Genomic DNA, 144,179 nt, shown 5'->3' on the forward strand with positions numbered 1-144,179 from the left:
ACAGAGGGTGTCATTACTGGTGACAAGATGTGGTGTCACCACTACAGGCTGGAGTCAAAATTGCAGTCCATGAAGTGGCGACATGACTTCACCATCTAAGAAAAATTTCAAGACACACCCCTCGGCAGCTAAAGTGATGTGCACTGTCTTCTGGGATAGGAAAGGGGTGATTCTTCTGGATTTCCTGGGACCTGGACAAAACATCAGCTTGATCCGGAGTTAGACCAGAGAAGAAGTCAGTCCTTCTCTCGCAACACAATAACACCAAACCCAATACCAGTTTGAAGACTGTGGAGTACACTGCAAGTTCTGGGCTGCACTGTCCTACCACACCCACTCTATAGTCTGCATTTGGCGCTTCCTGACTTTCGCCTCTTGGAGCCAATGGAAGATGGACTGCATGGGCAACATTTTCCTATATATGATGCTGTCATTGCAGCTTTGAAACAGTGGTCACCTCTGATAGTGCAGATTTTTATAAGCACAGCATGCAGGCTCTTGTTCACCACTGGCAAAATGCATAGCTTCTGGTGGTGACTATGTTGAAAAATAGTGTTTTGTAGATTAGAATTTGCTCTGTCAAATAGTGTTTTTGTGCTCTTTGCATCTCTTGTATTTTCCACAGAAATAAAAGGAGGTATACTACTTTCAGAGCGACTCACATATGAAGCCTCCTGAGATCTTCTGGTCTAGCTAACAGTGCAGCTCTAGCCACCCGATAGCTAATTTTTTCTTTTTTCTTATTATTCATGGTCTCCTACCATTGGTGGAGCTGCAGCAGCATGAGGAATATGCCTAGGTCAGGGTGCTGAGCCTAGCTGCTCTTACACTTTCAATAAATAAAACTCCAAGTCAATACAGGCAGCCATGCAACACCAACTCGGAGGAAGACCAGAATCAGGTCTCCACTGAAAGATTAAATTTCTCTTCACAGTGAAATTCACAAAAAAAGTGCTTGCAGAAAAACTTGTAGACCAGACTTAAACCAGACACATGAGCATAGCCCAGAGATTCTTTGGGCAATCAGGTGCCCGTCCCTGTGGGCTCAAAATTCCCCTTCATCACAACCAGTGATGTCTCCTGGAGGGAGAAATGAGCAGCCAGTGGAGCTGAAATCTGAGCTTCCACAAGAATTTCTCTGGTCGTTGCTGTTCTCAGGATTGAAATGGCTGCGAGACATGGAGTGGGGCGGCTGGGAGGACTCCCAACACTGCGGTTATTGCTTGGGTCATCCCAAATGGTATGGCTGCACTAGAAATTGCAGTCGTTACTCCTCAACCCATCTTTCCAGAAGCAAGAAGATTTTCCTACTCTGAATAAGCACTGAAATAGCATTTTTCAGTATAATTCTTCATCTGAAGACCGCAGCTGTCATACTGCAAGCATTTCCTCTAGCAGCAGTGGGTATCTGTGCTGGCAGTGGTGCAGATTGGCTCTATTTTACTTGCCTGTGGCAATCTTTTTTTTTTTTTGATTGCTCATTTTTTTACAGCTTTTACAAACCCAGTAGAAGCAAGATGAGAAGAACTACTAGCATAAACCTTAAAGCATAATTGACAAGAAATGTAATACGCAAAAATACATTTCATGGGGTTGAAATTGCCTTATCCTTCTGCCCATGAGCTATAAGAATGGACACAACAACAGACACCACACCATACATCAAATGCCCTCCACAGAAGGCAGTTTTATAACACATCCATTACAAATCAGTACTTTCTCCTCCGTTTCAGGTTTTTTTTTTTTTTTTTTTTTTTTTTTGCAGAGAAAGGAGGATGACGTGGTTTTCAAAGTCTGACTGGAAAAAAGGAGAGGAAGAGAGCTGGAGTACCTCCCCTATTGGGACAGGCTGAGAGACCTGGGGCTCTTTGGAAGAGAAGAGAAGGCTGTGAGAAGATCTTATAGAGGCCTTTCAGTACCTGAAAGGGGCCAACAGGAAAGCTGGGGAGGGACTTTTTATAAGGGCATGTAGCTACAGGATGAGGGGAAATGGCTTTAAACTGGAAGAGGGTACATTTAGAGTAGGCAGGCTGGATGGGGCTGTGAACAACCTGGTCGTAGAGGGAATTGTCCCAGCAGCGGGTTGGAACTAGATGATCTTAAAGGTCCCTTCCAACCCAAACCATTCTATGGTTCTATGATAAGACTCTATTCAAGGCTTTTGACCCACCATTTAAAATTTAATATTTAAAATTATATTCCTCAGGCACACCGCAGAAAACTGAATGAAACATATGCAGATCAGCTAAATTCCTATATTAAAATATTAAAAATCCTATATCATATTTCCTATATTAAAACTGAGTCTAAACTCACCTCTTTACAGCTTTTAATCACAAGAAAACACAAAGTTCTCCTTTCCTCCCTCTCGCTTTCCTACTTCTACAGCTTTCTTCCTCCTTCCTGAGTTGAGCTCCCGACAGTGATAGCAGGGCTTTGCTCTGAGCCACCAGGATCTGTGAGTCAGCATCCTTTCCCACAAAGCTCAATACTTGGGATTTTTCAGGGAAACACTGCTGGCTTGTTATGTCTCAATAATTTGGGGTTTCTTTTGGAAAACACCTTACATTTAGAAGATTAAAAAAACCCGCTGCCTAGCACTGTGTAGGTGAGCCAAGGACCCATTGTCTCCCCAAGGAACACCTTGCCAAGACAGTTCTAAAGTGCTCAGGATGTGGGGAAATGACTCCATCTCCCTCCATGCATTTCTGAATACTACCTGCTGAACAGAGACATCTCGGGAGCGAGGTTAAATATCTCCAGCACTGAATTTAAATCTAGTGTTCTCTTGCAAAAGAGGAACACAGCTGACTATGGAGGAATGGTAGGAATTGTCTTAATATAATCCTTCTAATTTGCTGCTTAATTAGCCAACTCTGGAAGTGCACATTGATTTCTACCATTAAACATTCTATGGGAATGGAATCCCTGAGGCATGATAGAAAACTCAGGAAGCTGCTGATTAAGTATTTGCTCATAGGTGTTTTAAGCTTAAGCAGGGCCAACCAGCTAACAGGATGGATGCTTTGTGTGTGTGTTGGATTTATTGTTGCTCCAATTTCACTGGAGCATATTATAGACCTTATAATACCTGCACTGTGGGAGTGATGATGATTCTTCTCAGGACTGTATTTTCCCACTTGAAGGGTTTTCCTAGTCATTACCCTTTATATAACCCAGGCGTCTTTGTTGCCAGATTCTTTCTATTCAGCATTCTGTGAGTGTCTGAGTTTGTTCTACACCCTTCAGGATTGTAAGCACCCTCCCACTGCAGTGTCAGGGGGAGGAGGAAGATGTTTGTGGAAAGAAGTGCAGTTTCCAAAGCACCTTGTAAATACAGAGCATAGCAGGGCACCGCCCTCCATCACAAGCTGCTGTGCAGCCTTGCATGGTTAAAACGTGTTCAGTAGGTCCAGTTGCTCGATTAGTTTAACTGAACAGAACCCCAAACAAATGGCAGCTGATTTTGAATTTGTGTTTGCAGTGCTGAACAAGGGGCTGATAGAGTCTCAGGCAGAACTGCAGGTGAAGCCTAGCCCTACTGCAGGCCCACACCGTGCTGCAGGCTCCGGACAGAGTGTGCAAGCATTCAGTATTATCACCGCAGGGAGGGCTTTGAAGGAAATTCTGGAATTAATATGAGGTTATCGCAGTTAAAATAAGAAGAAATATTCTATTTTTTTGTCTTTGAAAGAAAAGGGCAAACCTGTGGACTTTATAATCCCTACGGATTCTTGCAGCTGGATAAAATATAGTGTTTAGTCTCATGCTCCAGGCTCTGAAATTAGTGATATAAGAGCTCCTCTGTGTGCTGATTAAAACTTCCCAGGTTCCCATGGTCAGGATATGCTGCACATCAGGGTATCATTAATAAAAATGGAATATGTGAGCTAGTTTCAGGCTTACTGTCATACGTGGGTTACAAAATTTAGCTACAGAAGTCACTGTTTACTCTGGCTGATAAATGAATCCAGAGCTCCTTGGGTCACAGACGTCTTTCCAGTCCCTAAACAACTGCTGGCTGCCCAGGCTCACTTTCTGCTTTACATAATTATCTTTTCTCATTGCTCTCATGCTCATAGAATTCTGTGGAGTCATTCCAGACCTATGTGGACTCAAACTGGGAATGAGGGAACAAGATCCACTACCTTTGGGAGCACATGGGGGACCAGTGATGCTGCTCTGGAGTCACACAGCGTTTTAGAGACTACATTCCACCTTATTTCTTGTGCATCCAAAGAAAGGTATTGAAGCTTTGAAGGGTCTGGAGCACAAGCCTTATGGGGAGCAGCTGAGGGAACTGGGATTGTTCAGTCTGGAAAAGAGGAGGCTCAGGGGAGACCTTCTTCTCTCTACAACTCCCTGAGTTTTGGAGGCTGAGCCACCACGCTGATGGCAGAATGGTGGGTTAGGTCAGGAGTGAAAGCTTGGGCCCTGTTCCAGGTGGAGGCAGGATATGGGGGCATCCTCTGCCCCAGGCTGAGTTAGGCCTCTTCCCAGCAATCTCTCAAGACAGGGAAGGAGGGAATTAAGCCTGGCAGCCTCCTCCTGCGTGGATCTGCTCATGAGCAAGAGGGAATCAGTAGCACCAGGTGTGGCAAGGAAGTGGAGCAACCACCTGCACCCAAAAAGCTAGGTGTTTTGTCTGCATTGTATCAGGAGGTAGAACACGGGTACGAGTCCATGTTTCACAAAGACAGTTTCATCCTGCAGGTCTGAATCCTCTTCTGTGGGGTTGGGCATCCTTGTGTCGAGTTTAAATTATCAGAGCCCTTGCAGGGTACAGAGAATCTGGGAGCATCACTAGGTCCCCACTTTTACAGCTTGCCATTGATCTACCTTCTTGTTGCTACCATTTGCCCATAAGCAGGCTCTGTCAGCAGAAAATCACCCTAATACTGCTACAAGGTCTTGGTTCTTAGTTGTCAAAGCAATTTTTTGTGATTATTTCAAGAGAGGCACACATTTGGAGGCACAGAGGAATTTTCCTGCATCGTTTCTCTAACTTCTTGTGTTTTCATAGAATCACAGAATGATCTAGGTTGAAAAGGACCACAATGATCATCTAGTTTCAACCCCCCTGCTGTGTGCAGAGTCACCAACCACCAGACCAGGCTGCCCAGAGCCACATCCAGCCTGGCCTTGAATGCCTCCAGGGATGGGGCATCCACAACCTCCTGGCAATCTGTTCCAGTGCTTCACCACCCGCTGTGAAAAACTTCCTCCTAATATCTAACCTAAACCTCTCCTCTCTCAATTTAAGACCATTCCCCCTTGTCCTATCACTACCCATCCCTGTAAACAGCCGTTCCCCTTCCTGTTTATACGCTCCCTTCAAGTACTGGAAGGCCACAATGAGGTCTCCCTGGAGCCTTCTCTTCTCCAAGCTAAACAAGCCCAGTTCCCTCAGCCTTTCCTCATAGGAGAGGTGCTCCAGCCCTCAGATCATCTTAGTGGCCCTCCTCTGGACCCACTCCAAGAGCTCCATGTCCTTCCTGTACTGGGGGCCGCAGGCCTGGATGCAGTACTGCAGATCGGGCCTCACAAGAGCTGAGTAGAGGGGGACAATCACCTCCCTCTCCCCGATGGCCACCCCCTTTTTAATGCAGCCCAGAACACAGTTGGCCTTCTGGGCTGCGAGTGCACACCACTGGCTCATGTTCAGCTTCTTGTCCACCAGGACCCCCAAGTCCTTCTCCACAGGGCTGCTCTCCAGCAGATCTTCCCCCCAGTTTGTATAAGTTTTCAGCAAGTCAGTCTTGTTAGACTTTCAAAACACCTCTGACCAGCAGTAACTACCCATTCCTTGAATCCTTATGATGTCTCCCAGCCCACGCGGTGTGAAACCAAGCTGCTCTTCTCTACCTCCCAGAGACCGGAATAGCCTGGTTTCCCGCTGGCTTCACCTGCTGCCAGCCACTCTCAGCTTATTTTGTTGCCATCCAAAAAACACACCCTTCTTGAAGCATTGACGCATCTCCTGAGTGTGGACGCCCTTCCCGAAAATGTGGATCTATGTTCGTCTTCCCTTGCTCTGGCCAAGCTCCTGCAAGCCCGTGGTATTCAGGCACCTTGATCCTTGATCTCTTTGACTCTCCTCAAGGCAAGGATCTGATCCATCTCTTACTGACAATGAGTTTCCATTGCAGTGGGACTATTCATCCTCTGGGATTCACCATTTCACTCATCCTAGGTGTCATAGACAAAGCTGAAACATGGTACAAATACCAATCCATCAATACTATCAATAGAAAGAAATCTTGCTTTGTGTGCTGAGAAAGTTCTGCACTATCAGAATGACGTTATGTCTTAGTTGCCAGAACGTTTATGTAGTTATTTAGAGGTGGAAGAAGGTTTTCCCTCTTAGATTAAGGGGGGAAAAAAGAGAAAAGTATTCTCCAGAACTTTCTGTGTTCATGGTTATTGAACCCCACCCAGCTCTCTTCATATATGAAATATTGCCAAAGCCACAATCTTTCATCATGTGGTTCCTTTTAAACAACTTCCTAGGTACTAAAGGTCAGGGTGATTTTAAAAAAATAATGTGGTAGTATGAAAGAACTTTTTTTAAACGTGAAAAGACAAACAGAGGAATCCTACGCAAACTTGCCATAAATACAAGGGATTGTATTTGATGATGATGGGTGGAATAAACTATGTTCAAGTTGCATTCCCCTGCTTTACTTTTTCTCAATTCTAATATAAAACTAGAATTACTCAGTTCACTGCGGTTCTGAGCCCACTCCAGTAGCCCTTGCCCCTAGATAGTGTAGACCTTCAACTGCTCAGGGAACAGTCACTTCCACAGGAGCTACATCCTTTGCTTTATAGACATTTCTATCCCTAAGTATAGCCAATATTGATTCTAACACGTAGGTAGAAAAATGTAAAGCTCTCTCTCTTTTTATTTTTTCTTTTCTTTTTTTTTTTCCTTTTCTTTTTCTCCTTCCGTTCTCTCATCACATTATATGAGTGAAGAAATATTTTGAAGGGTGGGTATTTCCCATATTTGACATATGCCCAAAATTGAATAGTTTCTGGTAGTCTGCAAAAAAAAAAAACTTTTTTCTATAAAAATTTACTTACTTCTGAGACACCATTTGGAATTAATTCAAGGCTCAAAATTCAGGGACTTTGAAGACGATTTACATGCAAATCAGACACTTCAACTTTGGAGATTGCAACATTGACATTGTACCAGGATGTGCAGATGGGTGTCTGAGAGTGATGAAGGGTGCTGGTTGGGCTGATTCATCACTGCAGCCTGTTAGAATCCTGGTACAAGTTGTATTCATAGTGTGTGAGAGTGCAAGTTCATGTGAGCATGCGTGCGAGTGTGTGTATATGCAGAGTTTGGTTAGAGATGCCTGACCAATCTTTGGAGCCTTCGTTATCCATTTCAACTTTTTAAGAGTTAGCAAATATCAAGTACTATTTAAAATGTTCAGGCTATAGCAGACAATGTTATTGATTGGCAATTTTTCAATGAGAGCGTTCACAAGTCACAGTCGGGGACCAGGAATTTATTGTGTTCAGTGATGTGCACAGCTTAAAATATCAGATGATTAAAGAGCTCAATATCTAGTTTCTTCTTTAATTTCTCATCTACCTCAAAACATCTTGTATTTTCTGAGACACAGGAGTCTGCCTCACTGGAGGATAGTCTCAAAAAAAAAAAGAAATAGATTTTTAAAAATGGGTTATAGAAGACTTTGGAATTGCAAGGTTCTGTTTTAAGCCTGTAGTATTGCTTTTTAACATCCCCACTTGCTGAAGCCTGACCAAACATCTCCCTTCACCTGAGCCTGGCTCAAAGCAAGGCTGAAAAGGGAACAGGCACAGCTACCCTGGTCAGAGCACCTGGAGCACAGCATCCCTCCACCTCAAGGCTGAGTTCTGACTGCTGCCACATGCCCCCATCCCTCAAGTCTCCCTCTTTTCCCACCTCACACCTCCTCTTTCCTCCTGCAACCTTCCTTGAAAACAAACCACCCCCCAAACCCACATTTTTTTCCAAGCAACCCTCCCACTTCTGTTTGCCTCATCTCTCCCTCATTATCTTGGGTCTTGCTTTTGTTTGTCTTGGCTATTTTGGGCTGGAGGCTCTTTGGGGAAGGGAATACAGTTAAAGTATCGGCTGCTCACTATGTGAAGTGTTTGATTCCTTCCAGCTGAGCACAGCTGAATTGATAAATGAGGCATAGCTGGCTAAGAAGTGCCTACCTTGGTGTGGACACCTGCTTAGCTGAATCAGCTCTAAAAAGCATAATTCATCAGGAATGTACCTTTATGTCTAGGCAAAAAAAAAAAAAAATATCTTATTTTAAAAAGCACAAGTAATAGTTTAACAGTGAAGTTTCAAAGGAAAACTAATACAGGCTATGCTATACTGAAGTATGGCACAAGGCCACTACAGCATGACTTATACTCAGTGGCTCTGAGCATCTTCTGCAGTACTGTTATTCACAAAGGTCCACAAACATTTACTATGTTATTTATAATGAGTTATACATAATTAGTTGCAATATGGTAGTTTAAATGCATTCATTAAAAAAGTAAAAATCAAGTGTTGAGCAAGAAGCAATTGTGTTGTCCACTGGCCTTTTAGACTAATAAATTAATTCCAAAGATATTTTTACCACATTGCTTCTTGAGATTGTAAGTATACACTACCAATTGGTGAATTCTTGTATTAGATCTAACATAGAAAGGATCAAGATGGAAATGTTTGTAAGAGGTGTGTAGCATCCCTCTCCATTGTGCTGCAGCACCCTAATGGTGCTGGCAGCAGGACGAGGGTTCTATTTTTAATACCTACATCCCAAACTTCCACACCTGGCAGAATCCTGGAAAAATCTAAGCTCTGATTTCTAATTTGAGACTCCATTGTTATCATCTTTCAACCTATTTAGTTATATGCTTATATAATTGTCTAACAGTTCCCGTTGTAAGAGCGTGTAACTGGTTTTGAATGAACCAAGGCAAATGTAGGATTTTTTCTTTGTGTTTAACATCATTTTTCAGCTACACTGATAAATGAGAAATATAAGGAGGAGTTTATTACTGAATACTTGCACTTGGATCCCAAAAGTAATGTGAAAATTCAGAGAAAAATGAAACCCAAGTATTTTAAGGCAAGACATCTCATTTGCACTCTCAGTAAGAGAGCCCTTTTGATGAGAACCTATCACTTCTAACAGGATTCTCTTCCTCATTCTTTGCTTAAAATCCTATCATCTGCTGTACTGGAATATCTGTCACGCAAGGTTAATGGCTTTTCCTTCCTTTCCACAAGGGAAAGGAATATGTTGAATATCTAAGCTCCGTTTGTGTAGATTGAAGAAAGAAACAGAGCAGTCTCTCCCTGCAACCACCTTGCACTGTGAATGAAATCCTTAAAACTATTTGAGCTTTTAATAACAGCATTCATATTCTCTCTGCTCCCATTTTTAGTTGCCCATCTCTCTGCAGGTGTCTCATTCTGCAGCTGAGGGCAAAAGTGAATTTTTTTTTTTTGTATGTGACCTCTCTTTGCTCCCTTCCTTTAAACACAGTGGCAATATGTGAGGCTTTCCAAGCTCCGCAGGGTCAGTGCATCATCTTTCCTCCATGAAATTACAAGCTGTGGTCAGGGCAAAGGTTGTGAGCTCTCCAAGAATGACACCAGGCCAAGAGTGATGCTGGCCACGTATGTCTACAACATTATAGATATGGAGTTGTAACCGGTTGCATCGCATCCACCCAGGCTCTCTGAACTTGGATACTCTAACACTTTGTACATTCTTTTACATTTGTACAGAAGCCATGAAAATCCAGTGCTGGTCAATATTTACTTGGCTCACATATTAACTACTAGACCAGGCAGAGAGCAGTGGAGAGCCAAGCCCAAGATAAGCATCGAAATCCACAGGGAATGTCCTTGTTAGTAGTTCCTACTTCAGAGTCAGGAGTAAAACATCAGTCAAAAAGCAATCTGAAAAATTTAATTGTTTTATAAAATAAGATTATGAAACTCTATGTAAAAATCCAGCTTCTTAAATACGATACATTCACTTCCTCACAGAATATTTAAATATTCAGGTCACTTATATTTTCACCACATTTGAGATAAAATCATTGGATAAATTAAAACATCCCTACCCAAAGATAACACAAGTTATACAAATAAAACTAAGTAATAATATTTCTTTAAATACCAAATGTAAAGAAATAAAGATTTTCTTAGAGCATGCTACAAAATTTTGCCAGAAAAATATATGGGATCATTTCTGTATAACAGGAAAATATACAGTGTGCTTTTCATTTCTCTCCCCCAAATTCAGTTTCATACAATTTCCATTTAACTTAATAAATATGTACAACAAAAATGTTTATATCTCAAAGAATATAAATAGCAAATACTGCGTTAGAGCCTGGTCCAGCATTCTTTTCTCCTCTAGTGACTATAGTGGGGCTTTTCAACTCTGAATGTGCAAAAATGCAGAATCAGGCTCTTAGTGTTATCAACAGGGCTAATAGCTTTTACAAAAGTGATTAAGAAATAAAACAAAACAAACAAACAAACAAAAAAAAAAAACAAAAAAACCAACTGAGCGAACAAACAAACAACACAATAAAAAACCTCCAAGAACACTGCAAAAGACTTAGAGCTATTCCAGTCTGGCATTTTTATAAATAGAAAGAGATAATGTAGGGAAACAACGTTCCAGTTTAATTACTGCTGGCAGTAATTAGGCAAAATTGTCAGTGGAGAATAAAAAATAACTTGAATTAGACACATCTTACTTTCACTGATTTAAGTTGATTCCCTACCATTTCTAAAAAGAGTTTCTGGTATAATCTATACATTGGAAATCTGTGAAGAAACTTAATGACTTTCTTCAGACTTTGGATGATTCTTTTTGGAAAGTGGTATGTTTTCAAGTGCTTCAGTCCATACATTAAACCTTTAATGGTGTCCTGGTCTCCATTCTTTATTCTCCACAGATTGAGAAGCTTCAGAACTTGCTCTGCATGTTGACACAGTTTCATTGTGCGCTCGATATCTTCTTTTCCCACTTTCTTGCCTGGCAAACTTGCCATCAGTGTGTTGAGATGTTCAAAGGTGAGATTCGGTTGGCCAAGATGTTTTAAGACACTATTTTCACAAAGATCAATATCTATAGAAAGCAAAAAGAAAAGAGACATAAATACAACTTGGATGGGGCCCTGAGCAGCCTGGTCTAGTATTAAATGTGGAGGTTGGCAGCCCTGCCTGCTGCAGGGGGGTTGGAGATTCATGATCCTTGAGGTCCCTTCCAACCCAAGCCATTCTATGATTCTATGATTCTACAGTGCATGATAACTTTAAAATGACCTGCAAAAAAGCTTCCAAAATATCAAGGTAAATATTTCTTCTCAATTTGGTTTTTTATTTCAAGTAGTTCTCACAGCAATACTGGCTTTTTTAAGCTCCAATTTTGAAAAGAACTAAAGAATGTAATTAACTTTGCAGATACAAACAGCCCCAAATTACATACAAAGTTACTAGCAAGTCTTTATTTCCATAAGCCCGTTTCATTTATCTTGTATAATGTTCTGTGTACATGGTAGGACTTCTAATACTTGGTTCCAATGAATGAAAAATTTATTCTTCCTCAGAAATATTTAGGCAAGCTTTGTTAAAGTAGTCATTTTAAGTTTTGAAGTGTTCTAGACACCTCACAATCTGACATAGCCATAAATATTTAAAAGGAGAAGCAAAAAAAAAAAAACCATTTCTGTAACATTTTTCAAATCTATTCTCAGTAGACAAAAGGTCATTCAAATGTGGTGGTTGTTGATGGTGGCTTACACAAAAAGAGTTAGCCTGGCTTTCATACAGCCCCCATGTTAACATTGCGGCACTGCTTCAACTTTGACACCTGTCTTGGCAGATTCAGCATAAACAAAGCAATCAGTTGGTATGACAAATAAGTCCCGGAAGGGAAAAGGAAGAGAAAGCATGTCTGTATATTCTGTATTCTCATGTGTTCCCACTCTCTGTATAGATGTCCTGGTTCAAGCTGTCAATCTCCATTTCATAATAAAAACAAATTGCACTCTCAGCTGCACACATCCTACTCCCTCTAACCACTGCTCGGATGTAACAGTGGGAAATGCTTTCCCCCTATCTAATCAAAATTCTTCGTATGCTGTACAGCCTCAAAAGAGAATATGGGCTGTGACACCACATGTACTCCCAAGGGCCTATGTGTCTGTGAAGAAGTCAGTTCTCTGAGCTGATCAGGAAAGTTTCCTTCCCTCAGCTTCACTGTGCTTACTGCATCAATAAATTTCTGCCAAGCCCTGAGGGACTTCCTCAGAGCATAACACATCACCAGAAGGAATTCGATCCCAAGCAATTTTTAAAATGCCAATTAGGTTTCTCTCAATGTAAGTGCTAACAATATCAGGTACCTTGAATAATCTTTTTGACTGTATCCTGCTCCTTGTTTTGCTGCTTCCATAATTTCAAAACCTGGAAGGTCTGCTCTTGTGAACTGTGCCTTTGTTTAATCCGTTCAATATTTTCTGTGCTGATCTTTGTCCCAGGCAAATTGTCCGCAAGGGTGTTCAGCCAGTTGGGTGTGAGATGAGTAGGAACAGCAAACCTAAACATAGCCTCTTCACACAGGGTTACATCTGAAACAAAAAGAAAGAGAAAAATAGAATCATAGAATCGCTTGAGTTGGAAGGGACCCCTGAAGGTCATCTAGTCCAATTCTACTGCAGTGAACAGGGACAACTACAGCTAGAGCAGGCTGCTCATAGCAAAATAATATGTCCATCAGTGTCATCTCTGTTGCCCTGCTTGTCTTTGGACTACACAGCATGCAGCAAGGGTAATAAGGAAAAACAGTTAAAATCACTAAAACTAGGAAGTGGTTTTTAGTGTTGTTGCTCTCTGTGCTTGAGTTCCATTTAGTCTGGCCTGAAAGAATTAAGACTCTACTCCAGCCACTGCCATATCAGGCAAATGGCTAGTTATTTTCATCATAAATGCTGATGCTTTCGTTTCAGTGGCAGTCAAAGTCAGACTTTGTTTAATATGATACACACCTATTCCACATTTCTGAGGTGATGTATCTGTATTTTCCTGACAGATGTTGTCACGAACTGCATTTCCTTTTAATGCTGTTTTGAAACCCAAAGCACTACAGTTTGTGTGCTTTTGACAGACTGCTTTGGATGATGTTTCATTGGAGAAAAATCCCTCTGGACATCTTTTACAAACAGTGTCACTCTCAGGAGTACCTGTGGAAACAAGAAAACAATGCACTCAATTACATGCAAACTCAAGTGGTAAAAAAAAAAATGAAAATATACATTCTTTCTAAAATTGTGATCACTTCATTTTCGTATTTCTAATCTATAAAGGACTCATTATGAGGGGAAAAAAAACAAACATTAAGTTTTAAAAACTAATAATTTTTTCAGAGAATGATGCTCCTGCTAGACTAATTGAATAAACAGAACTCTTAGATGCACTTATTATCAACTCCTGTAAGGATCTTTAAGATACTAATTACTTGAATCTATTCAGATGTTATCTGATGTCTGACCTTCATCTTTCTTCCACACTAACACTGTGCAAAATAATTAAATGGCACAAGACTCTGCTAAACTGTACTCTGTAATATCTGCAGAGAACCTTACGCAAATGGATAACTTCAGCTCTAGCCAAAAATAACTCAACTACGTATCAACTAAAGACCCTCTGATAAGTATTTCCACTTCTGAAGTATAAAATTATACAGGGAAACATAATTCCACCAACATTTTGAATTTTTTCCTGGCTTGAATAAAATATTCAAAGTACCATTCAATATATGAAAAACATTTAATACACATACAGATATATTTACATGCTGCTTTAGAAGACATAGTTATGTCCTCAGCAAATTTGCTGATGACACCACACTGAGTGGTGCAGTTGATATGACTGAAGGAAAAGATGCCATCTAGAGGGGCTTGAACAAGCTCAAAAAGCAGACCTCATGAGGTTCAACAAGGCCAAGTGCAAGATGCTGCACTTCTGAGTCAGGGATATGAGTACAGACTGGGTGCAAAGCCCTGGTGCATGAAAAACTGAACATGAGCCAGCAGTGCATGTCAGCTTGCAGCCTGAAAGGCTGACAGTATCCTGGGCTACATCTGAAGAGTGATGGCAGCAGGGAGAGAGGTGATTGTCCCTCTCTGCTCTGCCCTCATGAGGCCCCACCTGGAGTACTTTATCTAGACCTGGGACCCTAGCATGGGAAGGATGTGGAGCTGTTGGAGTGGGTCCAGAGGAGAGCCAAGAAGATGATCACTGGGCTGGAGCACCTCTCCTGCAAAGAAAGGCTGAGAGAGTTGGACTTGTTTAGCTTGGAGAAGGCTTTGGGGAGATCTCACTGTGGTCTTCCAATACTAAAGGAGCCTATAAACAGGAGGTAAATGAAGTTTTCATTTGGGTAGATAACGATAGGACAGGGGGAACAGTTTTAAAGTAAAAGAGGGGAGATTCAGATTAGATGACAGAAAAAAAATTCTTTATTCAGAGTGCAGTGAGGCAGTGGCACAGGCTGCTTAGAGAAGTTCTGGGTGACCCATACCTGGAGGTGTTCAAGGTGAGGTCAAATGGGGCTCTGGGCAGCCTGAGCTGATGAGTGGCAGACCTGCTCAAGGAGGGGGCTGAAACTGGATTGGCTTTGAAATTTCTTTAATTGCTTTATATTCACTCTTAATTCACAGTTATGCAGACATCATTTAAGCAAGTGCCTAAGCTCTACTATATAATATTGCATTACTGAACATAGACTTAAGCACATGCTTAATATTATTTGCAAATAATAATTAGTAATCTTATTTGAATATGAAAGTGCCTCCATCTAGTGTATCTTGGTAGTATTTACATGTGGATGCTTATTACAGCTCTAGTTTTGAAGTAAATTTTATTTATTTGGGAAAAAAAGAGTCAGGAGTTTTCAACTAGCCATGAAATACATAATCTGATCTGATACAGATCTGTTGGAGCACATTCAGAGGAAGGCCACAAAAATGGTGCAAGGGATGGAACGCCTCTCCTACAAGGACAGACTGAGAGAGCTGGAGCTGTTTGGCCTGAAGAAGAGAAGGTTCTGAGGTGACCTGAGAGTGGCCTTCCAGTATCTAAAGGAGATCTACAGAAGAGAAACAGACTCTTTAACATGGTCTGCTGCGATAGAACAAAGGGAAATAGCTTCAAACTTAAAGAGGGTAGATTTAGATTAGATATAAGGAAAGAGTCTTTTACAGTGAGAGTGGTGAGGCACAGGAGCAGGTTGCCCAGAGATGTGATTCATGCCCTGTCCCTGAAGAATTTTAAGGTGAGGCTGGACCAGACCCCAGGCTATCTGATCTAGCTGTGCATGTCCCTGTTTATTGCAGGGGAGCTGGACTAGATGGCCTTTAAAGGTCCCTTCCAACTCTAAGGACTGTTTGATTCTATGATCTAGCTCTTCCATTAGACCCGAGGTGAAAAAAAGGGGAAAATTTTAGCTGCTGTGCATCTGGAAATCAGAGGCCCTGGACACTGTCAATCCCCCCAAACCCTCAAATTTATGCAGCCAGCAACAGAGGGGCTGGATAAGGCTGTATGCATAGCAGCCCTGGCGTTCACTTCCCAACAGACACTGCTGGAGGCTCCAGATGATACAAAACTCAAACCAACACCCGCACCTAAGCAAGCAGCAATTACTTTTTCTGAGAAGTCTGAACACATAGCAGTTTTCCCTTCTACAGACACTCTGTGTTTCACCAGCAAGGAAGAGGAAGAGAGGAGAGTCCCTGCAAACGGTAAGCTGGTCCTTTCAGAAGTTCCCCTGTAACCTTTGCAGCACAAGAAGGAAATAAACGGGCAATCCATTTCTGAGCATAGAGTAATCCCCCCACTTTTCCAGTTTCTTCACTGCTTATCTGGCTTCTCTTGTTCAGGGCTGCATCATGGCTGCCCTTCTGCCGCTCCCTCCAGGGTGACTGGAATCCCCCACTCCTGCAGGAAGCAGCAGCACAGCTGGGAGATAACAGCCTGGCAGAAGTCCTGATTCCCAGTGGATTGCTTTGGAAAGCTCTGCCACACACAGGGCTGACTGCAGCAGCAAGGAACAAAGCCTTAATGCACATGCAGAAGTGGGGACTACCAAAGTAAAGTATCTTCCCAATGTAGCTGCCATCAGCAGGGCAACAGTCGGATTTCACTTCTAATTCTTTATGCTTTGAACTAGGCTCTGAACCACACTATCACCGTGTGTGGTAGTGGGAGTGTATTCTTCTATATTCACGTTTTCTTTCATCTGAATTTACATCAGTACTAAGTTCAACAGTATCACGTAGCAGAAAGTGGAAAGAAAATGTGATCCATGCTTACTAAATTCCTAGCCAATGCCTCATCTCAAAACCCGCCTATTGGCACAGGAAGACATAATTAATTTTTATAGTGTTTTCATTCCTTGTTTGAGGTCTGCTTAGGTTTAGCTTGTTCATTCTGATGGGCTTTTGGAAACCAACTTTCCAATAAATACATGATTCAACAATTTATCTTCTAAAGTTTGTTTCATTATAAAATTAGGGATTCTTATCTGTCCACTATGGTTTCACTGTGTTTGTAGGGTTGTATCTTTTCTCCTGGGTGGGCTTTCTGAGAATTTTGTGTCCCCTCTTGATTTGTTGTCAAGGTGTGATGCAAATTCATTAACCCAAGCCACAAGGTGTGAGGATCTAGGTTAATGACAGTTTATAACATGGTTACTGCCAGTGGAACTGTATAGGAATGCTTAATGGTGGCAAGAGCAGATGTGGGATGAGGGTAGAGAGCCCAGCCAATTACTCAGGCAATGGTAATCAGTGACACCGCTCCTTATATCAGACTAGTTCTCCAATGTAATGTTCATAACCAGAGAGAGGACTCCTGAGCTATTATTCAGCATGTCTCTAAATTTACAGCCAGTCCTTGTGTTTCTCACTTTGTATACGTATCAACTAGGGCAGTCATTGACTGGCTTCCTACAGGTTTTTATTGGAGATGCTTTGATTTTCCATATTCCCTTCCTCTGGGCAGTTACCAGTCTTCAATACAATGACAGTATACAACTCTTTCAGGCTGTATTAAATACTGGAGCTAAACTGGGCAGTGACACTTGCCAAATGATAAATAATGAATTTTGTTTAGAGAGAAGAGCTTATTACTGGTTTAACAATTCATGCTGTCTCAAATGAAGAATACACTCCACTGGAATGCACTGCTTCACCCTCTATCCCCACCAGACAAACCGTGCAGTGCCACTCTGCTTGACAAAAAAAGGTTGTTTGTATGATAATTGTAACAGTTTCCCTAAGAGTTCCACTTAGGATGCTGGTAATTAATTATTACCACATATTGCTGTGCTGCTAGAGCTATATTAATATTGTTATAATTATACAGTTGGTGTCAAACACTTAGTGGTCCCGGTGTTTGTTAAGATACACAGTGCTTGAAACGGCAGATTTCACAGTGAAAAAGATTATTATTTATCACACACACAAATACTACATTACAGATAATGTTCCTTTAAAAGAGGCAATCCATCATGTTTCTCATTAGAGTGCAATTTGCTACATTTGCTGCCGCCATTAAGTTACTGCCATTAAGTTAGAGGAGCGGGGTATTCCACTGAGAAACATTCCTTTGGCTACAGTTCAAATGCGGCAGCCTAGGAGAGGGTTCAACTGCCTTTATAATTTACTGTCCCGTAACTTCACCTGGTCAAGCCTGTTTCCTAATCCTGTAAGCGCCATGAGCTCCAACATACCGCAGAGTACTGATTAACTCTGTGCTTCCTGACAAATGGCACATACCTGGCTGTGCAACGCCAAACCCAGGAGGGCACTCTGTGTGCTTCAAGCAAAACTCCAGCTCCAAGTACCAGCCTTCAATGCACTCGCAGACACGGTCCTGCGTGCTCGTGCACTCCTGCTTGATGTACTGCAGCTCTTTGCAAACAGCACTGCAGTACTGGCACTCGTCGTTGCTGTTCCAGTCTTCGGCGTAGTACTGATCTGGGCATGGGGCACACACCGTTGGGCTGGAAGCCGTACAGTGTTGCTTTACGTAGCTCCCAGGAGGGCACTGGTTGCACATCACCTGACGAGATGCCCCCGGGTCGTAATGGAGATACTTGGGGGGAGAGATGTCCTGGATGCTCCACTTGACCGAGATGTCCAAGAGCTAGCCACAGGAAAAGAAAACATTGCTTGCTTCAGTTCAGTGAGCACTACAGTCACATACAAACCTACATTTTGGTGAGCCTAACCACGTCACTATCTCCAAAAACACGTTTGTGTTAGACTGGCTTCTGGTCTCTCCCACATCTGTTTTAGAATGAGAAAAATTTAGGATCTTACTGAGCCGTTTTTTCTCACTTACACCCTTTTAATATCACTGGGCAATGACCTTTTGACTCTTGGCACCTGTAGACCTGGCCTGTCTGCTCCATTGGCACCACATTCCATGCATAGCAAGTCAGGGATTATGTGTTCTGGTGTTCTTGAGTATCAATCACTTCAAAAACAAAAGAAATAGCAAGTATCTGAGCAAACAAATCTGACACATACCAGTAGCACAGATACCTTCAAAAGATGGTACCCAACTAGAACAATATAAGTGACTTTTATTGCCTTCCATTTAATCTTGAACTGAAATGTGGCAGCTCTGGGGGCACAACACGGCACTCCCTGTCAGTAGGATGAGGTAGCTTCAGACAGAGGTAGAGAATGCTGTGATTAAAGGTGTGGTAAGGATTTATCCACACAAACTGGAACAGGTCTTCTAATGCTCCCACTTCCTATCTAAAAGCACAGGCAGGAAATGCTCAGCACCACTCAAGGACCCAGTCCAGCTCTGGCCAAAAGCCCTTCTGCTTCCTCCAACTCTGTTTTGCTGGCACAATTCAGGACCTAATGATCTGAGGTGGCCCTGCCCTTCTGTACAGACAGCCTTGATATCGTATCATTTTGGTCTTGTCACTAAAATTTTGGTTACATGATCCCACCAGCCTAAAGTTCTCTCTTGTTTACTTCCTTCAGCACAGCCCCAAAGGGTTTGCCAGGAGCTTGCCCTTCACACTGAGAACCCTGACATACTTCTTGCTTCCCTTTGAAAATGCGTACATTTTAGAATCATGCAGCAAACTGACTCTGAATGAAGAAACTTTTCTATGTATCTGTTCAAATTAAAGATCCAGCCCTGATGGTCTTTACTGCTATTTTTGGCCTAGTGAGTTAACATAGAGTTGCACATTCCATTTCAAGAACGTATTTTCCTCTTTTCCAATGTAGAATCCTCAAAGTGTATGTGGAATTAACTCTTCCTATTCATTCAGATTCTAGATTTTCTAAAGGGTTTCAACTAGGGGCCTCACTTATGCCACAGAGCAGCAGCATTCTTATTAAGGCTGGAAAGGACAACGACCTGCGCTAACAAGAGTCATTGAATTTGCACTAAGCAACATTGCCCGAATTAAGAATTCAAGATATTCTTAACTGCATTCTCATACTGTCTTTGAATCCACTTGTTACACAGCCGAGCTAAAGAATGAAATGTACACAGTATGGATTTTCCCCACCGCTTCTGGCCACTCTTGACTAAATCCAGTAACTTATCTCTTCTGTTAGTTGCTTTTTTTTTGTTACACTTGTAGAATCCACTTTTCTTTTGGCACTTTCAATGTACGGCCTCTTTCATTGTAAGAAATTCCTTATTGCTCATTGAAGTTTACTGATGATCTATAGCTCATTTTTCTCAAATGACTAGATCTGTTTCATGCAGTCTGTTTAACAAGAGGGTGCAGCACATTTTTTGAATGTGAATGGCTTTCCATCTATGAAAAATGCATCCACCCTTGGTAAATCTATGTCTATTATGCTAGTAATAAGGAAGTCTTGATAAACACATCAATTGTTGATGCGAATAGTCAGTTTTTCTTCAATGGCTTTTATTCTGTAATAGATACTACAGCATCCCACAGAGTCCAACGCACTCCATTTGCAGAACACAACTGTCTGCAATACAAAGGACAAACGCCACAAAGACAAGAATAAACCCATGTTTTGTGCAGATATGCATGGAAACCCAAGGCAGTACCAAACATAGATGAAGATCTGACACTGTGAAAATGATCAGGGACAGCAACCAGACAAGCAGGTCATGCCTCTTCTCTTTTTGCTTACACATTTTCAGGCACTGAATGGTTAGACGAACCATTTCAAGGCTGATCAATTGCCTCTGTAACAGGCGGAAGTAGGAATGACAACAAAGTGTCTATTTTTCTTCCTTGGCAATTTACATTGGAAATCACAGACAAGAAGCAAGTGAAAGGATTAGCTCCCTTTCACTTGCCTCTTTTGAAGGCAAGTTTCCTGGGTTAAAAGAATTCAATTTCATTAATCAAGACGTAAGAGCATGGTGTTCTGTGGGGGAAAATGGAGGTACTCCCTTCCTGAAGAGCCCACTGCCATGTGAAACAAGTCAATTCAACACAGCTGCAGAAAGAAATTGATTTGAATTTTCATTATAGCATCATTTGGTAAAAAAATTATTTCACTTCAAAAGGTCCAGACTGAGAGGAACAAAAACATACCTGAACAATATGTGTGAGACTGTGCTAAGCTTTAACTCTGGAAGTACAAATAGCTGCCAAGCAAAATACTATTAATCTAAATGAGTGTAACAAATAAACATGCTAATAGGATTAATATATCAGTGTCACCAAGACTATCAGTCTTTGCATTTCATTTTTTTCTTTGCATTTTTAATAGAAAAGCACATCACACTTGTCTTTCCAGAAACACAAATTATATAGCTGCAATAATCTGTCAATCACAGGCTGAACCTCATGTATGCAGAAACTCTTTTATTTCATAAATAATTATGGCTAAAGATCTTCCAGTCAAACCAAAGCTATAAATGCAATTAGTATCTCAGTATTTTACCAAAACATCTCATACGTCATTTTCAACACAGAGCTGTATTAGACACCACTACTATTGTTTGACATTTGCAATCCTATCAGTATAGCAACCTGCCGTAATTCATTGCCACAAGACACCATGTGCAGCTGGGTGCCAAATTCAGCAGGACAGAGTAAAGGAGGAACATTCAAATAAAGGGCAATTAAACACAAACATCACCTCTTAATCAAGAAATCACAAACCACAAATTGCATGAGTCTGAAAGTGTTTTGGAAAAATATCACTGTATTTCCATCTTTCTCTTACACCTCCTCTATGTATCAATCCATGCTATAGACAGCATATGGGGCATTTTAGGGATTTTTCTTGGATCATTTTTTTCTCAGACCCAGCACAGCCATTAGTATGTTGCTAAGTGCATTTCGGGACTCCAATCCCCAATATCATCCTTCCTCACAGAACTGCTATAGATCCCTTGAAAATGCTTAGATAACAGAAGATTGTCTTCTATTCAGACAGAGAGCAGCTAACACATGTGACTATCACGGGTTTCAATACGTAAACTGAAAATCAGAAGTTATCCTTGAACCTAAGCCAAGCATCAAAATAAAGGCAAGCTATTTTTCGGAAGTTTTGCAAAAAAGCAGGGAAGGTGGTGGAAAGTAATCAAGTATTTTTTACAGTTTTACTGCAGTGACATAGCACAAACAGAACAAAAAGCTTCCTGTCCCTCAGCTCATGGAATAAGTCAGAGGGGAACTTCGCTAAATTGTCCAGTCTCCTAGCAGAAGACATGCTAAAGAACATCCCCCCAGTTGTGCTTGGATGACAAGCTAAGTCACCTGTTACAGCAAATTTGTGGTGCAGAACAGATGGTGCTGAATACCTGATACCCACATGAAGCAGTGGGGGTTGTTTGGGACTCACTTTAGGCTGCTGCCATGCAGTTACGGCGCATCTGGTGTGTCTCCAGAGTCCATCTCTCTGGATTTACTTTCATCAATCCAGGTTATTTTTGTAAATCCACCTTGTGCACTCCAAGTCTGCTTTGCTGTGCAGACTAAAATACAGCAAATAAAGATGATCAGGAGAGGCCATTCAAAGACATGTTCCTGGACCAAATTAAAATGCTAATAAAATGTATTTATGTCATTCCTGCCATTTTTCCTCCTAAGCCACACTAAGACCAAGTTGGTAGCAAATCCCCTGTCATGTAAAGCCTCTGATTGAACTAGATGTCCATACATAAAGACACTAAGTATTAAACTCCTGAATCTCTGCTGTAAAAAAACCAGCACTGCTGGAGCACTTGTAAATGTGTCGATCAGAACTTACTAATCCTGAACTGTCAATCTTCCTGACAGTTGCAATGAAAGCAAGATTTCTCCTAAAATCATGCTGTCACTGACCTGTTTGAACTAGTTGGAGAAAAAGGCATGTTCCAGCCTGAAAGAAGTGAGAAACTGGAAGTCTGGCCTCAGTTTACCTTTTAAACTCTTAAGAAACTGCAGCTGGAGTCTATCAAAATTGCCCTTGGCTAGAATTATGGATTTGTCATTCAATACATTGTATAAAATTCTGTTCATTCTTGTTTAGGAGAGGTTAATGCAGAGAAGAAGAAATGTCAGGAGAGATGAGAAGGAAATGGAGAGTGTTGCCATTAAGAAGATGTTAACTGTTCAATAACTTGGCAAGTTAAAACAGTACCTATGGATTCAGTACAGACAGTGAACACAGGGCAAGAGAAGAATTTTCTCAGTTAAAGGATAATGTTGGCAAATGAAAGGGGGATTCTCTTGTCAGAGGAAGTCCAGGAATAGCCTTTTACCAAGAAGCAGGTGCAAAAAACCCAACTAATTTAAGCATAGCTCTTGATGCATTTCTGAAAGCTGCTCGGTTTCCTGGAAAAGCTGAGGGATGGACGCAATAGACATAGGCAGTCTTTTTCAATTTTAAAACATAAGCATATCCTTTCTATCCCAACACTCAGTACCTTGTTCATCTCAACAAATTAACTGTTGGACTGATTCAGAAAGTCCTGAATTGCAAAGGATTTTCCTATGCTAGCAAAACGCAAGGTTCAATTTAAGAAAACAATCCCCAGTTTGTTCATTAATTTTGTTCTGCAAATAGGAAGTGCAATCAGTAACAAAATTATTGCTGAAACAACAGAAAAAAAAATCTAGTATCGTTGACTACATCTATCAACCTACTGGGTGAAGTTCATCTCAGCTGGGCATCACGAGCCCAGTTCTGAAAGGCCTGAAAAACCCAGTCTTCCATCATCTCCATAAGGCAAATCCTGAGCACCTCTTAGGATGGCCATTTCCATGCGAGTAGTTAGGATAAACTGTAAATATCAAAACACAATCCTGGTGTAAATCAATGTCATGCAAGTATATGCTGAGACAAATGAAGGCAGGACTTGCTGATAACCATATTGGAGTCTAGCTTAGAGAATTATATCAAAATTCGACTCATGTTTTAAAATATTCTAATAGCTCTGGGTTTATGTATTGGTACTTACAATATTTTAGCCAAAATGAGTTACTCAAGGCTAAACAACATTTCTTTGATTCTGTCACTCCATACATTAGGCCTAAAGCAATATTTTTCCATACTATCTTCAATCAGCATACACAAAACACTCAATCCTCACATAAAAGGATTTTGCAGTCCATTTATTTGAGCCCTTCGAAGATGCTTTTGAAAGAGAAATAATGTGATTGTAAAAGGGCATGAAAACAGTACACACCCTTTTCTTTCATCTTTAAATGTAAGGCAAAGAGCTGCTTGTCTTTTCTTGTTGAATTAAAATGAACTGGAAGACAAAGCCCATAAAGCAATAATCTTTCAAGCATCATCCCCTTAAATCACTGCTTTGTGAAGGAAAAGAAAGTGTTTTTTCAACATATGAAAATATTATTATATAGCTTGGTGTTGTGGTTTGGGGTTGTAGACAAAGGAGAATGTTTAATTTTCTGAGAAAGATAATCTGTTTCTGTTTTGCATTTCACAACTATTTTGAAACATATTTTCCTACTTGATAAATAATTGTTCAAGGCATTTGTCAGATTGCTCCTAGTGTTTGCGTTGGGTTGAAAGTAAAACCTCACAGCTCTCCTACTTTGCTCTTTACACAAGGTATTGGCACAAAGATAGGGCAGGAGGCCCTCTGTCCTTAGGCAGAATGCCCCATGCCCAGAACCCAGGGAAATCCTACTGTCAGAATATGGAACTGAATGGCATTACAGAGGTTCATCTAACCAATAGCTTATAGAATCATAGGATCATTAAGGTTGGAAACAACCTCTGCAGATCCAGTACAAGACTCTTCGTACTGGGTCTTATCCATGGCCATCTATTGGAAATAGCTGTTAATTTTTTTTTTTTCATCTAGGGAAAAAAGAGCCATGTCCATCTGGCCAGCTAGGAGATATTTCATCCTCATCACCCCTCTGTTTCAGGTGGGAGACCGTGCAATCACTAAGTGTAAATTATTTGGGGTGACAGATATGCAGAACTGTTTAGCTCATAATTAGCAGGCTCTCTTAGCATAGCCCAGTGGAAATATTTTTTCAGCAGAGCACAATTTAGCACCAGGTACACAACAATAGCTAAAACAGAGTTATTTTTGCTGGTTTCAGATCTGCTTATAAAGCTGTTCCATTCTGCCAGCTGTTTCAATGCAATCCATTCACTCTGCATGTTAGAGGACCTACTTTTGAATAGAGGATACTTTGCAGATTGGTGGCCACTGTTTTATTTAAGAAATGTAACTAGTGACACTTTTGAGCTGTGTGTGGATATCGACCACTATCTTCATTTCTTTCTCTCCTAGGAATATGATATGTTAGCAATTCAAATCTTGTAGAGATTTTGTAACACACAGTTGTCACTCAGAGCAATTCTGGGGTCTAAACAATTGTTTCATTTCCAATGGTAGGAAAATGACATTCAACTGAAAAGCGGCTGTGTGCCTTCATTTATGACAGCTGCACTTCACTTGAAGATTGTGTTGGGAGAAAGTAGGAAAGACTAACTAGCTACTCACCAAAAGATGTATCTTAACCATAAATCTTATTTTTGAGCATCATTCATCAGTGTGACATCAAGACTTGGAGCTAACAGAAACTTGAGATGATACCAACGTGACTACAGGCTGCATTGAACAGAACTAATGATATCAGTTAGCAGAAAAACAGTATGGCTGATACTATGTGCGAACAGGTGTTTTTCCCCCAGAAAGATCATCAGTGTAGTAAATCTACTAGTATGAAAGTTAACTACCAAAGGAGCAAAATTAAAGTTTCTATGAGATCAGATAAGCGTGTCTAATTTAAATTCCGACAACTTTTAAAATTCTTTTGGTAACTTTGGTGCTTTATTTTTAACCAACACACATGCAGGCAGACAGACAGAAAGAAAGAAAGAAGGAAAGTCAGACAGAAAGATAACTCCTACCCTCTCAGGCTGCAAAGCCACGGCTGCCTACACACAGCAAACCCAACAGGCAGGCCAGAAAAAGCATGTCACATGCACCCAGAGATCCAAAATAGAGAAAGGTCAAGTTTAAGGGTCAAGACAGTTACGTGACAAGTAACAAGATCCAGCTCTGGGGAATTTCTTTCAATTCAGCCTATTTCATAAGGCTTGTATGTTTGTAAGCTGTTTTAGTGTTCCAACAAACAACACATACATGTATGCATTACCACAGCAGGTCTCCTTGCTGAAACTTTCAGCAAAGAGGCCAAGGCTGAAAGTACATCATGTCCAAACCATCCTTTTCAGTGATGGTGAATCCAAAACCAAGGCATTTAAGCCAAACACACACAACTTTGAACTGCTCCTGTGCCTCCTGCTGTGTGTTCTTACAGAACAAGTATTCAAACTATCCTCAGAGCTACAGAACATCCAACAGCACTTACACTTCACAATAACATAAAATAAATGCCTTTAAATAGGAAGAAAAAAAAAGAGTTGAATGATGAAGCTCTCTGATATGCACTCCTGTCACTGTGATATATTTCAGCTCAGAGACTCCACTGCCAAGGATTATGATGAACTTCACCCAAAACTATGACTTTAAGAAAGAACGTGAATAGGAACACTACATTTAGGTAGAAGCAAAATGCTAATGTGAGTACTTTATGGCAACCACAGATAAGAAGCCAAAGTGTCCAAATTAGATTTCTGTGCTTCCTCATAGACAAAGAAGGTGCAATGTCACGCCTTAGATGAAAAAGTTGTCTTGCATTTCAGCTTGCCAACCACGAGCCTGACAGTTTTTGCTTCTCTTGCACCATTAATTACTTTGGTTTGTTTCTCAAAAAGCTCTTTCAGAAAGTCCTACAGAAAGTAATAAACATGCATTACTCATCAGATCCTGGAAATCTTGGTACATTTATAAAGAGCTTTCAGAATAACTGGAACTCAGTTCTAATGTTCTACCACAAAATTAATGTCCCTGTACTCACCAAAACAAACGAGAAACAAGTTATTGTGCAGACACACATAACATCCTACTATGAACAGTACTTTTCTAATATTTTTTTGTAAATGTTTTCTTATCCAAAAGGTGAATAGTCTCCAAGCAGATGCTACACAGTATCTGGCTGCATGCAGGTTTTAATTAAACTGGCGTCATATAAAATTCCACACAGCTAAATAGATTAAATGGTCTTTTGAAAAATTTATTGCACTGCTAACATCTCTAAATTTGCATCTGGAAGTATCTTTGTAAATCATCAAGTAAACAAAAACTTATTTAATAAGGGCTTTACCTGATTTAATAACATTTTTTTTTTTTTTTTCTGTAAAAGTACAGACACAGCTCCCAATTCATCATTTTCTTACACAAGAAGCTGAATTTTCTTAGCCAAAATAAGCACACATACTTTTTTTTCTGGAGTCACAGTGGTTTTCCAGGGAAAGAAAGCCAACTCAGTATGTGAGACACTGCCTTGTGCCACTGTAGGAACGACTACACAGACACGCAGGGATGGACCTTCTGTAAATCAAATACAAACATCCCAGCCTGCTGTTTCTTAAACTCATTCCTACATACAGTATTTTGTATTAGTACAGCGCAACGAAGCCTTGCAAAGGGTGAGAGGAAGATAAGAAAGAAGGCAAAACAAAAGTAAATCATGCCACTACCTTAAGAAAGGGATCAAAATCTCTGCTTCCTTCCTGACGTGAGACGTGTCCAAACCTCACCAGGAAAGCCCAGTGTGATGAAACAAAAAGTGTTCACCAGGAAAATGGAGAAAAGGCAAAAGAAAAAGAAAACAAACAAAAACAAAGGAAAACAACAGCAACAAAAATACAATAGAAAAGCCCTGTGTCTTTTCAGCCTCATCTCTGAAGCTGCAATCCATCTCAAGCCCTATCTACCTCTCTGAAGGGACTTACCACAAGCGTGCAGCACAGGAACTTGTTCATTGTGGTTGGTGGAAGAAACCTCAGCGCGCTGGGAAATCAGGCAGAGCTAGCCAGTGCTCCAGCCTCCTAGCAGCCTGCTGACATCCCCCAACATTAAAGACACGGTATATATATAGTCCCGGTGTAACAGGAAGCTTTGGCTCAGCTTTGATCACTCATTCCCTACTATGACCAAACTTTTCTCTCTCTCTCTCTCTTTTTTTTTTTTTTTTTTTTTTTAGGAACCTGTAAAATCTGATGATTTAATGGAACTCTTTGAGTGCTGTAACCACAGACTGGAAAATGCAGGAGGGAGTGTCAGGGGCCGGCCAGGGGAGGGTTTAATTGGGCTCTGTCTGTCTGTCTGTCTTTCCCCCCCCTCTCCCCTACGCAGCTGGCTTGGTGGGGAGACACACTTCCAGGACAACATGTCTCAGCAGTCAGGCTTATAGGGGACATGTTTAGAAATCACTGCCAACGGGTGAGCTGCAGGCCCCACGGCCCCACAGCCAGCCCCCACAGGGAGCCTGGAGTTCACCCAGGGCTGCCATTCCCCACCGAGCCCGCAGGCTCCTTTCTGCCTGGTTGCCCAGGGATTTCCAGGAGCGGGGCTGGCTGGGAAACAAAGGTCGGGAAAGGGGAGGTGGAGGGGAAGGAGAAACCCTGCTGGTTTCCCTTCCCTGCAGATGTGGGAACGCCAGCAGCAGCTCTGCTGCACTGGCCAAGTGCCCATGCCACCCTCTGGGCAAAGGGCCCCGTGCTTCTTCCTTCTTCCCTGTGCCATGTGGTGTTTTTAATCAGAAAAGAACTTTTTTTTTTTTTTCCTGAAGTAATGCAGATCAAACACGGATGATTTTGCATCCCTTTTCCTTGGTAGGCCCTCAGGTACAAGCTTATAGGTCTGTGGGGGCTCTGACCCATTTTCCTTCTCTAGACTGGTACCCCAGGAAAGTCAGCCAGGGTGTGACTTTCCCCTCAGAGGTCTGAACAAAGTATTCCTTTCCCTAACCTGCAGATACCCAGAAAGTGATTATCGTCCGTATTTCAGACTCTGTGGGATCCTGGGGTAGAAGCCAAACCTAGTCGTGCATCCAGTTTTCACAGATGGTTTTCTGCCCTTTTTCGTAGGCCAGACCAAAACCTCAGTTCTGGATATTCCAGCTCTCAAGCATTTGAAATCTGGGGCCCACACTGCCTCTGAATTGTGCAGTTTTGCCCCTCTGAGTCACGAGGCTGTGTGGGATTGGCAAGAGGGAGGTGGAAAAAGCCTGCACATTGTTTTACAAAATCCAGCTATGCTAAGTCAGGAAGCCATAGACTTCAAGGACAGCCCAGCACATTCCTCCTTATACATCTGTAATGGTTTGAACATCCATCAAGCATAACCTGAGACTGAAACGGATGCTGATTGTACTCGTCAACATGATAAAAATTCAAGACACTTGAATTAGTGATGAGTTCTTTCTAAGAGGCAATGTGAAAATTGGCACGGAAATCCAGCTACCCAGAGGCGTATTGCTGACATCTGTCAGGTAGTTGTTATCACTTCGTTACTTAAATGGATGCTCTAGATGTTCCTGTAACCTTTTCAGAGACTACTAGTACTTAGATATCTACTCTTAGGTATGTTAGTGGACATGCTGCCTAGATAAAGACACAGCAGTGCTGACAGTCTGGATCTACCCTGACATTTTCTTTGTGGTGTGAAGAGAAGGACCAGTTTCTAAATGTCCATCGTTGACCACGTACAAGTAGCTGTACTGAATACATTATTTTCCATACACGGGCCAACTTAAAGTATTACAAAGAATGCTACAACAGCTCCATCAGCAGAAGTTATTTAAGCAAAATTAATGTTGTCATCAAGAGCTGGGACACAATAATGCAGTCTTCTGACTGGCAATACTCAGCGCCAGAGTCAACTTCTGACCCTGGAGGGTAGGTGATGCCAATTGCTCCCCACTCAGATACCAGAGAAGCAAAAGCAGCAAATCCATAGCATGCTCTCACAGTTAATAAAATAGAATAAGCTAGTTTCAGTGGGCTTTGAGTTAGGCTTGTCATCTCATTGCTGGTGCCCGCCATAAATATACAACAGCTGGATCTCTAGAGAAATAAAAATGCGGCTCATAAGCCTATGCTCCTGCCAGTTAATGTTTATAGGGAATACTGTTCATATAAGACATTTCTAGAGATCCAATTTTTCTTTTTATGCTGTGAAACAACTGAAAAAATTAAAAAGGCAATCAAGTAGCTTAGCTCAAAGTGTGACTATCATTAAGAAGTGGCGTCTTCTTCAACAAGTCTGCTTTTTTTTTGTATATTTGCATTCAGATTACGAGAATAAGGCAAATCTTCCCTGAGCTCATTCACCTTAATGGAAGGGAGCTGAAGTGAACCTGTTTCAGTGAGGACAGCAGGTCTGGACAGATGCTAAGGAGACCATCGTCTTAAAATACATGAATATGAATGTTTCAGCTTTCTAATCCCACTGGGATCTGTGGAGCTGGCTGTGAATGGTACAAGGGAACTATATAGCTGTACTTAGCATGTTTGATCTGAAGATCACAAATAGACAATAAATTCAGAATCCCACAATGCCATTTTTAGTGTCACTTTCCAGAGAAGAACTATGCTTTAACAAGGTTTAAACTGCAGTTTGAATGTTTTCACAAGAGCTTTACAGTGTTGCCACTTTGCCTTGGGGAATTAGCTAAGATGTGTTTTGCACAGAACAGAATCATAGGACGAGGCAGCAAACCCTGTAATAAACACTTGTCCACGCTACGACCAAGTTGTTCTCGGCAGTGTTTAAAAGAACCACGTTTGTGACAATATGCCATATGGCAGGGAAGAGACGCAGCCTGGAATTATTTTATAAAAGTTAACTTCCTTTAATTATTCATTATCCATAAGATAGTTTACAAGATGTAATAAGAGAAGGAACTTAAATACCAGCATTTCTTCTTTTTACTGACATACCTAATATAGCGACTATAAGCATTAAGTACTCTGTTCCACATTACAGGAATATGTGTAGTTTATTTTAAATATAATTAGTTAACAGTGATTCAGAAACAGCTCTCTGGTCAACATATGTGGTTCACTGCAACTTGTAACATACACAAAGCTGCAGAGAAATGACTGCTATTATTGGGGAGACTGAAAGTTGCTGATACCACTCAGCCTTCAGTCTGTACTGATGTGCTTTTGGTAAGACATCAGCTTATTGATTCAGTAGTAGTCATATTTCCAGACACGTATTTATCTTTCCCTGTTTTTTATCCTCTCTATTTGTAATGCTGTCCTGGATGTTATGATTGTTATAAATCTATTTTTATTCCCATGCATCATTATAATCACCAGGTCTATAAATGGCTTTGCTCTTTAAGCCAGTCTGCTATCTGGAAAAACTCACAAGTCCAAACCAATGAGTTGGTGCTGGCAGGTGAACGCTGCATAGCTTAGTCATCTCAATATATCAGTGTGATGTTTATTGAACCCAAGCAACAAACAGTGGGAAGATTGTGGCTTCAGGCTTGGGACTCAAGAGTTCACCACATATTGCATTTAGAGAACACTCAGAGCTTCGTCATTAACAGATTTCTGTCAAACTAAGGGGAAGAGAGATCTCAAGAAGATCGATTGCCTCTGAAAACAAACATATTAGTAGCTGCAAGAAGGAAAAAATTTGGCATTCTACCATGTTGTTACAGCAGTCCCTTAGAAATTAATCTCCTTCTTTAAATTTAAGACCTGGTGATCTGAGGTATCGTGGGAAAACCTGGAAAATGGAGGCTTAGAGAAACCTGATAATCTGCAAACAAAAAAAATGGGGTAGGTAACAGGAAAACACGTTTCAGATTTTGCTAAAGTAGGTGAAGCACCCCTGCAGATATTTCCCCATCTGTGTTCTCTCATATAACTCAGGAGCCAAGGAAAAGACTGTGCCAACATAGACTGAAGGAAGAGAAAAGATATTTAGCTCATAATGCTGTCAAAAGAAAACTTATACCTAGGTGGTTATCTTTGTTTTAACTGTGGCTTATTTTATTTTGCAAATGATTCGGCCTTTTTTTTTTTTTTTCTTCCCCATTGAGATCTTAGCTCCTTTTATAAATCTGAGCCAGATATGAGGTGTTAATATGCCCAGAGGAGAACTTCATTTGTCAAAGTATGTATCCAGAGAAGGAAGGTAGATCTCATCCTGTCAAAGCACATTTTTATTTGCATTATAGGATTTGAATGTTGCAATGGAGGAACTGAAAAATTAGTCACAGAATGTACATACAGTTATATAAAGATTTAAGTACAAAAAATCTCATCCAACTTCAGACTAAAGAAGGGTACCTATTTTTTGCCATTCTAGGCTTGCCTATCTAGTGAATTAAGCCAGCTTGTGAATCTCAAGAGTGCTGGTTACCTCTTTGGTCACCCTCAGCTTGCATATAACGTTACATGCTCAGTTTCCCATTCAAAGTGGATTCACACCATGTCACCAATCTAGATTTGTAAATTTTTCAGGTTGCATAAGCAACCTACCTGAAACGGGTAGGATCACACCTCTTACTTTCAGATGGCTGTAGATGAGGGTATGCCCTGTAACTGTGAATGGAGACCACCAAACTGCTGCACTGGAAATATGCATCCCAGCCTCCTTCACAATCACTCCCACCTACAGGCAAACAATGGTGAGCAAAGGGGGTGCTGGAAAGCTGTGAACTGAGAAATGGCAATTTTATTTATTAATTCCTGCAGTGGCTTTTTTGACCTTTAATTTCTTCCTAACTCGATCTCTGTGGCACTAGGAAGCTTCATGCAATGATTCAGATCCTTCAAGCAGAAGAAACTTTAATGCCTTCTGAAAAACTTGGTCATAACACCCAACCATTTGATAAGAAGGAATTCACTGTTCCCAGAATCAACATTTCCAGTTAACACCAGTACTCCAAAGGAGACAGCACATACTTTACCGAAAGCTAAGGAAATTGGAACCGAAACAAGACAAGCTTTAGCCAGTAAGATTTTCTGGCTAACAGGTTTTTCTTTTTTGTCTCTACTAATTTGCTTTCTACTCTGTAATTGAAGGTCACTGGTTAAGGAAAATGGTCCTGTTAGCTCATGAGGAGCGACTGTAATTTCATTGCTTTCAGTCTGACTTCACTGTGTATATTTGGGTGCACTAATTTTCCATCCTGCTGGTTTTCCACATACGCAAGGATGTCAGGCCAGCAATGATGCCATGCTCGGCCGTCAGTGAATTTTGCATGGACGTTTGATTATTTTTGCTCCAGGCTCTGAGTCTCTTAGATGCTGGGTTCACTCAGCTGTGAACCAACTATCCAGTTGTACAGCTTGATGGATCGCCTGCATCATTTACGTCCAAATGCCTCCACCACCTATGGATTGCTGTGCTCTTTCCTTCCAACCAGGAAGGTGGATAAAGGCAGTTGTCATCTATGCGAGATTGGCTGCTTCCTGGCGCAGGAGCTTGGTTGCTTATTATTGCAGTAAACCTATGCAGGGTAGCAGGAACTTCAAATGCTGAGGCATCTGAAGTACAGACAAGACAGGAGACTGGAATATCAGGTGAAGACTTTTACTGAGGTTTGACAGAAAAAGCACTGTGAGGGAGTGCAGCCATTCAATGAAATGGAATAAGAATATTAGGTGTAAAAGTCATATTTTCCAGCTGCAAATACCAGGAAATCTGTGTGTCAGTCTTGTGAGGTATGTAGATAACATTACAAATCCAGTAATTCAGACACACAGTCTGTTCTGTACTCCCTTAATTATGAAAGGCCCTATCAGTACCATACTCCTTTCAGTTTCTTCATCAGACTCTCCTTTTCCCACTGAATTGAGTTTCCTGTCCACACCTTTCAGGTTTCTTTCCCTTCTTCCTACGTGGCTTCTGTTTTCTCCACCATTCCACTGAGGCTCCCTCAGTTTGTCAGATTTCCCACAGCCATCTCTGTCTTCATCAGTTCTGTCCTACGCTCACATATCATCCCTTTGAATGAAATTCAAAGACTCCTTCTTGTCCATCCACTCTTGCCAGGAGCAAACCACTGCCTACAAGAGATGAATAGCTAGTATATGTAGGCCAGGCTAGTATAAATGAAGTTATTTTTTTTAAGTGTATGTAATATGTATGTATACATAGATTATAAAAATTGAATGCACTTCTCTGCCTTCTACATGCTACATTTTTAAGAAGTTTCAAAATTTCTTAAGAAAGTATGTTGCCTTCCATGGAATTTGTGCAGTATTACCAACAGAAAACCCCACTTATGACTACACACAGAAAGAATCATAATAAAGAAAGAAAATCAGTAATGAAGACTCGATGTTTGCTCCTCAAAAGAGCTATCAGAATTTATTTGTAGTTCCTGGTTCGATGTAAGCTCTGCAGCTTCTGGTTTCATAAGAATTGCCATGGTGTAAGCCAAGTAAAAAGGAGAGACCTCTGAGAAGTAACACAAAAGGAATATGCAATTTATGGAAGATGGCAAGTCAATCGGAAAGCTTGCCACGTCCCTTCAGAAATAGCACAGCTCATGTAGTAAATGGTCTAAAGGCACCTTTTAGGTACTTTTGCTTGTGGCCAGACTTCAAGTATAATGAAGCTTTTGTCCTTTTCTTGGCAGAGAAGCTTCAAAACCAGAAAATGCAGGGGAGAGAAGATGGAAGGAATTTCAGCTTCCTCAGAAGATTCCTTACAGCCAGCGTAGACGGTGCTACATCCTCCCTGGATGCTCCAGCACATTCCTTTGTTCCCTCTGACCACAGAGTTTCTTTTGTTTAGACCATCAGTGACCTGCAAAGTATTTTTTACCTACAAGTCAATGTGGACTGCATTGAACAGTCCTTGTCTCCCAGCACCAAAGTTTCCCTGGATTTAATATTTGTATCATGTGCTGCTTCTCTACTCACTGTGTTAACAAAACTATTAATTATTGTTATTAATTTCTGTTGTTCAATACTGACAAGTGAGCAAAATTAAGCTTTGATGGAAGTGAAGCTAACTGTCAACTTCATGCATATTTAATCCCCTGCCATCAGCAGGGTGGTATACCCTGAGAGCAACAGCACCAGTGCATTCCAGTGCATCAGCCAGCAAGGACCAGGGCTTCAGACAAGAGTTTTTAAGGAGGCTGTCCAGAGACAAGTGACTGTTGGCCACAGGGGAATGCTGTTGATTTAAAGATTTTGTATTTACCACACCGCCACAGTTAGTTCTACCAATGTGCTGTATTTCATGTGATGTGAATTTTAATCATTGGACATCTCTCTGTGTAAGATGTACCTCTTCCTTGAACTCACCTTTGTTCACTCCTCAAACAAATTCTCAGCTTCCCTCTCAGTGCTTTCTTCTAAGCTTATCTGCTCCCAGTGCTTGGGGGCTTTCACCTTTGAGTCTCCTCCCCAGCTTTCTAGCCTCCACTCTTCTTTTGGTATGGGGATCTTCATACATTCTTCTGGTCTGCTATCTGAGTAGGCAATCCAGCTGTGTATTGAGAAACAACTTTGCATCTTAACACATTCGTTTTGAATCAGGATGCAAGAATATCACTAGTAAAACAAATATCAAGGAAGCAGCCCATAGTTCACGGTGGTGGGCCACGAGCCACACTTGTCTCAGTGAATGATAGATCAAAGACTGCTTCCTCATGCCTGCAAGTAAGAGGCACATTTATTTATTTTCTTAATTGAGAGTACTTGTTTGATAAAGCCATGTATTGCAGACTATCCTATCTATTTGATCTTTCATGGAATTGTTTTGCACACGTTTCTGCAGCTGTGATTTTAAATGTAGGAGACAGGAGCATGGCTCGTTGGCTAGGTCTGATCTTGGGCTGGCTCTGAGTCAAGAGTCTTGAGAACTGAAAAATGAAAAGAGGGGAGGGAGGTCAGTGTTCATCCTATCAAAAAAGATCAACATAGCAGAGACAGAGTTCTTCCTGAGTTTCAGCAGATTTTGCAAACAAGAAAGGGTAATAATCATTTCAAAGTGCCCTCTCAGTTAAAGAATTGAGTGCTGCTGCTTTAAATGGTTGATGTGGGCTGCGCAAGGAAAGCTAACAGTATTCTGATTTGTTGTGAGAACTTCTGCCTAAAATGTAAAAGCATTTCTTATCAGAGAAAGCCTTTCCCTTCTGCTTCTGCATTCCTTTTTTCATATTGCTATAAAAAGGCTAACATTGAATGTCGATGAAAATGAAAGCAATGTAGAAATACATAGAAATGGCTGCTCTATTTTTTTCCCCTTGTGAATTCTTTTAAATAATTTTGATCTGCATCCAGAGCAGTTTATGGAGGCACAAAACAGTGCATGTGGAACAGCAGGCAAGAATGTGGAGTGAATACTAATGCACTTGAGCACCCACCCCCAAGCTCTCTAAGCTTTCTGCAGCATAACTACCAGTTCCTGTTGGGCTTGCTTATATCTTCATGGAGAAAAGTCCTTTAGCATTTAATAGAAAATTATTATTTTTTCATACACATTTTGAGCTGTTAGAATTTAATGTAAAATTCTCTCCTTGCCATACAGTAGTTTAAGAAAAAGGAAAAAAAAAACAAAACAAACCATTATAGAGAATAAATTCTAAAGGTTGTTTAGGGCAGATTTTGCAGAAGAAAAATACATCCTCGTAGGACATGACTGAATACCTCTTGTTAAATATAATGGAATTATTTTTTCACACTGTTAGCATCTAAAGCTAAGTGGATTATAGAAGGTAAGTTTACCAGGGCAAATTTTGGCTTTTTCTTGCAGGAGAACAGAAAGGGCCCCGCTCTGAAAAACAGAAGAAAATTGATAAAATAAAAAACCTGACTTTTTATTTTTCCCAAAGATCATATCAGTTCTGGAAGCCCAAATGCATCCTACACAAAGTGCCACAAAGGGCCTTTCTTTATTTTTCTAATTTCAAAGACCTAATTGTGGTCTGACCTGTAGCACAAAGATGCTACTGAGGTACACAGAACACAGTTTTGGGCCGAACTGGTTTCAGAACATTTCGTTTCAGTAAAAGAAAGGGATCATATGATGTGTGGCTTGTGATAGCAGAAGACTGCAATCAGTGACATCCCCCTTTCTTCTCCCTCTCATTTCTTATGAAACATCGATACATTTTTCCACCCATTTCACTCCTGAAATGATTTTACACATTCAGCCAGAGAGAAGATACACTTAAGCAGCAACATAAAAGGAAAGATGTAAAATTGCAGTACAAGTGCATGTTGGATGCCTCTCTTCTGCGTAGACTTCATCAACTCTGAAGACAAAGCAGTCGCTGTTCCTGCTCACAAGCAGAACTTGAAGTTGCACAGAGATGAAAAGCATCACAGTTCCATAACTAAATGCTGCATATTTACAATTTATAAACCTTGCATGTGGGTGGCTTGGGCTGTTAGCAAATGTTTTGCTGCACTGAATGGCCAGCCTCGTGCCTTTGGGGCCTGGAGTTGTTTGGGGACTGGAAACATGGACATAAAAGGAGAAGGAAGAAACTGCATATTACTTCCCCAAGGCTGCTTCTCCACAAAAGGATGGGTGGCCCAGTGTACTGCTCTTGAAAGAACTGACTTCAGATCTCTGCTGTGGCACCACCTTTCTGCACACTCCCAGCAAGACATTTCAAGTGATGTCCAAGTTATTTTGGTTCAGTGAGCAGAGATGGGATCTGAGCTTCTTGCAAGATCAAGTCTGACGTCTATTTTTGTGTTTTTGACTTTTTTTTTTTTAATTTTTATTATTAAGTGTGGGTAAAATGCCATAAGCTGGGATTGTTAACAGATTAATGCTTTGAATTGGATGCAGTGAGAAGAGCTGTATAATTACCTTGGGGAGGTAACGAAGAAATGGTGCTGACAGGCCTTGGCATTTACTGTGCTGACTGTGACAATGGAAAGATTTATTCAAAACTACTGTGTCAATTAAGACTGTATTCTGTTTCACTGCAGTATGCTCCTTGGTTGTTTTGCTTTGTAGCTTATTTAGCAAAATAAGTTCCCTGTTGAATATATCAGCTGACTGCAAAATGAGTCAAAATCTATGGACTGCACAGAAGGCAGAAAAGCAAATCTAAGCCAAGCATTCTGACCAGAAAGATGAAGAAGATTCATCAGCCACCCTGTCAGCAGCAAAGCCAGTGATGGTTATCTCCCCATCTCTTCTCTCCCTGCCACTGGGTAGGGACCGAATTCATCCAGAGAGGAGAAGGAATCCGGTTGTTCGAAGCAGAACCCAGTGCAAGGGCCTCTGCACGCTTTTCAGTGGATTTCCACTGCCCTGCAGTGGTTTTGTCCTCTCCATCAGTCCCCACGTTTTTCAAGCAGCCCTGACGCGTATCCCCTCATTCCTCCCAACATTACCTCGTCTTCCTTCCAAAAAGGAAGAAGCATGAAGCTATGCTGTTGCTTAATGCCATTTCCTCTTCCATTTTGCTTGCATGTTATATAACTTCTTTTGGGACCTCTTGACTATTTCTACATTATGCTTTGGTTTTATATTACTCACAACAGGGCTGCGGCTTACTGAATATCACCCAAATAAATAGCATGGTCAAGCACTCAGCAGCAGCATCCCACATGTCAATTAAGAGTGGCGGGCACTATCTTAAGCATCAAAACTTAAACTGAAACTCAAATAACGTGGTGGTCCCACAGACACCAGTAAGTTTCACTGTATCTAAAGCTCTGTTTCCCAGCTCAGCTCCAAGTGTATGAGTAGGCCCTCTGACTTGGATAAACTTACTCATGGTATGAAGTACCTTTCTGAACAGAGGCTTCAGCATTAAATTGAAAAACAGAAAAAGCTCTTAAGATCCAGTGAAAAAGTACTAATTCAAACCCTATGTAAAATGTGGGCTAGCTTGAATCAGCAACATTATTCCTCAAAAAAATATACAGCCATCTTGGCAAAGCTTGTTTATTATTGAATTTATTTTTGTACTGCAAGTTACGGGAAATTAAATAATACCTCACATTTTTCTTTGTTATGGTAACAATGCGAAAATATTTTAAGCTTTAAAAATGCTTACATTCTTTAGTAGTCTTTAAAACATAGCTAGAAAATTAACATTTTTTATGATAGTCCTAACTAAAAATCACAGATAAACACAAACTCTTTCCCCCAAAAGAATGGGAAGCCATTTTAAGTAGTTCCATATCCATGAAATAAAATGAAAATTAAATGTAACAGTAGATGTGTTTCTCATTAAATAACTTTTTTTTTTCTTTTGCAGTCATCTTTTCCAGAGAGCCTTTGCTTTCTCACATGGTGGAAAGCTGCATTGGGAATGTCACTCTTACAGAACACTGTACATTTGCCTACCATTGCATTTGTCCTAATTACCTTTCTGTAGAACCACAGTTTGTTCCCCTAAGGGTATTCATAGTGTAAACTTTGTGCATCATTTTAGGGTGTTAAAATAACTGAAGTGCGGGGAATAAAGACGCAGAGGAATTTCCCTCACCAGTAGGAGATGAAGTAAACAAACAAAATAAAATTTCATCACAAATCTTCTGAGGTCAGAGTTGGGTCACCATGTCAAGCATCATAGAAAGAATAGCTTGGTTTTCATGCTCATTAAGTACTCCTGTCTGCTGACATTGCAAGCAAGAATGCTAATTAGCACTTGCCACTGTACATTGGACTGAAACCTGTGAGAAGTCTAAACACTCATTGTCTAAAAAGCTGCAGTGTCTTGTGACCTAAGTGATTTTTGAAGCAATGATTTAAAAGTAAACAATTGTTTTCTCTCCTCAAAATGTCTCTTCTTCCATTTTAAGCTGTTCTAATCTTGCAAAAAAAAAAAAAAGAAAAAAGTTTTTTTAAAAACCCAATCAATTATTACTACAATAATAACTACTGCATGTCACTCAAAGCATCAGTTGACAGCTGTAAGATTTTGCACTGAAGCTATCATATTGGATTCAAACAGCTAGAAGGAACTACCACATTGGTTTCCAGAGCCAGTGGGATCGTCTTGCTTAGCAAATCTGATGGCTTGTGCAAAACAAATCGTACATAGAGAAGATCGTGGGGAAACAAATCTCATTTTATTGTTGTTCCATTGCTTAATTAGTAACTGTAAAAAATGTCCGATTCATCTTGCTTGCATACATACAGTATCAATTTCCATTTTAAGGAGTTCACAGAATACCATCCTGCCACCTCAGTATTGAACTCAGCAGCTTTTGTCCACTTTTTCCAAAGAGACATCTAGTCTGTACTCAAAGACATCGAGAAATGGAGAATACACCAGAATTCTTGGTATTTTGTTCCAATGGTTAACCACCACCAAAATTATTTCCTGACTGCTTATTTTCAATATCTTCTGATTTAAGTCACGCAGACAGATCTTCCTGGTGTCATTTTGAACAACTACAGCCTCCATCCAATTTAAATCAAGGGAAACATTCCTATTAATTACAAAGAATAATGAACCAGGCTCTGAATTGTATGTAACACATCTCTGTGGTTTATGAGATGAATGCTAAAGAAAGTCTCTCTTAATATTCCAGCAGAGAGACAATATGAATGATAGAGAGAATGCTGCCCTCTTACGGTTTTGTGGTTGAATGTGTCCTCATAATATATTAAAAATACAAAAATAATATTTTTTGGCTGCTACGTGCTATTTTGCTCTGTTTTATGTATTGCACTGAATAGCAAGTATGCAACAAGCAGAACTCCTTTCATAATAAATAATCTAAAAGCACTGAAAATGCAGCCCATACTGGCAATACTGAAGGTAATAATGTACAAAGACAGTGGGTGATTTAAGACACAAGTATGGGACCACTGTTTTCCAGACAACTTTGTAAGCTGAAGTGGCTGGGACACAGCTGGGTACTCGTTTTGTTTTCCATGCTTGAAATCAAGAAACCTGTTCCCATGATGAAGACTCCTTTGTTCTCCAGAGGAACTGATTCATGCACTGTGCCTTCCCTGCTGGGGAATGTGGCATCCATGGACACCACTGAGTAGGACGTACAGGAGGACCTCTTCTAGTTTAAGATTATGTCAGTTCAGGACTGTGCACTCAAATTACTAGAGCCTTTTTTCCCCTTTGAATAAGTAATCTCCTTTACATGCATAAAAGAACAGGCATAGATATAAAATGACTGCAAGCAAATCCAACGTATTCGTCGTAGCTGTTGAGCAGTATGAAACATATCCAGCATACTCCACACACATAACCTACGTAGGGGCCAGGGCAGCTGGCCTCCTCTGCCTTCCACGTGCACCCACCACCTAGCTGACAATTTGACCATTATTGTTTCCATGACAAGTTGAAATTTCACAATGAATCACGTGACATTGAAAGAGAAGACCCTGTGCAGTGACCTCCCTGGAAAAGGATTTCTGCAGCCTATTCACAGAAGCCTTCTGTTTTTTGGTAAGAACTGGGTATAATACAGTATAACCTCAGACCATGAGCTCAGTCATGTCCCACATGCAGCAAAGTCCTTCATGTGCAAAACCATGAAAGTAACCACATCAAGATGTGTAGAGCATTGAAAACTTTAAGAAAACATCACTCAGATTTATCTATCACTTCTTTACTAGAAATAACCAAATTCTGTCATGACTAACTACCTTAGACATGTAGAAATGGGAAAAATGCATAAAATAACTAGTTACATTTAAACAATTCACATGCCAGAATAGACTATTAGGTCATGTAGCTTCATCTCCTGCATAACACAAGCCACTGAATTTCACCTAGTTACTGCCAACAAGCTGTGTTTAACAGCAAAGCACTGGTGTGAAAATTTCAAGAAAGATCATTTTGATCTTCCAATGGCAGTCTGTGAAGGCTAAATCTCTCTCATTCTTAAGTGTTTGTTTCTCCTTCACTTCTCATTGCAGGACATCTGTCTATCTCTCTGTCACTGTTTCATGACCTTATTGACCAAAGAAATCTCTTAATTTTACAGATGGATAACCCAAAGAGGTGTTACTCAAAGGACGTTCTTTTTTTTTTTAATGCAGGCTTTCAAAAAAATTATACCTTTATCTCCACAATGGTGTTTCTTAATAGTTATGGCTGTAGTCATGACAACATTCTGTAAAATAAGCTTCTGTTCTGATGTGGGGTGGTAAACTCATGATGTTATTGCACTGAAAGAGGAACTTCACCCTCAATGCATTGTTAATGATATGATATTCCTTTTCTCAAAATAGAACTGAAAAGTTTGAGTTTGGTCAGACATGAAAGGAAGCTAAAAAATGTCTTAGATACCAAATATAAGTATTCAACATATTTCAGTGCACTTTATTTTGGGACAGTTTATAACTCTGTACAGGATTGAATGGCAGCAGAGTAATTCTGGTTTCTAGTTGATCTCAGCATGGAAAATCTTCTGTCACTTTCCTCATTTAAGAAGATACTTCCCTCTGAGCATAGGCAGGGTTTTGCTGTTCTTTGGTGTCCTACAGAAAGTCAGAGGTCAGACCTGCCCAGGTATTTGTCCCTGTCTCTTCCTTGTGCCAGTATTGTACATTTTAAAATGTCAAAATAAAGGTAGAATAAAGATATATTGCAAATTAGTTTTGTGGGCTTCAGGAGTCAACCTATACAAAGTCATACTCAAAAGTTAATTTTAATTCACATCACTGTGTCCTTTCCCATTGTAATGACATCAGGAAGAAAAAAAAAAAAGCAGCAAAAAAGCAACAACAATAATAACCAAAAAAGAACAGCACAAAGGAAGGGACTCTTAATGTTGCTGTACAGACCAAAACAGTCTAAGTTCCTGTATTGTTTATGTCTACCCAAGAAAAAAATCCACGCTGACTAAGCAAGCTTACCATGGCCTCAAGTTGCATCAGGGGAGGTTCAGGTTGGATATTGGGAAAAATTTCTTCTCCAAAAGAGCTGTCAAGTGCTGGAATGGGCTGCCCAGGAAGGTGGTGGAGTCACTGTCCCTGGCAGTGTTCAAGAAACATTTAGATGTACTGAGGGACATGGTTTAGTGGGGAAATATTGGTGGTAGGTGGAAGGTGGACTGGATGATCTTAGAGGTCTTTTCCAGCCCTTGGTGATTCTATGACTCTATGATTCTTTAATCCCTCTCAAAAGATTCAAGTGGAATAGGTGTCTGGCAAAGCTATCAGATAAGGACCACAGACCTCAAATCACAGACCTGAAATTTCTATTCCACAAGGATATCTGATGGTGGCAAGCAGCAAGGGATACATAGAAAATCCACAGATTTAAAGGGAAATTTTCACAGATCGATATCTTCTTTTGTCTTTATAATGGTGTATAAGGTTTGTGACTTACTCATACACGCAGCTTACTAGCAAGGCTATCTTGTTACCCATGTACTCTGGGTTGAAATTATAAACATTTCCTTAATAGAGGGTTACACTGAAATATGACCGGTTTGCATTTCTTGTACTACACTGAAAATGCATATAAGCAATGATGCAGGTTAAATAATGTTTACCAAAAACTACCCTGGTATTTTGATTTACCCATCCTGCTGGTAAGTGTTCTTTCTTTATCTCCACAGATGTGGTAAGTGCAGCGTGGCATATTTTATACATTTGGGTTTGAAATGCATTTAATTGTTTATATCATGCATTTTCAGTATCTTAACTAGAAATATTCCTTGCCAAGTATCTGTATTTATGTCACTGACAAAAACTAATGCTACAGGGAAGAACTTCAGAAGACTGTGCTATCTTCACAAATTATACACAAATTCTGTATCCTGAAGCTTTAGTGATGTGGCTCACAGGCAATGTTATGGACTCTCCAGCTTCACACTCTGCATGTGGCCAAGAAAGACTACTGCTACTAAAACTTAAGCTGATAGGAAAAATAGATGAAGTTATTCTAGAAGATACTTTTTGGTTAATGTTGTTCCTCCTTGAAGGAGCTGATGGGAGGATGCCATAGAATTATCCACCACTGTACAAGAATACAAGCTCTGAGATAAAAGGAACAAATCATAGGAAATGCCAACTGCTTGTAGGTATCTTTGGTTGCACTGAGCCTCACTTTTCCCTGACCCTTGACCACAGTGCAGTGCTGGAGAGCACATGGTAGAGACTATGCCAGCTGTACCAGACTCAGGTGTTCTCATTTACCTTGGAGTTGCTGCCCTCTTCTCTGTGGAAATCTGTTTACTGGACTTTCAGAGATGAAAGTAGCTAAAACACCTCGCATGCTGTGAGGTGCTACAAAACAGACTTACCATCTGCTTTTTGTATGTTTTGTATTATCTGTGCCTTGGGCTTATTTCTTTATCCATACCTCATCCTTCCTTATTAGTATGGATAAAAGAGATAATGAAAAAAGGAAAACCAGGCAACATTTCCAAAAGGCTTAGGGAAAGGCTGCACAAGCACACCTGAAGACTTTAAGCCTATTATACACACTGCCACTATCCTGAGAGAGAGGGTTAGCAGACGTGGAAGGATGAAGTCATGTGGTTAAAGGACATTTGCTAGTCGATGTTTACACCAGCAGACAGGAAACCAAATTAACAAACTCTTGGCAGAGTTACCAGGAGAGGGCTTTTTATTTATCACTCATGTGGATGTATTGCTGCTTCCACCCAGTAAGTCTGTGTTCCTTCTCCTCTGAACGCAGTTTCACCTATCTGCTGTAAGTTCTAATGCTTGGAGGCAAGGATGTGTGTTGTTTTAGGGGCATATCAGGTGAGCACAAAATCTGCAAGAGAACTTCAGCTGGGGATTTTGGTTTCAAAAGGAGATCCACCCAGGAGCTATTTAAACCTGTCCCTTGTTTTTGCCAGCAAACCAGGAAGAAATCTTAACACACAGAAAATCTCTTTCTCCTAATACTAGCCAGAAGCCTTGTTTGGGAAACAGAAAACAAAAATCTCTCCCAATAGAGCTTCTTTTCCTGTCTCCCAGTCAGTGCTTGCCTAGCAGATCTGGCAGGAGGTAAGGAGGTGCAGAACAGGTTTGAAAGGTTTGATTAGATATGGATAGAGTAATGAAGCTCAGATTTTGAAGGAACTCCAAGTGCAGCGCTGAGTTCGGAGTCTCTGCAAAAAAGTGGGAAGGTGATCATGCCAACTGAGGAAACATAGGGGAATACACACACAGAGTAATCCCTATAAAATCAATTCACATTGACTTTAAGCTCTGAGTTGCTTTGAAAAGGCAAGGAAGCATCTTCTAAGGACCCTTTGTTCAGAATGCATGTGAGCTGAGAGAAACACTGATGCACATCTGGAATGGTAATCTTTCCCCTGATCACACCAATCCCTGCTGGGGAATCAGGAAGCAAGTTCAAGGGTAGCTGGGGCTCGTGAACACACCACAGTGCTTTTCTCTCTGAATGGCAAATCCTCTTCCTGTCCCATGGGCAGTACCAGGTACTGTATTTCCCAGATGTCATGTAGTCTGCCATTCTCAACCAGACTCACCCAGTCCATTTTTCTACTGGGCCTTTTCATCCTTTCCAAGCAATTTAAAGTAAGACACAGCCTTTTGCTGCAGTCCTTTCCAACCATTTCTAGAATTTATCTCAAGTGCGCCACAGCCATGCTGTAGGCTGTGCTCCAAATTATGTTTAAAGGACCATTTGTTTTAGTCATTTCTGTACCTCCCAGCACAGCCTAGTCCAGACACTTGCTATCTCAACACAAAGGAAACTCACTGTGCCAAGACACAGTCTTCTCCACCCCTTCTCTCCTGAGTGAACTCACTGTCTCCAAATCATTTAATCTTCCCACTTGGCTGTAGGATAGCAACTGTCTCTTCCAATCAAACTAAAGCCACTGGCAAGCAAACCTTCATTCCTGGGAGTCACACCAAGAACAGTCCATCCGCCTGTTTTGTGATATTTTAGAGCTATTTCTACCAAATAGTTGGAGAGGGGCTATAGAAGGAAATGCGTTCTTCAGTCACAGGAAATTTAGAGGCCAGGCTTGAGAAGAGGGGAAGTAACTCAGGAAGGAAAATTATAAAAGAAAATAAAATAATAACAATAAACAAAATAAAATCTGATGTTTAGTGCCAGAATCCATGTGGCATTTAAAATGCACAAGAAAATCTTAGTGTGTATGTGGTCTCAATGTTTTGTGAGTGTAATAAAACTAATGTGGATTCAGGCCGATCTCTAAAATCTTGCCACAGCAGGTTATTACTAATTCTTGAAGATTAAAGGAGTCTTTGGCTCACCCTCAGAGGCCCAGTATGTATTGCAGGCTGCCAGAAAATAAACAAGCAGTTTTAATTGCCCTTTATGGTGGTGTTTTTTTACAAGAATGGCTGGCAATCTCGCTGTAGTCATTGCAAGTTGTCGCCACAATTAAGAAGTGGACAAGTGATCATGTAAGCCTTTTCTGGTTTCCTACATTTGCCAGAGATTTATCATACTACAGTGAGTTTGATATTAAAGATACTAAGAGTGGACCATATCAAATATTTCTCTTTGAGCATTCATCATCTTTGTTTGGAGTAATCCCAGGTACATACACAGACTGGGAGAACTCCTTGAGAGTAGCCTTCTGGAGAAGGACCTGGGGGTCCTGGTGGATAAAAAACTGAACCAGCAGTGTGCTCTTGCAGCTCGGAAGGCAAATGGTACCCTGGGCTCCATCAGAAGAGGGATGGCCAGCAAGGACAGGTAGGTGATTGTCCCTATCTACCCTGCCCTCATGAGGCCCTATCTGGAGCACTGACTCCAGGCCTGGGGCCCCCAGTAAAGGAAAGACGTGGAACTGTTGGGGAGGCTCCAAATGAGAGCCACAGAGATGATCAAAGGGCTGGAGCACCTCCCCTACGAAGACAGGCTGAGGGAGCTGGGTTTGTTTAGCCTGGAGGAGAGAAGGCTGCGAAGAGATCTCATTGCAGCCTTCCAGTATTTAAAAGGGGATTATTAACAGGAGGGGAATCAACATTTTACAAAGCTAGACAGTGATAGAAGGGGGAATGATTTTAAGCTCAAGAAGGGAAGGTTTAGATTGGATGTCAGGGGGAAGTTCTTTACTATGAGAATGGTGAGGTGCTGGAACAGGCTGCCCAGAGAGATTGTGAATGCTCCATCCCTCAAGGTGTTCATGACCAGGTTGGATGGGGCCCTGGGGAACCTGGTCTAGTACCAGATCTGGAGGTTGGTGGCCCTGCATGTGGCAGGGGGGTTGGAACTTGATGATCCTTGGGATCCATTCCAACCCAAGCCATTCTGTGATTCTATGATCTACAAGAAAAGCATTGCTTAAGGTACCCCAAGGTTAAACTTGTCAGTAACTGAGGATTCAGTTTCATTAAACAGTGGAATTTGCACTGGAATCACAACAGCCTTCTCTTTTTCTGAGGAAAGATTTGATTGATTACAGGATTTTCCAGTAAAGAAACTCAGTGGAGCTTTAATCTTTTAGTTGAAGACTCTTAATCGTGAAATATCTGAGAACTACATTCCAGGGAACTAGAGAGAAAATGAAATAAAAATGGTGCATTTCATTTCATTGTGAGAATTTGGGTGTTTTTTTTCCAATTTGTTTGTAATATATATATATTTTTTTATCAGATCAGTATCGGTTCAGATAGAAGTTCTCAGCTTTTACAATTTTCTAATATATTTCTTATGGGAAAATTGTAAATGTGGTCTTGGATTCAGACTTATTTATGATTCTGTTCCTTCCAGTACCCAAGGGAAACAATCCATTTCCAAAGTTCCTACAATATTTATACTTTGGAGGTAGTAAGTTGCTTGTGAGATCACTGAGCACACCTAGCCTTTTCACTTTGAGGCCATTCACATAAATTATAATAAGGAAAACATGTTTTGCAAATTGCACTGTTTCCAGACCCAACAGCTGTTATAATGGTTCACGCTTTGGTTTGTATTTTATGGGGGTTTTCTCTGATTTTTAGGTTAAGTGGCAAGAGGAGGCAGCAGGTGGTGTGGAATATTGACATAATTTTCTGATGACGGTAGAAGGGAAGCTTGCAAATGAGATCTGACAGTTCTGAAAAGTTATGTGGGTAGAAGTGAGAATAAAATACAGATCAGTGTATTGAATTTCCATTGCATTTTATTTAAAATATAAGGAAGTAAAAAGAAACTGATGAGATGCATAAGCTGTTATTCATTGTGGACTACAGCTCATGCAAAAATATAAAAAAAAAATCACTTGGGAATAGACTAAAAGAAAGGTAGCATTTCCCCAGTGTAACCAATAATCTTGAGTAAATAACTTGTGTTGTATAACATACATAAATAATAATAGCCACCTCATGGAGACAGCAGGATACAACATACACTGCAGATCTGATTTGTTTGTTTCTTGGTCTTTAACCTCTGGTTTTGGTCTCTCTGCTATGCTAGCTTCATCATTAGTTCTGGAGCTTGGATTTGAGAGAAAGGAATTTTTGGAATTCAGCACTCATGAGTTCCATACACAATCTCTTTGCTTTTCAGTATCTTTTTCCCACTTGATGGCTTGGGAGTAGTTGTAGAGAGAGGAAGAGAGAAGGGTGTCATTCCAGCTTCAGTTTAGCTACAGCCTCATACAAAACAGCAAGTTAGCAGCTCCCAGCTTGTTGTACATTCTTGATGCGGCTGGACACATTTTGCCTTTGGGGACGATGATGAGGCCCAGCCTGGCAGCCATCTTCACTGCAGGACCCCAGAGGCTCAGCCATACCCTGCCTCTATGTGGTCACACTCCCATGGACATGAAGCACTTCTTGGGAAGATTATTCATCCCAATAGTTGCATGGGGATTTTCACAGCAGCAACTCCTCGATGCATTTGTTGTTTGTAATGAGTGCACTGCAGGAGGGCACCCACCGACTTCCTTGTGGCTGGAGTTTTCTCCTGTAGGAGAAATGCATCTCTTAAATCAGAGGAAATGGTTTCTGGTTACTGGTAGTTTGATTCACAAATTTACATGAGCTTTTTCAGAGAATTACCTAAAATGTTCTGCTGTGAATAATTGGGTTCTCATACCCAAGCACATCCCTTCCCTTTCCTCTCTCATTTCTGTGGTTAAAACGTTGCTTACAGGAGCAGGCAAGCAGGAGGTATATCACAAGTCCTCTCTTGTCTATGTTGTTCGTCATAATAGAGACAACAGATACTGACAGATCCTGAGACACTCTCAGGCTCTCCTTTCATCAAAAAAACTGTTAGCAGCATTTTCTCCTTTCCCTTCTAGTGATACAAAGGCTGTATTATAGGACAAGGACTCAAAGGTTTGGATCAACAACATCTCAGTATAACTTTGTGCAGGTTAAGAAGGTGTTGAGTCATCAAAAAACTCTTTCCTTGCTAATGGCAAAACCCAACCAAACTAACAAACAAATTCAAATGTTACCCTAACCAATTTAATGAATTAGGCAAAGGAGAACTCTATTCAGGTTCTTATGTGATCAAGAAAGACTTCTGGGTAACTTCATTAGAATGAAGTTAAATAAATAAAATAGAACACAGTTGTAGTAAATTTTAAAGGATTGAAAGTGTAATATATTTATTTTAAAATCATAAACATATACATAGGTTCACATACACTGTGTCTAGCAAGAAATTGTCATGGTTTAAAAAGTAAAGCCTTTGATAAAAACCCAAAACTCTTGCAGCAAATGTGAAAAGAATGTTTGTGTTCAGCAAAGGAAATACTTTGTGTGTTTTTCCCTAGTGGAAGCAGCAGAGAGAACAATTCATACTGACCTGAAGTTTTGTGGTGTCTCAACTTTGTTTAAAACACTTTGCAGAGTCCAACTTTACACTGACTGCTAAAGAATCAAATTTTTTTTTAATAATTTAGCTGACACACAGTGTGGTCTCATTTGAAGGATGCAGGGCAGTCAGGGCAATGATAGAGCAACTGCCTCTAAGACATGAACAGACACAATAACCTTTTAAAAAAGCCTCAGCTCTTTTTTATTTTATTGAAATACAGTGTTTCTTACTCACTTAGTTGAACTCTGGGTCTCAGAAGTCTTGTAAAATAGCTCTGTTTTTTTTTTAATGTCTAAGAACACATTCAGTAACAAACATCTTTGCAATGAAGAAGAAGAGTACCTAAAATGGAACAAAATGCAAAATGTTAACTGCTAGTGATCTAGAAAAGCTGTATTTAATCCATACATGCACTTGGAATTGGCTGGGCAACTCCAGTTACTGCTTTTACTCACAAAGACCACTACTAAAGCTGAGATCCGTGTTCAGAAGCCCTTCTCCTGCCTAAGGCTGTTTGGGATCTATAGAAAAGACAACTGCAGCCATACATGTCTGGATTTACTAGATGTGCTCACAACACAAGTGGAGTGCACTGAGATCTGCACTCACAGCTACCTTCAGTTAAAGACAGCAGGAAGGAGTTGTGAAGCAACTGGAAGATTTCCTTGCCCAAGTAGGAGAGTTGACTAGTAGTCCTTCTATGGGATGACAGAGCCTGAATCTATGGCTCTTGCTTCTCAGGAGAGAGCGTAGCCATGGAGCCATGGGACATATTGAGTAAGCAGTACCTTTTCCCTTCTTGTTGACACAGGAATGCTCTGCAACCTGAATTTGAGATCCATGAGACCAGAGAGACAGCTGTGAGGAGAACTACAGTTGGAAATACAGCAGTTAGGGAACTCTTCTGAAGTAGAAGAGCTTACCTTTCGGGTGTTTAGTATCAAAACACTAAAACTTTTTTGGTCTTTGAACTTATTGCCTCATGAAAGCGAGTGAGTCTTTGATAATGCTGCTTATTTGTGATACGGACCAAAATGGAGCTAGATTGAAATGAAGACCCATTTAAAAGCTTTAAATGAAACATGGGCTAACAAAATTATCCCTTGCCCCCTGAAAGTTTTCTTTCCACCTTCCTTCATAAAAAAACTTACATTTCCCTTTACTTTTGTTGGGGAGCTCTTTGAAAGGCTTAACAGAAGGCTGCAGACCACCTATGTGATTTTCCTGCGAGTAGCTTAAAACCTAGCCACAGATCTAAATCATTATTAATTGCCTAAGAATACAAACATATAAAATTCATGGATGCATTGTTAATTTACTCTACAACATAGCCAAGCATTCTTCCCTGTTATTGCTATTTTATTATTGGGAAAATGCCCAATGCTACTCATTCTTACAACTCAGCAGGTTCTTTTAAGCCAAAAGAATGTTTCAGTGAGAGATGAGCTGGCAAATTCACTTTTAAGTTTTTGTTAACTAATTTCATGTGACCTTGGCAATAAGATACTTATTAAATAATTTCATGTGACTATGATGATCAATGCAGAAATAAGATTTACAGACAGAGGGCTGGTAGAAATTGTTGGCCCCTAAGGCTGAAACAAAGAAACTCATTCTTCTGGGGAAAAAAAAAAAAAAAGAAAAAAAGAAAAAAAGATACTACTCTGCCATTCCTCTGGTTTTGCAATAAACTTTTCCATTTGTGCTGTGCTGTTTGTGTCTGGTGATGAATTAAATTCAACAGACAACAACAACAACATCCCGAGTATTTCAAAAAATATTTTAATTTATTTTAAGCCTATTGAAGTAGATAGTACTAATGGATGAAAAACAAGCATAAAGTGCTGAAGAATGAACTCCTTTGAAAAGAAGTCAAGAAGCAGAAACTTTCAGTACAAGTACTCAAGTACTGTAGTTGCAGGCTGCAAGGAGCATTACAGAGACAGAGAACAAATACAGAGCTCGTTACAAACTGGCTACAGCAAGCCAGATAGACAAGCTGGGTATTTCCATCTCTATCTTCTAAATTTTAGTCATTCAGGATGCAGAAGAGTGACTTCTCTGAAGCAGTGCCCAATTTGCTAAAGGATCAACTAGCTGAGCCAAATCTCAGTAGGAAGACCATTGATATCAATCTGCTATACAGCTTTGAATATAAAAATTACGATTAGCTAATTTGAGTCTGCATTGGTATTTTCTTATTGTGTCCATGTTTGTGGCCACCTACTCATCGCTACTTTCAACAAGGCAGTAGCAACAGAGAAATTCTTTCTTGGGGCTGTTTCGAAGACTGGAGTAGTGAGGAACTGCTCTGCACTGTCTATGAAGGATTTGGCTCAGGGTCTTGGTAATAAGAAATATCAAAAACCCACAGTATACTTTTGGGTGATCTATAAGTAAAAACAAATGCATTTTGGCATCTAGCTTATTTACTTAGTGGTCATTCAGGAAACTGGCTAGATTAGAATAACGAACTCATTCCTCAGTTAGTTCCTCCTTACATACACTGTTTCTCAGCTTACATATGAAGTAAGCTTCCAGGCTAGAAATGCTATGTCTTGTTTCAGTTTCACTCTGTTGTGTTTCACAAAGCCAGCCTACAGATGGTAGGAAGTCTAGCAACAGCTCTCCTCCAGCAGCGAGAATAAGAGAAGCTTTGGCACTAAAACATCCATCAAAACAGAAGTCAGTGATGACAAACAGAAAGGGATCCATTATCTGCTTCCCTGCATATATTACAGACCTTGGACCTCCCTGGTTTTCAGGATCAGAGAGACTGAAATGTGTGGCAGGATATGAGGCTGAAAGTACTACTCAAATTCTCCATGTAGGACTCGGTAGGACGAGGGCAGTAATGAATTTTGTGCCAGCTCCACAGGCAGGTGTGCTTTTCTCTCTGGCTAAAGGACACAACATTTGCTCAACTCCTGACAACTGTGGAATGCATTGCTAACCTCACCACAGCCTGCCGCAAGTGCAATGGCAAACTACTACAGCACGACAAACCTTCCTCTGTGACTCGCATAGGGCCTTCTCCTTCCAGCCACACGCAGCCTGGCAATCATTCAGTCCCTTACTGTCCCTCACCTGCTTTTTGTGAAAACAATATAATTTCCATTACTGGCATCCAAAACCCAAGGTTATAAATATAAAAATCAGATGGCTATTCCCTCTTTCTTTATGGGATTTTCCAAGATCGTCTTGGATATATTTAGTATTCATGTGTAATGAGTCAGAGTGTCCACCTGTGGTCTCCATAAACCAATTTTGTAAATAGCATTGACTGATGTGACTCAAAAAAAAAAAAAAAAAAAAAAGAAAAGAAAAAAAAGAAAAAAGAAAAAAAAAGAAGAAGAAGAAGAAGAAGAAAAAAAAAAGGCCTGTTTCTTTTTTCCAGTTTTAGTCTGAATTCAAACACTGTTTGCAGTTCCAAGAACTCTGTGGGTTTCATACTCTAGGTCAGTGGGTGGAGAATACTGGAAAAGGCACACTCCATCCTGTCCCCTTGTTCCGGTGGGCTGTAGGTCTCAAAATGATGACTTTAGTTTATAGCACACTGAGCCACCTTTTCATTTAGAAACTGTTTAATATGCAACCTGCAGATGAGGTCCTGGCATACACCATTCCCTGTGTTTGTTCCTCACTTGCAGGTTGCTGTTGAAAAATTTGAATTTTGCTTCAGCACAGAAAGAGCTGTGGTCTGGTTTTTATGGGTGCTGAAGAGCACAAAAGGATTAAGTCTCACTGACATTTCAGTAACACTTTGAAGAACGTGGAAGAATAACTTGACTTTGTTATTACGTTATCTAAGCTCAGGTTATCCTCATGATAACAGTAGTGGTCACCCTTTGAAGTGACACCTGAATTGCTTTCTTCAGATTGAAGTCATCTGTGCATGGTGTGAAGCCCTGTGGGGGCTACAGCACATGCTCTCAGTCTTTGGATATACAACCTGTAGGTCTGAAATGCTCCTGTGCAAATTGAGAGAAAACTTCCATGTCTTTTTGTGCAAGAGAGAGCTTTTGGGAAGACAGCAAAGGAATAGCAGCAAGGAAAAGGAGGCAACTTGAGTCCTGTTAATAACTAATGAGCTGTGTTAATCGAAGCCTAGATTAGCCCCTCTGGCAATATGGATCAGTATCTCAAGTTAAAAGCACCATCATGCATAATGTCAGGATATAATGTATATTTAGGTTTATAGTAGACTATAAAAAGATAACTGAAATCAGCTCTGCAATGCAGACAGTCCTCAGCTCCAGAAAAATGGGAACTCATGGCCATTTTAAAATGTGGCATTTCTTAAGATATTCTTAAGGCTTAAGTTCTTGCCTTGAGATATAGTTTAATCTGCATCACTTACAGTCTTTGTACAAAAGGAGTACCTAGACAGCTGCCTCATAGTTGTGAAAAGATAAGTTGCCAGTTTGGATGAAGTGGTTAAAAGGACCCGCATAAATGCACAGGTACCAGCATTGAGAATCTGTAAATGATCAAAAAATAACAGGAATTGAAGTAAGATGGTATGCTTACTGAGTGCTTCATGTTCCGTTGACTTCAGTGGGAGTTTTGGCAAAAGCGAGATGCAGGCTGGCCCCTTACTAACAGAACTGAGTGAAACAATTTTTGACTGTGACCATATTGATATTGCTTGTTTTAGGGTTTAAATGAAGTGTGCTGTGTTTGGGATCTTGAAAGTCATTCCTAACTCACAGCATATGTATCAAAAGGACCATTAATATTGACATAGCTTCTGAATCTGCTCTGAATTGCAAACATAATAATACTGCATAGTTTTCTTTCACCAAAATTTTAGGAAATTTACCATTTGTTTGCTTTCATTGTGAAAGTCAAGACATGTGATACCTTGAGAAATTTTTACATTAATGCTTCAGAAACACTTGAATTTGAAGCTCAAAGCAAGCTTCAAGGCTTGCAAAGCCATTTAGCCTGGAATGTATAATACAATAAAAGGCAACAGTTTGCATAAATTTTTGCCAACTGAAACCACCAAGCACTACATAGATCGATGAAGGGCATGGCTCTGCCAGTGCCAACGTGTCTTGTGAGTCATTGAGTGCTCTCAGCTCTTTCAAACCAACAGAACCAAGCAAAAAGACACTCAGTACTTACCCAGATCAAGTTTCTAACAAGTGAAAGAATGTTTTCTGTTACATGTTTTGATTAGAAGAATAATTTCAAAAAAAACATTCTCAGGCAGTAAAATTAATAAAATTACCAAAGAACCAACATTTTTCCACATCACAGTGAAAGCAAAGCAAGCAGCTGAGCAAGCAGATAACATGAGTCGTGTTAATTTGGAATTACAGCAGCATTTGATAGCAAGTCAGTGGCTGAAGTTCTATCAGATTTTCCACTATGTCACCATAAAAATCAACTGAAAACAGATATTTGTTGTATATTTTCTGAGCCTCAGAGCCATTTTAAAATTTACACTTGATTAAGTAGTTTCCACTGAAAATAAATCAGTTATTATTACAGCCTTCTAGATAAAAAATCAACTAAGTTCAGCAGAACTATGTTTATTTGGGCTTTTATTACCTAGCAAACTTTGGTCCTTAACATTAATTGCAATTCTTATTTTTCCATATTTACAAAAAGCTTTATTTAGAAAATAAACTGCAAAGGAGTGAAGTGCTCATTCTTTGTGACCGTGTGCTGAGTGTTCCTGAGGTAGATACACACGGCTAACAATTAGCCGGTAGTGCTTCAAGTATATGCTAGAAATAAAATATAATAACTGACTCCAGCCAACTATATGGGAATGGAACCTTCTGCCTATTGTACTTTGTGCTCTTTGATGCCTGTGGTGCTATGTATTATTTACTGGCACAGCACATGTCTCCAGTGCACCTCAGGCAAGTGATATCCCTATTTTGACAAGAACCCCACCGCTTTCAATATATGAAAGGCGGATCATTTTTTTGTTTCAGTAGTGCCACAAGCTAAAAAGGAACAACACAGAAGAAACATCTCAGCACTCACTGAAATCTAGCCAGATCCCATTGGGCATCAAGCAGAATTCATCACCCCTAGAAATGCAGCAGCTCTTGCAACTGTGCCAGCAGCATGACACAGAGCAAGAGGAAGGAAGCACAGAAGAAACAACCATGGGTAATTAGAGCAGGCAAGACGTTGAGGTGATTATCCAGTTTGTAATATAACCAAAAACCAAGACAGATGCTGCTATTCTTGTGACAAATGTCATCCAACATTTCATGGCACGCAGAAGTCAGCACTCAGAGCCTCAGTGCTGGGACTCACCTGCAGGAGAGCAGCCCAGCAGGGAAGCTGGCTGTTGTTGCACGACTGACTCAGGGTGAAGAATGTCATCTGCTGAATCACAAGTGCCACATCCTATGGTAATGTTTTTCTTTCCATGATTCCCCTGGCTGCCTGATACTAGTTAGACTGTACAATCTTTGGAAAGCTGAATATAACTAAACTTTTGGACCAACTTTGTGATCGGTGCAATACAGCCAGCATGGCTGGCTTTGCCTCTGGGTTGAAGCTGAACCATTAATTTCCTCTTATCCATATAAAGGTAGAATTGGTAGATCTAATTTTAAAATATGCCCCTGTTTTTCATAAGCATTGCTTAGCATTCTTATTTCATAGTCATTTAAGGAGCAGTCAGTGTTTCCATGACAAACCTTTCTCTCAGGGATTTATCATTTGCAATAACAACATATTCTAACAGCAGAAATATACTCTGCACGAATTGTCTGGTGAAGGAAGATGAGTTTAACTGTCAAAAATTGCTAGACTCTCCCTAATGGAGGTCTTCTACTCTCTAATGGAGACTGGTTTGATAACACAGTAAGTCTTGTGCATCTTCCTTCTACTTGCTTACACAGATGTAATTGGAAAAAGTAATATATATTACAGCTATTGGAAGCAGACTAGTCTGTGACAGAAACTGAATGACCTTTCAGTAGATAACCAAGTCTTCTACTGAGGCTAAAACTGTAATCCAGCCTTTCAGCAGTAGAAATTGCTCCTTCTCTCATTAATATGCTCACAAAATGGTATCTATTTTGTCAAAAATATTTCTCTAAACAAAGCTAAGAGAATTGTATCTGTATGATCCAGTGACACAGGTAGGGGCTGATTTAAAGTAAAGGCTGAAATTATTAACTTCTGAGACACAGAGCAACTTACTGAAACAAATTCTAGAGTGCTATAGTATTTTAAAGGAAGAGCACAAACTTTTCATTATTAAGGGAATAGTTGCAATACTAACCCTATATTTAATGTAACAAAACATTGATTCTTTCTACAGTATTTACAAAAATTGTGTAAGATATGGGGTACAAAACAGATAGTGACAAAATAATTCCCAACATTTTAACATTTTAATTATAATCCTTGGAAGAAATAGAATTTGATAAAAAAGTGAAAAGAATAAAAGAGAGAGATCAGTAGGCATATTGAACCCATTTGTAGAGGTTATGCCTCTTAATTAGATTTTCTACTGCAGTTACCACAAACCCACATCAAATATTCCAAGAAACTGCCATGCCCAACAGACTTAGCTGTAGGCCAACTGCATATGCCTGTGGGAATCAAAGAGGGAGGTTTTGGACAAGCAAGACTACCAACTTTTTTCTCCTCTCCTATTAAATTGAGCTGTGGGTATTCATAAACAAAAGCAGTCATATACAAAATAAAAATCCCACTTTCAACAGCATCCATTCAAACTACACCTTGACAGCAATTTCTTTTTTTTTTTCCCTGTGTGGTCCATTTTATCTATAGAAATAGCAGAATAATAACACTTCTAGCCAATTAAAATGCTACACCACAATTTATTAACCGCTCAGGTGGTTTTAATATTTACACCCTGAGTGAAGTGTAGTGAAGTGACTGCTTAAACCTTGCTCCTCTCGGCTCTCCTCTTCACGTTGCATCTGATAGTCCTGGTGCTTCAATCTGATTCCATAAATCATTCCTAAGGGACCCATTTTTAGTGTAAAATAGTTGTATGTCATGGAAAAACTGCTACATAACATGGCATTCTGAAATTTACCTTTATTTTCTTCCTAAAAAGAGATGTTACAGTTCTTTGTATATTGGAATGGCAACCTTCTTTGAGAGTTTTCTCCAGCTCAGTCACCAACCAAACAGCTCTACATGTTCAATTTCAGCAGGCTTTGATCAACTTATGGAGACCTTACTGGAACAATCTTTTTCATATGTTTGGCCTGCAAGGCTAGAATTACCACAAGTTAGCTGTAGTGACTGGAAAATCACTTTGAATACATTTACAAAAGAACCCATAATATTTTCACACATGGAGACGAAAAAAAGTAACAAACACACAATAACATAAAAGCACAAACTAACCAACCAACAAAGATACAGAAGGCTGCAAATCAAAGAGGTAGCTGTGTAGGTAAAACTGTTGGACACATGGTTTGAAGAATCAGGACAAGCACTAGATGCTCTCAGAGCCAGGTGCTCTGTTGGGACTGAATCAAAGTTGACTCTTTTTTTTTTTTAACATTGAAGCTTGAGAGCCTGGAAGAATATCAAGATGAAAAGAAAAACTACAGCCTTTACTGAAAATAATTTTAAAAAATACCACGGAGGTCTTAATTTTCAAGAAAGACTTCTTGAGAAATTTACCTTGGAGCCAAATTCCCCTTTCTGCATCACACACCTCTCTCTGTGGATTGCAAGTGGAAGAATATGCATGCCTGGGGAAAAGATATGAGGAATGTTTTTAATTTTGTTAACTTAGACCTTCTTGTCACGGAATTTATCTAAACCTACTTGTTTCCTATTGGACTCTCATTCCACTGGGCAGTGTGTTGACAGGTGTTCAAGGAAGTGGAGTCACTGAGGAATTTTTATAGGAGTTCTCCGTAACAATAAAAGACACCTTAATATCTAATCAATTTTTTCAGCTCATTTCCTTCTAGCCAAGTGAAACCTGAAAGTAACAGGAAAAAGTCATAAAACTGACAAGGAAGGGCTGTGTGTTCAAGGTTGAGCACATCAACCCATCCTTGACAGTCTGTGAAATCAGCCAGCTGTGAAGCTGGACTATTAAAAGGTTTTATTTCCCCATATTACATATAAGGAGATGTTGCAGGCTTCCCACCTGCCCTTCCCAAGGGACTTTCTCTTCAGAGCAAACTTCACGTTAAATGCAGGCTTAGTAATAAGTCTTAAAAAGGCTTTATGCATGTGGTACCTATTACAGAAACTGGAAGCAGTGCTATATCTCCTACAAGAGCTGCTTTGAAGCATAAGGCAAGAATCTGGGTCAAGCCTCATCCCTTTTACACTACAAAAGTACAATAGCCTGCATGCTTTGTGTGTTCTGTGTCCAGTCTCAGGACTGGATATATCCCCAGGATAACAAAGTGCTGCATTCATTTTGCTGAAACAAACCCAAAGTAACAAACAAATCAGCTGATGATACAAACCACTCCTAACAATTTTCCCCATGTGGGTGCCAGGCTGTTTCTTTGATATTTAAAATGGTGCTTAGTCACATTTAGTCCAAAAATGATATCAAGTGTCATTCTGTTTCAGATAAACAAATATCTCACAGTAATACCTTCTCAAAACTCAACTCACTTTTAACCACTTTTAGTTTATAGATACAAACAACAGGAGTTCACATGCCTTTGGGCACTTACAGCAAAAAGCTTTTACTTTTTGTAAAGGGTCAACACACACAGATGCAGCAAAGTACTGTTGATGCAGAAAACTTTGTCATATTTAGTCAGTGTGTTACAACGGAGAAAAGCCATTTGGGAAAGGCTATGTCTTAACAATTCAACTGCATTTCTTCACCTCCACTGGCACTGCAGTACAAAAAAGTCAGCAAAGGATTCTTTGCAGAAAAAGAAAATAAATTAGAGCTGAGAACTTCTAGGATATTGTTATTACTAGATTCACTTTAGACATTCACATGAAGGAAAGGGAGAGCCTACAATAAAGGCCAACCCGGTAAATAAACAAAACACTGAATGTCCATATCTGCAGCTGGTCACTAACCAGAGCAAAAGCAAGGTGCCAAGCCTCAGCTCAGCAGCCTGCTGCGAGACTCAAAATAATAATAATTTAGAAGTGTCTATAATATTTAGATTTTGTTCTGTCTGAAGTTGTTTTCTAAAACTTCTTAATAATTTGTTTTGGGTTCTGGAGGGGTTCTCTTCCCATTGATTTTAAAATACCTGCCAGTTTTCTTATAACTCTACTCCTCTATAAAGTACAGAGGCTGAATTTCCACAGATAACCCAAACATTATTGGTTTTTCTCATTCAAACGTCTTGAAGTTTGTAACAGCCTTGGTTTCAGTTACTTGAAAAGTGATGACGAGTGCATATGAATGAATGAACTGATACAATAGTGCAGTAATATTGTATTGGTAACCCACAACCCATTCACGCTGCTGATCCTTTAAGATTATTAAGATATAAGGGAATTTTTCTATATTGTTCATTACTTACGAAAAAGGAAAAAGAGTATTAATAGACTGCAAAATCAAACTTTCAGAAATAAGGAAATCATACATTTGCATTTGATCCAATTGCCTTAATTTTGACGTTGTTTATTGAAGCTAGGAATAAAATTGAGAAGTTGCAGAATGAAGGATACTTGGGAAAGCCCACGTTTCATACTTCCTAGTTTCAAAGTGTTGATTTTGTTACCAGACTGAACTTAATCAGGGCCCCTGGGAAGACAGAGTCCACAGTGAAGGCAATTGAAGATCATACCAGAACACGCAAACAAGACACTAAATTTAAGCTGGCTAGACAGACAAATACCTGGCATTTCCCAAATTCAAAGCACTTGATTTTCCACTCATAGAAAGAGAAAAATAAAGGAAGTGTGAGTTTCAAGTGTGTATTGCTAGTTTGTATTTTAAAGAAAGCCTAAATTCACCCACCTCTTCTATATCAATGGGATTTCAATTCTGACTGCTTGTGATTGCTCCACAGAAGCCAGCTGACAGAGAAAGCCACACAGCTAGCCACACACACTGTGTGGAGAGAGCTGGTGGAAGAGAGGTCCTGGAGAAGGGCAGAGGAGGGAGCAGGACCATCCCACTGCTGTTCCAGCATCCCATCAGACATTGGCTCACCCTGTGCCGCTGCACTGGCAGCAGTGGAGCTACAGGCACACTGGCTGCGGTGCTGCCAAGCTGTCACAGCTTTCCTCAGCTCCACTTGACCTCTGGGATGCTTAAGATCTCTGCAAAAGCAGTTCTGTGGAACTCCTGCTTCCTCCTTTTTCTTCTACCACATTTGTATGTGCACATCCTTCACATAACTATTTCAAAGACCTGCTGGAAGCAAAAGAGATGTTAGAACTTCTCAGGATGGAGTAACAAGAACTTTTTGTACCAAAATGGGTCAGGGCTTCCAGATGAGCAGGTAGCACAGCTGCCACCTCAATGATTAAAGCAGTGTTAGGTATAGCCTACTTCAGTGCACTGGGTTCAATGAAAATTTCCTCCTGTGTTTTTTAGCCTTTCCTCCAGTGTACACCCACATATGGGGTAACCACTGCTGGTCCAGATTATCCGAATAAAAATGCTACCTCTGACTACAGGATGACAGGAATCCTAGGCAACTCTGTTATCCAGATTTCCTGAATGAATCAGAATTTTAAATGCGCAAATGAGTGCTGAACATCTGCCACATCTTTTACAGGAAGGAAAAAAGAATAATGCCATCATAATAGCACATTTCTCTCTCAATAAGCTTTGATGTCAGGAAACGAAGTATCCAAGTACAACTATTTTTCTAACTTGTTCACCTTTGGGGGTTGCCAGAAGGAGGTCTTTTTTGTCTCAGAGACCACTACAAAGTTTAGAAATGGAGAACAAGCGATCATCCGCATGACTATTCCGTGAAAGTTCTGGATTTTCCAAATGCCAGTTTACAGTCATATGTTTATTCATTTTTCCAGTCAGTGAGTATTAGAAAAATAAAAAGACAGAAAAACAGAGGTTATGCTAATAGTTCCCAAGTGACTATCAACAGCATCATGCAGTTCTGATCTCTGATGCAGATGGTGGTAGATTCTCTCAGGAAGCTGAAGAGGACACAGTTCTTAGACAGAGTTGTGGAATGACATAGAAGACAACAATCTGCAAAATTATTATAGAATCACAGAATCATAGAACGGCCTGGGTTGAAAAGGACCATAAAGATTATCTAGTTTCAACCCCCCTGCTGTGGGCAGGGTCGTCAGCCACTAGACCAGCGTGCCCAGAGCCTGGTCTATAAAGCCATATCAGCTATTGATTTTTAAGGAGTTCTTTGAATTATTGGTAGCTTTCAGCATATTCTAGCACAGACACCAACTCTAAGAGGCAGTAGGGAACTGTCAACAGAGCTGAAAAGCCCTTAGGTGAGCAAGTACATCTATCGCTTTTAAAATGAAGAAACTACCAAATTTTTGATCTTCTGTCAGAATTATTCTGTAGTTGAGGATTGACATTTAGACTGTTTTTCTTTTTAATTAGATTTTCTGTCTTAAGAAAAATCAAATCAAATTAGAAAAACTCTGTGGAATTGACTAATACTGAGAACAATGGCCTATTTTATAGCTCTGCAGCATGAGTCACTGAACTGAACAATGCAACGGGTAGTCTTCAAGTGGTGGAATAAATTCCATTGCTTCCTTGTTGGGATGTTGACATTAGATAAACTATTCATAAACATTAAATGCAACAGGCCTTCTCTGTGATTTCTCCTTCTGCAAACTTCAGAAATTTCAGCACCAAACATAATACAGATTGATGAGCCATGACAAACATTAAAGGACACAAAATTGAACTGCTGGGTTGTCCTCTGCTTAAATCTCACAATCTTTACATATAATTTCTTTTTTGAATGCAGCCTGTATTTTTTTTTTTCCTGCTTTCCAAAGTAGATGAAAGGCAATCACTTGAAATGGAAGGACCTTTGGTATGTCCACTCTTAAGTTCTTCTGTATATACCTTTTCACACTGTGAGTTTATGCCTTTCTGTAGAAGCGAACCAGATGAAGAGGGGGACTGGGCTCTGTATTTACACACTCTGTTTTTCATGTTATATAATTCACAAGGATTTAGTACAAAGCTGAGAAACACTGATGTGAGTTTTTTTGTTTTTCCATCACAGATCTTTAACTCTTCACTGTCTTTCTGAAAGTGCACCTTCAAAACTCCTTCTCGGGAGTTTTACTTTTTCATTCAAAGACCCACTGGGGAAGCTTACTCTAGTTCTGTAGATGCTCCATATTTTTCTCTCTATCTGATCTCCACAGAAAGGCAGCTTGGGATACTCTCTGTTGCTCTCATCTCTTTTCCAATTTCACCATGCACCTTTCTCAGACCTCATGTCACATGCTTCTGCAGTGTAAAAAGAGGGAGTGAAAGCACTACCTGGCTTTACTATTGTCATTCATCATGGAATTTATGTTTCCCCCAGATAGAGGTACAAAGTCAAATGCTCTACAGAAATCTATTATAATTAATGCTCCACCCTCCAGAGATATGAGATACCACAAAGAAAGGAAAAATACAGACAAAACTCATTCTGGACCTGAACTTTTCTTGGGAGTAATTGCATAAGCAATACTGTGGCACTGAGCTTGAACTCTTCAGCTTTTCTGGATCCAAACTGACTCACATCGAATTATCTTAGCTCTCTCTTTAACCAGTGTACTGGTTGTTTTGCAAACCAAATCATCTTCTCATGCATGATGGGGAAATGACTCTTTCCTTTATCAAACTGGATGTCTCATCAAAAAGGATATTCAGGCAAAATGTTGAGATTTTGTTCCAAATAATTGAGTTCATTTTTTTCTTGACAAAGACTTTACAGAACATCAAAATAGACCAACCAAGGTCACTAAGAACATCCAGCCAACATCTCAGTCACCTCCTTCCATGAAAAACAGTGGTGATACTAAAGCCACCAACTTAAATAGCTGAGGACTTTGTCAAGAACGCTGCATGCTAAAACAAGATAAAATCATTTTATCTCAGGATTGTTATCTAGTGTAAAGGAGTAAACCAAGAAACCTGCATCGTTATGTGCCAAAAAAGTTCACTGGAGAGAACTGCAGTACTTCAGGATGAAGGTTGCTCTCTGTGATGCACGGTGCCATCAGTCAGCTTTTGGGATACAAGATGTAGAACGTTTGGCATTTGTGCCTACAAACAGGATTGTTTGTGGATACTTTAAGGCGCTGTTTTATTTATACAGCCATATGTATTAAGTATGCTGAAAGAAATACATAGTGGAATGCATAATGAAAGAACTAGCAGGTTATACAGTTAGCATACGTGGCCTCCAGAACAAGTTAGTTGGTGCATTTTCACTCACTGGACGTAGTTAAATAAAAAATATACATTTCTGTACATGAAACTTCCCAGCACCACCTGCAGCTGTGAGCAGGAATCACTCAGTGACACTGCAAGGCTTCTGTTACGTAGGAGGCCAGCAGGGATCGTCATAATGATCCCTTCTTGTTTTAAAAGCTCAGAATGCTATATGTAATCCCTGTAATTAATCTAACTCCATAGGCTTCTATTTACAAGTCCGTTATTTTGGCTGTCTGTATCAGGAGAAATAACTAGTTGCAGCCAGTCAGAGTTTATTGAAAATAGGGAATTACTATTTGGAGCGAAGTCTGTTTCTAAAAAGCCTGCTGTGTAAGTCTCTGCTCTCTGGAAACACCAAAGTTGATCTCTATGACACATCCTATTTGCCGAAAGTTTACGGTAGATTGACTCATGCAGTTTTATGTTGTGCTCTGTTTAAAATACTACTTTTTTTTTTTGGTTGAGTTGTAGCTGTTTCAGTGGTTACCTTTTGGTTTGATGGTTTGTTTTTATAGGGCAGAGAAAGTTTACCCAAATTACGAGCAGTTGCCAGTACTGCCTGAAGAAAAATGTCATCCTGACATTGATTTCTTTGGGGAATGAATCATGCAGCTATACAACTTTTAGTAATGCTGTCTGTCTAGATTTGTGATCTTTTTTCTTTCTTCTAGTGCAACGTTTGTCACTTGTAACAATGCGTGATGTCTGTCTTAAACATATTTATAGTTTACCCTATGTTTACTAACAGTTCTGCTCTGTGTCATTCCTGTCTGGCATATGCATCATCAGTAGATTCATTTCAGGATGGAAACCTGTAATTTCACTTTATATTTTGTCCATATGCATCATTTTTGTGGCTATCTTTTACCCATTATGGGGCATTAAAAGGAGGACTCCTTAATGATAGAAACCATAACATGTCCCAAATATAGCACAACAGGGATAATCATAGACAGAAGTTTAGAGGTATCTTTGGTTTTGACAATTAATGACTGCCTGCATTAAAGTTTTAATCCATTGCATCACATAAAAAACCACTAACAAAAAGCAATGGCACATTCCTTCAGAGTTCCCTTGAGCTCAGCTAATCCAAAGGAAATCAAAATGGCCAAACCTTTAAATCAGCACAAAAAAAAAACCTAAATAATGAATACAGTTTTATGGATTACTTCAGGTCAGATCCTGCTCTCTTGAAGTGCTCCACTTAGGAGAAAAGGTTGAGCAATAAAATCAAAGTAGCAGATGTTTCTAGTCTGGTTTTAACCCCATGCAATTAGAATAACAGACAAATAATAACGTCTCGTTTTCCCATCCCTGTTTTCCTTTCAAGATTGCTTGATTTCATTTTTTTCTTGCTCCATTATTGTGTGCTGTTGTTATTTATGAATTGCTGGTTCATACAAATATTTGGAGATATGAATCCATCATACTTTTACCATGACGTTTAGGGCCTTTCAGTCAATAAATGTCAACTCTGGTCTCCTTGGAAAACAGTGGCTCAGAATTTAGGATGTGCCTCCATCACTCTCCTCACCACAGCATGAAGAGACACTCGCTGAACGCATACACGTGGCATGGGATGACAGCAGGGATGGTCATTGCATCTGATGGAGTCAGCAGAGAGTGGCACCAAGGCCCTGGCATCCACACACAGGGAAGACTCACAGTGCATGACTCATTCCTCACCGCAGATCCTCCTTAAAGGAAAGCACGTGCTGTCTGTGAATAACTTCCTAGTGCTAACAGGCAGTAATTCCTTTCCAGATCAATTCAGTCTAGAATTTAAAAATAAAAATTTTTAAAAAAATTATTGCAGAAAAGAGGCCAGTTTCAGCTGGAGAACTGGCATAGAAGCAACCAGCGGGATGCCAATCTAAATCCACTCGCAGTGCTCATCTGTACCCTCATTAAGTTGGCTTCCCACTCCTGTGAGCAGGCATCATGCCATCCTATGGCATAGGCATCAGAGCAGGGAGCCAAGCAACTGTGCACACACACTGAGCAAGAAAGGCAGGAGGCCAAGCCCAGCGACAGGAATGCTGCAGCATGGCTGGAGTCTCTGCACAGATTCAACAGTTAATGGACCGTGTCAGCAGCATGAAGCTGGAAGTACCTCCGAGCTCAGCCAAGCAGTCTCCTCCATTGCCTGAAGTCATTTTTGTCAACAAGAGATCAGGGCATAAACTGCGCAAGAAGAGGGAAGAGAGGAAAAAGAGGGATGGGAGATATCTTAATGGTGGACTGTGCGATCAAGCTCTGCTTTCCCTTTGCATGGTCCTTGTCCTTGTGATCAGGCTGTTGGTTTTCGGGAAGAAAATGTATCTGATACATGATGCGGCACTGTGGATGCTTGCATAGCAAAACTCTTCTGCAATATAAAGACAGGGACCAGTTAACATTAAAGGCAGCTTTTTACCATTAACCCAGCTCTTCACAAGTTCAGCTTTATTCTGAATTGCTTCTGCCTAGTGATGGCCTAAGGGTAAGACCTCTTCACTACAGCATAGGACAAAACCCTGCCAGGATCAACTGTTTCACCTCACCACATGCTGCTCTGACCAAACTGCAAACACCTAGCAGGGTATGACTTTTTCCTATCCCTTTGACTGAAAGTGACTATGAACATTATAACAAAGTTGGAAACTCCAGAACACTTGGAGAAATGACAATGCTACACAATGCTTTACTGATAGTGTTGGACAAAGTCCAACATTGTCCTTGGAACCGATTTAATATTATTTCTAAACTCATAAATTCCTTTGAAGACTGTCATAAAAGCCCACATATTAAACAAAGCCACGCACCAGATTTTGGTGATGAGAAATAGTGGGCTGATTTATGAGCCTTTCTTCTGTATCTGTGTTGCCAGAGAGGCCAGAGAGGAGACAGATTAAAAAGCAAAGCACCCAAGCATATGTCACTTTCTATGTGGGGATGAGATAAATGCAAACTTGAAGTTAGGAGAAAAATGCCTTGGAGAAAAATGCTGGAAACTCAGTGGTTCACAACATGTTCCCATCAATGGCAGAACAATTGCTACTCAGAAATTTTTCTATAAGCCCTGTAGCTCAAATTTATCCTTGCCAGGGATGGCTGAACAGCAGTTCCAAGCAACATGTTTTACTCCAAATGGTAGAAGTCATAGCAGTCCTTTTAGCCAGTCCAGGCTAGTAATGTACTTTATATGCTAACCTACTTTTAAACTAAAACCCAGTGCTAATGGCTCCACACTGTATGGGCAAACAAGTATCTGCAGTTCAGAGACTTGCATATAAAGTGGGGACTGGAATGCAGCCTTCCATTTCTCGAAGCTCAATGGTCAGATGCTCCAGAGATGCTAGCAATAATCACAGAATCACAGAATGGCCAGGGTTTGGAAGGGACCTCAAGGATCATGAATCTTCTACCCCCCTGCTACATGCAGGGCCACCAACCTCCACATTTAATACTAGACCAGGCTGCCCAGGGCCCCATCCAATCTGGCCTTGAATATCTCCAGGGATTGGGCATCCACAACCTCTCTGGGCAGCCTGTTCCAGCACCTCACCACTCTCTCTGTAAAGAATTTCCCCCTGACATCCAACCTAAATCTTCCCTCTCTCAACTTAAAACTATTTCCCCTTGTCCTGCAGTTATCTACCCTTTCAGAGTTGATTCCCCTCCTCTTTGTAGGCTCCTTTTAGGTATTGAAAGGCTGCAATGAGGTCACCCCACAGCCTTCTTTTCTCCAGGCTGAACAAGCCCAGCTATTTTTCTTTTTTAATCTCTCTTCCTTACACAAAACCTGGAGATGTAAAATGTCTAATTCGTTACCAAGTTTAACAGTACTGCTTTCTGAGTATGGACCGGGTGAAGGTTTTTTTCCTTTGGGTTTGTTAGGATGTCAAGCAGAAAGCATGTCACCTCCCCTTCACTGCCAAACAGTCTGGCAGCCAATACAATAAGTAGGAAGGTGGGAGAATGAGGTTCAAAATTTTCTTTTTCTTGCCAGAAACACACCCACACAGACATGAAACCAACATTACGATACATGTTACACAATACTGTGCATCCCCAGATACCAGGGAAGCAGTACAGAAGGTAGGTGAGAGTTTACTGAGCAGGACAGCAAATGTCTGCACACATTTGGTAGCAGGCTTCAGGAAGTGAGCAGAGCAGGGGCTCTTAGAGCAGCAAGGCGGTCCCTCAGAAACAATAGGCAGTCTCTGTCATCATTGGAGGTGTTCAGCAGGACAGCAGAAAAAAGGTCAGGAATGCCTGTTGCAAACTGTGAACATATTACAAGCCCATGGGCTAAAAGAAGGAGGTCTTCAAGATTCCTCTGGCCTCCTGTGGATCCTTTTTATTATGTCCTCCTCCTGCTAGCTTCCCTGTATCCTTGCCTTCGCCTTTTACCAGAGGAGTTCATGAATCCTGCAGGGCAGGTAGCTGCTCCCTAGTTTCCTGGTTTCATTTGTCTCTTTTCTTGCAAAGTGCTGAAGAAAGTGGAAGAAGCTGCTTGGCTCTAGCTGTGTTTGGAATGTATGTGGCAGAGTTTGAAGTGAAGAAGAAGGGGGGGGAGGGGGGGAGAGGGGAGTGGAGAAGAAACACTCTGTAAATCTATATGATCTATAAATATGTGTGTTCAATTAGAAGGTCAAATGAGTAATGCAAACCACCACAGCTGAATGACAGGAGCAGAAGACTAAGAACTGAGACCCCCTATAGGACTGATAAGCTTATGCTTTTAAGTTCTGTCAGTGTTCAAGACAAACAGGTTTCATATGAAATGCACAGGTCAGCACAGGATCTGGGTACCATTTACTCACGTGATTGTACCCTGGGCACAAGCTTGATGTTTGCCTTCTCCTGTGAATGTCTCCTACCATCACACAGCTTTCTCTGCAGCACCCTAAAGAGTTCACCACTTCACGAAAGGGTTGAAAGTGAGCTGGTAAGCAAGGCTCAGTTTTACACAAACACAAGACTTCACACAGGGCTTCAGCAGTATGTACTTCAAAATCAGTCACTCTTCTGTTCTCTTAAAATGTTGAAGAGAACAACATCAACCTTTTTTATTTTGCCATGATGGAGAATATTTCTATCTTTTTGCAGCAACTCATGCTCAATTTTACTGCTAAGCTAGAAGCTTAGAAAGCAAATGCAAAAGACTGCATGCCAGTTCTATTTCAGTTCATATAAATGTATTTAGGTCTGCTTCTAAATATAAATACTTCCATTAGTCATGCAATTCCCTGTATAATTGCTTGCATTAATTTTTTTAGAGAGCAGCCTCTAAGCAGCACGGGAAGGCCACAGCTGGGTAGGACAGAAATGTGATTCCAGGCTGAACATCACGTTTGGCTCTCCTTTCTTCAGCCCAAAATACCAATTCTACAGTAAGCACTGAGGATATTTGAAATTCAGAGACTAAGCACTACGACACAAGGCATTATGTGATCTCTAGAAGGAGTGTAGGAGAGTTTTAAAAGACAGAAATGCCTGAGATAAGAGTGTAAAAATCCAAGGCCGGGTAAATGACCACAACCTCTCATGTGTAAACAAACAGTTAAATTTGTGTCAGGGAGCAGCGTGCTCAGTTTTCTGAAGAAGACATGTTTCCCAGAAGGAATTACATAAATATTTATGAAAATGAAGCAGGAAATATTTTCCCAGGGTAGGGCACTGTTCAGCACTACATCAGGTCAGCAGAAGCCGGGGTTTATTTTGTCAGTCTTCCCCTGGAACTGAATCATTACCCTCCTGTTTGCAAAAATCTGTTCTGACACAGGAAAAGGCTGCACTTAGATAAACACAATTACAAACCACACTGAGTATTTCACTTTCTATCGCATCTCTAAATACATTTCTGAATGCCTTACTTTTTTGGACAGCTTCTCTGAGTGATTGTATAAAAAATAACAATAGGTATCTGTCTCAGGCTTCTCAGGAAGTCTGATGCCCTATGAGTAAAGTCAAAGGCATCTTCAGTAAAATTAAAGCCAGCAGACTAACTGTCAGAGAAGTATTCTCATGTGTTTAAAACACATGAGCCAGTAAATTTTTGCAAAGAGCAAAAAAATTGGAAGCATCAAGATATAAAGCAGTACTACCTGAGTAAGCAGAAGTTGCATGCAATCAAGGGACGTTTAAAAAACAAGGTACAGTGTCTGTTTAGCACTTCACAAGAAACCCAGAAGCTCTCTCAATCTATGGTCTGACCAAGATCCTTCTGAGATTTTGGTACTGAGCAGCCGTCTCGCTCCCTGGGCATGAGCTGTCTCCAAATCCCTCCTGGCTTGCAGCAGACAGGCTCTTCCAGCTGGAATCTGGTCAGCTTTGCTGTTTAAAAGGTAAAAAGATGAAAGCAGAAGGAGACAGGAGGAGTAAAGGAGAGGTAGGAGCACCCCAAAAAGACACTGTCAGCCCCAAGTTTCTCCAGAAGAGCCATCCCTGAGGCACACCTGGGAACATTCAAGACCAACCTCAAGATACCAAACTCAGCAGAGTCAAACTCACTTGCAGGAAACCAGTGGCACTTCTATGTCTATATTGCTGGTGCTAACAAAGCACCTCAAATATTCAAGAAAAATTGCTCCAACTCATTACTGTCCTTTCAGCTCTGTTTACTGAACATAGAAGCAAGGAGATTTTGGAGAATGATTGTCTTTGTTCGGTTCTTTTTGGTAGCCATTTGACAGCACATTAAGGTCCAGTCATTGCTTATGTCTTATTCAGAGGAATAACAGTGGTGAAGTGTGTATTTACGGGATTAAGGAGACAGTGCATGGTATCAAAACTAAAACTGATAGTTTATAAAATAGCCTTAGGTTTACTTTTCTCCCTACATTTGGCAAACTACATGGTACTGCTTTTCCTCTTTCATTCTCTCTAAGCTTTGCCATCATGATTGATGCATCTACTATGACTTCCTGATACAGTCCGAATCATCATGATCTGTTAATCATACAAGGAGAACAAAAAGCCACGTAGGAACCCAAAGCAGAGAAATGTTATCCTTTTTTTCTTTTACTTCAGACACCCCCAGGATTATTCAATATAGTGAGGAACAGAAAAGTTCTCCTTACTACTATATTGGGGGTAGAAAGGATGCCAGCGTGACTTCCAGCACTTCTGATTGGATCAACCCATGGTAATAGGCAGCATGTATTAACATGGAGTTCAGTGACATAGAGTCTGGGACTGTAGGAATTATTAAAATTTGCTGTAGATCTGGACGTCTTTTGATGAACACCATTTCAGGATGTTGTCTGTACTCCTTCTATCTACTGTAGTTTAACAACTAGTATCTGAATATCCAAGTGGAGGCAAAACAACCTACCACAGAAGTACTTGAGATCCAAGGAGGAATAAAGGTTACCCATTTGCTGCACGACTCAAAGCAACAGAATCATTCAGGATTTTCCTTTCTGCCTTCTGAAGGTTCTTGTAAAACATTTACGCCTTAGGAAATGTTTGTTTTATGTCTTTTATGTCTGGACAACACTGCCTAGTTTGTTTTTCTCTCCTGCCTACAGACACTTCCTAAAGCCTGATTCAATAAGAATTAACATGCACAATAGGCAGTGTGCCTCATTAAATCTCCATCAGCGCTGAGGCTGCTTGAGGATTTTTCGATGAAACTGGTTTGATAAATATTGATTTGCCAAAATCCAAGCTTTTGTGCTAGCATTATGTTGTGATGGATTTCCTGTTAAGGCCGATTTCCTAGCCTCAGGATAGGATTTCTGGTCCAACATACAGGAAGACATAACTGATTATCAAACAGCCCAGTAATAAGGCTATATATCCTTAAGGCTGTAAAAAACTAGTTTGAATTATGGAGAGAAAAAAAATTGGATCTCCTACATTTTAAGTAGTTCTTGTATATATTAAATTTTATTACTAGCTATGTATTTAGAGTTTCTGTGAATTTCATGGAGGAAAAAAATTGTAGGGATTTGATTTTATTTCTAATGTGAAATGAGAACATTCGAAAATGATTGTTAACAGTGTAGTATCAAAAAAAAAGCTATCTGTTTTGTTCCAGTCAGTAATTTAACTGGTTAAATGACTAGTTTCCTCCCTTACTTAAATATACCCCCCTTTATCACTGATATATAACAAAAAATTCTCTGCAAGTCTCACAGTTTTGTGGAACAGATAGCATCATTCACGTCATTTTGGCAACATTTCCCAAAATGCCTCCTCCAAAGCTAAGTACACTAGCTTCCCACTCCTACACTCTCTATTCTTGCTCTTACATTGACCTTCTGGTCACAAAATGGAAAGTGAAGAGAAGAAGATAAATAAAGCAGATTTACAGTGTACAAGTCAGAGGCACAGTGCCCAGTGCAAATCACAGAGGAACAAGTTTATTCTTGGTACAGCTCTATCCATCTCTAATCCCAGCATTCACTTCTCTAGCTATGGTGTCTGTTATGAAGGCCACATTTGAAGGTGTTAGTTAGATTACATTCTTTATGGATGAGACCACTATTTATTTATGAAAAGTACTGTACATAGTTTAACAAAAGAGTTTTGAAAAGTGAAACAGTCTCTGACCAGAAAGAAAGAGGGAGAGGAGCTTCTTCACCCTTCCTTGGGCTCTGGCCAAATTTCATCCCACATAAGAGCTTGAAATCAAAGCCTTTCTGCAATACCTTAAAGAAAAGTTAGCCACTTTCACACCAGTATTGCTACTTTTTCTGTCCACTGAAAGACTAATGTGTGAAACTAAGGAACTAATATTGTCTAAAATAATGAGGAAGGCATCTCAAAAGCTATTATTACAGGAAATACATTTTTTATCTGAGATGGAAAGCAAATACACACGCTAATAGTACTAAAGTACTAAAGAGGTGCTCTGCTTCATTGTGTAAGAAATCAGAAGTTAATGAAACTCCTGGACAGATTATAAACAGTCATCTCCTCTTTTATGCTTCCTTGTTACTGTGTTCTTACTAAAAGAAAGCTGAAGGCTGCTCTAGGAGGATGGATGGATAGCTGTGAAAGTTCCTTCCAAAATTATACCTATTGGTGTTGCATGCTACCCATTCCTCTATGCTTGAGGGCTCCTACACCTATTTTCAAAATCCCAGCATCCTGCTGAAAAATTGACAGCTAACTTATGCAGATTTGAAACAGTGACATCTTCCATGGCAACCCAGGAAAAAAAGCAAAGACAGTATGGCCTTGAGGCATGTGCTATACCATTATCCTGATATATGGTCTCTTCTAGTTTGTGAGTAGAGGGGAAAGATGGTATGGGAGGACATTCTGCACTCATTCAATCTCACCCTACTCTGGATTTAACGCTGTAGTTTGTCCTTCAGTACTGCGTCTAATAACAGAATTTGGACTTGGAGAAAACATTGTGGAAAAATTGGTAAACATAAAACCATCGTTTGTGGGTTTCTGGCTCAAAAATCTGTTGTTAACATCAAACTTTCATCCCTCATATGCTGGCTTCTGGTAGATGACATCCAAAAGCAAACTGCACCAGAGACATCCACCCACAGCAGCCTCGGAGCTAGTCCATCATCCCTAAAGATCTCCTTGGCAGAAAGCTCTCATGGGAGTCTCTTCACTCGTTATAAGGAATCTGAATTATTTTTACAGCAAAAAAACAGCTACAAGTGTCCTATTACTAGTTAGTATCCACTTGGATAAAATACCACAGTCTTTTGTCTCTTGAGTGAAAAGCTGGGTATAAAGAATCAGTGCCAAAAAGAAAAACGAATGATAAAAGAGATTATCCCCACATATTGAAGAAATTTTCCAAGGCAAAAACAGCTAAACTTCTCACAGATAAGAGATAAATTGGAATAAACAGCTGTCAGTGTAAAATAAATATCCTGGATAATGTGCAGGACAGAAATAACTACAGCATCATCAAACTCCTTTCTTCACTTTATTTAGCTGTTCTTGCATGTAGCTCTCAATCTTTGCACTGCTTTAGTTAGCAGAGCATTTATTTTTGATTCAGCTGCATTTGTTAAGACTGTAACAATGAAAGGCATTTCCTGAGAAGCTGCAAGGATGAGCAGAAAGAAAGAACAACAGCTAAGGAAATATGGGACCCTAGTAGTGCTTTTCATCTTCCAAGTTCAGATTTTTGGTTTTGATGTTGATAATCGACCTACAACAGATGTCTGCTCGTCACACACTATTTTACCTGGACCAAAAGGTGAGGAAAATCAGGTTACTAATGCTGAGACCAATAGTGATAGAGGCTGTTTTTTTGAAAAGAGAAATGTGGAGGGCTTGCAGTATGGGATGTGGATGAAAGATCTCGGACTGCTGTCTGTAAAAACATCTAGAAAAGTGAAACTCTAACGGGGGAAAATGGCAGAGCAAGGAGATTTGAATTTGTTTTCTTCTTCAGTTACATATTCTCACGTATTTTCATATAAATTAAATGCGTCTTTTTTCAATTTTCTCCAGCCACATAAATCTTCTCTTACTTCTTGTATTCCTCACACAACCAGTACTGTTAGTAGCCATAAATTGAGGAACTTTGTCTGAAAGAAAGCACCTATTCTGAACTGTTAATAGCTCACTCTGCATATAGTTGGAGAGAGAAGTGCAAAATTTAAAATGACTGTAATGACATTATTTCCAAGTGCTTACCTGTAAGCAGAGTTCTGCTGCATTCATTCAGACCTGATCCAGCAGCTCCTGTTGAATTAAACAGGACCTTCACTACAGACCTCAAGAAAAACTCGATCAGCTCTGGTGTGTGCATTTCTTTTATCTTCAAAATTCTTTGCAAATATATAAAAGCAAATTTTCTGCATTAACTTGCATTTTGTATAATGTATCTAATGTCAGTGCAGTTGCCTGAAGGCACCACAGCTGAAAATTAGGACTATGACATACAAATCTATCTTGCAGCGACAGATCTAAAATCTATACTCAACACTACAGCTATTGCAGTTTGAACTATTGCCTTCTTTTAGCAATTCATTGTATTTTTCTATAGGCATCAGAATAAGAGAAAAAAATGCAACTGATTTAAATTTTAAGCAGAAAAAAAGATTATCAAGTCAAAAGTATTGCTCCAGACTAATTTGTTTTTATGATGGATTATTCAAATGCATGTTGCTTAAAGGACTATTTTTAATCAGCAAGTTAATTTCTTTATGATTACAATTCAAGCTTTAGCTTTTGCTGCCACAGCATAAATGCAGAGAGATGTAATGATCCCGAAGGGAGCAAGTAGAAGTTTGTTTAATTAATATATGAGTAATGTGAGGCTGAAGAACAAAGTTTGACAGAATTGTGTTTAACAAGTCACACGGCTAATGACTTGGTCTTTGGACAGTGTGAGAGTAGTGGGATTCCAGTTGGTTTCTCTGGTCTAGCTGTGACAGAGAGCATTTAAAGGTTAGATATGATTCTCTGCAAGTGTGATACTGAGAAAATCAGGATTTAGCCATTATCAGTTCTACTGCTTCCTGGCTGATAATAAGATACAAGAGGAGCCAAACATCTATTGGCAGGGTCCTCACTATCACTCTAAAATTACATTACCATAGCCAAGATCTATGACTGTTAAAAGTGTTGAGCAAATCAACTCTAAATTACTGGCTCAAATCCACTGCAGATCATCAGAAGTTAATGTGATATGATCCTATAGCCTCATTTCAGTCCCTACCAGATCTGAGCTCATCCAAGGCAGCTATAAGCATCTCTCAATGAGCAGACTGATTGACTGCCAGTCATCTGGGCAACTACAGATTGAGCAGGCTAGGTGTGTGACTACCCTGCTATTCCTCAGGCATTCCCTCTAGTTGATGATGATACACGTTGACCTAATATGACAGAAGAAAGTCTGTTCTGATCCAGTTTTCCTCTAACTGTCTTGTGCCTAAGGACTCAGAACACAGGATCCAAGCCTAGGACCACACAACAGCCACAGGCAACACTTTGCTGCTCAGACGATAGTTAAACCCTGACAATGGACAAACCTCTGACTTCCATTGCTGTAAGGTTTATTTTCTGTGCTCTATTTATTATGCTCCTTTGTTAACCATTTGCCTCTAATTTGCTCAGGGTCTTCAGCTATGGTGGAACACAGTGGTGTTCTCACAAGATAGAGATGCTGAGCTTCCATAGTACATTGGTCAGCTTCTCCTACCACTACAAGCCAGGTTGCTGTTGCAGCAACTTCCTTCTACATGGCATTAGTATCTAATGGAACTAAGCACCTAGAACTGTAAAGAACTAAAGAGTTTTGAATAGCTTTGCAAGGCTGTGGTAGCTTCATTAAGCTAGATTAGGCTATGAGTGAGATTGGCCTTGGTACTACACAGCAGCAGTGCTGCTTTACCTATCACACAGCAAGGAAGGTGAGAAGGCTGAGGGAGAAGTGAGAATATTTGTAGAGATTCTGAACTTGTCACCCTTTGTTTCTTGTACCGTTAAAGGTTTCATTACTCACTTCATCATCTAGGCATTCACAGTTGCTACAAGACCAAGCACTTGACATTTCTGCATTCTCACCCTACAGATCACCTGTTCGGTGTCCTGAAAAACAGCTGCTGCTTGTACAAGCTGCTTGTAACTTGTCCAGGTTAATTTGTGTAAGACAAATTCTTCCCCTTCAGAAATATACCCTTTTTTATGCTTAGACTTGGGGTGTCACATGGGAAGTATGATATGAGCGATGAGATGAAAAGAAAGGGTAATTCCGGATTGATTATCAGGAAAGTCTTCATACCTATTGTGCTGCACTCTCGCGCTCCTGAAGAGAACCAGCAGAACCAGAAAACACACAGCTAGAAAATACTCTGGAAGGATACAATCTCCCAGGAACAGAAGGAAGGCAGTAGACGTCCTTTAAGTCTTTTGCACTTTGAGTTACTACGATGAAAGTCTATCTGAACAAAACAGGTCAGAATCAGAAATGAATAGGAGTTTCAGCCTGACCTCTGCTGGTGAAGTGTGATACAAAACCAGCCCTCTCAGTCCCCTACATCTGCTGCTTTGCCGTCAAGTTGAAAGCAAAGGAAAATGAAAACTGTTTTGACAGAATTATGGAAAGAAAATTTATATATTTTCAACCCAGAAAGAAAAAAAAAAAAAAAAAGAAGAGAAAAAAAACTTAAAAAAAAGGAAAAGCTGTTACTTCTCTTCCAGTCTCCTTTTCTATGCAATGCTCAAAGGTCTCAAAAAGAGAATTATTTCAATGAATGTAGCCCCAGTGCAATGGCTGTCTTGTCCTGCCTTCACGAAAAAGCTGTTGAGGTATGTCACAAACTGGCTGGTACAGGAGCTAAAAACAGAAATCTGAGAAGCAATTTCTTAAACCCTTATTAAAATACAAAAAAAGAGAAGCAAAATGTACAAATACATTTTCAGTACTTGTAACTGATTTTGGTGTTTGACCTGAGATGTTTATGAATGACTTGGATTTAGCTGGAATGGTTTGGTGTAAGATCTCTGAAAATATAAGGTAGGTAATGCTTATTCACAGTAGATTAAGTAGGACAATAATGACCAAATTCTGCACTCATTAACTTCTTGGATTCACACAAAACCAGATATAGCATAAATAAAGCAATGAATGTTTCAGGGAAGCCAATTGCTTAGACTAGCAAGGTAGTCATGGCCCTGTAGCCTCCCAAGCCTCAAAATAGGCTGGTGGCTGCTGCTTTGAGAGGAACTGTGGGGAAGCAGCAGTTAATGCTATGAGAGAAAAAGCACCAGTTGTTGGTCCATGCTTTGGCCACAATAAATGAGTCATCAACAATATTGTGAAGAAAAATGCCAAGGCTAAAACTTCAACTCCTAAACTCTCATCAAAAGTAGGAACAGGGGTAGAAGAAGAATAGGGATGGCTTTACACAAGTGTGGAACGGAGACTGCAGTTGATTTCACGTGGACTTGTGGGAGCTCAGTGTTCCTGAAGTTTGACTCTAGATCTTGCTATCTGTCCCAGGTCCCAGCTCATTTCCTTTGAAATCCAGACACAGGACTTCAAAGGCCTTGAGTAAGATCCAAGTTGAAAAACTGGAATGAGATGAATACTGAAGAATACAAAGAGTTTCCCATAGCAATTCAGATGTAAAGTGTTTCCTTACTATTATTTTTGACAAATGGTGCTTATAAACTCTATGACATTGGCTAGCACCTCAAAATAGCATTTACTGTGGTCTCCTGTATAGCTGTTCATCTCTTAGCTTTAATTGTTCTTATGCAATTCCACTCCTGGAAAACCTAAAACTCTCTCAGAAACCAGATATGCTGCTATCCACATTTCCTTCCAAAAATAAGAAACGCCTTACCACATCCTATAGGCTGCTCAAACCTATAACTAAGCTTCCCTCTTAGCGCCTCATGTTTGATCTGAAAAGCAGCTCATAATCAACACATAATTCTATTTTTTACACATTTTTACCTTCAAATATTTTAGCACATGCTAAGCTTCTTAAGTTTTTCAGCCTGAGCTACAAAGCATGCAGGAGGGCACTTAAATGCAAATTCAAAATATACTGGGTTTGTATTTCTTACCAGTGTAGGTTTGATTCCTCATTCAGACCATTGTAGCCTATGGGTCTTTGAGATCACATCATAACGGTGGGAGGTCCGGTTTGGAACCTTAAACTGGGACAAATCAAGTGAAAGGAGTATCGGAAATAATACAAATTATTACTGTGCTATTAGGGACACAATATATATCCTGTTCATGCACAAAGGCCCACAGTTTCAAGTAATACAAGTCAGCAGAGCTCCACTGACCCTACTAAGAATTTGATTCTGACTCATGAAATGCAATAGAATGAGGGGCTATTTCAAGTGAAGTCAATGGATGTTTAGAAGCAGAAAACAGAAAAGTGAGCAGAGAATCCAATTTATTCTCGAGATTCTTTCCACTTCAGCAGGAAAAGTGACTGAGTCTCCGTTCTCTAACGGAGATGAGTGAAAAAAGATAAGAACCCGTGAGCAAAACACTTATATTTCTCCTGGTACAAACCAGTGGTACCAGTGCAGCACTACATGTTTCCTGCAGGGCATGAGGAAGAGCGGCTGCAACTGAAGTGACGCCCTATAGCTGGATGAGGCAGTCAGGTTCTTTTCCAAAAAGGGAGAGCCATCACTCTGACCATAGGGTTCTACCTTCCCCTTGTACTGGCTCAACTGTTTATTCATGAGACTTCTCACTGAGCTAATTCAGCTCACTAAAAATGGGTATGATAAGCATTATTAGTGTTTCCCTTCTCATTTTCATAATTCATTAAATGCAGGGTGAGATGAGTGCTCAAAATCAGACAGAGTGGGAGGGAAATATGCAGGTCAGTGCTGAGGGCTGGTGGGAAGAGGAATGAGGCAGGGACATTGTGTTGAATCAACTCCAGACAGATGACTTCATTTAGTTCCAAGACAGCACAAGAAATCCTGTCCTCACTTGTCATATATAGCTTGGAAACAGGAATCCCCACAGCTACGGGAAATTTGCTAAAGATCTAAAGGACACTGAAAGTGAAATTAGAGGAAATCTTGAGGCTTTCCATTGACGTAGCTATGACACACTTATGCAATGGAAAGACAAACTATTTTATTTGTTTATTTCTTAGAGTCGGTGACTCCCTCTGGTGACCAAACCTCTCAAATGGATTGTACGCATGCAGGTGCTGCAGAAGCTTAGTGAGTGCAAAGCTTTCCCAAGGCAGTCAGTTAATCCTGGAAAAGCTTCAAAGCTTCAGAATTATACAGGTCATTATTCCTTTATTTTAACATTCAGCGCAGTGGCATCACCTCACCTCCCCACAGTGTCTGCAGAAAAGGAGAGGGGCCCCGTGCCTGTAGCAGGACTCCAGGCATGAACCACGGAGAACAGCAGAGCTTGTAACGTGATCACAGGGTACAGCCACATGGCATACTGTGTATAAAGCCTCTGTGGTGGGGACTCATTGCCTAGAAATGCTAAATGCATCCAAGGCAAGTAGTGCAAAGCACCATGTCCAAAAAAAAAAAAAAAAACAAGGTTAACCACACTCTCTCCCTGCAGCATATCAGCCATGACTCAAGACTTCTCTACTTTTTTCAGATTTGGGCTTTAGCCTACCAAAAGAGGATTTTCTGTCATTTTACAAGGTAGTTATGCCCTGGAGCATGGAGGTAGGTACCAGGGACTGTGATGTGTGCTAAATGAGTTCAGATAGTGGCAAAGAATAGGACACTAAACCTAAGACAGACCCATACAGTCTTCTTGGTCTTTCTGCTTCACAGGATGCATTTTAATTGATTCACTGTAAAAGAAAGGCTTAGAGAACACTAGCATCTATGGAGTATTTTTGGTCAGGAATGAAGAACTGCAGCTAACTCAGGCTGTGATTTGTCAGCACACATGGAAAACTCTCAGTTAAATCCAGCTGGAGGGTTTTGTGTGCTCCCGGAGACAAGCCTGATTCCAGCTCAGCAGTTCCAGCTTTAGACCCCACACAGCCTGCAGAATTGCAGTCATGCTGTCATGGGGCTGCATCCACATAAACATAAGTGAACTGTTTAACCTGAATACTTCCTCCATTTGCGAGTACAAATCAGACAACAAAAGACTTATTTGAGGATAGAGCACAACAGTGTCAAAAAGGAAAAGGATCTGGGGGTAATGGTGCATGGCAAGCTGGACATGAGACAGTAATGTGCTCTTGCAGCCCAAAAAAGCCAACTGTATCTGGGGCTGCATCAAAAGAAACGTGGCCAGCAGGGCAAGGGAGGTGATCCTGCCCCTCTGCTCTGTGTTGGTGATGCCTCACCTGGAGTACTGCATGTGAGATGTGGAGTCCTCAGTACAGGAGACACATAGACCTGTTGGAACGCATCGAGAAGAGGGCGACAAAAATGATCCAAGGGATGGAACACCTCTCCTATGAGGATAGGCTAAGAGAGCTGGGGATGTTCAGCTTGGAGAAGGCTCCAGGGAGACCTGAGAGAAACCTTTCAGTATCTAAAGGGGATCTACAGGAAAGAAGGGGGCAGACTCTTTAGCAGTGTCTGTGTCATAGAACAAGGGTTTCAAGCTTAAAGAGGTTAGATTTAGGTTAGATATAAGGAAAAGTGTCTTTTACAGTGAGGGCGGTGAAGCAGTGGAACAAGTTGTCCAGAGAGATGGTGGAAGCCTCATCCCTTGAGACTTTCAAGGTCATGCTGGATGGAGCTCTGAGCAACCTGATCTAGCTGTGCATGTCCCTGTTCATTGCAGGAGAGTTGGACTACATGACCTTTAAATGTTCCTTCCAACTCTAAGAATTCTGTGATTCTATGATTCAATGATTCTATGATGTTTAAAATCTGTGACATAGAAGTTAACCAGCTCGCAGGAATATGAACAAAGAAGAGTGATGGTCTTGCTTCACCTGTTTGCTACAGGTGCTCCCTCCATGCTTCAGGTGCTAATGTAATGCATTATCTGAGATCCTTGCAGCAACAGTTTTAAGGTTACAATTTGCTAACTGGATTAAAACGTAACCTGATACTTCTCCAAATGTACAGCAGCACAAAGGAAAATTTAAATTCCAGGCATAGATTAAAACATATGAGGATCAGAACTTTTTTTTTCCCTGTAAGACAAGTCACAGAGCACAAAGCACAGCAGTACAACAATTCAAACACTCTGACCAGAGCACAGATTTGGAATTCTGTCAAATTAAAAAAAAAATAAAAAACCTAAAAAGTGTCTACTACAGTGAAATGCTGTCCACATGAAGTCCAAGAAGGAAAGGAACGATACTTATTAGAAATTAGAGAGAAAGCCAACTCAACCCCGTTCAAAACAAGGTCAACCAATCTTTCACAGTTTCTCCTATCTCCTTGCAAATCACAGCAGAACCACAAGGGGGGAGCATAACCCAAGAATTCACATTTCTTGCCAAAATTTGACATCACACAATACCTACAATTGGGCACAATGGATTGATAATTGTAACACCATATTATCAAGCATTTGGTTTAATTCATTATTAAATTAACAATGAAATGGTACCACTCATTAATACTGTTGGCTTCTATACTTGCCTATCCATACTCAGATGTGATTTTGGAGGAAAAGCAGAATTGTCCTTCTCTTACAGACAGGCAAATTCATCTTATTTCCATTTCCAGAGTATGGGAACTAAGGCAGAGCACGGTACGCCACTTTATGCAAAGATGAAACAGGTGACAGATCCTCCTGCCCTGTTCCTTAGGTTTTCTCATGGCTTGAGCAAAAACTAGGACCTCGTAATTTCCCCAAGTGTCCAGAGCAAACTTTCCCACACCTTTTACCCCTTTAACTTGCCAGCTCTCAGTCTAATGATTGACAAGCAAGAACCGAACTTCATCTCTGGCAGCCTCATGTGTGCAAAACTTGCTCCAAAGTTCCTCAGAAAAAAGCCACTGCAGCTTTTATTGGCTCTGTATGGTAGCTGAGATAGAAAGAAAACACATTTGAAAAGTAATCACAGCTTCTGTGCTGGTATATTGACTTTCTTCCCAGGGCTCTAAGATTAAGTGTCTAAGCAATATTTCTTAATAAATAAATAAATAGATAGATAGATAAATAGATAAATAAATAAATAAATAAATAAAAGCTTTTTTCTGTAGAAAACAACAGTCTCAACAGAGTCCTTAACCCAACAGAGCAGTCTGTGAGACATACAGAAGGTAATTCGCTGGGCTAACAGGTGGTGAGGACTGCCAGGGTTACAGGTGGAATTTGAAAGGTTCACAAGAATCTGGTTTGCTCTCCCACATGACACAGGCCAAAGAAATTCTCTTGGCTGTTTCTAAACCAGAGCCAGAATTGCAGCATATTGCATGTACATAAGGGAATTCATTGCAAGGTAAGGACTGGAAGTGAAGCCTCTTAGGTGTGCCTCCCCTGTTGGAGAGCATGGCCCACTTTCTAAATAACCTCATGTTACCTTCCTAGTCAGAATTCATCCAGCTTTTCCAGTCTTTGAATCACACCCTGATTCCTTTCTATTATCACACATTTCCTCCCCTGCATGGGTTTGCAGACTATGATCACATCAGCTCTTAACCTTTTCCTGGAACCATGTTTTACAAGGTCTTTGTCAGCCTCTGGGAATCTTTTCTGAATTTCTATCCTACTGAGAAGTGACTCTTACAGTTTTCTCAAGGGCTTCATAGCTGGGTTTGGAAAGGACAATTGCTCAGTTTCTCAATCGTAAGTGATGCTTACACTGAGGTAAACAGCAAAATTAAACTGCAAATTCTCTGGCTCTGCTGTTTGATGACCTCTAGGCAAGAACTCAGTACAAGCAGGCATCCTTCCATCAGCTTGAGGCTCAGACTTACAGCCTCATCACAGCTTCAAGAAGCTTGGCTTTTGGAAATATACATGGATTTCTCAAGTATCTTTGAAGAATCAGTAAGAATAAAAAGACATTTAAAAATTCTCCTGTTGGCTGTTCATAAGCTTTTCCCTTCCAGTTTTGTCCTGTGGCAGCTGGTGTTGAAAACAAAGCAGCCAAGTGTACCAGCACACAATATGCCATGTGTCTTCCCTGTCCCTTCCTCTAAGGAGCATTTCCTCCCCCAGCTCAGCCTTGCATCACCTTCTATTTGGACCATTGCACCACCCCCTAGGACACCCTGACTAATGGGGTGAGCCTGATCTCCTCCAAAGGGTCTCAACACTAAAGCTTTCTGTGGCATACAGGGACAAACTCAGTCCAGTCCCCATATCCAACACATAGAGGACCTAGTACTATGTTAACACCCACTACCTCTCATCTCTCATCACCCCATGGAGCATCCCATGACATGCTGCCTGTTGGCTACAAGAGTAGCACAAGGTAAATGAAAAATGAGTGGGTGATGTTTTTCACAAAACAACGAGAGAGGGTACCCAATGAAGCAATCAAACTGAAAGCAACATGGGAAGCTACTTTCTCCCCCAGCACGTAATTAAATCTTTGACCTTTTTGTCTCAGGATGCTATAGAGACAAAAAATATAAATGGGGTTAAAAGGCACAGAACTAATCTTTGCAGGGTAGAATAACCAGTTGCTCTTCACATGTTGACTGGCTGCAGTCCTTCAGCCAGGTAAACCCTAATGACACTGCTCATGGGAACAGTCACCCTCAACACACTCAGTTCCACGAAAGCCTTCTGCTAGGGCTGGAGACGCTGTCCTCAATGAGACAGGTCATTGGTCTTGTCATGTAATACTGCAAAGAGGAAAGATGGGATCTTGGGATCAAAACTAAGAATACAAAGATACAAAAATCATCCCCATTTTCTGTTTTCCTGCATAAACCCAAGAAAAAACTATATGCAGTGTTAAAGTAGATGATATTTTTTACTCATTTCTCATTGCAGTCTTGCTCTTTTAGACTGTAAGCTGCTCAATAATTTCTACAGATATACACAGTAATCCGTGTAACAGGACCTTGATCTCATTTGGGGAAATCTCTGCACTACTGTAACACAGTGAATTTTCCTCCTATAAATACTCTGTGACTAATTCAAAATAAAATTTTGGAGTAACTGTAAAACATGTTTGCTATATTAACATATGCCACCTCTCAAAAAAATGAAGGCAAGACTTCTGCTGTACTAAATGCTATGTCCATGTAAAGAACTATTGCAATACATTTACATTCTTTCTGTTTCTATAGCATCTAAATAGCTTGAACTCAAGAGTCATGAGGAAAATTAATAAACTCCAATTGCTTCCGTTGGCATTTCTCCCAGATTTCCCAATAGGTGAACGCCTGTTTATTTATCTGCTTTACAGTTACTAGGCCTTGAAGAATAAGAGTTGGAGTTGGTGTTATAGAATTCCTACACTGGAACAATTTCTCCAAAAGGGAAAATTTTTAGCTTTTCCTAATAGTCAGATTTGTCAGCTCTTCATTGGAAATGTATCCCATGGCTACTGCACCTTCAATGTGAAATAAAAAGAAATCAGTTTTGAATAAGGGTGACTGTAAACTTGACTTTCTGAGGATGTACTGCTGCATTTACTACACTGGGTGAAATGTATAATGATGTTTTACTTTATGTTTTTGGTGTTTGTTTGTTTGTTTGTTTGTTTGTGAAAGGGGATGATGGTGAAAAAGGAGATAGAGGAGAAGTGGGCAAACAAGGAAAAGTTGGACCAAAAGGACCTAAAGGTATTTATGATGGTTTGTTGGCTATTATTGGTAGATGAATATTAATACAGAATCACAGAATGGCCCATGTTGGAAGGGACCTCAAGGATCATGAAGCTCCAACCCCCCTTGCCACAGGCAGGGCCACCAACCTCCACATTTAATACTAGACCAGGCCGCCCAGGGCCCCATCCAATCTGGCCTTGAACACCTCCAGGGACTGAGCATCCACAGCCTCTCTGGGCAGCCTGTTCCAGCACCTCACCACTCACACAGTAAAGAAATACGTACAACTGCATTTAAGATCAGTGCTACTTAATGCTTTTCATTCCTTTTGCTCAGTGGATTTCACAATGCCTGTCAAACATTAATCAGTGAACCTAACCATGTTCTGAGAGCTTGGTGCAATTCCTGCCAATACATAATGAGAGTCTGACAATAAATGTAAATAGTCACATAATAAACCAGCACATTGACTGCTGCTTTCTCAAGTGGCGACCATGAGTGAGATCCAGAAGACTGACACCCTCCCAGATGATACGTATAATCAGGAAGATTACTGTTACGTTATGAAGTGATCTTTCAGGTGAAAGTGAATTTTGAATCATGATGCTCAGCAAAACTCAGTCTCAGCTGTCCCTCTTTTACAGAAAAGCAAACTGAGGCACACACTGAGAAACGCAGTTCCTCTGATCAAGCAGGAGCATCAGAGCTGAGAGCAAAGAGCATGAGATGTCTCAGGACTCAGCTCTCTTAAATAAATCTCATACCTTCTCAGTTGCCTGAGCACAGCACTCTGCGCCACCAGACAAGACAGCATCAGCCTTGTTTGCATGTATTAACTCCAAAGCGTAAGGTGCCAGTAATGCGGGTAATGCATATCCACATTATTTTCTCCTTGACAGTGGTCTACTATCCTAAGAGTAAGGTTTTCACTTATATAGAATCTTTAAAATTGTCCTGTTATTACTATTATAATAAAAATCTTTTTCATTTTTAAATGCATTCAGAGGACTTCGCATCTTACTTTAATTAGATCAGGTAAGACTCAAGCAGATCAGGTAAAAAAAAAAAAAAAACAGCCAAATCCTTAAGAAGCGTCTTAGTGATGTTATCTTCAGTGTGAAAAGTGAGATTTCCTAAGCTGCGCTCTTATTATCAACCAGCTACTTCAGAACTTACACTGCTAGCCAGTCAGAAAGGCAACCAGTATTTTGGTGCTCCAAGGACTGGGAAGCAAGCACAGTGCAAGCAGCAGGTCCTTACAGGTGCACTTCAGCTTCCAGAAGGATTCCCAGCAAAGCCATGAGAACTTCACCTCCAGAGCAAAGCAAAGGCTTTTGTCTACTGTAGAGAAATAGTAATAAAGTAAAATAATAATAATTTTAAAAAAATGGAACAGAAAAGAGACACACTTCCCAAGCAACTTGCTGATGGTACGGTTTAGTTGTGAAGTAAAATCAACATCTGAATACTCACTAGCAGTTTTAGTTTGTATTTTCTATATGAAAATATGAAGTTTCTGGCAGATGAACAGGCAGTTTTACTAAGCTGCTTTGCAGAGTCCTACTGGTCCCCCAGCAGCTGTGATCTGAGCTGCAGGCAGCCACAACAGACCTGGTTTAAGTGCTTTCCTGGCACTGGAGTCACTTTGCTGTTCCCTGCCAGAAGAGTGGGGATGCCAGCAGCCCTGAGGCTAACAGAAGAGCCTCAGCAGCCCAGGTTGGTACAAGCAAGTCTAAATAAAAGCTAAAGCTGTAAAGCTTGCAATGTGTTCGTGTGTATACTCACACGAGCATGTTTGCTGTGTCTGTCTTACACAGGGACTTGACATGCTCAGAAAAAACAGCAGCAGTAGAGGGGTTGCATTTCGGGGAAGGAACGACAGAAGTCATCCGTACTCTTCCTCATTTTTCTTCTCTCAGGAAACAAAGGAACTGTGGGGGATGTCGGTGACCAGGGAACGCTTGGGAAAATCGGTCCGATTGGAGGAAAAGGTAAGCCCCGACTTGGTAATTTTCTTGTGTTTTTTCTTCAAAGTAAATATGTGTTTTGTATGAGTTCCAGGTATGGAGTATCATCAAATACTGGCTGCAGCTGGTGCTCTCCAAAGAAAATTATGCAGAAAGATCAGTGAATAGAGCTAACTGAAATATTTATGTTTCCCACATGCAATATATCGCTTAATTGGCTAAAAATAGTTTGCTCAATAGGTTAAGAAATCAATCCTTGGAGATGATAGAAGAGAAAGGGGGAAATCTGGGCCTGGTGATAAATAGCACAAATCCTCTGTTACCTCAAAAAGAGAAAGCCAGATTTGTGCCTCTGTATCCAGTGTTGAAGGGCCTGAGCCAATACCCTGCTGCTGCTCAGGATGCCACACCTGCACTGTGCAAGAAGTGTGTAGGATAACAAGGTCAGGAGAGGATTTTAAGAGTTTTAAGAGAGAACTTACATAACAAAGAACAACTACTCCACGTAAATGAAGGTAGACTCCAACTCTACTTGGGTAATCATTCCATGAAATTATTGCTCTAGCATCCTGAAGAAATTAGGTATTCCTTTTAGAGCTGAAGAAGAAGAAATATTACTTCTGCCATAGTGAGATCTGCCTTAGCAGCTCACCAGGGATCTACTATCCTAAGGGGAACTCTGTGGTCTCTAACCAAGCAATTGATCCAGCCAAGCAGGTGAGTGGGTGGAACAACTTATCATGGGAGCTTCTCACACCAGTGCCTTTTAATAAACCTATGATGGCCTCCAGCCAACCCCACTATCAGAGAAGAACAAAAGAATTTGGCCTAGGGGATTCATTTTCAAAACACCCAGACAACTGAAGACACAGATAGCTGTATCTCCTAAGGTGGTTTCAATCACCAAAGGAAACTAGAATGTAAGAATCCCACAAATTGTTTATCTGAAAGTAAACCAATGCTCTAAGCTTTTAAATCAAGCTGTCTGTCAACCCGATTGTACAATTTATTGGCCCTTCGTACGTGGGTCTTTTTTTCTCATTTCCTTTTTCATGCGCAGAAGCAAAGGCCACTAAGTCACTCTTTACACTTACCATTAAACATTCAAATTCTTAAGGAAGCAACCCTGAAATTTCAGCACATAAGTGGGCAGGGTGCCAAGCAATGCTAACTGCAATGCCAGTCAGTTACTGATTTCTTTCTTTAAAAAATACGACCATATAAAAGAATAATCACATCAAAACATAGCTATCAACGAGGGAGAGCATGTATTAACATTAGTTGGCTTCTGAAGGTTTTAATTCATAAAAGAAGAGCTGACATTAATTTCAGACAAAGTCCATCTGCTCCTGAGTTGCACAGCTGAGACTTTTGACAGCTGTCAAATTATAGCTGAGATCATTAAAAAACAGGCTGGTCACCTGTATTTAGATATTAGCATGACATTTGGAGAAGCATTTCCACCATTTTTTTTATGATGTACAGAACTAGAGGAAAGCAAGAGGAAAATAAATCATCTTTCCATAAACTATATCTGAAATGAAACACTGCTCCCTAGTGACCTCATTTTGTGCAGGTGCTAACTGCTGCCCACAAACAGCAGTTGCACACATGAATTCTGAGCCTCAGTACCCACCGGCCTCATCTGTTGCCTTGTCCTGACATGAAGCTGTCAAACCCAGGAAGGTCCTGCAAGGCAGCAAGTGGCCAGGTTTCACCTGCCATAGATTCCTGAGTGCTTGCAGCCTCTCGGGATCATGGTGCAGTTTATATTTAAAGCAGTACCAGGAACCAGCAGCACACAACATGCCTGTGTTATCGGCAAGTTAGTTATTAAAGTGTTCTCACTTATTTTCATTAATCATGGCTTGTTTGACTTGGCGCATTGGCCAGTACAGTACATTAGGCCTTCCTATTAGAAGCACACCACTAATATATTATTAAACAGATTTTTCAGATATGCTCCCCTGACATATGCACCATATGAGATCTGAGAATATATTTTCCTCTTTATCCAGGTGACAAAGGAGCCAAAGGCATATCAGGGGTGTCTGGAAAAAAAGGAAAAGCAGGTATGCTGGGCATCTTTCTCTGAAGAATGCTTGAGTTTGCTTATGCTGGGTTTTCTGTTTCAGGGTTGGTTTGTCTAGAATTTTACAAAATGTTGAGGCCCACAGACAAACTTCAGAATGGGTGAAACAAACAGGAAGAGTGTGAAAAGTTTTGTTTAGCAAAATAAGGCTAGCGACATGAGTGATGGTGATGCTACACAGAATAGAGAGAACCTATATAAATGAATGGGCAATGGTTAATAACATAAAACTGAATGCATCAACAGGTAAGGAGAAGTTTAACACTGAAAACTGGAAAGTTTCTGAATACCAAAGGAATGAGCTCTTTTAATAGTCTTCTCTTAGAAGCACCGAGACAAAAATGTATGTAATTTTAGAAATATCATAATTTGTTGTCAAATGAATGCAACACATTGGCTTACAGGAGGAGAGTTCGGATTTGATCACCCAGAAGGTTCTTCTCAGTCCTAATAACCATGGGTGTTTTCCCACCTTCAGTGTCCAACTGTGTTCATTTTTAAGGCATTCCATATTGTTCATCAGATTGGCTTTAGTGAGAAACCATCACCAACTTGTTTTCTTCCTGAGAATTACAGAGGAAGAAACAAACCCTATATCAAGTCAAATTTCAGTTTAAAAGCCAAAAATACAACCTAGACTTCGGTGCTTGACAGCTACTGATTATTTGAGTTGGCATCAACTATTTCTGCTGTACCACAGCTGCATTCAGCTAACGTGGTCCATCCAACAAGGCTTTTCCAATCCCACCTCAATGCCTACTTCAAATAAGCTTTTACTGAGAAAACAGTGGTGAAGTTGTTTCTATCAGAAGTCTAGGGGATTGCTGCTGTCAGTGGATGCAAAGGTGCAAAAGGATACATTTATCATTCAGATGTAACACTGTGAGATCATCAGGGTAAACCACACATCCACAGTCAGATGGACGTGATAATAAGAAGGGCACTGAATGTGTAAATGCTACACTGATAAGGGTGGAAGGAAGATAGCAAACCCTTTCTCTTCAATATATATATATATATTTCTGAACAGATAAATTCTCTGTCCTTTGTATTGCAACAGGCACAGTCTGTGATTGTGGAAGGTACCGGAGAGTTGTTGGACAACTGAATATCAATGTTGCTCGGCTTAACACATCCATCAAGTTTGTAAAGAATGGTAAGGATCATCATGTATTTGATGTGATTTATTTGGGTCTTACAACATTTATCACAGCTGTTCTCCCCCTACTGCTGTTCTACAGCAGCATACAGGCCAAGACAGAGGGTCCCACTGTGCAAGGCACTCCAAAAACATACAGAAAAGGAAGTCTGGCACCCGTAAGAATATAAGCAGCTGGTGAAAGCAACTACAGTACAACAATGATCAATGGCACAGCAGAAATAATCATGACAGAACAAGGCACAGCTTGCTAACTGCCTCAGCATTTTCAGCCTGCTCACCCTCAGACTCACTGGCCATTCACACAACAAAAGGGAAAATGTTGTGCCAATCTGATCCACAGAGCCAGAAAAAGCACTAGAAACTTCTTCATCTTGCTGCTGCTGCATTCATTCACGGTGCTCCTCTCATGCCTCCCTTCACTGAAAGAATCTTTCTCTGTAATAAGAGAGATAACAACACCCCAAAGACATGGGTTGTAACAAGTCATGTCTATAGGCAGTGCTGACAGCAGGACAGTGCAAAATGCCCCTCTTGAAAGGAAAGAAGAGCATTTCCTGTTGTAGCAGAGATTTTGGAAAGGCTCCACAACCACTTCTTGGACTCAGTCTAATCTGGATATTAAATGTGTCTGAGGCCATTCTCTGGCTCTATGGGCAACTGGCACACTCCCATCTGTATTGCTAAATCCTACAGAATTGACTGGTCCTCTGCTAACTCCTCGACTGTTTCTGGAGTAGCTCCAAAACTCGGGGATTGTTATTTGCCTGCAGCCAAAGCTGTGACTAGGACTACTCCAGCAATCCAAGAGCAGGGACAAACTAGAACCAGCTATCCAGGAATGCTTCTTGGCACTGCTTAATTCACTAAGATATCTGCTGCCTGAGAGATCTGTCTTTTAAAGTTGCTGAGCAGCCACACTTTCCTTCCTATTCAGTGTCTCTTAGTGGCTACATCAGCTGTGAACAACAGGCACTATTTAAAACAACTTATTTTAGCAGTCTCTTTGACTTTCATCTACAACGAAAAGGCCCCAGCTATTCAACTCCCCCATGTTCCTATCTCACAGCATTCTTTCACAATCTAGAGCACAATATGGCAATAGTATACAAAGCAACCAGGGTGATCCAGAGTTATTCATTGCTACTTGTCCATTCAGCATGCCTTGATTTGGTAACTTCACAGATGTCCAGTAGAAAACATTCACAGAGGACACATGCCACTCAGGACTGAATGTGTGTAAGGTTCTTGTCATTCCTACTGGTAGCATCAGTCTCCGATCATGTCTTTATTGTTCACTCTAAATTCAGTGGTGGGAACAATTTACCTATCTTCCTTTTATTAATGCTAATGTAAAAACCATTTTCTAGTCATGGTGGAACAGAAGAACCTTCAGTCACTGTTGAAATGCCATTAAAGATTTATTTTTCTCTTTTAAAGTTATAGCAGGCATCAGGGAGACGGATGAAAAATTCTACTATATTGTCAAAGAAGAGAAGAATTACAGAGAGGCCGTGATGCACTGCAGGGACAGAGGAGGAACATTGGCCATGCCTAAAGATGAGGCAACCAACGCCCTTCTTGCTAACTACATCTCCTCAAGTGGCCTTTTCCGAGCATTCATCGGGATAAATGACATGGAAAAAGAAGGGCAGTTTGTATATGCAGACAGCAGCCTGCTGCAAAACTACAGTAACTGGAAGGATGGGGAGCCTCACGACTCCACAGGCCAAGAGGACTGTGTGGAAATGCTCAACACAGGAGAGTGGAATGACTCTGAGTGTCAAGTCACCATCTACTTCATCTGTGAGTTCCTCAAGAAGAGAAAATAAATGTGCAACAAAAGATGTCTGGCACCTTCTGTACACACAATAACCCCTCCTCATTCATCCACTGTAGGGAATGCAGATAAACAAGGATAGGGCTCAATCCAGCACAGACTGGGTTAACCAAGAGTAACTAATGCGATATGGCCATAGTGACCATAAAACCAGCTCAGGTCTGCAGGGGCATCCAGCCAACTGTGAATTTTTATTTCATTTTGATGTATAATTGAGGGTGGTTGGGAAAATTTAAAGCACGTGGAGGCAAACATGATTTCACTAATGCTGTGAAGGACACACTTATCTCTGCTTCTCACTCAATCACCTGCTTGGTTGGCTGAGGTGTGAGGAACAAAGCAATGGCACTTCTGCAGGTCTGCACAGCTTGCCTGCAATCTGAGAACCAAAGAACACTTCTAGCCTCTGATGCCTCCAAAAAACTGTGCAAGAATCTAGAAAAGTCCAACATAAAGAAAACAATACAAAGGAAGCAAAGCCACTGCTGTAGGCTGTAAACAAACAGTGCAGAATTTGCTGTCAGAGCCTGGCTACTCAGTTATCCACATCAGCATGTTCATAATGGATCAGATTTTCATATCGTTGCTAATACCAAAGGAACACATTCCTGCATACAGTGGAAGAGCTCACATTCACGTGGCTTCTACGACACCACTGCCAGGACTGTTCTGAAGTCCAGGATGCTCCTGAGACACAGCATCCGTTTTACCGTCAGAAGTGAGCCTGTTTATTGTTAGTCTTTCCTCATGCTGCTTAAAAGTCTCACCTTTCCTCACAGCAGGAGATGCTAGTAAAGACTCCCGGTTCTCTGCAAGAAAGTGTAGATTTTCTCCCCCACTTGGGACTAAAAAGGGAAAAATGCTATCTGGAAGCTGAGAACACTGGGCACTAGTCATAGTGCAGCCAATGCACACTGTAGGTCACTTTCAGCATTGGTTGCAAAATGTTTCTCTGGATATAAAGAGCTGGACATGAAGGCAGTCCCATCAGCGAGCAATACAGAGGGTCAGCTCTAAGTTTCCCTTCTGCAGCTGTATACAGCATTGCAAAGGCAACAACACAGCTGTCATACTTAGTCAGCCTGCTCTTCGACAGTAAAATCCTCCATACCATCTTCCAGCTGGTAGTTTGCCTTCAAGCTCTTCTCTGAGCAATGGTCAACACCAAAGCATCCCAGGAGACTCTGTGACTCAGAGCTACTTTTCTAAGCCAGTTTATCGGCTACTTGTTCTTCCAGAAAACCATTTGTTGCTACCAGCAGTAAATTACCTGTGTTGCTACACACCCTCCAGGGAACTATTCAGTCCCAAGAATGCAGGTGTGTGACCACATATATTTTCATTGCTTCCCAACTATGCTATGAGCGTACTTCAGCAAACAGGTTTGCTTAGCACAATGTACCTCATCCTGAATTATTCCCTCCCTGAGAATTTATACTCCCCAACATCAAGCACAATTACACTTTTTAGGATCTACTGTAATAAACTTGTTAAATTATTTGGATTTTAGAATCATTAATGATTAGTGATAAAGAATTAATGGAAAAAGTTTCTTGAGGAAAAGTAGTGCCTTTTGTAAGGTCAGGTCCAGACACTCACAGTATGTCAGTTCTTACTAGTCATGAGGAAATGGCACACTGACATTCCAGTGGGTAGACACCATCGCACTTGTACTCACCTTCCCAGACTCCCTATCCTTACCTCTCACCCAAAATGTACAAAAACACGCTTGCCAGATTGGGAGGTGGGGGTGGGGGTCTACATTCTGGAACTGTCTGACCCTATTGGAATCACTGGCAGACAAAAAGCAAACATTCCTTTTATGCTGACAATCATCATTAGTAGGCCATTTTCCTGTTCTTTAAGAGGAACTTTAAAGCTAGGAGGAGGTAAAGCAGCAGAAATACTCTTGCTGTAGGATCAAGTTCTGCCTAAGATTTGACCAGGCTGTCTCCTTCACATACGAAATTAAAGAACAAGTGTCCATTTACCCTTCTAGCAAACAGCAAGTTACAAGTAACCCAGGACTATGCCCGACACATAGGAAGGAATGACTTCCCATGGTTGAGGGAAGTAAGTGACGGACTTGAGTTGGGTTTCTGCAGTGGAAAGGCTGCAACTGCTTCTAGCCTCCATCTCACTGACCACACCAGTTTCACTCTTTTTTTTATAGAAAAAATAAACAAAAACAACCCTTCTAGCCACTGTGCATTCATTGGGCAAGTAGACCCTGGCTGGCTGTTTCTTTGCTAACTACAGAAGAGGGACAGCAGAGGATAACAGCACAGATTTTCAACATACACAAGATCATGTGCTTGTGCAAACCATTCCTGCATCACTGGGTCTCAGTTAATTTTGCCAAGAAGTCTAGCTCATAGGCCAAGCCAAATAAGACACTGCACCATACAGGAAACCTGGCAGGTAAGTCCATATAGCACAGTACCATGCAGACACAAGCTTAAGCTTGCACTAACTCAGATTATAGCTGTGTTTTGCAGGAAAAATATGCCAGTTATAATTAAGAATTTGGGCAAAATCACAGGTTTCATTGCTAGCCAATGGAAAATCACTGTGGTGGGTAAAGGTTCTTAGGTTTCTACATGAAGTGGCTGGATCCAAGAGCACAGGAAATGGTGTCTGACTATTCAGGATTTGTGGTCTGTTGGAGCAGGGTACTTAAACCATTTTACCTAATCCCAATATTATGCTTTTCCCATGTTTTTCTTTTCCTCATACCCAGTCTGAAACTTTCTTGTTTCAATTTATCCCTCTGTTACTTGCACTTACACCAGATACCACTGTGTAGAGGCTTGATTCATTTTCTCAAAGACTCTCCTACAGGTCTCAGCAGACAGCCACCAAGTACATGTAAAGTGACTTCAATAGGCTGAATAAATCCACTTCCCTTACCTCCTCCTCACAATCCTCAGCAGAAAATGCTACAGTTTCCCATGCCTTTTCTGAATGGGGCTGCTTAAAAGTGCACAGTGGCTAGATGTGGTCTAGTAAGCGATGACCAGGAGGAAAATCCCTTTTTCAATCTCCTGGCAGTGCCTTGCTAACACAGTCAAGGGTTCTGTGAGCCTCCTCTGCTGCCAGGCCCCATTCTGTGTCATAGGCAGTGCTGTCTGCCAGATTTCCCAGGGTACTTCTCTATAAAATCAGTCAGCACCAGCCTGTCTCAGTCTAGAGTTCTGCCTTCCTAGCTGCAGGAAACTTTGCATTTGTCCTTGCTGAGCTCCTTAAGGTTCCTGTCAGTCCAACCCTCCAGCCAAGTCAGCTTCCTCTGCATGGCAGCCCTGCCTGTGAGTGTATTGGCTGTTCCCTCCAATTTGGTGGCGTGTGAAACCTAATGAAACTGGACTTTGTCACCTCCTCCAGCTAATTGAGAGATGTTAAACAATTTCAGTGTATAGACCATAATGTCCTAAATTTGATACAAAAAATACTGTTGGAGACACAGTGTCAAAAGCCTTGCTAAAGTTGAGGTAAATGACATCTACTGCTCCCCCTCATCCACAGATCCAGTCATTTTATTGCAGAAAGCAACCTGGCTGCTCAGGCATGATTTACCCTTAGAAAAACCAAACTGTTTGTTCCCAGTCAGCTTCTTCTCATTTATATACTCCATTAGGACTACTCTAAGTTCCTTAGGGACCAATGTGATGATGATGATTTCAAAGCTCCCCAGGTTATCTTTTGGCATTTGTGAGGAAGGAACATTTGCCTATTCCAGACATTAGGAAACTGCTATGTTCACCATAATCTTTCCAAGTTAGAGAGGCCTTGCAACCACTCTCCTCAGGACCTTGGATGCATTCTGTCTGGTCCCATGGAGCTTTCTGATGAAACTCTTGCAGGAAATCCCTTACTCAGCCATCAGCTATTGCTAATCATTCTCTGAACAATTTCCCTAAGCACAGAAGAATGAGATAATATGTTGATAAGGAAGGCAGAGAGACCATAGAATGCTTCATTTTCAGGTGTCTGTTGTCACTGCATCACCTGCTTCGTTCAGCTACATTTTCTTTGCTCAGCCTTTTCTGATTGATACAGAAAGTGGTAGAAGTTGTTACCCTAGCCTATGCAAGTCTCAACTTTCATTTAAGCTTTGAATTTCCTAATGCTGCCCTATATACGAAGGTAGCATTTCAAAATTATTCCACTGCTGCCTATCCCTGCTTCCACCTCCTCTTTTCTACCTTTTTGCTACAGCAGGAACAGCCCCTTTTCAGCCACACCAACCTCCTGATACATCTGCTTGTGGACAAACAAGTCAAGCTGCGTAAGATCTTGCTACATCATACCAGGAGTACTTCAGTTTTCACCTTGCACTGAGAGAATTGGGACTTCATGATCTCCTATATTCTGTAGATTGTCACCTCTATGCAAGCATTAACCTCCGGTTGGCATCAGGAGTGGAATGCACATAATATGCAGTATAATATTCTGAACAATTCCAATTAAAAAGATTACAATATATCACAATATATTACAAATATATCTCATTAGGAATATATTTATTTCAAGCATCCCAAGCAATCTCACATGGGCATAAAGTAGATCCACTTCTTTCACTGCCTTTAATGTAGTCAACCACTTTAAAAATAAAAAAAATACTTAATACTAAAAGCAATGGGGTTCCACATTCTTGACCGCAGTCACAGGAGTATACGGGCATTTTACTTAGTTTCATATACACTCTTCAATGCTCCATTTCAGTTGTAGTTCAACCACATGAAACAGCTGTAAAGAGAAGTAATTTCACACTGTGTGATGAAAATGGTAAATGTGTCACAGGGAGAGCAATCAGCTTCTGGTTATGTTGGAAGGCATTGTTCTAGAATTGTCTTGTATAAATTTGCACATTTATACAAAAGGCATGGATTGCCATTTCTTTTTTTCTTTGTTAAAGTCACACTTAATCTACTCAACGTGCATAAGAAAGAATGAGGAAGATCAAAGCAACAGTGTAATCTGGGTTAGTTTGTACTTGTGGGAGGGGAGAACAGCGTACCGTAAAAGAATTCAGTGATCTCGGCCTACCTGCGGCACGCAGTGCAGCCCCACACCCCACCCTCCTGGGCCTGGAAAGGTTCTCCACGTTGATGTTTCAACACAGAGGAAAAGTTTTACTGGATTTTCAGTATGTGGGTGCGGCCAGGAACTTGCATCACCCTGTTTTGCAGAAAGCAGCAGTGACCTACCAAAACACAGTAGTAGCCTACCAAAGCACAGAGTTAACCTCGCAGAAATTCCCCCAGCTGGGAAGTGTGTGTGATCATGCTCATTTCTGAATTCTGATCTGTAAGACCTGCTCCATTCTCCATGTCATAGCTACACTTAAATCCCATGGGTCCTGTGCCTAAACAAGAGCAGATCTCCTGACAGTGGGACAGTAAAGGGGCTGTAGCTTCCTATTAGCACGAAGCAGAACAGTGTGGGCCCATCTGCAGAGCTGTGATCCTCCCACACATTGTAATTTCATTTCACTATGCATTGTCCCTCTCCACTCAGATAATAACTGTATTAGTTTTTCTTCCGTATTTTAGAAAATAACTAGCCATAACTTTGCAAAAGTAGCCAGATGCCAATAATTGCTTCGGTCTTAATGTTTCAGACATAGTTCAATCCTTAAGAGTATAATAAATATAAATAATGTCTCTTTGGAAATTCATTTCAGTCATGAATCCTCTGCTCATTTTTTCCCTTTAGTAGATGTTTCAAGCTATCTTAATAACCTCTCAGCAACATACTGTCTAGCAAGAGATGCTAGTTTCCCCAGCTTCATACAATAGAAGCCTTTGTATCAGTCGCCACACAACATTCCAGGAGCACGTGGGACACTACACCATGCAGAGGGTGGAAGGAGGAACAATGATCAACACTTAGTCAGGAGATTACATAAAACACTGCAGAAAAATGTGAATATGGAGTTGGCGGATGCTTAGCATGTGAACTGTGGAATTTGTTTCTCATTGTGAGCCAGTCTTTAAGTCTTGAAAATGTTTAAAAGCTCATCTGAGAAAATCTAAAAGGCTGTCAGGAAATCCAAGGAGAAATCTAAATTCAGTAACTCAGGAATCCCAAAGCTGCTTGTAAGTTCATGTATGTAATGACAGCTTTCTAAGGGCCTGGAGAAGCAGAATTATGTTTTCTGTGAAAACAAGGACAATTAAAAGAGTTTCCTTGTGAAAGGCACACTTTTTCATTCCTATTTTTTCAGATACCAACTATTTTGAGCGTAGGCATATACCACTGGACATATTAAAGTTTATGCAAGGAATGCATATTACTGTCTTGCATATGGTTTTAACCCTGGATAGGACAGTTTGTGACAGGTGACAGCAAGTGGACATGCCCTACCATGACATGCCACTAGAAGATCTCATCAAACAGAAAATAAGAACAGTATAGTAACTAACCAATTACTACTATTACTAGAAGCAGATCATCTCTACATCAAAGCTATACAAGTAGCCACAAGTGTTTGGGAAGCAGAGGAATGAGAAAGATGGAAGGTTATGGAATAAGGTAAGTATCCTTGCTTATCCTTCCCAGTTGTTCTAATTATATATAACTTATTTATGTCAGAAGATTCAAGCTGTGGTTCTCCTAATATACAAGGATCTGATTTGTGAAAATGGGACACTGAACTAAGTGGAGACTAAGTGGAGGGTAGAAGGACCAGCAGTGATGATCAGTCAGTCAGGAGAAGAATAAGATGGCAGAGATGTTGGATTGCAAATTCTGTTAGCAATCCCTGCACTCATCCCATTTTGGTCATTGTAGTCAGGGAATTTTGTCTGTGCATGGATAACAGTATCAGCCAGTTCCTACTCCAATAGAGATGAGGCTTTCTTGAAAAGCTGGAAATGAGAGCTAGCTACCCGTGTGACTCAGCAAAAAAACAGAAAGCAGAGTTTAGTCAGGAAACATCTGGAAAAATATGAAGAGAGTATCTTAGAAGCCCAGCCTTGTGCTGGACCTTCCAGGAGATCACTTCTAGGAGAGAAAGAAAGATTTGTAGGACCACAGCACAATCTTACACTAGCAAACATCTGAAAGATTTTCCAAAGAGCCAGACTGGGACATGTAATGAAGTACTGGGAAGAAAAAGGTTGTTTATGTTGAAGGTTAAGGTCCTCCAAATATGGATAAATGTGGATTCCACTGACCACCAGCTGATGACAACTGCCTCTGTAGGGCTGGGAAGATTTGAGATAGAAGTCATGCACTCAACTGAGTGGGCATGGGGTAAGTTGGAGAGGGTTTTATGTCTGCTGTAGATCCAAGAATGTCTGTTTGCTTCATGTTTGCCGCAGAACATGCAAGTGTTTGCAAGACAACCGCCCACACTGCTTACAGACACAAGAGACTGGGAAGATAAGCTTCTCCTTCTGTGGCAAAGATTCCAATTGCTAGCAACACCTGTCCTACATCGCTTTGTGCTGTAGGCATGCTGGAGATGGATTGATGGTTGGACTTTATGATCTTTGGGATTTTTTCCTACCTTAATGATTCTGTGAACTCTATGAAGACTCTGGAGGGAAGCCAGGACAGACTGATATAGCAACAGGCCTAAATGGGCTTGCTCTAGCAACTTAGCCTGCCAGGTGTTGACAGAAAGGAAAACACAGACTTTGAGGGCAAAGATAAACATCAAGATTTTTCAGTCATCATGTCAAACACACTTGGAATCATGGTATACACAGTCTCTTCAAGCTATGTTCCGTCAATCATGTTAGTCAACCAGCCTGGAATTCTGACACATTCCGGAGTCAGACAACATTGGAGAAAAACTGCAGTTTGGTCCAGGGTTTTTTTCACACTAACTTTAATTATCTGCAAGGTAAATGTCCCGACCAGGCCCAGCCACTGTAAACTTCCATTATAGTTGACAATCAGACACAAATGATATTTTCAGTTACCTACTTCAGCAGGAAGAAAGTCATTCTTCAAATGTAGCCACTTCTTTGCCATTTTCTAGTTTAGAGGTACAGAGACACTTGGTCAATAAAATCCATCTCTTCTATTTTTCACCGTGCATCAGAAACCTCAAGGATTTCATTCTAGGTTAATAATTTTCTTGGGAGTATAGCTAAGTGTGAAGTGTATGAACACTATATTAGTTCAGTACAACAAATTACATCTTCAAAGCACCATACAAACATTAACTTCAGACCAATTAGACTATTCTATTAGTAAAATAATGTACAGGATACTGACCTACTTATTTTGCTATTATGTAAAACTAATGAGCTGTTTGGTTTGGGTTTTTTTTTTTGGACCACTTTTCCTCCTTCCTTTAAATACCTGCGGATTAAAATGTAAGCTATTCAAACAGCTCCACAAAACTACTGCTAGGGAGAAAATGGAAAGGCAAGTATTTGAAACACGCGCTACATATTTTAGACACTCACAAGGATATGTGAACATGAGATCCCACTCTGAATCTGATTCCAAAGTAGAGGACTATTTTTGTTTGGAATAAGAGATATTCAGGGAGACTGCACTTTTAAGTTCAGTTGGTTTTGGTTTTCAGTTAGTCTTGTAAATAAGCTACAAAGTTTTTCAAGTAGCTCATTCATCTTGTCTGTCCTTCCCCTCATTTAGAATCTCCAAGGACAATGTTTAGCTCCAGCCTAAGGAGTGGCAAGTCCACTCTGCCCTCATGAGGTCCCGTTTGGAGTACTGGCATTCTGGTCTGGAACTCCCAACACAAGAAAGATATGAAGCCGTTGGAATAGGTTCAGAGGGCCACGAAGATGATCAGAAGTCTGGAGCACTCCTCCTACAAGGAAAGGCCGACAAAGCTGGGCTTTTTCAGCATGTAAAAGAGAAGTCACTGAGGAGATCTCACTGCGGCCTTCCAGTACTTAAAGAAAGCTTATAAACATGAGGGAGAGTGACTTTCTACATGGGCACATAGTGACTGGACAAGGGAGAATGGTTTTAAACTAAAAATGACAGAAGATAGGTTAGATGATAGGAGGAAATTCTTCACTCAGGGTGGTAAGGCAGTGGAACAGGATGCCCAGAGAAGTTCTAGATATCCTATTCCTGGAGGTGTTCAAGACCAGGCTAACAAGGGCCCCAGTCAACTTGATCTGATGGGTGGCAACCCTGCTCAAGGCAGGGGTGGTGAAACTGGATGGGTTTTAAGGTTCCTTCCAACCCAATCCATTCTGTGATTCACTGTAAAGGATGACAACGCTCACTACAAAGGAGGAGCACGTACAAGAAGTGGAAAGACAGTACAAAAAAGCACTGATGAACACAAGACTAGCAGCTGTGAATGAACTAAAATATTCATTGGTATTATCTGTGTTAGTAGCTGCTGCAATTGTCCCATTAAAAATCATAAAGTGAAATAGTTGGTTTTTAACTTATTTTTCATAGTCTGAACCACATCAGCATTGTGTCAGTGTGAGGACAGCAGAAACCACATCACCTTGCTTTATGAACCCTAAGTTAAAGGATGCTAGTAGAATGCTTTCTATCTACAAATTGCATGCATACTGTGTGTAACACTTCTTCACGAAGGACACCAGTCTAACTGGAATGCAGTGTAACTTGTTTAGAATTTATGAAAGAAAAAAAATCTTAAACGTACTTGTTTTCCTATGAATCAAGACCTACTTGATCAAATGCTTCAACTTAGCAAAACACTGTGTAAGAACCAGAGGCTAAGTTCAGTAGGAATCTGCTGCTAAGCTCAGTAGGAATAATATTAGAAATTTCAGTAGGAGCTGAGTAATTGAGACAGGTCTGAAGATATATACTCACAGTAATTCTCTGTTTATAAGTACTTGTCAGTTCATTGTATTTGCAGCCAAGATTCCTCAAGCCTATTCCCCAGAATAGAATCCTTATACACATGGGAGTAATCACAGTTTTTCCTAAACTCACAGTGTGATTAGAAATAAAGATATTGCTCTTATGTGTTACACTAACTTGGTTGCATCAGAAACAGTTACTATTTGGAACCCGCCATCAATACTGGGGCTTGTTTTCAGAAGATGTAAGCACATTAATGAGCAGTCTGACATGAAACTCTTACAAATAGGGTTCATGTTTTCTAAGAGGCATCAGTCTGCAAACACCTGGGTGCTTTATGAAAGTTTATCATTTTAGTGGACTGAAAAGCTAAAAAAATTCAAGGTTACAGAACATCTTGTGCTTACTCTGATTATTAAAAAAATGAGACACATGCTGACATATTACATTCCATTTAACTCTACTGAGACCTTTGGAGTTTTCCTCTGTAAATTTGGTGCATTAAAATAAATTTCTGACACTAATTTCACTAGCATCATCTACACATAAGAATGTACAATTGTTTGTGTACAATTTGTTCACCCTGAAATCATTATTATTTCAGTATAAACAGATCAATGCGGTGACACAGCTGATGAACAGCTTTGCCTTGTTCTGACCCACTCTGGACCCTCGTTGACATTAGCTGTGATGCAGCAGAGGCAGAGAGAAACCATGGCTAGGGGAACAGGATCACTTCATTTGGCAGTAGCCCAGTTACACTGGCTTACATGCAGCATGAACTATCACAAGAAAGTTCATAAGCATCAGAGTCATAAGATTCCTGGATGCTAGGGTTAAAAACAGTTTTGAGATGAAGCACAGTCAGTAAAAGGATTGTGGGTCTGCCCATTATTCAGTGCTTGAAGAAGTCCCTCTCAGCCTTAAAACTCCCGTAGTTACTTTGAGTAGCAACAGGTGCCAACAGAGTACGATCCTACTATTTTAATCACACTGAAACTACAAATATACAGAGGTTACTTATGATTCATTTAATGATACCCGTAATTACATTCAAATAGTTATGTTTACCATCCTACTAACAGTCATCAGATAAAGCCTAATGATGCATGCATGTAAATTCTTACACTGAGATTAGCCCTTTTTACATACAATTGACTAAACTCACAATGTTTCAAAATCTAAAGGCCTGCTCATTTTTCAAGTGTTTTTACATTATTTCAAAACATCACAAAGCATTTGTACAGAAGCATATTTTGTCTCCCCGTTTCTCTTTTCTTAACTCATTCATCACAAAATGAAGTCACCTTTGTATTTTTCCTAATTATCCTTTGCTTTCTATTGGATTTTTAGCCAGGAATTCGGTCAATAAAACAAACAGTTTAAAGCAAACAAAATGCAACTAGGAAAAAAAAGTGACTCTCTGTCAGCATGGACAGTTCATCAAAACACCAGATACATACTTCTGACCAGAAAGGTAAGAGCAGAGGCCATGACATTATGATAACAGGCCAGTACGCCATGCTCTGACTGATGACAAGTGAGCAGCCACATGCTATCAGCAGCCCTACTGGCACAACGCTGTGCTGCATCCTGTGTTGGCAACACTTTGATGATGTCTTTCCACCTTTGCTGCCAGGCCTGGGTTCTTTTGCAACCAGATGGACTGCTCCTCCTCTTTACCATGGAACTGGAGGGTGACCGAGAGAACAGGAAGTGTTGCTGGTGTGCAGTTCCTCTACCAGTTTTCCTGGACAATGCTGTTTTAAACAATTAATGCCATTTACTCATCCCTCATCTACAACCATGATATGCGTTAGTTAGCACTTCTGAGACTTTCATGTCCTGACTGGGGACATCGATGCAATCCATTTTCCCTGCTGGATAACCCATGCCAAGAGCAGCAGGCTGATTTCTGACAGTGCTTTGCCACTTGGTGGGAACTGCTCTACTCTGCTATTTCAGTCTCCACCTGCCCAACCTCCTGCACCATGTGTGTTCAGAATCCTCCCTTCTACTGGTGATGGCACTTTGCATTTTTATCTCTGCTGCACCTTCACACATCTAAGAGGAATTCCTCAGTGTAAATGAAAGGAGAATTGGTCCTTTGACTGCATGTGCTACTAGAGAACTGCAGTGCCACAGAATCAAACAAATGAAATGCTAGAATCATTAGGAAAACAGAAATGATGTTACAGGAACAGGTAAGAGACCCAATTCCTTTCCAAGGAACACCAGCTATTCTGCCAGGGAGGGTCTCTAAGCTGTGTAAAAGGACCCTCGGACTGCTTTAACTACCAGCCAAGGATTCTGTCCTTTAGAAAGCCTCCTGGAACCACGGACAGTTAAAGTAGGCAGATCAGCACCTTCCCTCTCTGAGCTCTGGGCACAGAAGACACTTCCGTGGGAAGTGTCATAGCCAGATTACCACTGCAAGCTTATAAGTGAGCCAGAATCACTGCTGAGAGCAGTCCTGAGACTACTTCAACTTGCTCTGGTAACCAGCCATCCCTGACCAAACAGGTGTCATATACACTTCCATCTCACAGAATCATAGGTAGGAAGGGACCTCATGAGATCATCAAGTCCAATTTTCCTATTAAAGCAGTTTCCTTACAATGGGTCACACAGTTAGGCATCCAGTCAGGTCTTCAAAATCTTCACAGAAGGAGACTCACACAGTTTCTATGGGCAACCTGTTCCACTGCTCCATCACCCTTATTGTAATGAAGTTCTTCCACATGTTAGAATGGAACTTCCTGTGTTCCAGTTTTAGGCCATTACTCCTTGTCCTGTCGCTACACACCACTGAGAAGAGCCTGGCCTCATCCATTTGCCTCCCACCTCCCCATAGATATTTATCAACATTTAGATGCCCTGTCATTCTTCTTTTCTCCAGGCTGAACAGACCCAGGTTGCTCAGCCTTTCCTCATACAGGAGATGCTCCAGGTCCTTTGTCATCTTTGTAGCTCTCCGCTGGACTCCTTCTAGGAGATCCCCGTCTTTTTTGAACAGGGGAGCACAGAACTGGACACAGTATTCTAAATGTGGCCTCATAAGGACAGAGTAGAGGGGCAGGATCACCTCCCTCGACCTGCTGGCCACGCTCTTTTTAATGCACCCCAGGATACCACTGGTCTTTTTGGCCACAAGGGCACACTGCTGGCTCACAGTCACCAGGACATCCAGGTTCTTCTCCACACAGCTCCTCTCCTCATCCCCTGACCTGTACATATGCATGCAATTATACCTCCCCAGGTGCAAGACTCTATTCATGATCTTGTTAAACCTCTTCAGGTTCTTCCTCGCCCAGCTCTCCAGTCTGTCCAGGTCTTGTTGCACAGTAACACAACCTTCAGGTGTGTCAGCCAATCCTTCTGACTTTGTATCATCAGCAAAGCTGCTGAAGGTGGACTCTATCCCTTCATCCAGGTTGCTGATGATCTCCTCTTTACAGCAGACATCCTAAGCACAGTTTCACTGGATCAGGCAAGTTATCTCAATAGTCATTTTTCCTTTATTTGGATGATGCAAAAGGTGCCAGCACATAATCAAAATCCTGACCAAGCACGTTAAAAAACAAAAACAAAAAAACTGCCAGGCTGCCTATCAAGAAACCTCAACAGTGTGGTATTTGTACACCAATTCATAATGTACACTGGTCTGAACATGACCCTAAAGTTCTGTTACCACTGGGCAAATACATTACGCAAAAGACATTAAAAGGTTTCCCTATCATTCATCTTATGCACGCCAGCTTTATGTCAGTTTAATTACACTGGCTAAAGGGTAACAATTCCAAGTTTCCGTTGCTATGAGATCAGAATCCTGCATGCAATTTCCAAGAGCATATTAAATGAATTAATCCATAAACAAAACAGTCTGCATTTTATATAATCAGCTTCTTGTTTTCTGTCATTGAAACATACCTAACTACAGGATTAAGAAATAGCAACTTTGCGAATCTAAAAGAAAGACAAAAGGCTTTGGTAGACAAATTCCTCTGGATCAATAAAGTAACTGGAAGAAAGAGTCATATCCTGACACTGTTGGCAAAACCTTGCTCTGCTCTGTCTTAGGAGATCTCTTGATGCACCTCTATGTGTCAGTAAATAGAGCCCCTTGGGTATCACAAAAGATAGACTGATACACAGAACTGCAATATAATTAATTTTCATATCCACTATGATGTATGTCTATGTTTTTCAAAAAAATTTATTTCTCTCTTCTAATTCCTACCAATATCATGTGGTAGATAGTAGCTTAATACAGAGTTTCATGTGTTTGTGCACTATGTCTAATGGTTGGTCACTTCAGGGAGGAAGATAATTAGGACATTCATATCCAGATATTTCTTTTTCAATATATATTAAATGTGGGCACTTATTATGCCAATATACTTGGAATTTAGATCCTCAGCGGATTAATTCACCCTTTGATACTTGCTGCATCTTGTAGATTATTTGTTTAACTTCCTCAGCCATATACTTTGCAGGAAGTCCAGCTAAATAAATACCAAGGCTCTTCATTTTGAAAAGTGGCTCGCTATCAACAATCTATGGACTTGTAGGGAAGTTCCATTCTTGGTGTTTTCACTGTAGTAATTACTGACTTGCCATGTGTAGTGACCTACACAGACTTGGGCTTTTTAAATGCTGGAATTGTAATTTTTGTCACTTGTATCTCCTCTCATCTTAAAATGACATAAACTGATCTGCAGTTCTGTGACAATCCCAACTTCACGTTAGACTGCAATAAGCAGTTCAAGAACACCAAGGGGAAAGTTCAGCCTATATTCATGTAATATTTTAAGAGAGGTTTTTAGTCCCTTTGGCGGTATAAATAGACATTCTTATGTAGAGTGAATTAACATACTTCCATCTGCTTGTTGACTCTGGTGGACTTATAGCAGCAGTAGTTTGCCCTGCAACATAAAAAATAAAAATAATAAAAATGCTACAAAGACAGTTGTCCAACACGAACAGATGCTTTTGCCATTGGAAACTTCAAAATGAAATACTGATACTGATGTCTTACAGAACTCAGATTTTTGAAAGATTCAGCCTATATCTCAATCGGTATATAATCACGTGGCATTGTAATGTATACAGCCAAACAATGTCAAAATAATTTAAACTACTTTAAAAGATTTGTAGTTATGCAAAAGAATTGCTATAAATCTGCTTTCATAGAATCACAGAATCATAGAATCATAGAACGGGACCTCAAGGATCATCAAGTTCCAACCACCCTGCAGCAGGCAGGGCTGCCAACCTCTATATCTAACACTTGACCAGATTGCCCAGGGCCCCATCCAACCCGGCCTTGAACGCCTCCATGGATCTAACAGTGAAATTTAGACTTTACTATGACAGCCTACTAAAAGTGAAGAGTATCAGTGTTAGAAGGAAAGTGCAGATTAAAATGAGAGGTATTCAAAAAGGAAAAAATAAATTAAAAAAAAAAATACTGTACATGGTATGTAATCATCAAAAAAAATCCCTTGCTGCTAGAGTCCACACAGATTGATTGCGTGGCTGGATAACAAAGATAGAAATGTTTATGACCGAGTGTTACTTGTACTTCTCTGTATAAGATAAGCATAATCACATTTCTTGTTTCAAATCATAAACTCATCAACCTATATTACCACCCTCTCAGATTTCACCCTGTGCAGGGCAAACTCAACAGATTTATGGCCAGACTGTGAAGTTAATTGGACATACGGTCTCCAGAATGCAATCCCAAGAAAGAACCACCTACACCTCATTAATTAGGCACAAGTCGAATCTACTGCCTTTCAGAACACAACCAAGTCAGGACCTATAGACATGTGCCTCCAGAGCCTAGAATCCTTCCTTGAAAATAAATGAATGGAACACAATGTTCATTTATCTAGAGGAGGTTTAAGAGGTATCACTTCTCTCATCTGGTAACTGACTGATTAAACTGTTTAGAAAAGAGGAGGCCAAGCTTCTCTGGATCTGAATGGGGATCTACACCTTGCACCTTTTAGGAGTGAGGCATCCAGCTACAAGGAGTGCAGCAATGAGGAGAGAGCACATGATAAAATAGAAATTGATGCTTCTTTCTCCTCTAGCTGACATGATTTCAAAGCTGAGCTAGTATTACTCCTCCTAGAAGTGCCCTACCTAGGTACTAGATGTGCTGTAAGCACAGATGAGTTGTGTTTATAGGAGTTGGCTGCTTCCCTGCCTAGATTTTGGATTGAGGTGGGGAGGACAGGCATCTCAGGTTAAGGTGTTTCTTGTTATTGAAAAACCAGAATTCTGAGAAACATCATGCATCTGACAATAAAGGAATGCAACATTAACACCCATTAACACACAGAGCAGCTACACTTGCAAGAAACCTTAAAACGTAGTCTTTTAAATCATAGATTTAAGATCTTCAAGACATTGAAGATGAACATCCAGAAATACTATATGGAATAACACTGGCTAAAATAGTGCTTTGTGATCACAGTGGACACCTTCAGTCTTAAGTCTCTGGGAAAGCAATGGAACAAGTCCTCCTAGAAACAATTACAAGCCAAAAGAAGCAGGCGACCAGGAAAATCCAACATAGACTTATGAAAAGCAAATCATGCCTGACTAACCTTATCACCTTCTGGAACAAAATAACATCTTCTAACCAGATGGGGTGAGCAGTGGACACTGCTTCCCTGGACATCAGCAAGAAAGTCAACATCATTTTCAACAGCCCTCTCCTAGACAAACTGGCAAGGTACAGATTGGATGGGTGTATGCAAGATGGGGTGTGAAACTGGCTAATAGGCTGCACTCAGAGGTGGCAATTAGTGTTTTTACTTATGCTGGCAGCCTGTCACAAGCAGGATCCGCCAGGAATCAGTACTGGGCCCCACACTGTTCAACATCTTCACAAATGATCTGGATGCTGGGATTGACAGCACCCTCACCATGTCTGCTGATGACACTAAACTGAGTGGTGAGATGGAGAGATCAGAAATAAGAGCCCTATGACACAGAGACCTCAACAGGCTAGAAGAGTGGGCAAGCAAGAACTGTATGATTAACAAGCTCTTGCACCTGGGAAGACATGAACAGAGCTCAGATCTGTTGGAGATCAGCTTTGCTCTAAGGGACCATGGAGCACTGGTGGACAACAAGCCAAACATGAGTGAGCAGTGTTTCTGCTGCAGCAATGAAGACAAATCAGATACTGAACTCCCTCTGTGGGGGAATAACTAGCAGAGACAGAGAAGTGATCAGCCCACTTTACTGAGCGCTTGTCAGGTGGCAGGCATATAGAGTGCTGCGTCCAGTTCTGGTTCCACTAATCACAGAATCACGGAATGGCCCAGGTTAGAAGGGACCTCAAGGATCATGAAGCTCCAACCCTCCTGCCACATGCAGGGCCACCAACCTCCACATTTAATACTAGACCAGGCTGCCCAGGGCCCCATCCAATCTGGCCTTGAACACCTCCAGGCACGGGGCATCCACAGCTTCTCCGGGCAGCCTGTTCCAGCACCTCACCACTCTCTCTGTAAAGAACTTCCCCCTGACATCCAACCTAAATCTTCCCTCCTTCAACTTAAAACCATTTCCCCTTGTCCTGCATTTATCAACCCTTTCAAAGAGTTGATTCTCCTCCTGTTTGTAGGCTCCTTTTAGGTATTGAAAGGCTGCAATGAGGTCACCCCGCAGCTTCTCTTCTCCAGGCTGAACAAGCCCAGCTCCCTCAGCCTATGTTCACAGGGGAGGTGCTCCAGTCCCCAGATCATCTTTGTGGCTCTCCTCTGGACCCTCTCCAACAGCTCCCTGTCTTTCTTGTACTGGGGGCTCCGGACCTGGACACAGTACTCCAGATGGGGCCTCACAAGTGCAGAATAGAGGAGGACGATCACCTCCCTGTCCTGCTGGCCACTCCTTTTCTGATGGAGCCCAGGATACCATTTGAACAGACTGGAGAGGGTCCAAAGGATGAAGATGACCAAAGGGCTGGAGAACCTGCTCTGTGAGGAGACACTGAGGAGTCGGGTCTTTTCACTCCAGAGAAGACAAACGGGGTTGCTCTGATTCTAGCCTAACCCTTCCCGCAGACACCCTGCGTGCCTCCCAACACCCGCAGCGGCGCTGCCCCTCCAGCAGCGGGGCGGGGCGGGCCCGGCGCAGGGAGGGCAGGAGAGAGAGGCAGCCGGGGCGGTGCACGGAGGCCTGCCCGCACCTGTTCCCTCCTCCCGCCGCCCTCTTCCTCCTCGCCCACCTGCCCGCGGCTCTGCGTCTCCGCTGCGCTCGGCAGCACCAGCAACATGTTGCCCAGAGGATCCTCGTCCATGCCGCCGCCGCCTCCCAACCCCGTTGCATACTTCCCGCCCCCCCGGGTCACGCTGCCCTCCGGCCTGGAGATCCTGCGCACCTACTCGGGAGCCTTCATCTTCCTGGAGATCGTGAGTGCGCGGGCCGGGCTGCCCCGGGCTCCCTTCGTCGCGCGTTTCGTTGCCCTCCCTTGCCCGCCGCCTCCACCTGCCGCACTCGCGCCCTCCTGGCTGCGGCTCCACCGCGTGGGCGGCCGTGCGTAGCGCCGCGCCTCACCTGCCATTTTGTGAGCGCCCGTGTGGGGAAAGGGGAGCTGTGCCCGGGGCAGCTGCGTGCGAGCCTCGCACCCAAAAACCGACCCTGCAAAGTTGCGCTGGTCGTGTTACAGGTTCTGTGCGAAATCCTTCAAGTGCGTTTAGTGTGTGCGGAAGATGTATTGAAGTAGGTAGGGCTGAGGTCCTTTGAATTTAGTGTCTGGCACGAGTAGTGTGGAGGGGAAGAATCTTGGCAGAGCTCATTTTATCAAGGTACAAAGTTCCACATTCAAAGTAGTGGGAGCGTTTCATACGTGTCTGAGTTTTGATTAGTAGACACTGCCTGCTGTCCTTTCTGCGTCCTCGCTGCCCATCACTGTCTGGTCTGTACATAACAGAGCTGCACCTGCAGTCTTGTGAAACTGGAGAAAGGTTGGTTCTTCACAACAGCTAAAAATGGAACCCCTGAGAACAACCTGAAGGCCAATACTGAACTGCTGGGAGTTCCGAGCTGAGCCTAGCCATGTGTTTTATGTGCATGCAGCTGCAATGTAACGCTACAGAGGACCCAACTAATTTTGTCACTGATTATAACTAATTTCATAGCAGGTTTCTTTTGGAAGACGTTTCCCTTCCAACCTTCATTCAAGGAAAGTTCTTTGACTTTGAAGGCGTAGTCTCTGAGTTGTAGTTTTAAATCTGTCGGACTTGAGCAAAAAAGTAGTAGTTTGCTTTGAAATTAATTGTAGCTATCCAGCAGCAGGTTGGATTATGACATTAAACCTTTCCATAATAAATTAATATACCTAGGGTTTTAATTACTTTTTTTTTTCAGGTATCATAAAGAGGCAGGATTTGCAGGAGAGCTGGTACCTTTTGCTAGGCCAGCCAGGCAAACCTTAGAGTGTAAATTCTCCATCAGGCCATCATAGCACAGTATCCTCACTACTCAATCTCTAAAATCTAAATGCTGAAAAGAAAATAGGTGCTGCTGAATTCTTCCCCTAGCTAACAATAATTCTGGAAAGCTGTGTATTTTTCTAGTCAACGCACCGTTATTTATATCTCATCTTACTCTTAGTCTAGTTTTCTCTTACACTTCATTACTTAATGTATTCTCTTTCAGTATTTTATTACAAATACATTAAAAAAGACGATGCCGTTTCGTCTCCTTTATATGTCTCATCTGATTATAACTACAAAACTAAATAGTATGAGATTGAATCCAAATTTGATGTATATCCCTATCATGCTAACTTGTGTGTGTGTGTGTGTGTGTGTGTAGTAAAATACTCAGCAACAGCACGGAAATTACCTGAGTTTGTCAATCCCTTTTTCAAGACTATTTTAAGAGAGGCTTTGTCAAGCTACTGCCTAGTGCCTGCAGTTTGTGAGAACAGCAGTTGGGCTCTTTGAAGATCACAGAGCCATAGAATGGCTTGGGTTGGGAGATACCTTGTAGATCATTTATTTTTAACCCTGTGCTATGGGCAGGGCTGCCACTGACTGGATCAGGCTGCCCAGGGCCCCATCCAACCTGGCCTTGAGCACCTCCAGGGATGGGGCATCCACAGCTTCTCTGGACAGCTTTGCCAGTGCCTCACCATCCTTTGAGTAAAGAATTTCCTCCTGACATCTGATCAAAATCTCCTTTCCCCCATTACTACCCCATTACATCCTATTACTACCTGCCCATGTTAAAAAGTTGCTCTCCCTCCTGTTTACATAAGCTCCCTTCTTCACGTATTGGAAGGAGTACTCTTGAAGTACTCCTCGTCTTGAAGAACCTCCTCCAGGTTTCTGAAAGCAATCTCAGGGCTTGATTTGTGATACAAAGTGCTAATAAATAAAGTGCTAATAGGGAGAGAGGACAAAATTGGAAGTTCTTTCTCAGTTCATCACCTGTATTCCTTTCCTTACAGCTGTTTGGAACAATAGTCTGGATTTTGGTAGCTTCTACACAAGTTCCACTGCCACTGCTGCAAGGATGGGTAATGTTTGTAGCAGTGACTGCGTGGTTCCTGTCCATTGTGTTCCTGTGTGTGTTTCTCTTCGGTTATGCAAACAGAATCGCTGTCAACTGGAACCAGACAGTAAGATATTTTAGAAATGTATTTTTAATATAAATATATATAGAAATATAAATAAGATATGTGTTCATTCATATATATTTGTAGAAAATGTATTTTCTGTTTTATAAATTGAAAATGATTTAATGAAATGTACGCCAAGTCTGAATGTCTGGCTTTCTGTTTAACAGGAACTCAGGACTGGAAAAGGACAGAGTAGGGCTACAAGGATGACAAGGACCTCTTTTACAATGGAGGCTGAAAGTACCTGGCTTTCGAAAGTGATTGAAGCAGTGTGCTCTTCCTCTATAAGCAAATGAAAGGCATAAGCAGCAGGAAGAGGACTAGTTTAGTAAAGCGTGAAAATAAGTTGATATAAATGGTCAGAAATAATTATGAACTGGAAATTAAAAAATATTTTCCAACTACTACAGAGGTGAATATTTTCCTTGAAAATATTACATATATTTTTTTAATACGTTGTCTGATGTGGTTGTCTGAATAGCACCAGACCAAAGCACCCAAGTTGTTTCCTTTGTTTCCTAAGAATGTCTTCAGCTGCCTTGTGGGTCAGTTCCTTAAAGTCAGGACTGCACTGACAGCTGGCTGTTATAGCTTAGATAGTCAAAGAAGGCATGGGCTGCAGTGTGGTGTAGCTTAACGTTTTTGTAGGAGATGTTTGTCATCTTTAAAGGAGTCTTGGGGAGACTGCAGACTTATGTTCTGCTCAGTTTCTGTCTAGTGTGAAGACAAGACTTAATTCATGCTCTAATGGAGCATTGTGGCTTGTGCCAGAAGTTCTCACAGACTGTACCTTCCTATTAAAAAGGGAAGCTGTAGTTCTGTTTTTCACCAGCCACGCAGATATCTTGGCCTATTGGCTGCTAATTTATCTACTCCTTGGTTGTCGTAAAGTGATTTTTTACTTTGGGGTTTTGGATGCAAGGTGATATGGCTCTAATAATGATGGGAATGACTAATAACAGGTGGCTAAACTGTCATCAAAGTGTGAATCATCAAAAAAAAATCTTTCAAAAGGAGAAACTTCTAAAATATTAAAGCATGTTTGTTTATAACTGCTGATCACCTTCACTTTGCTCCTAGGTCCCTTAGTTTTCTTACTGACTCTTTTTGATCATAGCTGGATTTGTGTTCTTCATCATCAGTATAAGTGTTTGTTTATGTGTTCTAGTTGCTAACAGGCATCTCCTTGAGATTAATATCCTTAAAAACAAAGTCATAGAGCTTCATAAGTTTGAGACTCTGACAGTTTCAGACGCCATTGATGATAACAAACTGGATTATATTAAAATGAACAGGATGCTACTAAAGCAAATGTGCATTCAATCTCAGCTTTCCAACAAAATACAAGCAATAATTAAGCTAATAATGAGTTACAATTACAGAGAGCCTTACAGGGATTTGTGCTATGACATCCTCACAAATTATGATGCAACAAATCCTTGAGCATGTGCATCACTTAAGTAAATTAATAGTGTCTTGGGTTTCATTGAAACTATTTGCCAATTTACAATCATGAATCTACTTAAGGGTTGCTGGATGAGGGCATGGTCTTTTATAGATTGAAAATCTTCATCTTTAAACAGTATTGTATGTTCTACGTTGGCTACTTTATACTGACAGTGCTGGGTTATGCTGTTCATTTTCTCCCCTTGTGCATGATAAATCACTGAGAAACTTTCAATGTCAGGGAACTGCTGGATGGCTTGTGTAAAAGCTGTGTCTGTGGGACTCTAACTTACTCCAGAAAATTGTCATAACTAAACATCTAGTATATAATAGTAAATGTAGTGTGAATCCTTTCAGTTCTAGCATGGTAGCTGAAATCCACCCTCTTCTAGTCTTGAATAAAAATAACACTAGGTGCATCATTTGACCACTGTTCTGAGGTATACAAATGTTCTGCAATTTGACAGAAGTGAAGTACCACTTCACAAGGATTTCACCTTTTGTTTCAAATTAATAATTACCAGAAATACTTTAATTATTTTGTATTATTATTCAATAAAAGGGTATACCTGTTTATTTTAGGTTGACATGTATTTATGTAAATATGCATTTTTGCTACTTCAGAAATTAAATTTGCTCAGAAGATACAAGTCATTCAATTACATTAGAATGGGTAGAGCCATGATTTGGTTATGTTAGAGTACTAATGTTATCATATATAAATTCATGAAGAAATATTGGCTCAGATTCTGGAAGTTTAGGTGTGAATTTGAAGGACAGCATGGGATTTTTACAGATGTACATTTCACAATACATCATGACATAATTATCTCCATTGAACTCACACTTAAAAAGAACATGATGCTACAGTGAAAAGTTGGAGAAAAACATGAACCTTAGTACATCACTCTGTGTCAAACCAGATGGTGTGACAAATAGCATTCTTTATGACCTGACTCACAGCACTCCTTTACAAAATTACTTGTGAACTGACATACCGTGCAGATCTGGTACTGATTATTTTTTGTTTGAGGTTGCAGTGATGATACAAGTGTTAATGTAGCGCAGAGTTAGGGAGCAGGTTCACAATTATTTTAAATATATATATATATATATATATATATCCTTTCAGCAATAACATCTCGGGTTTCTTGGTTATAGAAACCATAACCATGTGAATGTGAAATCTTACTGATGCTGTATAGCTTCACTGTAATTGCTGCCAGGAGAAGAAAATTATAGAGCTCAGCAGAAGAATGGAGGAAATTAAAGAGTTTGTCTTTTGAAAATGCTTCTCCTGTATGCAGTCAGCACTGCCTTCTTCGTGGAGCTATTTGTGCTTCTTGGTGAGCTGTAGTGCCAAATGTTGCAGCCAGTAACACTGAAGTACTTGCATACTCGGTAGCCCACCGATAGGAAATGTCCTTGATTATCTGTGGGTTTGTGCAGAGCTCTGTGTTGTTGGAAACCTGTGCCCTGAGATTTGTGTGTCAGGCCATGATAGATCTGGTATTTGTCACACAGTGACATCTGTGTGTGATCTGACATGGTGTGTGCAGGTGGTAGTGTAAAAGATGCTGCTGGTAGTGAGAACTGCTTCCTTTAGTTGCAGGAGTTCTCTGGTGCTCCAGAACTCTCATGCACAGGGAGCTGCTGGTTCCTACTGTTTTTATATGAGGTAACAGATGTTACAGAAGACCTGGAAACTGAGGGAATGTGTCTCATGGCAAAAGCTTGAGATTTGGCAAGCCTGGCACATGAAGGACATCCAGCCACCTGCTGCCCTCTTTTCTTCTCTTAGTTCTGTGCATGTCGGTGGATCTCCTATTGATTACTTCTTTTTTTGAGTATGACCGGAAAAAAAAGAAAAAAGGCAGCTGGGATGGAAGTTGGGAATTAGACCATCAGTTGGGAATTGCTGCAAAAACTTAGCCTCAAACCATTCTTAATTAAGAGAAATCTATTTCCTGGCTAAATGGAATTGAAAACTTTAGTTGCGTCTCGTATCATAACTTACAGAACTGACCAGCATGCAGTGTTAGCTGCTAACAAATATGGAGCAACTGATTAATTTGAAAAGGAAATTACTTCAATAACAAGAACCTAACACAGATGAAGAACCAATTATCTAAACAGGGAAATGTTCTCTGAATGGGGAAAGGCAGCACATTCCTACTTTGATATCAGATAGTCAGTAGATAAGGGTATTGCACAGTAACTTCCAATGCATCAGAGTGCTGACTGCTGTTGTGATGAGTCACATGGAATGCTTCCTGAGTTCTCACTCCTGACATACTGGTAGCCAATTGCACATGTTAATTACAGGTGTGTAATGAATACATCAGTGTGTGAGATGTGAAACATTTATTGTGATTGTTGTCAACAGGCATACCTATACTTGTGTATAATATTCAAAATATCTGTACTTCTGCACACCTGCATATGTGCATGCACAAAGCACGTGTTGTACAGACTCAGGAACTGAGTGTTTTGCCAGTGTCTGCTTTGTAAAATGAACAGAGGGAGATTATTGAAGAATATTTTGGACATTTTGAAACTGTTCTGGAACAGGTCGGATCTTTCTGCATGGAACACTGTGAAACTCAACCCACAGAACGATTTAGGCAACAAAGCTGTTTTTCATGTACTTCAGTATTAGAACCCAGAAATGTCAGATGTCTAAACCTTGTGTGTAACTGGTACACATCCCAGAGCAGGGAATTGCCTGGAGAAAGCCAGGAGAGATGTGAATATAAAGCAAAGCCTAACTCCTCGCAAGACCCAGGCATTTTATTCAGCAATATCACAAAGTACTTCCAAACTACTGCATTTTGCATAGAGCGAAGTCAGAGAGAATTGCAGAAGTGCCTCAGTTCTTGGACTGTGTGCCTAGAAGTACATTTCAACTGTGTCAGGGCTGGTGTGTTTCTGAGCATTTCCATAAACAAAATTGAAGCAAGTAAGGGGTGCTTTTGGAGTTTAGGTTATAGCTGAGAATGGATTTTGGAGACTGCAAGCTTGTACTGGTTGTATTGTGATAGAGCTGGCCTGTATGTCCCCTGTTTTTTACCTAATCCTCAGTAAGAGAGAACTCTGTAAGCACCCACTTTTAGCTTTAAAGTGATTTTAAAAGGTCAAGATGTGCATGTAGATGAGTGCGTGCCTCTTAATTTGAAAGAATGCAGGGTTTGGGAGAAGGAGGGCTGCCCTTTATTACTAATTATGTTGAGTTACTTATAATTGTAGGCAGATATGAAAATATGTCGTGCTTAAACATTGCTTACGAACAATTATTGTTATCACTGCTCATGTCATGTTTCTGTGTTGGATTTCATTTATGCTGAGACTAGAAGAATTAGGTACGTATAGCAGCCCAGACTGAACCTGTTGTTTGCTTTTCAGGACTTTCTTTTCCATGGTGCTACTTTTGTATTTTATTTCGGAGCTTTTCTACTGCAAGCAGCAACTACATCTCTGCATCACTACCCTCGCAGATTAAATTCCACAACATACGTGAGGATTCTAGGTGATCACGAATATAACATAAGCATAGCAGCCTCGGTAGGTATTTCATGAACTTGTATCTGGCAGTGGAATTGTTGTAATTGCTGGTAACCAGCCTTTCAACTTGGGAACTGAGCTGGAATAGGAAGAGGGATTGTGGGGAAGAAAGAAGTCTTTGAAAGCAGCAAACATTCTTAAAGCAGCATGCAAAAAAAGTGTAGTTATCTATTAATGGGGCCTCATGAGAGAGATGCTTAGATGATACTTTTTGCAGTGGTGTGTTAGGTCTGTGATTGCTACAGAATCTAGTTTTTAGATGAGATATCTTGTAAAAGCAATGCTGGTTATTGGAATAGAAGAAAAAGATGAAAACTGAGCCTTCATCAAAGTGTGTGTGTGTCAGGTGTGACTTTAAAGCCTGCTCTCAAACTTGTAATTGCTTGGGTTTTTTGATACCTTTTAGATAGTTCTGAGTATGCTGTAGGAAAGACTCTTGGACTAGCTCCTTATGAAGCTCCAGATATGTATTTTCTGATAAAAATGAAAAGTAGCTGCATGTTATCTCCATTGGTAAGGATTAGAGAGCTTTTATTGATCAGCTAAGCTTCAATCACCTTTTTATTGCTATAATTGCATCATTACTGAATCACTGTATCTGGTGATGTGAGTGTGCATTGCTGAGCCAGAAAATACACAAAGCTTTAGCTCTCTCCCTGGCTGGACTCCTGAATGGCAAATAAAGGTGTGCCAGCAGAATTAACCTGAAGAACTGAAACTACTGCTTGTTTTGTGTTTTGGTTTGGTCATTTGGTTGGTTTGGTTTTTGTTGTATTTTTGGGCTTGGGTTGTTGGGTTTGTTTGTTAGTTTTTGCATCTTCCAGGGCATCTCACATACTTAAAGGAACTTCTTACATTTATTAAGTTTCTGAATCATTCTGTGGGTATCTCTTGTCCTCAAAATTAGATAACCATAAGTTTTACACAGTAAATACCGTCAGCTCATATTAGAGTGGATCAAAATGGATAAACCCAAAGTGTAAGATTTACATCCTCCCTTCATGAGTAGAAAAGAAAGGCCATTTACTTTGGCAAGCCAAGCTCTGAAAGAGCAAGTTGAGCATGTCAGTCTCAAGTTCCTCACCATTACCCACTTGCCAGTAACATAGTCCAGCACATCAAATTCCTGTATGGCCATGGCTGGTAGACAAGTGATGTCTCTCAACTGTGTCGAAACTGAGGGAGAGCTTTGAATTATTATATATCTCGAATTCCAAGCTTTAGAATAGCTCCTCAGTCCTTGTTTCAGTGTGTTCAGATCTTACTTGATATATGGTAACTCATGTGACTGAAGAAAATTATTTTATCTTCTATTATCAGCAGAACACTGAGGAATACAAGGGCTCTTTACCCCTTCCATACTCCTTTTTTTTTTTTTTTCCCTAAGGAGAATTCAGTACTTCACAACTCTCGGATTTCTGCTAAGATGGAGTAAGAGGACATGATTTTGTAACTCTCCTTACCTGTTAATTAAGAGATGCTGTGAGATGGTGGATCAGATGATGTAGTTTTTAGTGTCTTCATATTTTTTCCAGAAGTACCTAATAAGGAAGTCAGAGCATACAAAAAAAAAAAAAAAAGTGACCCTTTGAAACACATCAGTAAAAGAATCCTCTGATCTACATGGGGGGGGAGGAGGGGAAACAAAAAAAAAAAAAAAAACAAGATAAAGCTTTGCTAACATTTTTATTTTTTTTTTAATTATTTTAAAGTGGCTTTCTAGTTGTGTATACTGCAATTAAAAAGTATCTTTTGCTTTTACGAATAATAGTTCTGGGATCTATTCAAAATTTATTTGTCAAATTAATGCTTGTGTGGAAGCAAGGTTGTTATCACTGGATCGAATCTATATATTCTAATAGAAAGTGTCCATGATCAGTACTGGACAATATGAGAAACTATTGTTTCCAGCAACTCAGTTTTTAACTTCTTTCTTCTTGTTTATATAACATATTCACTTCTGCCATGGCACGAACTGCAATTCTTATCTGTTCAATTTCTTGAGCTGTAGCAGCTTCCTGACGTTTCTCAATAATCTCCTGTCATGTCTTTTTTTCTGACTGAAGAGGCCCAACTTCAATCTGTTTCTTTCTTTCTGCAAGTAAAGAGCTCTGCTGTTTAGAGGGACGTCTCTTTCATTGTTTGCCAGTAAAGGCATTCATCTGGATACTTTCTAATCAAACACTAATCTTAGGTTATCAGTCTAGATAAGAGAAAACTGAAATATCAGATGGAAGTACATGTGATTAATTTCTACAGTAACCCACAAACGTGTTCTGTTTATCCTATTTCAAAATATCTTCAGCAACTAGCAACTAAGTTAAAAACAATAATGTGGGATTAAAACAGAGTTTATGAGAGAGTTTCGGAGCATCCCAGAGTTATCTTTACCATTGGGGAGGTATCTTTTGAGTCATTTGTGGTATATGAATTTCAAATAGAAAAAAAAAAACAAAAAAAAAGTAGAGCAATATAATGTGTGATTCACTTTTTTTCTTTTCTTTTTCTTTTCTTCCTGCTCTTCCTTTAGATTTTTGCCTTTGCCACAGCTATTTGTTATGGTTTCAGCACAGCCCTGGCATTGAGGAGATGGAAGCTATAGCAGTTGAAGAAATTTTGATTCCTCCACTTCAGATCAAATTAAGTACTACTTGTCTGTTTTACTGTAATGTAATTCTAAAAAGACTTTTTGCTTAAAATTTGTTTCCAAGTGCTGAAATGCAAATAACCCTTAATCAGGATTTATTTAAAAGAAGACAAGTTTCTGTCTCTTCGTTTTTTTATTTTTTACTTTCATTGGGAACTCCTTATAAACGTTATTTGCTGAATTGTAATCCAGAGGTCAGAGATAAACATATGTTACTAGCAGATAACTGAATTCTGGTACTAAACCAGAAGAACAGGAAGAAAACTGAAACTAAACAGACGTGTTATCTGCATAGGCAGCTAAAAAAGCTACCCCCCTTGTTAAGTCCTGGGATTGGGCTCTACGTGTGCTGCAGCATTACAGTGTGTTCCACACGGGTGGGGCCTCGAGGCTCTTTATAGAGTCACTGATCTTGTGTGTGCTGCTCTTTGCATGATCAGAGTCCAGTCTGACTGTGATATCAGCTTAGTACGTGTTATTAACTTTGTACAGAGAAAATATTTTAAATATCCATCCAGTGCAATCTTTCATTGTTGTTTTACAACCATATTCAGCTATGGTGATCTGATCATTCCAGCTTATTGTATTCTTTAGTAGATGGAAGATGTCTGGGATTGTCAAACAGTAAGTAGTTGATTAGTTTTAGAAAATCAGCTCAATCAGATCTATTTATATGCAAAACAAACAGTGCATTTGTGTGGTGTCTGTATATAAGTGGCATAAATTTGACAGGAATATTTACACTGTTTTACTTTGTGGAAATACAGCTTTGTTTTTGTAACTTAAGTGCTGCTTTTGTTACTTACTATGTGAATCAACATCATTTGAATGGAATGTTACCAGATAGTGACTATTGTCTGACCTCAATTCTTGCAGTGCAGTATTTGGTACATCCTGATTTTGGGTTGTGTTGTAAAGGTGTTTTTATTTGGACAGATGCCTATGCAACACCTTTCTGAAAGCAGTGAAATGCAAAGCAGTCCGCTCATTACAGAGTTGGCTTTTGGCAGAAAGGAAGGTTAATTGAATATTCCAGTTGTGTAATGACACAATTATAAATACAAAATTAAATAGGGCATTGTGCCCTGCTCCTTAACAACTCTTGTCGCTAGTGCCAAATTGATAATCTGGGAGCATAAAAGTTCCCTGTCATTCACAGAACTTTTTGCTCACTGCTTCTTGCTGTTGCACCTTACACTTCTGCAGAGTCTGCACCTTAGAATTCTACAGAGAACAGTGATGGTTGGGTGAGGGAAGACATGATGTTCCTCATTCCCAGACCTGCTCTTTCTCCTTGATCCAACCAACATGAGTGCCTGTTATGGAGGGTACTTGCCAAATTTGTCAGGAACAAGGATCTCTGAGAGGTGCCAACCTTACGGAGTCCTTCAGTCCCTGCTGACCCAGCACAGAGATTTTTATCAGTGACACAGCAGTGAGTGGCAGCCTTTCCAACTTCTGGAACCACTCAGTCCTGAATTACTGCAATGGGATTTTTTTGTATATTTTGTTTTCTGAAATTTTTGTCTTACAAAGATTTTGTACTCTGCTTGATTTTTTTATTTTTTTTTTCCTAATCCTTTACTTGCATTGGAACTTGTTTTGTGAATGTTTTATCTAGAGCCATATACTTTAAAAAAATATTTCATATTGTATAAAATATGTACAGTAACACTGGAGTATATGGCTGAAAATGTTTAACAGACTTACCTAAGCAGCATTAAAGTTACTTAAAATGTTTATGGTGGCAGTCTGGTTATTAATCCTCTGTTTGGAAGATAGCAAAAAATTATGTGGCAAGAGAGATTTTATGGAATCTCAGAATCGTTTGAGTTGGAAGAGACTCCTGAAGGCCATCTAGTCCAACTGCCCTGGAGTCAACAAGGGCACCTACAGCAGGCTGCTCAGAGCCACATCCAGCTCTTTCTTCTGAAAGATTACTTGTGAGTACAAATATACACCCATGCAAATTCATATATATGTGCTTATGTGTGCACAAAGATAATGCATTTCATTATCGTGCAGAAAATGAACTTCCAGGGCACATTTAAAAATAGGTGCTCTTGATGCCTCACGTAGAAAATTAAGCCTAAGGTTTCTTAAGAAGGCACAGTTTCATTAGTGTTAGATTTGTTTAGTGATCTGCACAAATGTTAGTGAGGAGAAGTGCAAGGTCAGCTTCAACAACACTGTAAATAGGCACAGCACTTTGGTATGGTTACTTCCTCACCCTGCAGCCTAGATGTGTACTGCACACCACAGAGTATTCATGCCACAGCCCCTGCAACCAACTGGGATGATGAGAGAGAAATCTTAGTTTTTTTGCCTGTTTAAACTTACAGAAAAGGAATGACGTGACGTCAGTTAAAAAGCTGACCAAGTTTAGTAGGTCTTTGGTCGGAGTTCAAACCTGAGGTGTAAAGATGATTAGTGGGTTTGGTTTAAATCTCTTAATCTACTTACAAAGCCCAGATAGCAGAGTGCAGGTAGAATAGCTTGGGAACTATTTGCATAGTGAGAAAAGGCTAAACTTTCCTTCTTAACTATTAAAGACAAACAAAGGGCAGAGAAGAAATAAATGTAAGAGCTACGGTAATGAAGAGGTGGCTTTCATGGCTAACGAGGGCATAAATGTTCTGCTAGTATGCAAGGAATCTTAATGGTCTTTTAGGAAAATCAAAGGAAAGCTACACCAGAACAAGGAAGCAGTTGCATTCTTAGGAGGAAAAACAAACAAACAAAAAAAAACCCTGACCCAGCAACCAGTAATTAATTTGATATTACCTTATACATAACTAATATGACAGGGGTGACTCGCAAATAGTACGTGTGTGCATGCTGCAAAGTCTTTACGCAAATACTTAGGAGAGTAACACAACCATTGTGATAGTTACTACAGGTGTGGGCTGATTCTTACACATATCATTCTTTTCTCTTAAATGTTCAGAAATGCCCCCAAGCCTATGACTGGTGACACTGAAGAACACAAGCTTATGTCTTCAAAGAATGGAAGGGGCTGGGAAGAAGATAGGGATATTTACTGTTACAGTAAATTCAAGGTGAAAGGAATGAGGCTACAGATGCCGAACAGTGCTTTCATCAGATGTCTCTATCTAATGTGAAGCTACAGTGCAGGAGAATCGAAGGTACCTACTCTTCTAGAATCAGAAAATATTTCATAATATTTAATGTTATTTTGTATATCAGTGTTCAGTAGCTGCTGGTAAATAAGCAGTCACTGAGGAGAGACAGCTTGCAAGGGATGCAAGGAGAAGCAATAGTTCACTGGGTATTGCTGAAGAGAAATGAAAGAACACAGTTTACAAAGCCGAAACTTTGCTCAGACGCATTCAGCAAATGATGCACAGAGGGTGCTTCACAGAACTCCTAACTCTACTGATTTCCTGAATTATCTGCAAATAACTTGAAGTTCCTACAGTGACAACTGATACGTACAGGATCAGTCTATTTGTGATTTCTCACACCTGTGTATGTGGATTAAAACCTATGAAGTGAATAAAGTTTAGCTGCTTTAAAACACTGCTTAAAAATGCAGCTGTAAAAACACATCTGTAGAAAGTGAAAGAGTCAGAACCAGACAGAGATTGTGCAGATCTGTGTCCTCAATAAACTGTTAAAGAAAAAACACTGACAAATCACTAAGTGAATGTCTTGTTAGCTTCAAGAAAAAAACATCTCACAGTGCTGACTCCCATTATGCTTACTCTCATATACACGTATATTTGCAATTGCTTTATAACTTTAACAAATGTTGAAATTCCTAGAATCACAGAATGGCCAGAGTTGGAAGGGACCTCAAGGATCATGAAGCTCCAACCCCCTGCCTCAGGCAGGGCCACCAACCTCCATGTTTAATACTAGCCTAGGCTGCCCAGGGCCCCATCCAACCTGGCCTTGAACACCTGCAGGCACGGGGCATCCACAACCTCTTTGGTCAGCCTGTTCCAGCATCTTATCACTCTCTCTGTGAAGAACTTCCCCCTGTATCCAACCTAAATTTTCTGCAACTTAAAACCATTTCCCCTTGTTATATTATCTACCCTTTCAAAGAGTTGACTCCCCTCCTGTTTATAGGCTCCCTTTAGGTACTGGTATTTTCCTGTCTGAATTTGAAGAAAAAAAATAAGAGTATAAACTCTTTGAGAGCCAGTTTGCTCCACTTTTATTGGCATTCTGTGAAACTGATCACTGAACATCAGGATCCTGATGCATTTCATGCTCAGTTGCCAGTCCACCAGGTTATACAGAAGAGCTTTCTGCCTGGTTTGCCTGAAGATAACAGTGAACCATGATTCCTAAAACTGAGGTGCCAATGTAACATTGTACTTTTTGATCTCGCGAAGAGGAAAACAGGAAAATGAGAGCATGTATTTTTTTTTTATATATAATTTGCCTTTTTTTTTTTTTAATAATCTGCATCTTAGAAAAGAAAACAAGTCCTGAAGAATCTGCAGTTTTAAGCTGCTTCCTCATATGCAAGGTTTGAGCTCTACGTCCTTGGCATTAGCAAAACACTACTGCATTCAGCCTGCCAGGCCACAGCACCTTTCAGCTCAGAAACCTGAGCTAAGTTTTGGCAACTGACTTGTAAAGCTGCATTTCAGGAAGCACAATGATCAAGTCATTGGGCTGTGGACAGATATGTTTTTAACGCCTTAGTTGCTGTGGGATTATTGCAATTTCTATATGGATTCTGCAGATTGTGAATGATTCAGATTGATCAGATCGATTGTGAAAGGCTGCAAAGAGACTCTTGTTTGAGGACTGACTGCTGCAGACTCATACTTTATTGCAGCAGTGATTGTATTCTTCAAAGAACTACTGGACCTTTCAATTTCATCCAAACACATTTTCTGATCTTCTCAGCAAAGTGTGACCCGTATCAGTGGACCAACAATGTGGAAAAATAAACAACAGATGAGAGCAAGCCCAGAGAGTTCCTTGTGAAGAAAAAGATCTTTCTGCAGTCTTCTTAGTGCAGAGCCAAGACCTCACACTGCCCTATTTTCCTGTACAATGGTGCTGGGACTTCTAGTGATCTGATTACATGCATGGGCAGTTCTACTCACAATGCCCAGGAATGATTACTTTGTTGCAGGTGTTGTTTTAGGTTCAATAAGCTTTTTGAGACAAATTGAAGAGGCAAAAAGTGTTTTCTTGTTAAAAAAAAGCAACTTTGCTACCTCTTTTTTTCTGTTCATGCAAGTACTATAGCAGCTTTTCTTACAAATACTTTCGAAGTGGAAAGCATACTGTAGAATAAATTACTAATGTAATTAATGATACTGTAGATCTTATTACTTCCAAATTGAAGGGCCTAAAGATATTTTCAACCTCTTGGGCCTAGCTGAACATTTCAGCAATGTCACAGCTCTGCGGTGGTAAAACCAAAAGAGGCATCTCCTCCTCTCCCTGCCTCTTACCTGCTTATGGAAAGGAAGTTGGGCATGCAGGCAAGCAGGGAGCTACAGCATGATCTGGACAAACTGGACAACCCAGAAATCAGTGTTGTGTATTTGGTACAATCTGCTGTTAGGCAGCTTGTGCATGAAAGGACACAGATGGGCTCAAGATGGTTCCACCAAAATAATGCACAAAGTTAAGGCAAATGGAGGAACTGTGTGAATGGCCCACTGACTGTATGAGAAGAGCTAAGACCATAGCACTTCACTACACTTGTCCCATGTATTAAACCTAGCATTTTGTGTGAGTCTTGACTCCTTGCTATCTCTGTTTTGCAGACTGTAAATACCTTAGCCTGGGTTGTGATGCCCTGGGAAACCTGTAGGGCCAGCTTAGAGCCTTGGGCTGTTTAAATAAGGGACAGAGTCAATAATCACCAGATGATCTAACACAAAATACAGGATCAGAGAGGAAGGGGAAGTGTTCCCCACTTCCCAGACCCACTTCCTATCACAGTACTAGCCCTAAGGATTGGAAGAAGGACAGAGTAGTTCTCTTACTCTATTCCATGACTCCAAATGGCATGGGTCTTGGTTAACATGGATTATTGTAAAAGAGGGAGTAGGTAGACATAGGTGTCATCTGAGTGCTGAGGCATGTCTGACCTGACCCATAGCAGTGATAGCTGTTCCTGGGCCAAAGACCAAGCTTCAGTCAATGACCTAAAATGAAAAAGTAAATACACTGAATAACGATTCTGTCAACCAGTCCGAGTTGTAGCTGGAGCAAATTTTCTTAGAAAAAGGGATGTCTCATGATAAATAAGAGGCCAAATTTTGCTTTTAGTTATAAAAATGAAACTTCCTTTGGGGTCAAGTCGCATGCAATTTCAGTGATGGAAAGAAGAGGAGAATTCTCCTTCGGCACTGAAGAGAGCTGACCTTTATAAACGGCATTACAAATTCTTTGGGCTTATGTCATTTGTCTTTTCTCCTAAGGATCCTGCTGCTGGGATAAGCTCTTGTGGGAATAGCTGCTGCCATTAAAGGAAAAATAACTGGTGATTGTGGCAGAAGGAGAAAGCATGAGGGCTCCAAGTTTAAAATCCAGCACCTGTAGGCTCTCATTATTTTAGGGGACCTGACTGGTAGGCTGTGATTGACCTAGGGTTGGACGAGCCATGAGGTACAACGTCACATCAAATTCCCAAGATGGATTACTGCAGTACCAACACTTCCTTGGTACCACCACGTTGGGTGTCTCACAGACCCAGGTGCCTCTGCTGCATGAGAGGATATCAGGAGAAAAAAATAATGGTGAATTTAATTTCATTTTAAAAAGACCTGTGAGGAAAATGTTGCTGATTCCCACTCAAGTGTGGAGATCAGGTTGGATATCAGGAAACTCTTCTTTACAGAAAGGGTTGTTAAGCACTGGAATAGGCTCCCCAAAGAGGTGGTTGAGTCACCATCCCTGAATGTGTTTAAAAACCGTTTGGATGTGGTGCTCAGGGACATGATTTAACGGAGGGTTGTTTGTTAGGGTAGTATGGTTAGGTTATGGTTGGACTCAATGATCTTTAAGGTCTTTTCCAACCTGAGTGACTCTATGATTCTATGATCACACCAGTCAGTCCCAGTAGATGGAGCTACAGCCACAGAATGCCTTTCACTGTAGCCTAAGGGATAACCTTTCCACTCTTCAGGGCTTCTACGTACCTTAATTTCTAAATAAGCAAAGTTGCCAGGAGTGCAGTTAGGAATACTCTTAATAACTAAAGTAACTCATCTGAATGGACAAAACTCACATTTTCATCTTTTTTTGTTAGACATAGCAACGTCTTAGTGCCATATACTACTAAATCCATCTGTCTGAATGTTCATTTTACACATCAGATGTTTTTCAGGAATAATCCCAGCAATCTGATAGAAAGCAAAGTCTCCTTGCTGTGGAGCTATGAGGCAGATGGAGACAGTATCCTTCCCTCTTCTCCTTACAGGACTTGCAGGACTCCGTTGTCTTTACTGACTCTGTAAATCACATGAAGGCTCCCCTTGGTTAGACAAGTAGAAACCAGCTTTCAGACTTCAAGGGGATTTTGGAGAGATTTCTTTTTCCTAGGGAGTTATGAATGTTAACCAAGTCATCCCCTTTGAAATGGCAGCTGAAGAAATGGAGTCACAGAGTTTGCAGATGTTAGCAAGTTCTTTCAAATTCTTTAGACTTCACCAAACTGAGCTTGCACTGAGATGGCAGATGAACTTGAACATAGATAAATACAGGGCAAAGGATCTAGGAAAAAATGATCTACATCAAATTTGGAACTAAGAGTTACAACTTAGGAAAGACATCTTGGAGCCATTGCTGATGGCTGTCTGAAATCATCAGCTCAGTATGCGATGGCAAGCAAAAGTCAATAAAATGTTGGAGCTCCTAGGAAAGTTATTAGGAACAGGACAGAGGGTGTAATATTGCTGCTACATTAAAAAAATAACACACAAAACCCTGTGTTCTTGTAGTAGAGTAAAAGGGAAACAAAACTTGTTGAGGGGTTGAAGCTGCTATCTGACAAACTGAAAACACTGGGACTTGGATCTGAAGAGAAGGAGCAATGGAGAGATGTAATTGTGATTTACAAAGTGATGAGTGTGCTGATTGAACTAATCTTGCATCTTGTTTCCCAGATCATGATATGAGATCTAGGAAACAACCAGCAAAAGATGAGGTTAAAGTACAAAATAAAGTACTTGCTTATACAGTGAGTAGCGACTCTCTGGAGCTTGCTGTCACAGGATTTTGTGGAAATGCTCTAGTACCCCTTACTCAACCGCTGTAAATGCTGAGTGTTAAGGGAAAGGGCTGCAGATAACCACCCACCTCGCTGTTCATCCTGTACAGCATCTCCTCTTGCCACCATCAGAAATGAAGCAGTGAGTGAGATGGCTCACCTGGTGTGGCCCACGGGGAATTTCTTGCATTCTGTGGGTCAGCAAAGAAGTTTGAGTCCTTTTAAAAGGAAGTTGCCCTGCAAGATGCAGCCTTACCTACACACTCCATCCCTGATTTATCACCAAAATGCTGAGTGCATTTCATCTCTAAGTGCCAACTGATAGTTTAAAATTGAGAATCAGCCAAATTAAGATTTATAGGAAGATGTACAACTTGTATGTCCCAGCATAAACAGAGCTTCTTCATTTGGTACATATGAATAACAGTATTGGCTCCCGGTGTTCCAGAATGAAATGGAAGAACAAGAGGTAAAATCAGGTCACGCTTTTGTGCAGTTTTAGGAACAATGAATGAATACAATGCAAGCTGCTCAAGTCAGCTGGAAAAGTTTCCTTGTCCTTTAACTACTTCTCTTCTGACTTTCCCTAAACAAACTTCTCAGCAGCAATAAGCTGAAAACTAAGCATCTAACTTGTACATGTACAAGGTTATTGAAAGAGGAGATTGACTGAATTTTCTTGTTCCCTTCAAGATACTTTGTGTCCTGTTTTTTTTCTCCCCCAGTTCATTACTTTGCTTCTATAGCTCTGTGAGGACTGGGCTGCCTGTATGCACTTGCTCATGCGTTTACATCACACACTCATGGACACACTTCCTCATCCCACTCACAGTCTTTGCCATTAATTCCCAGCCTCCCAGCATTCTGGTTCAGAGCATCCATTTCCTCTGCTCCACGGTTTGTTTAATGCAATCCACATTTCCTCTTTGTAGCGTTCTCAGTCCCAACAAGCCTTGCTGATGGCTTGTCCTTGCCTCTTCTCCCATTCTTTATCTCTTTTTCAAGCTTCCCTACTATCAACATTAACTGACTCATTTCTTGTGTTAGGTGCCTGCATTTCCCTAGCAAGTCATGCAGCTGCTTAGTCATATCATTACAGGACTGTTTCTTTTGTTATAGGCAAAGCAGTGCAGCTTTTCCCAATTGATCTTTTGGAAAAGATTTAATAACTTCTGATTAAATCTTTCCCAGACACCTCAGCAGGAATAAAGCAACCAGCACGGAGAATTTCAGCCTAATTTATTTAAAATCTAACAACTCATAAGCAACTAAAAAGTCTTTTGAAACAAAGTGTTATTTCCTTAATTATAGGCATTATATGCTCCCTCAGTTATGCTCTAGCCAAACCATATTTAACTCTTCACGCTCAACAAGTCCTCTTGATACCAAAGGAACGCTGCCTTTTTTGGACAAAACATCAGCTGTACGGTCATCACAGAAAAATGCTTGTATTATTACAACCAAATATTCTCAATTACAATCTGAGTGGCATTTTCCTCAAATAAATGCTAGTGCAGTCTGCTTTTCAGACTGGCTGAGTAACAGAAGTATTTGCTCCCTTCCCAGATTATACCTACTTCTTCCCTCAAGGTCTAACGCTGTGGGGCAGCTCTGCTGGCTTTGTCTGAGTGGTGCCAGCTAATATCAACTGAGCATCCAACTCCAAAGTAGTTCTTTTGGAACTTTCTGCTCTGTTTCCTTACCCAACAGCTACCATGAAGGTGGGGGACTACACCAAATGGCTGTAGAACACTGAAAAAATCACAGAATTCCAAAATAGCTGAGATTGGCAGGGACCTGTGGGTCCATCAGGCCCAACTCTTGCTCAGGCAGGCACACCCAGAGCAGAGGGCCCAGGACCATGTCCCGGTAGCTTTTGGAGATGTCCAAGGAAGAGCTCCTATAGCCTCTGGGCAATCTGTGCCAGCGCTCTGTCACCTGCACAGACTGTTCTTCCTGATGTTCAAGAGGAAACTCCTGTGCTCCAACTTGTGCCCACCACCTCTTGTCCTACACTGGGCATCACTGAGCTTGCAGTTTTCTCCAGGATGCAGGCAGGCTATGTGGAGCCGCACATCCAGTAGAAAGGAGAAAGAAAAAGATTTAAAATATTTCCCAACTTTAGCATTTGAAAAATATTGACTGTTCCATTGTAACGGTGTGCTCCTTGGGGCTTGCTCTGCAGCTCCATCCAGCTCTTCCCTTTGATGTTTTGCCCACAGTATAGTAAACTTCAACAAAGAAAAGAAAAACAGTTTGTCTCCTTCAGAGAAAAGAACAAATGAACTGCAAATGTGAGCTGAAACAGTACTGTGGTTCTTGCAGCAGTGGATTCTTTTAGGTTAAGTGGCCTAAAAGGACAGTATAAAATTGAACCAGCAGAGGAGTGGTCAAGCTGGCTGGAATTTGCCTGGATCTAACTGAGTAGAAAATGTTGTATTTAAGAAGTTTTGGTAAATTTCTGAATTTTGGTGACTAGAAAAAAGACATTTTTTCAAACTTTTTTTTAGTTCTTTCCTCTGTTCAGACTCCCATTTCAGGCAGCTCAGTATCAAAGAAACCAAAATGAAATAAGAATAATGTAATTTCTGGGAAACAATTAGTTGTGGGGAAAGCAAAACTCGGGTCTGAGAGTTATAATCAGACAAAAACAATTTCTCTCAGACTCACCAAAGTGTATGGCCAAGTCCCCACTATCCTTTAAGTTAAATGTCTAATCTATCTTGAACATTTCTGAAAGATATTTTTTCCTCTTGCTGTGTTCTTTGCTGTTTGTGTCATTCCTGGAAAGGGACTTCTTTTTTAGATATCGTCTAATTTTGTGGTGGGGATTGTGGATTTTGGCAAAGCACCAAAGTTTGAAGACTTTCAACACTGAAAGTTCTAAGAAAGAAATTATGTTAGATAGACTTTCTTACCTCACATGACACTTGGCCTGAGATTTACTGCTACTTTTTTTCTAGGATGCTGTAAGAAAGCTGTACTAGATCGGTAGAGCAGACTGGACTCGGTCATGCTCAAAAAGTGGGCCCATGAGAACCTACTGAGGTTCAGCAAGGCTAAGTGCAAGATGTTCAACTTGGATCAAGGCAGTGCCAGATGTTAGTACTGACTGGGAGAAGAACTCATTGAGAACAGCCCTGTGCAGAAAGACTGGGATGTCCTGATGGACAAAAAGTTGGACACAAGTCAGCAGTGTGCTCTTGCCATCCGGAAGGCCAACAGTATCTTGGGCTGCATCAAAAGAGGGATGGCAAGCAGGGCAAGATTGTCTCCCATCTACTTTTCCCTTCTAAGCTCCATCTGAGGATACCAACACAGGAACAATGTGGAGTTGTTGGAGCAGGTCCAGAGGAGGGTCAGGAAGATGATCAGAGGGCTGGAGCATCTCTCCCATTAAGAATGGTTGAGGGAGTTGGGCTCATTTAGCTTGAAGAAGAAAAGGCTCCGGGGAGAACTCACTGAAGTACTTGAAAGGATCTTGTAAGCAGGAGGGGGACTGATTTTTACATGGTTTGATAGTGATAGGACAAAGGAGAATGACTTTAAACTAAAAGAGCTAAAATTTAGGTTGGATTTTAGGTTGGATGTTGGGAAGAAATTCTTTACCCAGAGGGTGGTGAGGCACTGACACAGCTGCCCAGAGAAGCTGTGGGTGCCCCATCCCTGAAGGCATTCAAAGTCATGTTGGATGGGGCCTTCAGCAGCCTGAGCCTGTGGGTGGCACTCTTGCCTGCAGCAGGAGTGTTGGAACTAGATGATCTTTAAGGTCCCTTTCAACTTAAGCCATTCTATGATTCTGTGATTCCATGACTCTAGTTTATTTTCCAAACAGTCATTCACAGGTTTATCCACATGAGAACAGAAGACTTCACTGAGAAAATGCAGTGTCTCAGTGGGAGCACATGCCTCATGAGTTGAGTTAATTTGGGGTTGTAGTTTTAAAAACATGTATGTGATGTAAAAGTCTCAACCCTGTTGCTTTAAGTGTTAAAGAACAAGCTGCTCAGAGGCCTGAGTGATGACTGTTGTGTACATGCCTATCTTCAGGCTCAGCACTCAGGCTGGTGTTTTCTGACTGGATGCAGTGAGAGGGAAGTTAAGGTGTCCCATTCTCAGAAGGTATCCTGAGAGGTACAAGTATCCTGCAACAATACAATGGAAGAGTTTCCAAGAAGCACATATCAAATACTTAGGAAACAGTTTGCTGCTACTTTTGCTTCTGTTTCTGTTTTTAATTTGACTGGTCCCATGCACTAAACCCTTAAGAGAGTTTAATCTCAAGAAGTTGATTTAGCACAGGATGCTATGCTCACCACTGGGATGTGCCTCATGCATCACATCTGTTTGCATGCCATGTTTGAGCCCATGCCATTATACACAGGGCAATGGATCCACAGCCTCACCAGGCCCAGGCAGGGATAAAAGTGCAGCACAAAAGGCAACCCCGTGTTTCGTTCTCCCTCTTGGCGTCTGTCCTAGCTGCTGAATTTTGTGTGGTTCTGAGTAGTACTGGAAGACCTGGACTGAAGACCACTGCTAAATGAGGAGTATTGTTCTCTCAAGCTACTGCAGAACTATCCTGTGAAGAATTATTGCACACTGTAGGACTGTGTGTGGTTCTGTTTTCATATAGTCGTTATGGGGATCTAATTCCTTCCAAAAAAGTCCCCATCTCAGACTCTACTTGCAGTGAGCTGCAAGTAGTACTGTGAAAAGTCCAGCACTATGAAGCAAGACACCAGCTACTTACTCACTTCCCATCACTGAAGTTGTACAGTCTGAGCTCACTCCTGCCTTGTCACTCTGCAGACTCTGTTGACTCACTAAGGAGCAGATCATGAAATTCCAAAGGATTTGTCAGATCTTAAAGGAGGATGTCTCCTTGCTGTCCAACAGCCATGGTACCTCACAGAGATGAGAAGAAACTCTGTAGTGTGCCTTTGTCCTTTATTTCTCTTTTGCAGAGTATTCCACGATGACCCTAGCAGAGATCCTTCTGTGCTTTTGAGTAAAATTCCCATTGTGCAGTCGGCTTTTACACATTTCAAGGATAATTTTAAGTGGGTTTTCATTATTAGAGACAGAAACTAGGCATTTGAATCCATTCATTACTGTCCTCTGACTTTTCCAAAGTATCTCCCGATCTACATTAATCAGAAGTAATGAGAGAAGACAAGGGTTAGAAAAATGCATTTCCATGAAGAGTTTCTTCATGATTTTTCTGCTATAAATTCCTTATGTATGTAAACTCATGCAAAATGCCTCCAATGGAATGCCAAAAAGACATTTTTGGATGATCACTGACTCCATAATGCTCCAAGGCACTCAGTGTCCCAGAGCAAAAACAAGGACAGAGGTGTTGGGGGCAAAGGCTGGGATGTGGACACCTCAGAAGGTTGCAGGCGTGCCGCTGCAAGGAGTGCTGAGGGCATGTCGGCTTGGCTGGCAGTTGTGCAATTTCACCACAGAAATGTCCATAGGCATAAAGAGCAAGCCTTTGGCAAGCTGCTTTTGTCCAACTTCCCTGCCAAGTGCCAGGGCTCACACTAACAGTTCTGCATGCAAGTCAGAACAAAACCAAATCCCAGCTCCAATATTATTCTGCTCCCACATGGCTATCACTGAATTCATCTTGCATTTTGTGGGTTCTTGGTATTAAGCATGGTAGTGAGAGCTGACAAGATCTAAGATTCACAGAGGCCATAAGCTAAAACACCAGAACAGGTTTGCTATTTGGTCAGGAACAACATTTCAGTAAGGCAGATGCTGGATGGTGTGGCAGAGAACATCCAAGCCAAGTGACAGCAGGACACAGTTTTCAGTAATTACAGATAAAGCACCTGGCATTTACTAATGTTCTTAGAAGATCCAGTGAAGGAAAGCATCTGGGGAAGTAGATTGTAGATTTATGGCAAAAAGCTATAGTTTGCATTTTATTTTTCAGTAAACCTTCATCCTCTATCCTGGAGGGTGACACAAAAGCGGGACAAATGGTTGATACATCAGAGAGTTGTGCTTACTGTCCAGAGGGACCTGGACAGGCTGGAGAACTGAGCAAACAGGAACCTCATGGTGTTCAGCAAAGAAAATGTGAAATCCTTCTCCTGAGGGAAAAACAACCCAAGGCACCGGCATCTACCAGCTAGAAAACAGTTTGGCAGAAAAGAACCTGAAGGGTGCTTGTGGATATCCAGTTAACCATGAACTGGCAATGTGTTTTTGCATCTAAGATGTCCAGCAATGTCCTGGGCTGCATTAGGCAGAGCACTGCCAGCAGGTCAAGGGAGAGGATCCTTCCCCTCATCTCAGTCCTGCTGAGACACGTCTGGTCTCAGCTGGCATTCAGTTGTGGGCTCCCCAGAACAAGAGAAACATGAAGACACAGGAGAGGGAATCCAGTGATGGAACACGATGATGAAAAAGAACTTGGCGCATCTGAAACACAGGGAAGATCTAAGAGTACTTGCGCAGTTCAGCCTGGGGAATAGAAGGCACAGCAGGGTTTAGTCAGTGTGCATAAATACCTGATGAGGAGAGTAAAATAGACAGAATCAGTGGAGCAAAGAAGCAGGACAAGAGGGAATGGACACAGTTTGAAATTAAAAAAAAAAAAATAGGCAACAACCAAACAAACAAAGAAACATACACCACTTTTTTTTTTGAAATTATTTTATATTTACTATGAAGCAGATTGCTCTGAGAAGCTGTGGAGTCTCCATCCTGGATGATATGCAAAATCCAACTAGTTAATTCTCTGAGCTGGACAAATGGACCAGAGATGCAGAATTCTTTTCTGGCGTCAACTACTCCATGATGCTATGACTTAGGCAACACAAACAAAGCAAACCTCAAAGGCAGAAAGGCCTAAGTGTATTTTGATTTACACTTAGATTTCATTCAGACAGCTCAGCAGCAAGAACACAATATAAGACTGCTCACAGAGCATGTTGCTTGGTTAACTCAGGTGATTTTCTTCAATAGCAAATCATCTTAACTGCAGGCCCCATGTAGCACTATCTCAAGGTGGCCCCAACAGCAAGAATCACAGAATCACAGAATGGCCAAGGTTGGAAGGGATCTCAAGGATCATGAATCTCCAACCCCCCTGCCACATGCAGGGCCACCAACCTCCCTATTTAATACTAGACCAGGCTGCCCAGGCCCCATCCAATCAGGCCTTGAACACCAGGCATGGGGCATCCACAGCCTCTCCAGGCAGCCTGTTCCAGCACCTCACCACTCTCTCTGTAAAGAATTTCCCCCTGATATCCAACCTAAATCTCCTCTCCCTCAACTTAAAACCATTTCCCCTTTCAAAGAGTTGATTCCCCTCCCCTAAGAGCTGCTGCTCATTGGTACAGTGCAGAATTTTTCAGTTTTGTCAAAGGAACCATAAAACACAGTATGTGTTGCGCAGTAGTTGAAGTTGGAAGGACCTTTTGAAATCACCTGAAGGAAGGATCCTTTTTCTCTATACATTTCTAGCCAGTTCGACATGTTAGACAAACCATATGTACACCATCATAGTCAGTAAGACTTGTCTCACCCATCCCAGCAAGCACTTAATCTCTCGCAGTACCTACAAAGCACTCGGAGGCTTTGTTACGGATGTCAAAAAAAGAAATGAAATTTTCCTGAAAAAAAACACTAGACCATATTTTCTTTATTTATGACATCTAGTGCTGAAGAAATGCTAAACTTATTTCTTCAGTCCTGTGGAGCCTGACCCGGTCTCTCCCTTGAGGAACATCACAGTCTTTCCACTGACTTTCATATGTCTGGATCACATACATGGTGCATGTAGTGTATCTCCACCACATAATACATGGAATTTTCTCCTAACTGTTAAAAGGTATATGGTAAACTTCACACACACACATATATACACATATATAAAAGGAGTTGGATTTTACAACCATGGCTAGGAATGAAAGTAATCATTAGGAAGTTGTACCTTGTATCTTGTGCCTACTCCAATACTGAAGTCTATAGCAAAATACAAAATCTGGAGCAATGAAGGGAAGCCATTATTACTTTTTCTATGAAAATGCTATTTTTATTAAAAGCAGGAGGTGGGCTGAAGGCAGCAATCCTCTTTAAAACAACTTGGATTTAAGCATCAATAATGGAAATTCATACACTGTGGCTGGGTTATGTCTAGCACCTCTCCCATCTTTTCTAACTGTCCATAAATAAAAACTTTTATGGCCAATGAATATAATCAATGAATGATTTTAATGTTCTGCTTTCAAATTGTTTCCATTTCATAGGAAATTCAAGTTTCCTTCAGTAAATGGTTTAAACTTTCCCATTCATACTCACATTCTAGTAAAATCTATTTTATCCATATTAAATCTTAGTTTACTAATTGGGGAAGAGCAAGAATGCCACACAATAATCACAAAAGTGGTCATTTTAATGTTAAATTTCTTAAAAATATTTAGCAGCTCCTTTTCCTACTAGTTGGAATAGAAAAAGTGTGTCACTACTTTTAGTCTCTTGGGTGCATCTGTGTTGGCCTTCTAAACAGACTATCTGAAATGCAAGTCTGAGATCTAGATCAGAAGTGATTAACCTCTGCAATTGTGGAAGGCCTCGCTGCTCTAGAAGAGGGTGGCAAAGACCAGAACTGGGAACTGAGTCCTTGATTTCTCCAGGCAGGGAGAATTTACCAGCCAGTATCTCAAACAGTAGAGTTTGGCACATTTTCCTGCTCTCTGACAGTGTCAAAACTTGGAACCTCAAGAACATGGTAGGAAAAGAGGAAATGTCAACTGCCCCTACTGAATGTGATTTACTATGAGCAAAGAAAAATATTCTTTTTTTAAATAAAACCACATAGCTATTTTTCTGAGAACAAATTTTCTCAACAAATTAAGCATTTTCTACTTTACAAGGAACCCAAACCACCATTGATTACAAATACAGTCTATCCTGCTAAAATAAGAAGATAAAATCCTAAGCATTCCTGCAGGACTGAACTCTAAAATTAAAGAGCTAGAATCTTCCATTTTTCTTTTATTAAAGTTTATCTCCCATTCATAATGAGCCCTTTATCACCAATTCATGTCAAACACTCTCTGGCTTTTGGTACTGGTCTAGGAAAATCATTCACTCACTCTTGCCACTTTCTTTCCAGTGGTCGAGAGGGAGGTTAGTTAACAATCTTTCCTCACCTACTCTTTATTCATTCCCTGTGTATCACAAATATTTAATACATGATTCCAGATTCTGGTTAAGTGCTCAGTGCAAAAATTCCAAGCCACAAGCCAGGTGCTTGACAGGGCTGGGGGAGGAAACAGATTGCTCCTACCTATGGGTCCGGGGATTTAGCGCTGAAGTAGGATGAGTGGTGGAGCTGTTACCAACCATCCCTGGGGTTCTGACCTGGACGAAGGCTCTGATGGATGATCAGGGCTGGCAGGAGCCTCTGGGAGAGGCAGCTATGGAGAAGTACTTAAATTCACAGAGATTCCCTGGCCTTGGAATCGATGTGGAGGAGACAGTAGGATGGAACTAATTACCGGAAAGTCTTTAGAAATGTAGCAGGTGGAAAATTTATTAGATATAATAAAATATTGTAGAAGCCTACTGCCAACATTTTAAACAAGATAATTCCCAGTAACAATCCACCTGATTTTACCTTGGGTGTCTGAGGAACTGGAGAGTCTATTCAGCCTTCCACATCACCAAATGCTTTCTCACTTCTGTCCCCTTACCTGCACTCCCCTTATGTAGCAGTTAACTGACATAACACACATTGCCTCATGCTCTATTCCTGGACAACAGAACAGATATATGGATGAAGCTAAACCATACTTGGCTTGTTCACCCTAAACCTGTGGAAGAGACTTTGGGGCAAAAAGAAGAGTATTCTCGGTATCAATTTCTGGGAATTTTTGTTTAAAATTCCTCCCATTTTTGTGACCTGGCCTAGGCCAAGAATAAGAAAGAAGGAAATGTGCTCTTTGGGAGTATTTCAGTAATACCTAGCGATAAGTTGTCTCTGGCAGTGATTATTTCAGCAGGATCCAGGGAGGATTTAAAATCTAAATAGAAATAGAAAGCAGCTCAGCGCTCCATTTGAATTGGTGGCAAAATTAAGACAAGTGTCTCAGCAACCCAAGAACTTTTGCCAAATATCTCTAGGATGGCATTTTAACCTTGGTTTATGTGGCTGCTCCTTTTGAGAGCCTTTAAGGGAGTAAAAGGGCATAAGCCCCACACAATTTCTTGTACTGTGTCTCCAAATCTAAGCAGTACATAGTGAATGAGAAGAGGTCAGAGGAAACATAAGCAGTCCTCACCTACCTCTCAACACCTGGTTTGCTATTAAAATATCTGTGGTAGTAAGTGATTGAGTTTGGCCTAAATCCCAGCCTTGTGTCTATTCTTGCATAACAGAATAGATATGACCAATAAGAGTGGTTATATGTCTGTCTCTGTTCACATAATTGCTTTGTGTTTCGCTGGTTGAGGAAAGGGATTGTCCCACTCTGCTCTGCACTGCTGTGGCCTCACCTCCAGAACTGTGTGCAGATTTGGGTGCCATCATATAAGAAGGACATAAAACTATTAGCATCCAAAGGAGGGCTACAGAAATGGTGAAGGAACTGGAGGGCAAAGTGTGCAAGGGGCAGCTGAGGTCTCTGGGCTTGTGCAGCCCAGAGCAGAGGAGCTGAGGGGAGGCCTGATGGCGGCTGCAGCTTCTCACAGAGAGCAGAGCGGCAGCGCTGAGCTCTGCGTTGTGTGACAGCGACAGGGCTCGAGGGAACGGCATGGAGCTGCGTCGGGGGAGGGGCGGGTGGGGGTCAGGACAGGATCTGCACCAGAGGGCGGTGGGCATGGAACGGGCTGCCCATGGCAGTGCATACAACTCCAAGGTGCCAGAGCTCATGGAGTATTTTGACAACATTCTCAGAGATAAAGTTTTGAGTGTCCCTGTTTGGACTGGAGGGTTGTACTGGATGAACTTCGTGGCTTGTTATCTTCCAACTCAGGATGTTTGGTTCTGTAATTCTAGAGGCAACCTCAGTCCTGCTTCTGGGGTATTGGCCTCCAGGGTAAGTCAGCATCACAGCACAAAATTCTGGCAATGTATATTCATAAGACCTTGAGAAAAGGCTCCTGTTGTGGGATCTTTGGAGAAAGCAAAGTTATGAGTGGGCCATCTCACAGCCTATTCCTAAAGCCTAAGTCTGGTTTGGTAGCGCTTCCTGCCTTCATCTTTTAAAATTCAGTCTCCTGCATTCAGGTCCAGCCTGAGAACAAGCCAAGTTATGCATTTTGCAATTTCATCACCTGCACTGTGAAAGAAAGATGTAGGTGTGGTTGCATATGTGGATTTCTGCAGGTACAGCTGAAGTCATGCTGTCACTTCTGACAGTTTGCCCCCAGCGCTGGCAGAATGCCTCCCAGCTACAGCTCATGTATTTGAAGGCATGGAAAACTGAATTTCTAATTAAGAAGGCATTGAAAACACAGGTGTCTAGATCGGATGCTTGTCAGGTATATTGCAGACTCCCTTTACCAGCAGAATCATGTTGCTAATCTGTTTGTAGAACTTGATTTATGAAGATTAAGAAGACAGCCAAATTATGTCAACTTATGGCAAAAACCATGTATTTTTCTTTTGGTTCAGATTCCAAAAGGTTATTTTCTTTCTCATAAGGCTATTTTTAATGGCAGAACATATGTGTACGCTACCCAGTCCTGCACGGAATGCCAGGACAGCTCACAACACTGTGATTATGTGACCCACCAAAAGTTTAAGGAAAAAAATAATAATAATAATTAATAGCCATTTCAAACCTGGAAAGAACCAGAGTATGTCAGTTATTTATTTTCTTCTCTCTTATTACCTGATCCTGAAATCCTTGGTTTCTTCTCCATTTGTGTTTCCTTATCCTTCTCAGTGTTAACTGGAAGTTCCTGGTATCTTCTGGTGTCTAGTAAGCCAAATTCTATTAAGCCTGTATAAATAAATATATGAATAAATGGAAATCTCTGTATTAAACACTGTTAATCTTGACAACCTACATTGTCACCATTTCATCTACCCTTTTCCTAAACACAAAGCTCTCAAGGATATGAGTAGCCACAGACTTTTAACCAATCTTAATGGTCACATCTGTTCTGTTGTGCAAGAGAAGACATAAGTCTAGGATATAGGCCAAACTCAACACATTTCCAGATTATTTGCCCTGAGGCAAATTACAAAGTTCTTTTCTGAGATATTTCATTGGGTTCTTTCAATTGGATTCTTTCAATTGGGATGATCCCTGATTGTTCTGCTTTCAAATATATTCAAGAAAACCTTCCTCTATGCTTTTCCCCATTAATGATAATAGAGAGAAAAGGCATTCACAGAAGAGGATAAGTGGAGAAGTCTTCATTAAGAAATCTCCCTGCCACTTAACGCTAAACTGTATAGATTGTTGAAGCCTCTATTCACGTTTCTTGAGTCTAATAAATCTAGACTACACCAAAATCTATATATGTAGGTCTTGGTAGTGAATCCATTTATTATAGATATTGGGAAGGGAAGTGAATTTAAGCTCTTTCATGTGCTTTGATCAACAATCCCATAACATTTTCCAGTAGTAAAAAAAAAAAAGCCAAGACTTGTGATGGCACCTGCATTATTTTATCTGCATATATAAATTGGTGGAATTTTGGCAAGTAAAATAATCATTTTGGGGCATTAATTTGGTTCAGATATAACTTTCTTCTACATAGCAATCAATTCACTGATTCTGAAAATGACTAAATCATGGTCTTTTCATCCTCAGAAGAAGATAAAGATGTTCTGCAATCTGACCACAACATCAAACAAGAGGTGCTTCTGCTGCTTGAAGAAGCTTTAAAACACATGGGATGTAACTGTGTGCTCAAAACAGATTTACAATTGGCCAGGTCAGAAACAACCTGCAAAGGAAGCAGGGCCAGAGCAGTGACTGGAAAAATCTGGGGCCTTGCTCACTATACGTATAATAAGCGTTCATTTACTAAAACTCAAAACAAAGCAAAACAAAAAACAACAATCTTAGTCTAGAAAATTATTTTAGTTACAGGGTTTTTGGGGCTCTTACCGTGGATGAAGCATAAAAGCAAACACCATTATGCAACAGAGAACATGATGAATTTCACATTATAGTGAAGGTTTTTATACTTAGTGAGTAACATTTTCTTCCCAAATCAAGGAATTAATAACCATTTATTAAGTTTCACAAAGTCTAAACATCACACAATCCTCCAAACCAATGAAATCTGGTTCAATCTAATATTCTATTTGAAGAGCTTGACTTTACAGATCAAAACTTGAAAATTTTGTGTACTCACATTAATTTTACTGTCATGTATTTGACACTGGAAATTTAAGTATGACTGTGTCTGAGAAGACTGAATAAGTTCTTACAATAGTTCTCCATCTTATAGTAGCTTTTCATATTCCTGCTTCCTGTCCTGCCAGAGATTCCGGCTAACAAACTGTGTATACAGCAGTTTTAGAAAAATACACTACCTGACTATAAACTTCCAGGAGTTGAACAGTTTTAATATCTTAACTTCTCTGTATTATTCAAATTTCAAAGTTGTTTTCATTCCAATTTCTTTCTCACTGTGGTCTTTGAATGTATGATCCCACTGAAGTGACTGAAAATTATCACATATTGACATTTTTGACACGTTGGCGTGTCAAAGGAGATGTGCAAGCCTGTTGTTTTATGGAGGAAGGAGTGAAATTACTAATTCAAATTAATCTCTTCTTTTAATTGCAGTAAATAGCTTGAGGGAGATAGGCACAGTTATTCAGCGCTTGATTTAAACTGCTGAATCTTCATTTTTTGTGTCAACCAGTACATGCTTATTCCTGTAGGTTTGCAGCCTACATGCTTATTACCAAAAGCTTCAGATCTATGTGGGTGTAATCTACAATTGCGTCTGCTTTGGCCAAATATTCTGGACTGCTGGAGTCTTCTGACAATAAAAGCAAAGGAGAAAACCCATCACTGTATGTATAAGGCAAGAAATGCTACTTGTACTTGTCTCATTTTTCCATTTTAATAATCAAAATCTTCAGTAAGTATTAATCATTAATTCTACCAACCCTTCCTTGAAGAAAGAAAGTAGGTAAAGTTGTCACCACTGCACAGATAGGAAGATTGAGGCAGAAATATCACACATTACACAATATATTCCCAATTCAGAAGTCAGAAATCTGTATCACCTAACCCTGAATGTTCATTAGTGTGGTCAAAATGGACCAGTATCCTTTGGAATGCCATAATGACATTTTACAGAGATATATGAGCATTTTTCATGCATAACAAATAGAATGGAAAATAAAAAGATCAGGGCTCATTATCACATATGTTCATACTTCTAAATATTATATAGATTATATGAGATTATATGATACTTCTGACACCTGCACCAACTAATTTGGTCTAGATTATATTTTATCAAAAAAAAAAAAAAGAACAAAGTGTTAGAGCAGTGTTGGGCCCAGCCTGAAACTATTTTTTGTATCTCACTTGTTAGATCATTATTTTATAGCAAAGAAAAAGATGGATTATTTTTCCTTCCTACACCTCTCTGTGATATTGCTAAATCCTCTTTGAGAAGTGGACTTCTAAGGAAGAAGGGCTTGGATGCCCGAGACAGGAGCGTCCTTTGTATGCACTCTCACTGCATGTTAAGCTCTTCTGTGGTTTGTAAATCTTTGCAGGTGCCTCTGATCAGGGCAACACTCTGAACTGGATATGCTGAAAAATTCACCAGTCGGGAGTGTGCTGGCTGTTCCAATTGCTGTACAATTAATTGTGAACCGATGACATGCATGAGTACTCAGCTACCAGCAGTAAAGGTCTTTTAAGTACATGGCAGGACCTATGAACTTATAAATACATAAAGGCCAGAAGAGTGGGTTACAACCTCTGTCTAGCCCAGTCTCCTGCATGCTGCAAGCACAGTTTCTCCAGATGTTACTTAGACTGTGCTGTAACTGCTGGTAGAGCAAATGAAGGTGAATTTTTTGACACTCTACTTTCATTTGACAGAGACCCATCATGCTCACAGGACTCAGGGAGAAATAAACAGTGAGAGATGTCCCTGGGTCTCGATGAACCCTTCTGCTCCACCCAGGAACAGGGCCAAGCTGAGACTTTGCTTGGATCCCGAAGTCCCCACAGCCTATGCCTGTCCAGCACCAGATCCAGAGCCACACTGCCTACACACCCATGAACCATGTGTGGATAAAATGTCACAGACTCAAAGCCCTTGCTAATACCATAGCCTTGAAAGAAACAGTGCACGACTAATCCCAAACTCCCTTAATTTCTTTTTGCTGTTCCTACTCTCCTCCTCTCCTCCACCTTATCCAGCAGCTTCAGTCCAAAGGGAGAAACACTGATCTGTGACTATCAACTAAATCATAGAATCATAGAATCATAGAATGGCTTGGGTTAGAAGGGACTTCAAGGATCATCAAGCTCCAACCTCCCCTGCCACAGGCAGGGCTGCCAACCTCCATTTCTAATACTAGACCAATTAATTGATCGTTTATTTATTTTCACATATTTTCCTTATAATTTAAGCTAATACATAGTATTGCAGGGATGGTTCATCTCCTACTTAAGCTTCTAGGTGAAGTTAGTTAAGCAAGAGTCAGATATGCTGAGACCCAACACACATTCCCCTAAGAGACTGGGACAACCAGTCCCAAACACCAAAGAGTTTAAAGTGCGGTGCTACAGCTGTGGTCAGAATAAGATCTGGAAACTGTGTCAGCTTCATTTCAAGCAGTTAAGATCTGCTGTGATTGTGGTTTGAAGGTAAGCTTCACAGTGAGCATCTTTAAATTAACTTGGATATGAATTTAGACATACAGTTACACACACCTATTTTTAAGGACAGGGATATTGATGTTGGCAAGGCAATAAATTCCAGTAATATCTCTCTGTAGAATAAAGCCAAGACAATTCAAACTCGTTTATTTTTTGTCTTCGCAACATTTTGCCAAAACCATCATTTTGTTGGCCACATAATTCTGATTTATATTCAACAAGAGTAGTAAAAAGCCTTTATAGAGGAGACAGCCAGAGTGACATTTTCCTATAAATCACAATGATTTTTACTGCCACAAGATCCTGCGGCTCTACTTCAAATACAACTGCGCTGCAAAATGCGTGGATGAAACTGCATTCTTTCTGAATGAGAACCATGTTTCCCTTTTGCAGTGAGTGACTCCACATTCCTATCAGTCTCTAGCAGATA

The 144,179-nt window shown here is 40.7% G+C and overlaps 3 protein-coding genes and 1 long non-coding RNA gene across 8 annotated transcripts; 2 read left to right on the plus strand and 2 right to left on the minus strand.

Moving 5' to 3' along the window:
• Nucleotides 1-9,961: 9,961 nt before the first annotated feature.
• Nucleotides 9,962-27,721, minus strand: TNFRSF11B (TNF receptor superfamily member 11b). 2 transcript variants are annotated; one of them, XM_010709257.4, is made up of 5 exons: nt 27,400-27,721; nt 17,875-18,244; nt 13,081-13,275; nt 12,439-12,663; nt 9,962-11,159 (listed from the first exon to the last, which is right to left on the minus strand). In XM_010709257.4, exons 1-5 carry the CDS (start codon nt 27,427-27,429, stop codon nt 10,771-10,773), a joined length of 1,209 nt encoding a protein of 402 aa, XP_010707559.1. In that variant the 5' UTR covers nt 27,430-27,721; the 3' UTR covers nt 9,962-10,770. The 2 variants fall into 2 exon arrangements, with proteins under 2 accessions (XP_010707559.1, XP_019469773.1); XM_019614228.3 differs by lacking the exon at nt 27,400-27,721 and adding an exon at nt 27,145-27,374.
• Nucleotides 27,722-47,430: 19,709 nt separating this feature from the next.
• LOC146544788 (uncharacterized) lies at nt 47,431-77,097 on the minus strand. The gene is made up of 3 exons (XR_014882655.1): nt 74,065-77,097; nt 49,332-49,439; nt 47,431-48,233 (listed from the first exon to the last, which is right to left on the minus strand). It is a non-coding gene; the product is annotated as an uncharacterized LOC146544788 (long non-coding RNA).
• COLEC10 (collectin subfamily member 10) lies at nt 73,183-93,102 on the plus strand. Of its 2 annotated transcripts, XM_003205244.5 has the most exons (6): nt 73,220-73,621; nt 84,490-84,561; nt 86,466-86,537; nt 88,532-88,585; nt 89,666-89,761; nt 91,205-93,102. In XM_003205244.5, the coding sequence occupies exons 1-6, from the start codon at nt 73,474-73,476 to the stop codon at nt 91,594-91,596; spliced, it is 834 nt and encodes a 277-aa protein (XP_003205292.2). In that variant the 5' UTR covers nt 73,220-73,473; the 3' UTR covers nt 91,597-93,102. The 2 variants fall into 2 exon arrangements, with proteins under 2 accessions (XP_085077738.1, XP_003205292.2); XM_085221612.1 differs by lacking the exon at nt 84,490-84,561 and having other exon boundaries at nt 73,183-73,621.
• Nucleotides 93,103-109,509: 16,407 nt separating this feature from the next.
• MAL2 (mal, T cell differentiation protein 2) lies at nt 109,510-121,429 on the plus strand. 3 transcript variants are annotated; one of them, XR_014882654.1, is made up of 5 exons: nt 109,510-109,819; nt 111,865-112,035; nt 112,203-112,447; nt 116,884-117,042; nt 118,430-119,563. XR_014882654.1 is itself a non-coding variant. In XM_085221613.1 (4 exons), exons 1-4 carry the CDS (start codon nt 109,682-109,684, stop codon nt 118,475-118,477), a joined length of 516 nt encoding a protein of 171 aa, XP_085077739.1. In that variant the 5' UTR covers nt 109,521-109,681; the 3' UTR covers nt 118,478-119,546. The 3 variants fall into 3 exon arrangements, 2 of the variants coding, with proteins under 2 accessions (XP_085077739.1, XP_085077740.1); XM_085221613.1 differs by lacking the exon at nt 112,203-112,447 and having other exon boundaries at nt 109,521-109,819; nt 118,430-119,546; XM_085221614.1 differs by lacking the exons at nt 112,203-112,447; nt 118,430-119,563 and adding an exon at nt 119,573-121,429 and having other exon boundaries at nt 109,527-109,819.
• Nucleotides 121,430-144,179: the final 22,750 nt, after the last annotated feature.

This window comes from Meleagris gallopavo, chromosome 3 (genome assembly GCF_905368555.1).
Source record: "Meleagris gallopavo chromosome 3, MGAL_WU_HG_1.1, whole genome shotgun sequence".
Lineage (NCBI taxonomy): Eukaryota > Metazoa > Chordata > Aves > Galliformes > Phasianidae > Meleagris > Meleagris gallopavo.

Bases quoted from the DNA above. Each gene is read 5' to 3' on its own strand.
- MAL2 (XM_085221614.1), top strand. From the start codon at position 109,682: ATGTTGCCCAGAGGATCCTCGTCCATGCCGCCGCCGCCTCCCAACCCC. The intron at 109,820-111,864 runs GTGAGTGCGCGG...CTTTCCTTACAG, and splicing joins CCTTCATCTTCCTGGAGATC to CTGTTTGGAACAATAGTCTG. The intron at 117,043-119,572 runs GTAGGTATTTCA...CTCTTCCTTTAG, and splicing joins ACATAAGCATAGCAGCCTCG to ATTTTTGCCTTTGCCACAGC.
- COLEC10 (XM_003205244.5), top strand. From the start codon at position 73,474: ATGAGCAGAAAGAAAGAACAACAGCTAAGGAAATATGGGACCCTAGTA. The intron at 84,562-86,465 runs GTATTTATGATG...TTCTTCTCTCAG, and splicing joins TGGACCAAAAGGACCTAAAG to GAAACAAAGGAACTGTGGGG. The intron at 89,762-91,204 runs GTAAGGATCATC...TCTCTTTTAAAG, and splicing joins CATCAAGTTTGTAAAGAATG to TTATAGCAGGCATCAGGGAG.
- TNFRSF11B (XM_010709257.4), bottom strand. From the start codon at position 27,429: ATGAACAAGTTCCTGTGCTGCACGCTTGTG. The intron at 18,245-27,399 runs GTAAGTCCCTTC...TCCTGTGGCTAG, and splicing joins TCCTGTGCTGCACGCTTGTG to CTCTTGGACATCTCGGTCAA. The intron at 12,664-13,080 runs GTGTGTATCATA...TTTTTGTTTCAG, and splicing joins ACCTCAGAAATGTGGAATAG to ATGTAACCCTGTGTGAAGAG.